Source organism: Sceloporus undulatus, chromosome 4, assembly GCF_019175285.1.
Source record: "Sceloporus undulatus isolate JIND9_A2432 ecotype Alabama chromosome 4, SceUnd_v1.1, whole genome shotgun sequence".
Classification (NCBI taxonomy): Eukaryota; Metazoa; Chordata; class Lepidosauria; order Squamata; family Phrynosomatidae; genus Sceloporus; species Sceloporus undulatus.
Genome location: NC_056525.1, coordinates 47739610 through 47883788, shown reverse-complemented (window position 1 = coordinate 47883788; position 144179 = coordinate 47739610). Strand labels below are relative to the sequence as shown.

The 144179-nt window shown below is 40.7% G+C and overlaps 3 protein-coding genes across 3 annotated transcripts in view; 1 reads left to right on the top strand and 2 right to left on the bottom strand.

Annotated features, from left to right (window-relative positions):
* TSHB (thyroid stimulating hormone subunit beta) overlaps positions 1 to 2111 on the top strand; it is a 22429-nt gene extending 20318 nt beyond the window's left edge. Inside the window, exon 3 of the mRNA XM_042465482.1 lies at positions 1887 to 2111. Coding sequence (XP_042321416.1) covers positions 1887 to 2111 — 225 coding nt within the window. The remainder of the gene's footprint in view (positions 1 to 1886) is intronic.
* Positions 2112 to 6557: 4446 nt separating this feature from the next.
* Positions 6558 to 19281, bottom strand: LOC121928809 (mitochondrial glutamate carrier 1-like). Its single transcript, XM_042464029.1, has 11 exons — positions 19204 to 19281; positions 17714 to 17800; positions 15725 to 15856; positions 14793 to 14918; positions 14164 to 14219; positions 11960 to 12050; positions 10851 to 10969; positions 9495 to 9696; positions 9252 to 9406; positions 8937 to 9006; positions 6558 to 7832 (listed from the first exon to the last, which is right to left on the bottom strand). Exons 3-11 carry the CDS (start codon positions 15742 to 15744, stop codon positions 7673 to 7675), a joined length of 999 nt encoding a protein of 332 aa, XP_042319963.1. The 5' UTR covers positions 15745 to 15856; positions 17714 to 17800; positions 19204 to 19281; the 3' UTR covers positions 6558 to 7672.
* A 6206-nt stretch (positions 19282 to 25487) lies between these two features.
* Positions 25488 to 113063, bottom strand: TSPAN2 (tetraspanin 2). Its single transcript, XM_042463512.1, has 8 exons — positions 112824 to 113063; positions 78047 to 78149; positions 41967 to 42064; positions 39763 to 39837; positions 37691 to 37786; positions 35072 to 35143; positions 32634 to 32717; positions 25488 to 30151 (listed from the first exon to the last, which is right to left on the bottom strand). The coding sequence occupies exons 1-8, from the start codon at positions 112890 to 112892 to the stop codon at positions 30086 to 30088; spliced, it is 663 nt and encodes a 220-aa protein (XP_042319446.1). The 5' UTR covers positions 112893 to 113063; the 3' UTR covers positions 25488 to 30085.
* Between the last annotated feature and the right edge of the window lie 31116 nt (positions 113064 to 144179).

The following is a 144179-nucleotide window of genomic DNA, read 5'->3' as shown; positions in this document are numbered from 1 at the left end:
ATTAACAGAGGCCCCACATGAGAGATTATACTTTTTTTTTAAAAAAAAATTGTTTGTCATGAAGTACAGTGAAACTTTGGGAATAAGTGATACAGTATATATCTTGTATGCAAACAGGGCCCAAATGGCATGAATGCGGAGCATCCTTCTGAAATCCTAGAGAGGCACTGCCACTCAATGCAGACAGTTGTGATCTAAATGGATCAATGGTCTGACTCAGAATAAAGTGGCTTCTTCTGCTAATTCTTGGAAGCTGAATACTTCCATTTTGCTTTGGTATGCAACTTAAACAGGAGTTGGAAATATATTCAGAAATCTAGGCTACAGCTCTCATAGTCCTTGACCGCTGATCATGCTAAATACAGGTGATAGAAGTTCCCCATTTCAAATAAGACCCAGGCACATAGCTAGGCTGGGGCAACTGGGGTACTGCCCCAGGGCCCCCAGCCAAAGGAGGCCCCAAATGGTGGTGCGCCAAAATGGCACCTGCGGTGCATGGTAGGACTTGGGAGCATGCAAACGCTCCACCCTACCGAACCCTACTTTCTGTCCCAGGGTCCCTAAAGGCCTAGCTATGGGCCTGATAAGACCCCATTCATACAGGCCTTTCTAGATCATTTAAGATCCAAAGATCCCCTGACAAAGTCACAGCTATCTTGGAATTTTGTTTTGCTCACTGCCTCTTCCACTATTAATCACTCCAAGTAACTAAGCTGGGAGCTGAACTGAAGGCCATAAATTCATTATAGCATGGATGTGAATGCGCTCAGTCTTGACTCAGGGTGCTTCCAAAGAGATGGTGCTGAGTAGTGTTGCCAATCACCCTCGAAGGAAATTCCCTGATTGGCTTCCCAGATTGCCCCCCAAATTTCCCAGAATGGGGACGGGACTTCAGGTATGTCTGGCGGTTTTTTTTTTTTTGGCTGGAAGGTATTTTTGGCCAGGTTTTTTGGGTGGGAAGCTTGAATTTCCCTGAAGGCTGAATTTCCCAGAATTTTCCCGGAAATTTGGCAATCCCGGAAATGACATGGGAAAACTTTAAAATTTCTGGATAAAATCTTGGAAATTGGCAACACTGGTCCTGAGCATTACTAGTCAAAAGACATTGTGCAGCTACTGCATCTTTTCCTCCTTAAAAGGGCAGGGAGAAGAAGGACTAGTGGGAAAACATGGGAGAGTTACAAGTGGAAGACAAATATATCTACTCCTGCCACTACTGCCACGATGGAGCCAGTGATAAAATTCATCTTGGGTCAAAAATTATCCCAGGAATAAAGGGCCTTTCTTTTTTCAGCTGTACAATAACTAGCCAGATAAAACTGAGAGATTGCTTTCTGTGCACTGGAGAAATAACTTAGATTTAAACGGGTTTAGGTTTAAACAGAGAGCCAGCATGGTCTAGTGGTTTCAAGTCTGGACTAGAACTCTGGGAGAACATGGTTCAAATCCCCTCTCAGTCACTGAAACCCACTGAAACATTCTCTCAGCTTCAGAGATCAGTGACAAACCCCCTCTCAATAGATTTATGTGGAAGTGAGCCTGGCTGAAAGATGAAATATGTATGAAGGAAAAATAAGAACATTAGTGTATCAAAGTACAAGTTTTGAAAAAGTGAGTAGATGACTGGGAAGGAATGGAAAGTCTCTTGATCAGTTCAGATAATGAAGTATGCAGTACAGCTACAGACTAACTATAAAAATGATAAATCTATAGATGTCTGAGCATTTTGAAGACAAAGGGGGAATGGGCAGGTTGAATGATCTTTTGAGAACACCAATTTACCAGCCTGTCATAGGATTATTTTAAGGTGAGAAAAGTCTCCAAGGAACATAGCAGCAAAAGCTAGTAGAGACCTGGAATAACAGTTACTGTGCATTCTTTTACAGGACAGTAATGGTAAGAAGCTGCTGCCCCGAAGTGCCCTGTCCCAGGAAGTGTGTACCTACAAGGATATGGTGTACAGGACCGTGATGATCCCTGGCTGTCAGTACCATGCTGTCTCCTATTACACCTATCCTGTGGCAATGAGCTGCAAGTGTGGGAAATGCAATACCGACTATAGTGATTGCATCCAAGAGGCAAGCCACACTGGTTATTGCACTGTCTCCTAGAAGCTACATAAGCCACAAAATCCTAGAAAGTCCTTTGCCTCTCCCCACTCCCCATTTTTCTCACACAGCTCATGACACATAGCAAATTATTGGCAGCCAAGAATAAAATAGGCAGCACATCGAATATTGTTCTGTCAAGTTATTTTCCAAAATGAAACAAAATTGGCTCCTTTTTTCCTTTTTGAGGATTCACAGACAGAAAAATAAGTTGTAATAGCAAATGCATGCAGCAGTTTTGTAATTTTGCATGTATGCCTATGTATTTTCAAAGGAGAACATAGCTGCAAAATCATGCAATTTGCATTTTCTTAGGGAAAGATACTCAACCCTGTGGATTTGTTCCAGTGGATTAACTCTTCCTTTCCACAGAGAAAGAGAAAAGAGTAAGGAGATAGTTCTGTCCCTTCTTTTCTTCCCTTAATTGGAGAGCCCCAAAGTCATAATGATACATCTGCAAAAATAAAAAGGCCATATCAGTGTGCTTTATGCCATTGCTTGGTTGTAAACATCACCAGCACATCAAAGAGTAATAATGATGGCAACCAAGACTGTTGTGATATTAAGATGGCATCATGAGCACTTGTAGCCAAGTCAATATTTCCACTAATGCAACTTGCTAGTGAGAGCTCATGCAATATACAGTAATAAATTAGTTCATCTCAAGATGTCTCTGTGCACTTAGTTTTCTTTGGTACAAGGAGAAATATGACTATCTAATAAAGAGCTAGCATTTGCTTAAAGAATGCCACTTGTGTTCATTTGGGAGAGATCCTCAGCTTTCTGGGAAAGCTGGTGAAGAATTGTATGATATTGCAGATGTCTTGGCACAAGAAAGCCTTCCTAACACAGTGGCAGGAATGTGTGGCCAATTTATCCAAGGTGTTCTGTGGATGATAGACAAGTTGGATAATCATGTATCTGCAGAGCCTTAGACTTCTATCTTCCCAAAATATGTTTCATTACTATGCTTGAGGTGAAGCATATGCAGTAAATTCACTCCCAGTTATTTCAGTAGGATGGAATTAAAAGAAACCAGCTCAAAATCTGGCAAAAGCATAACCACCGGTCCCACACTAGACATTATGAGTTAATGGGACTTGAGCTTATTTTATGATATACACTGCCCTTATTCATTGGTGAGTAGGATTACTTTGCACAATCATCAAAATCCAGCCATTACTGCTGGCATAACTTCTGAACACAGTAGTAAGTTCAAATGATCCTTCCTACAAAGTGAACTCAATAAAGGGCTTAGTTTATACTGTTGCTTGGGAGTGCAAGACAAAAAAATACCCGTGATACATTACTTAAGGTTCCAGTTTGTTGTTCCTGGAATAATACAGGGTCTACAGACACTGACTTGATGTGCATCTGGATGCAAAAGAGGAAGGATGTACTGTATTTATACCTACCAGAATGTTTTTCTGTTGGACACTCATAAGGATGTTCTTAAATTCAAGACCAGGAGCAAAAACTCTGTGATTTGTATTCTTGTGATTTTGCTTCTGTCGGAAAGTTTGCAGAAAAGTAATCTGAAAAGACTTCTTTGTGTATTTTAAGTCCTAGACCATTTCACTTTCTTTTAGATTGTTTGCTCTTGTCTATAGAATCTTCTTCTTTTTGTAGCCAAGGGTCTGTAGGGGAATTTTATTATTATTGTTAGCTCAAATATTGCAAGAGGGGCTGGCTACAAGAGTCCACCGAGATCGCCCTCCCGATGTGTATATGGAGTAGAACAGGGGATCCCAATAAATAGAGCTGAGACAGACTTCTAGAATTAATAACCAATTTATTTATAAGGGGAAAAACACATGCAATTCACTAGCATACACACACACATACAAGGCTCAGGAAAAGCATAGGTTAGCATGGAATAGGATTTTAGGCATCACTGGGGTGATACGTACCAGAATGTAGACTCCCTCCAGGAATCCAAATGGAATATGATGAGGATGGCATGAGGCTCAGCCATGGAATGACTGGCCAGGAATCAGGAGCCAGGAGCCAGGTCAGGGTTCAGGGGGACAGAGCTTCCCCCTGAAATCCAGACTGGCCCAGTGAACAGGCAAATCTGATGATATTTATAGGCAAAATCTTGCCTCTGGCAAAGGTGCTTGATGGTGAGAACAAAGGTGTTTAATTACTTGCTTTTCACCTGGATGTCCCTGTCTGATTGTCTTAGTGGTCTTAAGCTGCTCGGACAACAGACCTGGGGAGGGGGCAAGAGCCTCAGGGAAGGCAAATATTTGCTCTTCCTGGTCCTATGATAATCCCTTCATGCGACTTCCCAGACCTTCTAAGATGTTAATGTGGCTGTTCCCCTAGGGGAGGTGTACATGTCCTATCGCCTTGCCAGTAATGGCGGACAGGCTAGGAGTCTGGCCAGGGGTCATCCAAGGGTTATCATTTATACCAAAATTTATATATGGAGCAGCATGGGTAACATTTTGGTCTTGCTATCAGTTTTCAAAACCTTAACATGGGATAGTGAAGTATGGGGAATCTCTGCTGTAATCAGCTCATGCCATTTCACATAAGTCTTTGGAACAATATGCTTGCAGATTGGCTGGCATTCTGTTAGTGGCATACACAGGTATAAGTCCACCTTGCACATGTCTGTTTTTGGGAATTGTAAAGGTTGGTATTATTGACCAAAGCCTCTGCTGGACTGTTTAACTCAGTGGTCCCCAAAGTATTTTCAGCCACTGCTCCCTTGTCTTGGGCAACGACCCTAGTGCCCCCCCTTCTCCTGCATGCATATTTCTTGTTATTAGTGTTCTACTGCAATTTCAAAGTAACCAATCTCAGTTGCTTTCTACCTGGTCACTCAGGGAGCAATTGAACAGATAGCTGAATAGCAACCAAGGAGCCTCTCACTCATGCCATCCTTCCAGCAAAGGCCAGTGGGGGCTAAAGGCCTCTTAGCTGCTGCTCAGCTGCTGTTCCCAAGGTGACTAAGTGAAAAGAGAGAAGCTTCTCCTTGATGAGGAAAGACTCTAAAACATTTTTCATTGGGGCAGAGGGGTGCAGCTGGTGTGTGTGCTGTGCTGAGTTAAGCTTCACAGGTTTCCCAACCATCACTGCCACCACCAGTGAAAAATGTAGTTCAGTGATCTTGTGTGGGCAAAGTGTAGGAGACACTACCACATGAAAAGATCAGTGAGGCTGTCTCGTGGTTTTAAGGAACACTAAGAAGAAATTTAATGCAACCTTCATCCCTACCATGGTCCCAAAGGCTGCTGGTTCCTTCATTCCTTCACACCAATACTTTGACTGACAGATCCCTGCTGCCCTCTTTCCCCTCCCTAGGGGGAGTACCGTCCACTTTGGGAATTACTGGTTTAACCTCTACAGCACTGCCCCCCCATCCCGTTGTTCCACATTTGGTGGAGAGCAGATGGTAGTGAGGAAAGGCCTTTGTCCTCAGACATACAATGATCACATCCTCAGACCTCTGGAAGACTCTGGCAGACTTCAGCAGGTGATGTTGTGTTTGGCTAAGGGGACATGGCTGGATGCTTCTCCATTCACCCTGTTCTCCACCAGCCACAGAATGACTATGGGGAGGGTGAGCTGCAGTAGCTAAATTGTGAGTCTGAGGGGGTGCTGAGTATGATGTGGTGTAGTTCTGCATGTAATAATAATAATAATAAATTTCATTTGTATACTGCTTTTCCAAAGATCAAAGCGGTTTACAGTCGATAAAACCAAGTACAACACACCTCATAAAAATCCATATTACAAATATACAATATATAACACTAAAAACTACAACACAATCATTCAAAGGGTAAAGCAGAGAATCAATGGCAACAGAATACACAGCTTCATTCTTCAGGGGGGAAGGCTTGACAAAAGAACTATTACACCATGTGGTGCCATGAGATTTCATCCATTGAGTTTCATGGTATGACAGGAAGTAAGAAACACTTCTTCAATCTGTTGGGCTCTTGCTAAGTACAGTAACAATAAGTGCTAATGGTTGCTTAATAGACTTTCAGTGAATAAGCTGGATCTTTCAAAAGTTTGGCTCTATTTGAACTGATCAAGCAAGTTACTTATGGATTTTTTTCAGAATGTAAAGAGGATACAGATAGCCTGTATGGTGCAGTGGTCTGAAAATTGGAGTAGGATGATAGAGATTAAAATTCCAATCCTCCTTCAGATAGGGAAGCCCATTAGGTGACCTTGGGCAAGCAAACTCTCACCGTAAATAGAAGGCAAAGGCAAACCTCTGACTAAATGTTACCAAGAAAATACAAAGTGGGTAACTGTATGTTGGAGACATTTTCAAGGAACATAACAACTAAGGTTAAGAAAATAGATCCTACCTGCATCCAGCCCAAGTCCTGAATAAGAACATAAATGGCAAAGAACATTTCACACAGGCTCAGTAAAGAAAACACACACAAGTAGATTGTTGTTATACCAATCTGAGCCTTTTTATTGTGGCAGGGTAAGGACAGAAGTGTGAACAATTTAAGATGTCCTCCAAAACCAGCTTAAAATTTTTCACAAAATATCATGTCTATAGTTGAAGACAGCCTCTCAGATGAGTCCAGTAACAGAAAATTCTATAGTTCATTATGAACAGTAAAAGCTATAATAAAACTTAGGTACAATAGCCAAAAAAAGAAAAAAAAAAGAAAGAAAGAAAAGAAAAACTGCTTAGCAGTGTGGCTGAATAACACATAGTGTTAAACAGCAAGATACACCTTTCAACTCTCAGCAGAACTACTGTATAATATGTTCTGAAGAACATCTGAGAATCTTTGGACTGGTAGCTCTTTATATCTGAACTTTGCATATGCAAAACTTTTGGAGTGGCTACCTAGTTGTCTTTGCATATAATATATGTGTTGTTTTATGTTGCTCTGTGTTTAGCAGTCACCACAGGAACCAAATTCTTTACACTACATAAAGTCATAAAAATATATGTATAAAAATTACAAAGCTTGTTCCCTTGTTTACCTTTGGTAAGTAAAACAGCACAGATAATTTTATTCAATAATATTATAGTATATTATTAGCTATATAATATAGCTGAAAAGACTGCAAGCAGGATGGACTGATTGCATTTGTAGAACCCCAGTCACAACTGTCCAGTTTGTTTCTCAACGATTCCAAAAGATTTGGCCCAAAAAAACTGGTCAGCATTTTTCTTCTTGCTCCATTTATAAATAAATAAAAAATCCCCACTCACCCTCATGGCTAGGCTCAATAAGAAGCCACTGATATTTCATGCTCAGAGGCATCAGTCTTTCAGCGCCAAAGCTGGAAGACATGGTTCTACTTTACATTTACAAATATCTGCCCTTATATCACAACTTTGACTAAAATCCCAAGAAAAGAGGAACAAATGCTATTGCTAGAAAACTGTCTAGCCTAGGCATGTAGCCTGCAAAATCTGGCAACACAGGCATAGCAGTTTTAGCTTTGTGTCCAAATTTCTGAGGAAAAAAAATGCTTGTAAATCAATCTGAGCTGCCATAGTTTTCTTCTGGTTGTAACTGGTCATTCTTGTGGAGCTATTCAAGGAGATCCAATGAATGAAAATAAGTCTATGGTGAAAGTCTTCTGTATTGGCATAGATCAATAAGAAATTCTCCAACGCCAATAAAGTAAATAACCTGGGCTATACCAAAAAGAGGTGCAATGACTAGTGCTCTGCAACCAGCCCCCTTCAGAAAAGCTGAGGGACCCTCCTTTATCCATATCTTCCTGTGAGAATGAAACAGAAAGAGAAAAAATCCAATATATATAGAGTTACAAAATTGTGCAATGAAGATATTACAAATAATTTCAGCATTACTATGTCTATCTCAAATATTGTTTCAGATACAGGTTGAGTATCCCTTGTCCATATAACTTGGGTCCAGGAGTGTTTTGGAAGATGGGATTTTTTTCAGATTTTGGAATACAGCAAAGTACATAACTGTACCATATTTGTGAGGCTAGAAAGAAAAAAGGATTGGATTCCAGCCGTTTCACAGACCCTCAGTCTCTCTGCAACCTCACATCATTTTGCCACTAGCTGCGTGCCTCTGTTTCTAAGGCAGTAGGTGCTTCTGTCTGTTTGTCTTTCTCCAATCTAACATTTTGTTCATTCGCTACTTATGTTCTGAATGATACACTAGACTGGAGAGAGACTGAGGATCTAAGTGACGAACGGAGTGTCACAACTGCCATTCCAAAGGAAGAAGCAGGTGGCTGGCAGAAAAACGTTTTAGCTTTGGGACATTTTCAGATTTCCGAATTGAGGGTGCTCAACCTGTATGCCCTTGCCAAAAGACTGAACAAGCAATTCCCCTCCTGAAGCTGAAACTGATTTTATCCAATAAAAATAAAAATAAGTCTGGTGACAATTCCAGCATGTTTACAACCAATTCAGACTTTAATCACTCCATGTAAAAGCTGATGAAAATTGTTTTCATATGGCAACACTTTAGCCCACAACCATTTGACAGCTGCTTCCTATGATATTGGGCTTAACTACATGCAGGCTTTTCATGGCAATGCTGCACATTCTTCATTAAATCACATGGAAAATAATTTTCAAATGTTGCAGCTTTAGGCTCAAGGACAATGATTTTCTCTTAATTTTACCAGAGTTCATAGACATCTGTATATGACTGATAGGTGCTTGGGGCAGTTACATTAGTCTGTCTGAAGATCATGTCAAAGGGCCTAACATGAATGTGTAAAAGTACTTTAATGTCTTCCCATACAGCATACTTCTTCCACATGTAACATACTAAATCTGCTTATACAGTCATGTTGAATGGTCAAGTAATTAACAGTACAATGAGACTTTTTATCTTTTACCTTGCACAATCAATAATGCCCTTATAGCTTTCCTCATTTCTTCCCATTGACTGAAGGCGAGTCTTTATAACTACAAAACAGAAGTAGTGATAGTTTAGAAGAATAATGCAAGCAACTTTCAGAACGCATGCTTGCAACACACTGCACCTCCTTCTTACAACTAAACTGATGTGTTATACTGGAACATTATTTGCAGAAAAGCCCACAATAGGTAAAAACAAATTCCAAGAATTCATAAAGATTATTATGTCCTTTTACTACTGTATAGATGAGGACAAATTACTGAGAATGGTGTGGACATATAACATCTCTTACCATCACAAGGATTGACGGACACAGCTGCCACTGAGCCAGCCATGCAACCAGCAAGAAAAGAACGAAAGAAAGGTGATCTCTGCTCCGTAGAATCCTGTTCTGCTTTGTTCAGATGGGCAAACAGTGGGAAATAGATGACAGAGAATGGGACATCCCTAGAAAACAAACATAATTCCATTTTCAAAATGTTGTATGAAAAACTGTTCTGGGAATAAAAAGGCAAGGAAGATGCATCATCCTTACCTCAGCAAAGTGGCTCCAAGACCCTTATAGAGTCCTTTAATACCCTGGGTGTGCAGAAGTTCAGTGGCTATCTGGGTAGCTGATATCCTCCTTGGAAGCACCACAGGTCCTACATTGTAGGCTCTAGTTTGAACAGAGCTGACATATACAAGCTTGCATCCAGGTGCAGAACAAGGAACCCTGCTCACAAGCTGCTGAGATGCTAGAATGAGAATAGAAAATGCATCAAGGTCATCAAATTTCTAAAAATTCTGATTTGGCCTTCCTTCACCACAGACAAATTTCAAAAAGTATGAACTTTAGAAATCACTCCTTTTGTTATCACAAGCATAAGGATTTCACTTAAACATAAAACCTCTTTGGTCATTCTAAGGTTATAATCTCATGGACCAAGAGAGTAGGACCATACCTGTTTATTTTTGACTATTTACTAGTGTGAGGTAATGACTGAAGAGTGCAGCCTCTTTTACAAACTCAGGCTCCCCTGTGATCTGAAAACCTGGGCAATCAGTGTTTCAAAAAACAAAACAAAAACCCAGGAGAATGGAGGAGGCAATGTTTTTTCAGACCTTTTTGGATGTGGATAGCAGAGGGCAAAGTTGGCAAATATGGACTAACAGTTGTGAGTGGGCTCTGCTACTGCAATTCCTATTATGTAAATAGCTGTACAATACTCACTTTTCTATCACCACCATCCTTACCAGACTAGTTACAGATGATGGTGAGAGAATATAGTATCAATATCCAGAGTCACCATTGATACAGACAATATCAGAAACTAACTTTTCAGTGTTTAAGTTTTAAGCTGATTTTACTAATGAATCTTTTGTTTTTTTGTGTCAGCAAGTAGCTGCATATCTTTCACTAGTTTCCTGACTAACCAGTTAAAGCAAGTCATATATATTCTATGGCCTGTTACAGACTGCCAAAATAAAGCTGCTTCGGGTCTCTTTGGAGGTATGCTGTTTAAATGATGCATGGGTCCTAAGAGTCCAGAAGTCACGCCAAAGCCACACTCCATTCCTAAGCACTGGAGTGCAGCTTTGGTGCAGCTGCTGGATTCTTAGGGTGCATGTATCATTTAAACAGCATACCTCCAAAGAGACCCGAAGCAGCTTTATTTTGGCAGTCTGTAACAGGCCTATGATTTTATATACTGGGTCTAGACAAAATTAATTTATTCTCTACCCTTGGTTAGAAGCCAGCAACTTATTACTAATGTGTCCCAAACCTAAGCCAAAATTTACATTTTTCTTTAACTCACTATTATTCATGAGTCTTACAATGTACAAATACCTAAGAACCTGTTCTTAGCGAGGCGTATAAAATACAGAGAAAAGCAGGACATATTATTACCTAGCCTCCCAGCATCTTGTAACTGGATTTTCAGCATTTCCATAGGAGTGGTGATAATAACCTGGCAAATTCCAGCACCACAACCTGCCATCATCTCCTTTGATAATGACAGTGCTACACTGTAATAAAAAGTCAGAATATTTATTATTATGAATGTTACAACCATATTTTTCACAAATAAACAAGGCAAATATACATAGTTCTTAAATGGCTTCCCCTTACAAATTATTCATATGAAAGTCATATTTTTTGTAAAAAAAAAAAAGCACACCAAAACAATAATAAATAGTATATGAATTGAAAAATAAAAGTACTCCAACATGCAAAACCAGAATGAAGAATAGGTGTTTAATGAACATACAGAAGTTATCTCCAGGGAAGCAAGGGACTTAATGAATCAAACAGAACTGAATGAATTATGGCCACAGGAAGCAAAGAGCTCCTTCTCGTCCGTATATCAATTTAATCTAAGTATTATTTGTCACTCCATGTTCTGTATCTCTTCTCCCCCTTCTGTTTCCCGCTTCAATGGGTGTTTTATGACTGATGCAGATCTGCTAATGCTGAAGATTGGGGGGTGGGGAGAATGTAGGTGATTTTTGCCAATCCTTGCAGTACAAGATGATTTAAATAATATTTTACTAAGCAGTCTTAATGGAGGGGTGTCCCTGCTTATGTGTTTATAGATGTACACACCAACTTATAATATGCAATAGTAAATTTTTGCAAAATACAGTATTTGAAATGAACTTTAATGGTAGTGATGATTAAGGTAGGAGAAAATTTTGAGCTGAAGCAGAAACAGGTACTAATGAGTGTGCATAATAATAGTTTAAGAAATTAGTAACATTGTATGCCACCTTGCAACAAAATATGCTATTGCTCATATTTTTTCCAAGGCAATCATGAACATATTCAAGGAGATCTGTACTATTTGTTGCATTCATAAGGTTTTATTTTTTAATTGCATCCTTATCTAGGAATGGTATATATAAATAAATCAAATACACAAAAGATTACAAGACTTTAAACAACTGTAAAGTCTGAACACAGACTTTTAACTTACGTAAGATATAAATGAGACTGCTCTAGCATCTCAAGTAACATACCCTTCCTTGGCAAGAAGGTGCCTAAAATAGTCATTAGCAGCCAGTTTGATAGCCTTCTCTGGTGTTACAAGGGTCAGATTTACTGCTGCACCTAAAAATAAACATAGTTACATTTAACTGAAATGCAAAGAATGTTTTAAAATATTGAACATAATCGGTGGCGATCCAGGTACTGATTAGGTGAAAGAAATGACAGAAAAAGGCTATTGATGCAATCACAACGAGAGGGAAACCTCAGTGATGCATTAGAAATATGCTGATGTTCAACACACTTCAGGTCAATGACTCTTGTTAAAGGGGCACTATAAAACCTGTACATAATTCATTTAATGGGACAATTTAAAAACATTTAAAATATTGCAATTTTTAATAATTTAAATGCATCACAAAAACAAACCTCAAAATATGAAATAACACAGTTCTAAGAAATATTTTGATTATAACTTTTTTTGGTCATTTAGTTTAGCAGTAACTCACATTACAATGTTTGGCTTACTGCAAAGGGTCACATTTATTTTGTGCATGTACATGCCTTCAAGTTACCAGCTGCTTTATGGCAACCCCATACATTTCATAATGGTTTCATAGGAAAAGAATACTAGAGGTGTTTCAGTTCCTTCCTCTGAAATATAATTTAACATATTTGTTGGCTGTCTCCCATCCAAGTACTAACCAGCGGTGATCCTATTTAGCTTAAAAGATCAGATGGGATCAGATTGGGAACTGCTGCCTTTAGGGCAGAGGTTCCCAAACTTTGGTCTTCCAGGTGTTTTGGACTTCAGTTCCCAGAAGGCCCAGCCAGTTTGTCCCACAGTCAAGAATTCTGGAAGCTGAGGTCCAAAACATCCAGTTTTGGGAACCAGTGCCTTAAGGCATTTATATAACACATCTATTACTTCACATCAACTACTACGAAGAAAGTGACTGCAGAATTGTAACCTTAGAAACAAAAGTAAAAGTTCATTACACACTTGCACAGGTATATGCTACTGAGTTCAATATGAATTTTTCCATCATTAGGATGTGTTGCAGGCTAGTGTTGTTGCTGTGTCTCTTCCAGTCATTTTTTACTTAGGGTGAACATAAGATGAACCTATCATAAGGCTTTCTTGGCAAGTTTCTTCAAAGGGGGCCTGCCATTGCCATCCTCTGAGGCTAAGAGTGTGACTTGTCCAAGGTCACCCATACTACCCTCCAAAAAAAAAATAATTCCTCCAAAGTTTACCAATAGGTAAAGGACATCCCTTTGGTGTGATTGTCTAGTCGTATCCGACTGTAGGGGACAGTGCTCATCTCTGTTGGTAAGCTGAGGGAGCCAGCATTGTCAAAGATGACTTCGGGGTCATGTGGCCAGCATGACTGAATGCCGAGGCGCATGGAGCACTGTAACCTTACCACCAAAGTAGTACCTATTTATCTACTTGCAGTGTTACATGCTTTTAAACAGCTAGGTTGGCAGAAACTGGGATTAGTGACAGGAACTCACTCCATTGCATGGCAATTGAGTCTCAACATGCTGATCTTGTGACCATCAGAGTCAGCGTCTTAACCGCTAAGCCACTGTATCTCACAAAGTTTACATCCATTTCTGCAAACCGTATGGGGAGGAATAAGGTACAGAGCAAGTGAGCTATGGCTCTTTAAGATTTCTGGGAGCAATACTTCTCCTTTTGCAATCTGATTTTTTTTTTTAGGGGAAGTGGATCTGCAGCCTGCAAATCAGGCACGAGAGCATGTGGTCTATGTGCTGCTTATCCTTGCTTTAGCTACAACTTCTATCATATGGGAATTGTTCATCTGCAAGATGATCCCATGCCGTTGCTTGCTTTATCTGAATGATTCAGCCCTGCAGGTAGGGCTGATCACACATCTCTCTCACAATATCAGCAGTCCTGATTGTAAACTGGAAAGACATGGAACCTAGAGAGTGTACCAGAACATAAACTTCACAGTGAGACATTATATTCTTGTATTTCAGAGTTAAATCTCTGAGCTCTGAAGAGCACACTACTAAGCATATTTACAGTACTTAGAAATAATTTAGAGAAATGAACTGGTTTGTTAACCGGGAAGTAGATTTAAGACTACAGATAAAATCTCTGACTTTGAAAATGAAAGATGTTACAATCAAAATGAGTATCATCATGAAGTCATGTTACTGAGTTGGGCATAGCCAAGTAGGAAGCATGAAAAAAAAGACTTACCTCTATACATACCAAGACAGCCTTCTGAACGTAACGTTTTGATTAGACAGTCAAACCTGAAGATGCACAATCAACACACTATGAATTTCTGGACCAATATTACATTTACATTAATTATATATTTTTCACAAACATAAAGGGAAAATAAAACATTACCTTGTTACAGCAGATGAAACACAACACATCATCCTGAATTTTATCATTCCCAGACATCAAAAGTAAGACTCATTTTCTATCCAACCAGTTATTTATTTGACATCCCAACCATCCATACAGAATATTTCTTATCATAACAGTAATGCCACCTCATTTTATAGAAACATTCCATTATAATGGAACACTGATACTCTATTTTTCCAGCTTCTATATGTATCTACATCTATAGGTATTTACAAAAGGTGAAAGATTCAAACATAATAGACAAGTAACAGAGACCCCCAAGAGCCACACAACCATAAACAATTTGAACTAAATTCTAAATTACTGAGTGAACCAGGTGTGGAAAAAAGAAAAGAAAATAATAACATCCTTGAGAATACATATATTCTATAAAGGGGGTTTCTTATTAGAAAATAATCTCTGACACAATCGTTATCAGTTTGGATTTTTCATTTCTAAAAACCACTTACATGTTTTTGTAAACTTGGTGTCTACCTCTTTGATTCTGTAACCTGGTTTTAACCAGATCAATTGGAAATATACAAGTAACTCCAACAATCCCTGCAACTCCTCCATTGATGAGTTTAGCAGGCAAACTGAAAAAAAGAAAAAAATACAATTAAATCATATGGAAATAAGGCAAAAAAAATCAGAATTATTCTGAGTCGTGCAGAAATTCAACTTTGTCGTGTGACAAACCCCCTTTCCCTTGAGAACTGTCACTGCCTCCTTGCTCATTTAGCATCCCTGTAATTCAGCTGTTAAAATTGCTTCTAAGTAGTATTCATTTTATTTTGAAAGACATTTCTAAATCATCCTTCACTCTGGTGAATACCAGGACATGTTACAACTATAATTAGATATGGGAAATGATACATTGTTTAATATTTGTATATCCTGTAAACCCACTGTATACCTCATTGAGAGACATCTTTGGGTTCATCATATGAACAACAATTACCTAACATTTATAGCTCACTGTCTCAATGGACCCCCACCTTCATAAAAACACAGTTCTGAACCATCAGAGATTCACATGTTAAAATGTTGTTAGCTTCTAGTTAATTTTTTTAAGCCTCCAATCCTGTAATTACTTTAATTACTTCAAAACACCCCTTCACATTTTACTGTTCTGTTTCATCAGGATTTAACACACCCTTTAATGTGTTTAATTTATAACATTTCTTGTCTACTTTGATCTCCAAATCTACAGTATGATTTCCACTATCTGAACTGAGGCTCGCTATAGGTTAAATCCCATGTTATTAACTAGAAGAGACTCACTGAAATCAATGACACTTACATAAGTGAAGTTTATCAAAATCCATTCATTGGATCTAATTTTTTGGGATTTGGATTACATTTAACCCTATACTTTTAAAATCTTGCTCCAGGCACATACCTAATTTGTTTCTCAGCCATCTTCTTTAGGCTCACAAAGGGAGAAGTGTTCCAAGTTCTTTTTGGTCAGAAAATATAACAAGCTGCCAGTGGTGAGAAGTTGGTTCTTTGAAGAGACAATTCTGTCTAATCTCTGTGGAGTGAAATGAAGCTTTAAAACCCATCTGCTGTTCTATATATAACCCACAACTGTCTCATTGGCTGTTTGAATATACAAGAATTTAAAAAAGTTGACAGCTTCTCAAATTCAGTATGACAAGTCAGAATACCCTTAGCACTACTATTACACTAAGTGTCATCATCTGTTAATAATATCTAGATGATTAATTTATGCCATAAGAAAAAAGGCAACTGAGAACTACTACAGTGGTAACAGTAATCTCCAGGATTTGGTTCCAGCTCCCCCCCTCCCATACCAAAATTCATGGATGCTCAAGTCCCATGATATACAATGGTGTAGTAAAATGGTATGCCTCAAATAAAATGGTAAAATCAAGGTTTGCTTTTGGGATTTTTAAAAATATATATTTTCAAGGCTGTGAGTGTTGAATCAGTGGATGCAGCATCTATGGATACAGAGGGCCAACTGTAATTTTGATGTGGAACTATAATTTGCTTTGTGGCTCATGGAAGATGGTTATGGGATACTGTCTGCCTTCACTATATTAGTTGGGATCCCTCAGTTTTAGGGAGCTGGAGGTAGTGCTTTGAAGTATGGGGCAGGAAATTCTGCTTCTGCTACCAGTCCTGTTACAAATTGTTAATTAGACATTTCTAAATTATATCCAACTCTACATTTTTAAACTATATTTTTCCATGAGCACACACGAACCCCACAGAGGTTGCAATCCAATGCACAGTTATTAGGGTCATTTACTAAACCCCACACAACTGCAGCACAAGACATTTTGAATAAACATGCTTAGGATTGCATTTGGTGGCTTCAATATGTTTCCCCCCTTCCTTTGCAACAAATGGAGAATTGCTGGCAACACCAACTGGTCAGATCAGTTGTCAGTGAAGAGGAAAACAATGCCTGTAGACTTTTCACAGGTCTATTAATAGTAGATGCCATCCCAGAGTTTATTTTCTTCTAGTTACATTTTATGTACTCTCAATAGTGGAAAATCACTGAAAATGCAGACTATGGACTCGAAATGATGCAATATGTTAGAGTAATGACAAGATCACTGGACTGCCAGGTTAGTCACGGGGAATTTCCTGTGCCCACGATGAGGCACACGCTCATGCTGCTGCGTTAAAGGAGCAAGCCATCAAGAAATGAAGACCAATCCTGGGATAGAGTTTCCACTGCTGGGTGTATTGCACAAAAGATGACATATTATTAGCTTAAAATTTGATGAGGCATGTAGATAGCTGTCTACAGAAAAATGTTAGTGGCAATATTTTCAAAAAGTCCCCTTAAATCTACAGAGTGGCAATGAAATTAGAAAGAAAGCTAGGCTTTCATTCACCCTTATGTTTGCACAAGGCTGGTATAGTTGTCATAAGTGCTCTTGCCTAAGGACAATAATGATAAATGTGGTTTTGTGTGTGTGTGTGTGTGTATATGTGTGTGTGTATGTTGACTTATGGCTAACCCATGAATTTCATATTGTTTTCGTAGGAAGGAATACTCAGAGGTGGTTTTACCAGTTCCTTCTTCTGAAATATAACCTACAGCACCTGATATTTATTGACGGTCTGCCATGCAAGTACTAGCCAGGGCTGACCCTGGTTAGCTTCCAAGATCAGATAAGATCTGGTGCTTTTAGGGCAGTTCTACCTTTTTGATCAATTAATCCAGAAGCTGGAAACAATTTGAAGGCACACGACAACAACCAATTTCCAAATTATTCAAAGACTTAATTGAGATTTACAGTTCAGAATTTGTTAGTCTCAAATTTATTTCAGTTTTCCTGATATCACACCTGCAAAATAATTAAAAAACTTAACAGCATGGCTAAAATAAATAAAATGAAATCCAAACCTGTATCTGTGAAATCCTGAAACTGAGCTACTGAGGATGTTCTGTACTGGTTCTAAGATTTAGTCCTGAGTTGCCAGTTGCTTCACTCTACAGAAACAAGGAATAAAACCACTAATCATATCAAATATACATGGAATCTTATTCCTTGCATTCAAGCATGATGAAAGGAAGAATAATAGCACCAAGGATTAAGGTTGGTAACTTGTTGCTGCAGATCCTTTCTCTGCAGCATTTTATCAGCTGGCTTCCTGCTGGGGCTGCAACTGAGAAGGCTGTGGGTAGGATTGCAGGCAGTAGGTTGGTGTCACTAGACAACACACAATAATGACAACTTGTTCCAGTGCCCCCTGCTGCTGTCTTCAGTATTTCCTAGCACTGGACTGCAGCTGGTGACTCCTGCAACAAACTGCCTGGCAACTCAAAGCCACATACACCCTGAATACCACTCTATAGCTGCCACATTTTCTTGGCAAGTCTCCTGATCTGCATGCCTGGCGATAGTGATACACATAAAAATCCCCACTCCCTATTCTAGCATTTATAGGGCAGGCAAGGCTGCTCAAATTACATTTCTCATGCCATTAGTGTGTCAGAATGTCAATTCAAGTTCAAAATCCTCCCACACCAATGGCACATACTGTATATATAGGTCTGTCCCTGGCTTTCTACTCCAACAAATGCAGCTGACTCAAGTCTACAAAAGCTCATGCTAGTAGCAACTTCTCTCTTTTGGTCAGTCTCCAAAGCTGCTCTAAGATCCCTCTGCAGACTGTTAATAGCACAGCGGTGCAAGTGGTCTGAGTGTTGGACTCTGGAGACCAGGGTTCAAATCCCCACTTGGCCACAAAAACCCTGGGACATGCAAGCACAAATAATAATAATACTAATAATAATAATAAAAAATAATATGTAGAGAGATCTTGTAGCACCATTGATACTGACTGAAAAGACGTTGGCAGCAAGAGCTTTCATAGAATTAAGTCCAAATGCATCTGAGGAAGTAGACTCTTGCTGCCAACTCCTTTCCTTCACAGTGAGTCTCTAAGATGCTTCAAGATCCCTCTACAATCTACATACTGATTCTACAGACTCACCCGGCTATCTCTTTGAATTCTACCAGTTGGCAAAGGATGCATACTGCCCGCTTTTTAAAAACCTTGCAGCGCCCTTTGAGACCAACTGAAAGAAAGAAACTGGCAGCATGAGCTTTTGTAGCCTAAAGTCTACTTCCTCAGCCCCAAATGCATCTGAGGAAGTAGACTCAAAGCCTAGGAAAGCTCCTGCTGCCAATGTCTTTCTTTCAGTGAGTCCCAAAGGTGCTACAAGATCTCTCCACATTCCATATTACTCTGAATAGTAGTAGTAATAATAGTAATAATAACACTAATATGCCTTGGCATAAAAGCAAGAGACACAAAACGGCCCCTCCCTTCGGGGCCACTGCGGAGGATCAACGGTCTTAGGCTTCAAATCCCCTGCTCCCTCCTCACCTCCTGCTTCCCAACGAGGCTCCAGCTCCAAGAAGAACCCTTTCCCTCTGATGATGAGTGATGGATGATAACCTGTCCTCGCTCTCTCTCTCTTTCCCGCCTCCGCCAAAGGCGCCTTCCGATTGGTCAAGACTGCTCCGGCTCGTCCAATGGCGGGCCGGCGCTGGCTCTCCCTCATGGCAGCAGTAGTGAGGAAGGGGCGGTCGGTGCAGCTCTTACTGTGTTTTGACTTCAGCTCCCAGAAGCCTCAGCCATGTTGGCCGATCGTCTGGGATTCTGGGAGCTGAAGTCCAAACCCTCCCTTAAAGTAAAGAGCACAGTTTGAGTTTGGGATGGGAAATCTCGTTTCCTGGAGCTTGCATCCATTGCTCCATGGCCTATTCTCTGGAGCAGCAGAAAACAAGCTTGTTCCCTCCTCAATATGACATCCCTTCAAATACTTAAACAGGGCTATCATATCACCTCTTAACCTTCTTTTCTCCAGGCTGAACGTCCCCAGCTCCCTAAGTCGTTCCTCATAGGGCTTCATGGTTTCCAGACCCTTCACCATTTTAGTCGCCCTCCTTTGGACATGTTCCACTTTCTCCACATCCTTTTTGAATTGTGTTGCCCAGAACTGGACACTATATTCCAGGTGGGTCCTGACCTGAGCAGAATACAGTGGCACTATTACTTCCCTTGATCTAGACGCTATACATCTTTGGATGTAGCCTAAAATCGCATTGGCCTTTTTAGCTGCTGCATCACACTGTTGACTCATGTTCAACTTGTGGTCTACTTGGACTTTAGATCCCTTTCACATGTTGTCTCATTCAGCCAGGTGTCCCCCATCCTACATCTCTGCATTTCATTTTTTTTGCCCTACCCTCCAGGCGTTCATTTAGCCCGAAACTGATGACATGTGGTTCTCCAGATATTCTTGCTCTGCAACTTTCAATCTTTATTTATTTAGACCAGCGCTTCCCAAACTTTATTCCTTCATGTATTTTTGGACATTGACTCCCAGTAGCACAATTAGCTAACAGTTGTAAACCACTTAGAGACTGCATAGGTGGCATGAAGCGGTATATAAATGAAGCTGCTATTGCTATACGAAGCTGCTGTATTCAGGAATCCTGGGAGCTGAAGTCCAAAACATTTGGAGGGCCAAAGTTTGGGAACTACTGATTTAGACTATGTACAAAACACACTGCAGAAAAAATCCAGTTTGAGACTTCTTTAACTGTCCTGGTTCAATGCTAGGGGATTCTGGGAACTGTAGTTGTGTGAGACATTTGGCCTTCTCTGTCAGAGAGCTTTGGTGCTACAATAAACTACAATTCCCAGGATTCCTTAGCACTGAGCCAGAGCAGTTAAAGCAGTCTCAAACTGGATTATTTCTGCAGTGTTTTTTTGGATCAATGTCATCATAAAAGCATCGTCTGAGTTGCTCACTCCCTGAATATTTTGGTCCAGGCTGTAGCTTTTTAAAATGCCCAGCACTGTGTATTTAATAGTGTACAAAAAGCCTAGTCCTGCAGGGTAGATGGCAGTGAAATGTAGGTATCCAGTTGTCCTTGGCTCAGAACCAGTACAAACCCACTAGACATTGACTTCATACTCATTTGCCCATTTTACAATGTCATCCGTTTCTGAACATTTTGTCTATTCGTTTTTCGCCCAAATCTTTATATTTTGACAACATTTGACTTGTTTGTTAATGTTCAGTTCAAATGAAATAAATGCCCATGAAAAATCCTTTTATGGTATTGGAAAGGATGCTAATCTGAATTACGAATATCTCTTTTTAAGCTTTCAGGATGTCACTATCCAAAAATAATCACAAAGGAAACTAACAGATCAAGCAAACGTAGACCCAATCTTGTAATTCTGCTGAATCTGTGATATTAAAAGAGAATGCCTTTGTGTCTGTGGTAAATATAACCCATCAGGATGTTGTTATAGGAGGAAGAGAACTGGAGAGGGGTCTTTTAGCTATTGCTGGTACGTTTCCTGTTGTAAACCGCTTAGAGCCTGTTTAGGTGGTATGAAGCGGTATATAAATGAAGCTGCTATATCAGGTACAGATCTGGGCAGCATCAGGTGCATTTCAGCTAGTGAAGAATACATGGTCGACTAGCAGTTATGTTTGCTTTAATTACTGCTGAAAGCTTTGCTCTCCATCACAAAGCCAGCCATGGACTGTGTAGACTAAGGAGATTACCAGATGAAGGAAAATTGGGGAAGAAAAAGGTATACTCCCGGTAAAGTTGCGTGATCACGCTGAAGATTTTTGGATGACATCACATTTATTCAGGATTTAACCCGTGAAGATCCAGATATGCTCCAGTAACAAACTGTTCCCGGGACTTTTCCATTAGTGGTTTGTTGTTGGGGCATTCCTGGATCTTCGTGGGTTATGGTAAGTCCTGGATCAGCATGATCTGTCTGAAAATCTTCAGCATGATTGCGTAACTTTGCCTGGAATATGGACTATCACACAGGAAAAATCGGAGACTTAAATAGTGATTATCCCAGGCAAAACTCAAATTTGCAATTAAGGTTTTCACAGACATTTAAACAGGCAATAAAGAGGCCATAAAGAGGCAATAAACAGCAACAAATCATTTTTGGGATTTCCCTGTGAATGATTTGTTGCTGTTTATTGCATCTTTTTGGCATCTTTATTGCCTGTTTAATAGTGACGTCATGTGAAAATCTTAATTGTGAATTCACATTTTGCCTGGGATAATCACTGTTTAAACCCCCAATTTTGCCCAATTTCCCCTGTGTGATAAAGTCCTATGTCTTTTATTCCTGGCTTTTCTCCCCCGTTTGATTATCTCCTAACTTGGGTCACAAGTGTTTTCCTGCTACATAGATTTAGACTGAAATGTCCTGCTTAGCTATATCTCCTATCAGTCCTTTTATACGATGATGGGAACTGTAATTCAACATCTAGAAGAACAAGATTCCCCACCCCTGTTATAAGATTAAAAGAGTTGGTATTCCTAAGCAAAACTAAGCAATATTGCTTCTTAGGTTAAGGATGGCGGGTTACAGACCGCCATTTAGTACGTAATGAATACGTACTAGGGTTAGGAAGGGGCGGTGCTTCCGCACCCCCTAACCCTAGTATGTATTCTGTACGTACAATATGGCGGCGGCCGTTCCACACGGCCGCCGCCATATTTACGTATCGGACGCTGTGTGTCCGCATGTGTCACGGCGTCTATGATGTCGCAAGTCCGCCCCTGGTGCCTCGCGACGTCATAGAGGCGCCGCTTAAAGAAGCTCCATTTTGGAGCTTCTTTTTTGCTCCATAACGGAGCCGCGTGGTTTGGCTGCAGCGGCTCCCTTACGGAGCAAACAGTGGTGGTGGCAGATTGCCGCAAAGCGGCGGTTTATAACCCGCCGATGTCTACTATAATGTAGCAAAATATGATGTCATGGGGCTCCTGAAGAGAAGTAACTTTGAAATTTTGCAGTGACCTGGTTTGTAGTGAAGGCAGTTATACTCTGGTACTTTGTAGTACTGCTTGTCCCAGTGCAACTGCAGATCCCTGTGAACAGCCCAGCCTCAGTTCAACATTATTGGATATTTTAGTTTGACCAGGAGAGAATGAGAACAAGACAGGGGTGCTGTTTTCTCTCTCTTTTTCTAGTTTCTGATCTTTTAAAAGCTGTGCAAAAGGTAGATATTCAACAGGCAAAGTTTTAAGACACTACAACTCTATATGCCTTAAAAAGCTACAGGGAGCATGAGGTGGAACTGCTTCTTTGTTGCTGGGTGCCTTCAAGTTGTTTCCGACTAATGTTCATCCTAGGGTCAACCTATCATGGGTTTTCTTGGCAAGATTTTTTTTAGAGCAGGTTTGCGTTTTGGGGCTGAAAAAGTGTGACTGACTCTCCAAGATCACCCAGTGGGTTTTCATGGCCAAGCAGGGAATTGAACCCTAGTCTCCAGAGTCATAGTCCAACACTGAAGAAGATTGCAAGCAGAGGCTAGATGGCCAGTTGCGAGTGATTGAACTGTGTATTCCTGCATGGCGTTGGACTCTTCCAACTCTATGATTCTATTATTCAAACCACTACACCACGCTTGCTCTCCTAACCGCTTCAGTACTGGGATATTTTAATCCTAAAACAGATTTTTTTGGATCTACTTCTTTATTGCTGTCATTCCTGTCTTTTTTTTTTTTTTTAAATTGCCGTCAGGTTGAGCACAAGTCAGATGGATGTGTAAATAAAATGGCAAAAAGTGGGCTTTTTTTACTGCTTGAAAATTTGAGAAGTGATTGCAAGCAGGTTTATTCCCACTTTTGAAGTTACTCTTATGGCTGCAATTCTCCATAGGTCTGTCTTATTGATTCCTTTGAATTCCAATGAGCAAAGTCTGCATATTCATACCCTTACTTCATGTGAGCCAGCATAGTGTAGTGGTTTGAGCGTTGGACTATGGCTCTGGAAACCAGGGTTTGATTCCGTGCTCAGCCATAGAAACCCACTGGTGATATCAAAGTGATGGTCTTGTTTCATTTGATGTCAGCTAATGCTGTGAAATAGAGAAAATGCGAACTAAGAGTTTGTTGTTGTTGTGTGCCTTCAAGTAATTTCTGACCTATTGTGACCGTTTTCTTGGCAATTTTCTTCAGAGAGGGTTTGCCATTGCCATCCTATTGTTTATATGTGATGTATTTTGGATTTTATTGTATGTATTGTTGTTTTAAATTTTATACTGTAAGGGGCCCTGATCGAAGGAAGGTGCGGGATATAAATAAAAACTTTATTATTATTTATTATTTATTTATCCTCTGAGGCTGAGAGTATGTGACTCTAATTGCAGTCATATTTATCCTGATAATGCAAAACCAAAACCCCTTGCAAACAAATTTTGAGGATGGTGAGGACACCCGGTGGATATCCCTGCCTCTTTCAATACATAATGCACAGTCTCATGTTGTACAAACGTAAGCTTTGTATAAATCCTGTACTTCTTACATTTTAAAACTTTTGGATTCTACTGTTTAGGATCCCTGTGGTTCAGGATGCTTGGGGTTAGTTTCAGCTTGTGTGCCAGGTACAACCTTCCCTGAATAGGAATAACCTGGCAATAGGAATAACCTGGCCATAGTACTTGCTTCACTGCTAACTTCCTGGCTTGACTACTGCAGTGAACTGTACATAGGGCTGCCTTTGAAGATGATATGGCAGCTGCAGGTACAGTACTGCTATATTCAGTAGTGATAGGAACCATATAGCAGTTCTAAAGGGCTTGAACTGGTTGTCAGTATGCTTGTGTTCAGAATTCAAGGTGCTGTTAGTGACATTCAAACTGCTAAATGGTTTGGGACTTCAGCACTTGAAGTATTAAAGCAGTATATTATGTGGGAAAGGACTTTCCCCATGGTTGCATTCTAGTTATGGAATACATTCTCTCTTGACTGATGCTGGCATTGCCTTAATTTCAGCACTTTGGAACTTATCACATAGATGAATCCTGGTCAGAAACGGGATTTAAAAGGAGAAAAAACCCGCTAATGCAGGATGTTTTTCATACAATGTTTCTTCCAAAGAACAATAACGCAAAAGTAAAGCAAACGGAAAGTTGTCAAAAATTACACCTTTGTTTTTGTTGACTTTTTGTTTGCTTTATTTTCACATTATTGCTTTTTGGTGCAAATGCGTCTGAAAAACATCCTGCGTTTGTAGGTTTTTTCTACTTTTAAAATCCTGTTTCTGCCTGGGATTCATCAATTCTGATAAGGTCCTAAGTATAGGAATAGGAATAACCTGGCAATAGGAATAACCTAGCCATAGTACAGTGCGCCCTTGCTTTACGCGGGGATACGTTCCAGACCCACCCCTGTAAAGCAAATAGTGCATATGCTTGAGCCCCATTGACAATAATGGGGCTTGTGCATGTGGTGCGGTGCACGCACCATAGGCACTTACACCATTTTGTCTTTGTAGCATGGCTTTCAGCATGAGCTGAAAGCCACGTATGACACAGGTGCACTGTACTCTCTCCACACCTTTTCCATATCCCTGCATTTGCAAAACAAACAATAACAACCCCCCTCTTTATTGAATACTTTTGAACTCCAGCGATAATGGGTTTAATGTTTTTAACATTGTTTAAAAAACAAGAAAAAACCATTTAAAATTGTTTTTAGTTATGTTGTTTTACATTACTTATATTTTTGATTATCTGTGCCTCACACTGAGATCTTTTGATATAGGATGGAATATGAACAAATAAAGTGCAACATAATGTTAGATAACAAAAAGAAACAACCCCTTGCTTTTATATCAGATTATGTTTATTAGATTTTTGCGTCAACTTCAATAAACAAAGGCTGATAAAAAATGCATTCAGAAAGCAGGCCACACTAGAACATGTTTCAGTAATGGACCAACTACTAACAACATTTACAGCCAGGGAAAATGCCTAGAATGGTAGTGAACATACTTGATTTTCCATAATAAAAATGTGATGCTGTCAGGTGTCAGACACATTGGGAAGGACTATCTTTATTTACACTTCTAGGAACATGTGAGGAGGTAATGAGATCTTTCCCCACAAACTCTAACATGTAAGTTTTATGGGTTGGAAATAAGAGTTTAGCACATTTTTAAAACAGAAAGCAACATATTTTCATTTTAAAAAATCATTTCCACTGGTGATGGGGAAAGGGACTGCAAAGAGGCATTGTGATTTTGTGCTGCTCTTTCTGTCAGCCTTAGCCTGATTCCCGTATGTTTGTCACCCACTGGAAGAAAGTGAAAGATCCAGAACTATGTATGGTCATTCTTCTGGTTAGTGAAAATATCCATATTTACATTAAGCAGGACAAAGCATCTCTTAGCTACATAAAGTATTCATGGCTTTACAAGGGACAAAAAAGAAGCTTGCCCTCCCAATAAGACCATATTACATATATTTAAAAGGGTCCTCAAGTTGTGTACAACTACACAAAGGTGGCATTATACTCCTTGGCAGGGTCATAGTGTGGAAGCAGACTACATATTCTCCATTTGGTAGTCTGAGGGAGCACTGCCCTACTAACAGTGATGTGAATATGTGTGGAAGGACTCTGTCCACTGCCTCCACATCTTCTTCAAACTGCTGTTAATTGATATGAGTAGATCTTTATGGCGTCCATTTTTAAAATCAATCCCTGTTACAAAATATTTCCCTAGACTTGGGGAACCAACTGAAGATCTCAGGCTTCAGCCAAAGAAGCAGCAGCAAAAGGAAGGGGGCTTATATCCCACAGGAAACTAATATAGTAGTTTTTCAGTAGGCACAATGCTTCCTATCACCATCATGACTAATCTAATAAACTTGAAGGTGAACTGTTATAATTATTTGGACGTGTAGTGCATTGCTTTTAGCAAAGCCTGGCATGATTTTCTTGAGTATGCTAAATCTAAAGGTTAGAAGAATGTTTGGAAATTTTATATTTTTTTAAAAAAAGAAATAAAATAAGATCAATAGCATGCTCACTGAGTTCACACAGTTAGTCAAACCCTGTAGAAAAATGCAAAATTTAAGAAAAGACAGACAGTACTAAATACCTTCCCAGCAAATCCTGCTATTCCAGGTACAGTACAATGTGCTTCAAATGTAATTCAGAGTCGAGGGACTCTTCACTAATATGGTATTACTGGAAACTATTTCTGATGTGGTGGAAAGGCTACGACTGTGTAATTTTTAAGGCACTATCAGACAGTATATAATGATTTATCAGACACACAAACAGTGTAGAGATATAATCACATCGTGCCATTCTGACTTGTAATTCCAAACAAATCCTTTTTCTATTTCTGGAAAGCAGATTATTCCAGGACAGGTAAAACAAATTATATGCATAGAAATAAACAGAACAGACTTGAGGAAAGTTTGGATTCACTAGAAAATAATGCAGTTCAAGTTTGAATTTAATAAAAAGTCTATTTATAGAACTGGTTCTCAGCCCTGTTTCCAAAAAAAGGCACTTAAAGTTAAAGACGAAACTAAGCAACAACTGAAGACATTTGGGAAAGCACATGTGATTACTCCAAGCTTAGCAACTCTGATGGAATCAATGATGAAAGCGGCAAAGGCCAATATGTTGTCATTACTCGACTTCTGAATAAATAAAACAATGGTATATGTGCATATGTGTGTGTCTCTGGTGCTCCAACTCCACTAGCAGTGGGTGTGCGCATTGCCCCATCTGTCAATGTGGATACCACATCCCCACCCTTGGAATGCAACCCACAGCTTAGTTATCAGCTTAGTTCAGCAGGCAGGGGTGAGGTCTGCAAAGGACACAGTCATTTCATAGAAATGTCAAAAGCTAATCAGAGTCCGCCCTGCAGCCATTTCTATCCTGGTATTGTCCATGTCTTTGCTATGGCATTAACTTTTTCTAGTGTGTGTGTGTGTATGTATGAGTGGGAATGTATTTCCTCCTTTCATGGTGAAATGTAACGGCCAGAACAGAGCAGATTAGAGCTTTCCTTTAAATCTGTATTTAGGTCAGCATCTCACCTGTCTCATGTACTAAATCAGGTAAGGAACATCACAGAATAGAAAGGCAATGGAGATGTACATAAAAATAGGAATTGTTTGAAATGAAATCCAACTAGATGGGCCCTGTGCCTATTTGGTGGGGTTGGATGGCAAAAGAAAGATTAGATCTGGATAATGGAGGAAGCAGGGATGGTAGGAATGGATACTTTGTAGGAAGGCTCAGAAGTGGCTGATTTTGACAGTATCTGTTCTGAATCTTAATTATATAAGAGCTTAGTTTCATTTGAGAATTACTGGAGGAGATAATTTAGATCTTATATGAAATGCTAGACACTAGAATAGAAAAGCATGCTAGATACTTTTGGAACTTAACAACCTAACATATATCCCACTCTTAATTTTGTTCCCCTGATTTTCTTCCAAAATGAAAATTTCAAGATGATGTACTTTTCAAGTGGAAAACCAACAGAAATTCCAGTAGAAACCAAAGCCTTTGTTTTAAAATACAGTTATGCTGCTGCTGACTTTTGAACGATGGTGACCCTCTTAACACACATTTTGCCCAGCTGTTTCTGAGCCCTCTTCACTATCAAATCTCAACTAAGACCTATTTATGTGATGTGAAAAGTCCAGTTCCTGAATAAACTAAGGGCATGGCTCAATCATTCAGGCTCACAGTAATATCTTGGACACACACACCACACCTCATCTGGATCTTCAGAAGCTGTCAGTATGAAACATCCCTCTTGTGGAAGAAGGGTGAATTGAGCACAAGATGCATCTCTTTGTAAAGCTGTGCTCAGCCACTGTTCTATAAAATATATTATTGGGAGTTCAGATATCTGATGGAGGTCAAACTACAGAAACAAATAAGGTGTACAACAAAGGTCTTTTGGGGAGATAAGATGTGTGTGCCTTTATGTTTGGGAGGAGGGAAGGATTGGGCTGGATACAGTTGGGAGCTTCTGCATCTCTGAAACATATACACACATACTTGGGTGCCCACTGAACTTCAAATGAAGGCCTTGCTATAGCAGGCTTTCCCTGAGGTCTCATATGTTTATGTTTTGATGGAACATGTACAAGGACTACAATATTTCTTGAGGAAAACTAGTGCGCTTTTGACAAAACATTCTTTTAGATGGCCTGTTCCCATTTGAAACAAAACATAATTGGGGGGGGGGGGGGGGGAAACTGGACCGGAACAAGGCGGGTTGTTAGCTAAATTCCTATTCTGAAAAAGATAGATTATCAGAAAAATTAACAGGTTTTTAAAAGTTCCAAGGGTGTACATCCCACTGAAGTAAATGGAAAGATCCTCTTGATTGTAACGTATTAGGACTGCACCATAAATGACTTTATTCTGGCTAGCTGGATTAATTCTGTCAGATTATTTTTCTCCCCAAGGATCATTTCAATATAAATAAATAAAAACAATATGAAGCATAGATGCAAACTGTAAACTCACTCCTGAGGTATTTCAAGCATACAGTGTAATTTCTACAGTTTTACCCACAATGCAGCTGGGGCAGTAATAACATGAGTTGGTGTGACTATGATTTAGTTGAAATGCCCTGCAGTAGCCCTAGCATCAATTATTTGTGCTAGCCAGCAGGTCGACCTGGGGCCTCCAGTGATCCCTATAGGATCCCTTTTCTTAAAACAATACAACATGGCAAATAAATTAACACAATCTTCCAAGGGGAGAGTTGTTTAGGAATAGAGGCTAGTGTTGTGCCAATTTACCCTCAACACAATTAATTACATCAAATTCCCTTTGGACATTGCTGAGTCTGAATAGAGGCCAGATAGGCCTTTTTGTTTGTTGAAATGTATTTGCTTCTCCATAGATTATTGGCCAAGAGGAGTCCACTTGGAGATGGCTTTAGTTTGGGTATACTGCATCCCAGTGTATATATACTGCAGGAATATGCATGCAAAATTGTTCACCCACAAAACATACCTACAGTCATACAGAGTACTGTATATACAGATATCTGTGCAGCTGCACCATATGCATTTGTGTGCCAAAACAAACACACATGCACTTGAATGTGGAGATACAGGCACGGTTCACTCACACACATGTGCAAAGTCGTATTTCCAAATAAATTTTAGTTTCAGATGCTGCCACTGCCTTCAGCAATGCCTTGTTAAGCTTGTCTACTTGCTCACTTCAGATTTCCCAGTCTTAATTTTATAAAATGCAAATGATGCAATTTCTCAGGCTAACTAAACATCCCTTTTTCTCTGTCAGTTGGTTAACACCGCTAATTAAAATGGATTACAGTTGTTAAGCTGAGCAAGCAAGCACTTCTTGCAGGGTTCTGTCCAGAGGCCTTCCAGTCCCTGGGGTAAAAATAACGTTATGCAGTGACAGTTTTAGAGCATGTCTCTTGTGTTACGGATTGCACAGCAGAGAACCATACTGAAGACCATGCCAAAGATCTGAAAGATAAGCAACAAAAAGTTAAAACAGATACTTTAAAAATGCTTGCAATTTTTTGTCAGTACGCCTGCCCTCTCTGAGATCTTCCTGAAATTGAAACTAAATCCAATGCTCTGCTTATATACCATCTTGATAACCACACTGGTACAATAAAAATTAAAGTTACAGTTCCTAGTCCAAGCAGTAAAGGACTGGGAATTATGTAGGCTGCAGGATGTAGGCCACTTTTGGGGCCCTGAGCCCCCTCACCATTTTTGGGAGAATTGTACCTTCAAGATATAATAATAATATCTAATAATACTAAGATATGCTTTATTTTATCAGAAATCTCTAGGTTTGTTTTTCAAAACCAGGTTTCCCTTCCCCAACCAATTTCACATGGAGGGACTGAAAATTCCTGCATCTGTTCCCAATCCCCTAAAGCTTGTCCATCCCTGCAATACTGGTGACATTCAGGTCTCTGCTGAATTATTTTGGCTCATGTACAAAATTTCACTTGGATTCTACTCCTCTCAGTTACAAGCCTGGCCCATATCCTCTGTCCTGAGTCCTGAGTCCTCAGGAGATTGCATAATCCATAACGTGAAACAGGATGCGAGGGATATGATTTGAGGTGAAATCCTTGCCTGTCCAAGCATCTGACATTGGGATCTGTTCAGTCCAAACTGAATGTGACAATACATATATGAAATCAATAAACACACATGTGTTACTAATGCAAATGGCTTCTGGAAAGGTGAAGTAGGACTGGGACCATGGTAGGACAGGAGACAAAGGATCTTAACCATTTCTGCTGTCCACAGTCTTGATGAAAATAACTCCCATTCCCACCACCTTAGAGTTATTGTTAGTCCTTGGAGGGAAACCTCTCTTAACACCAACAATGGCTTCTCTCCCAAGGCATACTGCAGTTCCTGCTGGAAGGAGCAAGCAGAGGGATATATTTATCACAATCAAGGCCTGGGCAGGCCCTCTCCCTGGTGACTAATAATCCCTTGTGACTACGTAAGAAAACCTGCACATACTAATTTGTTTTTGTTATATACATTCAAGCTGACTCTGACTTATGATATGACATATATCTTACATATATGACATGACTCTGACCATGGTAAAATCTTATTGGCAAGATTTATCCAGAGGAGGTTTGCCATTGTTTTCCTCTGAGGCTGAGAGAGTGTGACTTGCTCAAAGCCACCCAGTGGGTTTCCATGGCTGAGTGGGGAGTTGAACCCTGGTCTCCTAGTCCAAAACTCAAACCACTATACCATACTGGCTCTTTAAAAATTGAGCAAGGATTCAAAGTTATAACTGCCACTTGATGTTGAGGCTATGTAAGCCACTGCACCACCTGGGCTACATGATTCATGTGGAGTTAAAGATTCTAGTCTCCTTAAGGTCTCCTGTCAGCAATATCAAAGCAGAAAAACAATTTCTGAGCCAGCAGTGATGTATTTATTTTATTTGTTAATAGATTTGTATGCTACCCTTTGTCAAAGATTCTAAAATGATGTCAATAAATACTAGTGCTGAAAAGGGCACCTGTCTTGTCTCATTTAGCTTAGCTGAAAGAGACTCACACTATTAAAAAAGGACCAGGCTGCGCTGAAGTTGGAAGGATGGCTTAAGGATGAGCACAAATTAAAAAAACACGTTAAGCCAAATTGTTGCTTTACAGAGCTTGGCAAAGCTACTACTTTGGCTTAAAACTCCCTAAATCAGCAGGGGCTAGTAACTTTGAGAAAAGTAATATTTCCAAATTCTGTACTACTAAGTTTGTAGCATCCTTGCCCAGCAGCTAGAAGGTGGCAGGCTACATGGAATACATTCCTCACCATTCCATAAGTGTTGGCTGGGCCTCACAACCTCCTTCCCCAGCCAGAAGAAAGTGGTATCTTTTACAACAGGCATGGATTACTGGGTGAATATGCACCTTTTTCACCATCTTGGGAAACATTTTGCTAATTTTTAAAATGTATTCCATTGGATAGTTTTAAATTATTTGATATTTAATCTTTTTATGAGTCGATCACTGTTTTTATGATTGGGGGGAGGGTTGGGATCTTGGAGTTTTTGAATTGTAATTTTTCATTGTTTGATGTTTTATTTATACTGTTGGAATCCACTTTGATTCCTTTGGGAAAAAGAGAAATACAAATAAATATTACACTACAAAAATCAGTTTCTTTAATTGCAAACATGTGAGCTGAAATCTGATTTCCCATAGTTCTTCATTGGAAAAGAGATGGAGATTTTTGCAAACACACGTTCAAGATATAACAGGATTTTTGCTGAACTGAGATGGACAGAGCCATCTGAGTTTTAACTTAGAGGCAGCTACAGTCATCCTCCAAGTTTTTCAGTAATCTATCATGTGCCTGTCTTCGAAAGATGTGGGGTTTCTTGATAAAGGAAAAACAACACTGACATGAATCACACTGTTGTCATCAATACTATCACTATCATCAGGCAATGACTCACTGTGATTCCAGCAATTCCAATCCCAACAATGCCAAGCAAATGAAGCTTTGAATCAATGAGAGCTTCAATTTGAACCAGACAGTTCTGTTAAAGAGAGAAATACATTATAGTAAGTCTTGAACAGTCATTCATATTTCCCCTAAACATCAGTGTTCACAACCACCTCAGCCTGTTATGCTCATGGGAAAAGTCCAGTCTGTGTCTGGCCTTTCTGCATTTTCTGCCTTGGGCTCTGTCACTTAAAAAGCTAAAAGGTATCTGGCAGTAATGCTTACCATGACAGATCAGGGTTGGCTCTGTGTCAATTCTTATCACCACTGCTGTTGCTACAGTCAAGATGCAGTCCTTGAATATGCTAAAATTGTGAGATGGGATCCAGCTGAAAGATGTGAGGCCCAGCTGGTGCACTCTCAGATACATTGCCTTGAACTTCTGTAGTATCTTACATTGGTAGTATTCATCCAAATTATATGAAATCTATGCCCAAACAAACCTCTACCCCAGCAAATTCAAGCAGTCAGGTACAGTGGGCCCATTATCCGCTGGGGTTTGATTCCAGGATCCTCCATGGGTACCAAAATTCATGGTTGTTCATCCCATTAAATATAATGCCATATAAAATGGCAAAATCAAGATTTGGTTTTTGGAATTCATTTATGTTTTAAATATTTTCAAATCATGGATGCTTAAATCTGTGGATAAAAAAGGTCCACGGATCTAGAGGGCTGACTGTACACTATTCCTTATCATTAGCTAGTGTTGCTGGGAGCTGCCATTCAAAAACATCTGTAAGGCTATGTGATTCCTAATATTGATTTAAAACAATACAATGTTTAAATATGTTTTCAGTGCTGGCTTTTCATCATTTGTTCTGTGAAAACCATAAAGACCTCTTTGTTGTTATTGTTGTTGCACCAAACAACCTTGCATCATCCAGGTAATTCTGCTCTATTTATAATGACTGTTGCAATTGCCTAGAAGAAGGGTTACAATTGTGAAAGGCCAGGGATACACATGGCTGCCCCCAGGAGATCCTGGAGGGCTGCAGTGCACGGCATCCTCTCTAGAGGACATAGGGGCAGTTTTGGCATGTTTTAGCCTCCTCCCCTTATTGCCTTTATTAAACAACAAGAGAATCAAAGGCACCTCCTGTTTCAAAAGGGGACCTCTCCTAGGCCTAAATTTGGGCCTTTTGAAGCAAAAATAACAAAATATTTATTTATTTATGTATTTTGCAAAACCACTCTTAATCACAAAAACAGGGAGCCATGGCAGGATGCATTTAGCCTATAGGTCGTACTTTGCCTGCCCTTGATATAAATGAAAAGTACAGTGGTACCCCGGGTTACGAAAGTAATCCGTTCCGCGGAGCCCTTCGTAACCCGAAATCTTTCGCAAGCCGAAATTGCCATAGGCGCTAGCGCTGAAAGCCGCGATTCCGTGTGAAAAAGCGCCGAAAAGCACCAAAATTTTTTTTCGTAAGCCGAAAAAAAAAACATAACCTGAAACAGGTTTTTCTAATGAATTTTTTTCGTAACCCGGAAATTTCGTAAGGCGGTGATTTCGTATCCCGGGGTACCACTGTACACTATAACTATAAGCCCATTGGACATAATAAAGACTCAAATAAAGGACTGCAGAACCTCTAAACAATTCAGTTTGTGCATGTGTCACAGAAGAAGAGAGAACTGAAGTACTTGAATTCAAGTTTTTCTTTCTATGGGTGCATCTACACTGCAGAAATAATGCTGTTTGACTAAGCACTGTAGCTCCATCTTATGGAATCCTGGGGTTTGTCATTTTACAAGATCTTCAGCCTTCTCTATTAAAGAGTGCTGGTGGTGCTTCACAAAACTACAAATTCCAGGATTCTGTAGGATAGAGCCATAGCAGTCAGTGTGGTGCCAAACTGCATTATTTCTACAATATAGATGCACCCTATGTTGCAATCTTCGTGAAACTCATAAACCTTCCAAAAGCGAGGAAAAAAGTTTCCATTGGGGTGACATGTAGATAAAAACCAGATATATGAAATGCATGACCCTTTTTTCCCCCCAGTGATGCAGGGAGAAGGAATCTACATTAAATAGTTCAGGCATGCTGGCAAATTGCAAGCAAATGTGGAGCATAAGTCAAGCAACAAGATTGAATGTTGGTTGTAAATTGTAGAGGGATTATTCAGATCTACAGGGCAGCCATTTCTGGTTGGCAGAAAAGAATAATGCTTAAACGTTAGTTCTCTTGGCAACTTATCAATGGCATCTCAAATAACTAATGGTAAGAAGAGAAACTAGTGCCAAGTGGCCCCTTTTCAGAACATATTATCTGGCTTCATACCCCATACTCCTGCCAGTCTCTCTAACTTACATGACATATCCCATTCCAAGGCTATTTTCTGCTACAGTGTTAGACTTACATGTCTGTTGAGTGGTACTTACTTTGGGCAGCTCAATATCTTTTGGACAAGTGGCTTTCACTGGCACTTCACTGACTTTCCCACAGCACTGAAGCTGCAAAGACAGAAAAAAAATGTTGTTAAAATCCCCTAAAAGTTACTACTTTTAAATCCATGTTAAAATATTGCCCAGGAAAATAATACCCACCTTCACAAGATTACAAAATATAAATGTAAAAGCTAAAGGCACCTGTCTGCAATCAAAGATCAGAGGTGCTAGACTCCAGATCTGCTTGAACTCACCACAGGCAAGTTTCAGGAAACAGAAGATAAGAGACTGTGTGGTTGTAAAAGCCAACTAGATTGCTGTCTGGAGCCAGGATGATTACATTTGGGAAGTTATGCACCTGAGGAAGACCCTGAATGAAATGTGCTATTACCCTCGAGTGTGGTGCATTCCTCTCACTGATAGCAATGCTATAATTCACATACCTTGTATGTTTTTAAGCTTTGTGTTTTTAGACATATTGGTCAATTTATCTTGCTATAAAGCACAAGCTGGACACAGTGTTAAAGAGGGTGCGGTGCAGTGGTCAGAGTGTGGGACAAGGACCCCAAAAGACGAGGGTTCAAACACCCACTCAGCCATGGAAACCCACTTGGTAACCTTAGGCAAGCCAATTCTTTCAGTCTGACAGGAAGGGAACAGCAACCCTGCATTTCATTTTAAAAAACTTGCCAAGAAAACCTTGGCAGGAGCACTACAAACACAAATGCAGGAACTGGCAAAATCACCTCTGGGTATTCCTTGTCTAAAAAAACCCTTTTGAATTTCATGGGGTCACCAAAAGTCAACAAGTGACTTGAAGACATGTACACACACACACACACACACAGAGATAATTTTCTTTCCTCCCATAACTTTTAGTTGCCATTAACAGAGAGATTATACTGAAAGGCAGTAATCCTGGTTTCTTAACCTGGAATCTAATTCCACTGAAATAAATGGGATTTAGGGAGCCTGATTACATATCAATTGGAAGTGGTAACTTGAAGTGGTTGTCAAGATTTATAAATAAAACTGAGCTGGATGCATGTGTGGCACCATTTTTTCCTTTTACTATTTGCCACACTAGGGTTTCTTTTCAGATTTGGGGGGAGGGAGAGAAGAAGGGATTAACCTTCCTTCTCCCACGCTGTGGCCCCCAAACTGGATGGGAAGGGGCATGGTGGGGTTTTTAAACACACACACACACATGCACCAAGTTGTTTCAGTTGATGCATTTAAGACAATGTACAGTTAAACCCCTTACTTCTAAGCAAATGTGTTGAGGATTAGGATGTTAAGTGTAATTCAAATCTGGAAACACTTTTTAAAATTGTACAGTATCAAAAGAACAGTGGTTAGCTTTATGTCCAGCAAAAATCCTAAATCTGGCAGTCTAATGATACTGGGTAGCATTTCATTAAGTTCACTTTCCAGCTAAGTCAGTTAAAGAAAATGAACTCCAACTCAACTGAGTGAACTAAAGGAATGGTCGAAGTAACAAATGCATGTGTTATTCTAGTCTGCCTGTAAACAGAACACCAGCTTTATGGAGTCTTTTTATTCAAATTTCACAATTTAAATATAGTAAATCCTTGCTTACCAATACAAACCTAAGAAGTGTGGATTAACTGGCACATGCATGGTGAGCATTTATTACAGGCTCAGCATCCCTCTGTTTAATAAGACTGATATGAGACTAAGGGCCTGATAGAGCAGTGAGATGATATCAACTTTGTGTATCTGGCCTCCTACTATAGTCCAATAGGCAAAGTGAATCAGATCTGGTACTATCACATCAAAGGAAACATGGCATGCCATATTTAAGATTTAATGCTCGTGGAAGTAGACTTCTATTCATGCCAGCCCTAGCATGGCTTAGAGCTGGGCTGAGCAACATGTGGTCCTACAAATGTTGTTGAAATGCAATTCTTATGATTCCTAGCTAGCATATACAGGCATGAGGAATCACAACAGCTGTAGTCCAGCAACATGTGAAAGACCATACATTCCCTATCCCTGGATACAGGTTAGATTGTTGGATCAAGTTTCAGATATTTTCTCACCTATGAAGATCACTTGGGCCAGTCCCATGATCTAACACAAAGTCTTGTAAAAATGAATTTAAAAGAAAAATAAGAGAGGAAAAGAATTCTCTGTGCTATTTTGAAATCCTTGGAAGACAGGGAATAACTAATGAAAAACAAACAAACAAATCAACAGATATGAATAGTTAAAAGTTTAAAGCAAATACTATATAGAATGTTGCTCACTTCTAGTGAACATCAAGTATTGTCAGACAAACTTTTCCAATCTGATTCCATCCAGGTGTATTGGACTTCAACTTCCTTCACTCTCAGCATGTCATTGAGAGTGATAGGAACTGTAGTCCTGCACAACTGGAGGGAACCAAGTTGGATTGGTCTAAGGAGTACCACCAGGCCAAAGCACTAACAAATATGAAGAATGCTTTAAACAACACCAAACTATAGCATTTGCTGTCTCTTCTAGATTATCTGCATTTAAATTTGAGTCATCGTGTTAGCTCAGAGATTATAGAGGTTTGAAACTTAAGGCTTCTAAGTAAAGAGTCTGCATTTGCAAAATGTTACTCACTGCTTCGTGGAACTGGATAAGTGTTTTGTTCTTCCCCGTATCACTGATATAGTCTTCATAAGCTTTCTCATAGATAGCCTGGACCTCTTCGATAGCCTTCAGGAAATAAAACAGACAAGCTTAATACAAGTAGGTCAGGGAATCAGTGGAGGTTCTGGAACAAACAGCTTTTTGGCTTTCAGTATACCAGTTTCTCTATCACAGGAGTGGGAATCACCTAGCTCCCCAGATGTTGTTGGATTGCAATTTGCTGTGGTGGCTTGGAACACTTGGACTTGTAGTCCAACAATATTGGAGGGGTATGCTCTACCACTTCAGAATACAGTGGGCTCACTGGGGTTTGGTTCCAGGATCCCCTGTTGATACCAAACATTGTGGTTGCTCAAGTCCCATTATATACAGTGACAAAGTGAAATTGTGTCCCTTATATAAAATGGGGAAAAACCCCAAGATTTGCTTGGGGAATTTATATTATTTTTGAATATTTCCAAGCCATGGTTGGTTTAACCTGTGGATAAAAATATCTGTGGATACAGAGGGCTGACTGTACATGGAATTCTAACAGAAAAGAGGCCAAACAAGCAGACGAGGCTGCAGTCCCAATACTGCAACTGTAGAACGATAGGTTTAAAAATTTGAAAGCCTAATAATACTTCATGGGCACAAGTGAGCAGAGCAGATACCAACTGCCTTGCCTGGCTTTTTGGGCCAAAAGGATTTTGAGACATGGTTTGAAACATTGTGCAGATGAAGGAAGAGTAGACAGGTTATTGCTCAAACATGGGAGTTGTCTCAATAGGCTAATACCAAGCTCACCATTAACCATGTGGAGCAGGCATGAGGACTTTCCATCTCATGACAGATTCTCATCCATCCCACAAACTTCTTCATCAAGCCCTGTCCCATCTCCCAGCAGGGAGAAGCTCTTATCTTCATCCAATAGATTTTGTAAGTGTCTTCCCTCATGGAATACTAAAAAAAGCTTAATTTGTCAGCAGTCCCCTTGAATAAACATGCAGAGCCTTGGTCTCTAGGATGTATTTGAAAATGGTGCTGAATGCTTCAGTCTTCTGAGCAGATATGAAGAAGCTTTCTCAACTAATTCTGAGCAAACTTAAAATCTGCAGGAACCACATTTTTGTCCCATCCACTCTTGTCTTTGACTCTGGAATGTTTCCCATGAGATCTTTGCCATCTTGAAATCCAGCCCTTGGGCTGAAGAAGGTTTCCTACCCCTGATGTAGAGGGATGTTAAATGGTGAAATGTAAGCACAATCTGGCAAACTGCTGCAATTTTAGACTTGGGAGAATGAGGTACTTAGTGCACTTTACTGGAAGGGCATCTATATAGAAAAAAAAAAAAAAACAGATCTCTTTCCACCTCTGCTAAATTTTTGCTACCAAACAGCAGAGATGGACAAAAATGGTTGAATTCACACTTTTAGCTAGAATCTTCCTGTGAAATGCACAATGCACAAACAGTTGCAATTTCTCAGAGATTGTGTACACTTCTTCATGCCTCTCATCACTTGGTTACTTGGTAAGCTGGGAGCTTTGTACATCGGATTACCTCAAGGCCTTAGTGCCCATTGAATAACTGTGTCAGTCAGAGTAATTATGTTGGCATCTATTTACTCTCTCTCTCTCTCTCTCTCTCAGTCTCAGGTATCACCTCTCAGACCACCAGGGTCCCCAAGGTGATGTAAAACAGATAAAACATTTTAAAAAAATTAATATGTACATAAAAACATTTGAAACAAGTAATTTAAAGCCACACAATTAAAACAGTCTGAGAAATTTCAAGCACCACTGGCCATGATGAGCAGCACTGGCTTAGCTGCCTGCCAGAAGAGATAGGGCCAGTCTAACTTCCTTTGCCAAGTTAGCTCCACAGTTCCACTGTGCTAAAAACATAATGATCTTGGATAACATTTTATCAGTAGACCTGATAGTACCCTGCTGTGAGTTTACTGAGAAAGGTAAATAAATATATATCTAAAGCATATTTGTTTGCATATTTAATACATGTATAAACCATCCTCCAGTGCAAGTCCAATAAACATTTCACTTACTGTTTTCTTGCCAAGAAAAGCGAAAACTCCTGCAGTGACTTCAGCAGCAAAAATCACCAGTAGACATGTGAAAAACTGTTTAAAAACAGTAAAAGGATGGAAAAAGGATTAAAGATTTAATTTGTCATGGGCACCTAATCTTCCCTCCTTAATAAAACTATATTAACGAGTTCAAAGGAAAGGAGGCAAAAGAAGGTTCTGACTTAAAGTTAAGGGCAATACAAAGACTACTGGAATCTAGGACAACCCTCTAGTCTGAGGCTTCACAGTTCCTAACAATCCTACAGGGACGTAGCCAAGGGGGGGGGGGGTTCTTGGGGTCTGGACCCCCCCTTCCATTAGGAAAATGAATGGTGTGTGCTGCTGCACCGCCGCGCCCAAGCCCCATTATAATGGCAGCACTTAGTCTGGACCCCCCCACCTTCCTAAAATCCTGGCTACGTCCCTGAATCCTATATATCCCAGGTGGGCAGTTTGTGGTCCTCTAGATGTTTTTGGGCTATAGATTGGAAAGAGAAACAAGAGAATTGGAATTCATCCATAAACTACAGTCCCTCAGCAATGGACTGAACAGGGATAATGGCTTCCTGGCTCACTACATATGTTTCTTTCCCTCTTGTTCAAAATGTAGACAGATTTGGATGCAGTATCATTTATTCAGCTTGGAGGTGAGCACCTGAGTGACATACCTCTCTCCCCTCGCCTCCCCTTGCTTGCTAGATTTAGTGCTTAATTTTTTATTTGGGATGTACAGAGCATTTTCGATATATTGAGATGTCTTGACTTGTTATGATGATTTTTGCTTTTTTGGTGCATTTTGGGCCTTCCTTCCAGTTTAATTTATTGTAAATCTTGCAAATATGTCATTGAATTAACATTGGTCAAATATTTTACAACCAGATAAGCTGGAAATGCAGAATCAATCAAAAGAAGCAGTAAAAGATGCTTTCTCTGTCTGTAATACTCAAGAGAAAAAGGATTTAGTCAGAAATATTATGCTTCCACAAACTGAGTCATACCCTGGGGGTATGCATAGAATCGATGTTGTGATTGGTGTAATCAATAAATGGGAACCAAACTTCATAAAAGTCTGAGTCTTTCTGAATATTGTTGTCCATTAATCTTGTAAAATAATTCTCTCAAGTCTGAAGATCGTTTTTGTTGTCATGTGCCTTCAAGTAAGGGCTGTTCGACAGTGGAACACACTCCCTCGGAGTGTAGTGGAGTCTCCTTCCTTGGAGGTCTTTAAGCAGAGGCTGGATGGTCATCTGTTGGGGATGCTTTGATTGAGAGTTCCTGCATGGCAGGGGGTTGGCCCTTGCAGTCTCTTCCAACTCCAAAAATCATTTCCGATTTACGGCAACCCTGCAGGGAATCTATCATGGGGTTTTCTTGACAAGTTTCTTCAGAGGGGGTTTGCCATTGCCATTCTCTGAGGCTCAGAGAGTGTGACTTGCCCAAGGTCACCCAGTGGGTTTACATGGCTGAGCCAGAATTCAAACTCTGGTCTTCAGAGTCATTGTCCAACACTCAAACCACTACACTATGCTGGCTCTAAATTTATTCCAATAAGCGTATTATTTCATTAGGCATATTCTTCCAGTTGCTTGCAATCTTGAGTCTAGTTGTTTTTTGTAAAAATTTTGTTTTTGCTATACGTTGTACAAAATAATTTGATTTTTGCAAACTACAGTGGGGGGAGGTTTGATACATAAATGTTGTATTTTGCTTTAGTGCAAACAAACAAGTCCAGAATGAAAAATAATCACCAAAAATTTGCAAAACCTCTCATAATCTTGCTCAACAGAGAGAAAACCTTTGAAATTTCTCCTCCTTATCAAAGAGAACAAAGTAAAGTTTTTCAACATTACTTTTGAACTATTTAAATTTGAATATTATATTATGTCCAAAATGGAGAACTCTCATTTCAAGTTGGTTGACTAACCAGGATATTAAATCATGGCTGGCAAGCCTGATCAGTAAAATGACTCTAAAAGAAAACTTCTTGGTTTGGAAATAAGTGCAGCTCTTTTAAAAAGACCAGAACTGAAGTGCCAAAATTCAAGTGTGAAGAGAGGAGGAAAGGGGAGATGTAAGCACCTAACACTCATTGGTGGCATTAGAAATTATGACTTATTAAACAGAAAACATTATATCTGAAAATAATTTATATCCCACTAGCTGTATGGAAGTCCACTACTCACAGCTCCTAGTAGACACTGAGATTCCCGTGCAGCTCCACAGCACCCAAAAAATCCCACTACCATCATCAGGGCACCGGCTCCCACCAGCACATAGAGTCCTACAGAAAAGTACCAGGTTATTAAGAGATAAAATGCAGTTCTTTTCCTATCTCTTTGGTAGGATAGTTCTCAGCTGCTTCCCACTGCTCAGACTAGTCCATATGGTTTTCTTTTGTCACTATTTAGACCAGAACTGAATTTCATTTGAAAGCCAAGTTCTTACAAGGGAACCTGTATCAGGAAAAGTTTGTTGTTAATTGCCTTTCAGTTAACACAGACCCATGGACACCGTAGTGAGGAGAGACCTCCAAGTCAATCTATCCTCAGCTGCTCTGCTCAACTCTTGCGGACTCATGGCCATTGCTTCTCTGATTGTGTCTACCCATCTGGAATGTGGTCTGCCTCTTTTCCTATTTCCCCCCACTTTACCAAGCACTATAGACTTTTCTAGTGAACCTTTTCTTCCCATGTTATGGCCAAAATACAACAACCTCAGTTCAGTCATCTTTGCTTCCAGGGGGAGTTTGGGCCTGGTCTGCTCTAGACCCATCCAATAATCTTGTTAGTGATCCATGGTATTCTCAGAACTCTTCTTCAGTACTGTACTCTTGTAAATATAATGTATTTTTGTAAATATAATACAGGCCTTTAAAAATATTCATAGGATTTATTTGCAGGCTTCCCAGCAGCTCAAGGGAGTTATCCATAAAACGAGCAGATAATATAGTATTGTTGTTAGCTTCTTGGTGTTACACTAGTTACTTGCGACAACTTTCCTCTTCTAAAATATCCAAAGAAAGGATAGGAGAGGATGTAGCAGTACTTCAAACACAGCAGCAATATTGGAGGAAGATCATCTTTTTAACAGATTCCTATTACAGTGATTAGAAATTTATGGAATTTAGAATAAAGGTTGATGGTGTGGATTGTTCCTAATTAGTGTTGCAGCAGTCTGCATATCTTTTGTCAGGCTACCCCATTCCATCCACACATCCTGGCACACTGTTCCTTGTGGATTTAGACAGACGATCTGTTTTAAGCAAATCTGGCTTTGCTAAGGCTTAAGGTATTAGTGAAGATACTCCATGTCATAACTGCACAGCAGGCAAAGCTCTGATATACTCTTTTACTTTTTTCTGGACTACAATTCCCAGAATCTCCCAATCATCATGGCCAGTGATCATACTGGCTTGGAAAATCTGGGTGTTGGAGCTCTTCCCAAAAGTAATATTTAGAATAACTAAGCCTAGAGCACTTGCTACGAATAATTTAGAAAAATTCCTGTATTGGAAATGTAATATCCAGACAGACTTTCAAAGAGAAAAGAAAAATCAGAGACAGTAAGCTCCATTATGCTGAGGTGTGCATCGCCTTGTTATTCTCCTTTTGCATCAAGTGCTGAATGACAGCAATGGGCAACTGTTGCAGAGCCCATCCTGTTCTCTCTATGGATTGCTCAGGGAGGGGTGCATTAAGTCAAGCCTTTTGAAAGTAGGCTGAGAACTTCATGTAATTCTGCGGCATCAGGCTACCACTGCCTCTTTACAGAGCTGACCTGAGGAGTGTGTCTGGATATGAAAAAATCTGGGCCACAGTGAGATTTCCTTTCATACCATGAACACTTGAAATATGCCGCTATTTGGAGGAGGACTGTGATACTATGGATTAAACAGCAAGGACGCTGCAGCTTCATGAGAGAGAAGCTTCAGCTCTAAATACCAAGAATGGGACAGGGAGAACCTTGGAAGAAGATCCTGTACCCTGTCATATACTACTATGGATCCAAATTAAGGTATTCTGAAAGCAGGCATTACCAGAATGTTGGCCCTAATCCCAGGAAATCACTATGAGAGAGGCAGGCAGTTCTGGAGTCTGGCTACTGTTCCTACTTGGCTCTAGCCCATCCAAAATATAGCTCCTAATCAGCTTATGGGTTGCATGTAGTCCACCATGGCCTCATTGTATCCCCGCCCCTGACATTCCTCACATTGAAAAAAAGTCAAAATATTCAGTAGTAGTAGTATTTGTTGTTGTTGTTGCAAAAACAAGCATACTTTCTGTGAGTATGATTGGCCATTAAAAGACTAGTTTCTTGTTGGACATTTTTAGGGTCCAAATAACCCTTTAAAAGTTTCATGTCCTGTAAAAATGGCCCTCAGTCCCTTCGAAGTTGCCACTCTGCTGTGCTGAATGAAGCCATAAAATGGATTGCTTTACATCAGACCAAACACAGGTTGTTAATTCCGCCCGAAAGTAGGGCTCAGGAGAGCAGAGCGTCCACACACTACCAAGCTTAACCATGCGCCATGGGTGCCACCTTGGCATGCCGCCATTTACATGGTGCGCACAACGATGATGTGGCTCATACGCTTTTGCAGCTCCTTTTTCCCAGTGCATCGTTGCTGCGCAGTTTGGTTGACGTGGCCATGATCCAGGGGAGAAAGGGGTGGCCTCTGTCCGCCCCTTTCTCTCAATCTGTATAAGCCCAATCTTTGCTATTCTTCTCCTAAGTATGGTAGTACACAGCTACTTATAACTTCTTCCTTGTTCAATAACAAAGATATGACATTACACAAATAACTTGACAAGGGATATTATCATACCTTTTGCTGTGCAACTAATTGTAAAGTTAGTTTAGAAGCAACGATGGCCATGCTGAATGGTGAAGGAGAAAACTCACATGTCTAAATGCTGGTCTGAGTTTCACCTTATGCACTACAGAATTTTAAAGTAGGACTTTATCACACCAGCCTGCTGCCTTGCACAACTGCACCAGTTTAAAAATGGAAGCATACCAGTTTGGCATAATTTCTTATTATATTTTCCCCCATGATAGAGTTTTGGCCATCCATGTTTGCATTATCTGTTTTCCAGACTGCCAAATGTTGCCTTCCAGGAGGAAGGATGGGAATGAACAATTGTAGCTGTCAGCCCCTCCCCCATTCATTTATTTGCATGAATGTACACACAGCAGCCAGGTTTGGGAGGCAGTTGGCAACTGCAACCACTTCCCTCCCCCACAGCAGTTCCATGCAAGTAGTCATGGCTTCCAACTGCCTCTCAAAGCTGTCTGAATATGCATAAAGCAGCTGGCTTTGAGAAGGTGTTGGCAGTCATGAGAGAAGGTGAGAGGAGGAGAGGAACAGCATGATACCCACTCAAACCACATGATCACCTGGGAAATGGAACTGCATTGGGAAGGACCTATCACACAAAGGCAGTAATGGAACAGCAGAGAGTTTGAGAGCCTATTGACAGGTTTTGCTTGTCAATGAAAAAGTGCACTGCAGTAATGACTAGAATGCAAGGCAGCAGGACAGACATGATGTCATGTGATATCTGCCAAAGACATTTTTATCTTCTTAAAAGTCCACTTTTTATCCTCATGTGATAAAATGCATAATGACAATGGCCCAGGAAATACAGTTTGCCCTTTCTTTATGCGGGGGATCCATTCCAGACTCCCCTGTGTAAAGCAAATACCGCCTATGCTTGAGCCCCCTTTAAATGGATGGGGCTCGTGCATGCGGCGGCACCCCATTCATCGCAATGGGATGCACTGCCCCTTTCCCCCCGTGCAGCTTTCAGCATATGCTGAAAGCCATGCAGAGCGCACTCACATATGACACAGGCACACTGTGTACTGGAATATTCTCATAAATATTGCGATGCACATTGGAAACAAAAATACATTAAATTTAGTAACGGTATAGCTACAAACAAAACAAAACTCACCAAAACTTTAGGTAGACAGACAGACAGATAGACAATATTTATTTATATACTGCCTTTCTCCCCAAATGCTGGAAGATATGTTGTCACACTTGCCAGAATGTATTCAAGGAAAACAGATAACTCCCCAAAAGAAGGCAAAAAACAAATAGCTCCAGGATCAATGAAATAAAAAAGATTAAAATATTTATTTTGGCAGAATCATAATGATTATTTCAAAAGCTGACATTCACACAAAGGTTCAAATTTGGAAGATGTACTGAAGTACAGAATTGAAAGAAAGCAACAGAGTCCAAAATTGTTCAGTAAGTGGCCTTTGAGAAATATAGTGGGCTAATAATCAGCTCATCTGAAAAGACTGTCATCATAAAAAACTTTAGCATCGACCTGATGACACTTCAGGTACTATTAAATGCTCTTCAGCAAGAACAATGCTTAGCCTGCTGCCTTCCAGAGTAACATAGCTGAGCCAAGGAATAAATAATGGACAGCTAAGTGGCAAATAATGTGTGCCTAAAAATCTTGTGAAGGGCTCAGTAACAGTAAACTTTGATACATGATTTGATCAAGAAGTTCCTATTACCTTGTTGTTAATCATGCGGGAAGAAAATATGAAAGCACATAGCAGCAAGGTGGAGCCAACTAGTGGGAAAGTTTACAGATGTCCGGACATGAACTTTGGAGTGCTGAGATGCAAAGCCAAAGTTGTTCCACAAGAGGGCAGAAGAAACCTATCAGACTCCACTGTGTGAAGGCTTCATGAAGAGGTTACTTTTAAGCATTTTTATATCTAACTGTTTTTCATTTCTGTGGTGTTGAAAACTAGAAAACGAAAGAAAGAAAGAAAGAAAGAAAGGAAAAAAGAATGGGGAAAAAAGGTATAAAGAGGCTGCCATAATTCATACAATTTTCTGCTCCTTCAAAATCTAGACAGGAAAGCCTTGGTAGAGATGTATCTGTCTGAACCAGAATGTGTTCCATTGATCCACATATTCTGATTGACAGCTGCTTTTTAAATTTTCAGGCAGCAGTAATATCTTTGCTAACCATATTCCACCTCCCTGCAGAGCTTTGGACTGAAGTTTCCAAAGCTTTGGCTTTTCTACTGAGCTAGAAACCTCTTAAAATACAAACTTTGTAGTTTCCAAACCTTTCCACTTTTATGTCACTGCCTTTACATATGTTTGTCTAGTAATTCATTCCCTTTCCCTAGCTATGAACATACTATGAAGAAGAAGAAGCGAGACCTTAGAGGCATATTTTTCTCCCAGTACCTAACTACCTTAAAGGCACTAGATCATGTCTGATCTCGGAAGCTAAGCAAAGTCAGTCCTGGTTAGTACTTGGCTGAAAAACCGTCAGTGAATACTAGGTGCTGTAGGCTCTATTTCAGAGGAGAGCACTGGCAAAACCACCTCTGAGTATACATTTCCTAACTATGAAATTCAAGTGGGTGCCACAAGTAGACACAAGACTTGAAGGTGCAAACACACAGTCTCTGTTAACAGTACAACCCTGTACATAATGGTATCCCCAAAATGCAAGATACATCTTATTTCAACAATTATTTTAAAAAAATAGTAATAAAAGATGTACATGTTCTCTCCCATCTTTCTGCAGACTATCTAAAAAGACGTGCCTGCATTCAGTGATTATGGCAGGGTACAGACCGCCGCTTTGCAGTGGTCTGCCGCCGCCGCCAGTAGGTCCACGGGGGAGCTGGAGCCTTCAGACGGCCCGACTCCCGCGCGGACCGAAAAAAGAAGCTCCAAAATGGAGCTTCTTTTACCGTTGCGTTTGCGACGTAGCGAGGCGCCAGGGGCGCGCTCGCTACGTCACAAGCGGCGCGACACGTCTGGACTCTGTGCGTCCAGTACGTAAAGATGGCGGCGCCCGTATGAACAGGCCGCCGCCATCTTGTACGTATTCAATACGTACTAGGGTTAGGGAGGTGCGGAAGCACCGCCCCTTCCTAACCCTAGTACGTATTGTATACGTACTATTTGGCGGTCTGTAAACCGCCTTTGAGAATGAACAGGCACAAACTTCACATGGGCCTTCCCCTTTCCTGCAACCGTTAATAACCCCTGACCTTGATTTATATAAAATCAAATGCACAGTTTTACATTTTGTCCAAATAGCCCAATTATGGTCTGTACTTGCCAGCAAACCAGGATTACAAATGAGGACCAATTCTTATTTTTGTGAGCATGATTTATCTGCAGAAATTTAAAAAAAAAATAGCAGAAAGCAGGCAACAAAACACAGTTTGCCTTTTTGGACAACATGGCAAAATATGGTTTGCTGCAAACAAAGATTGGAAGTTATTCAAGGACAAAATGGAGTGTGTGAAATTATTTGGGGTACAAAACATGTAGTCAGATTACTGTTTAGCTTCCCAGAAGGGTCTAAATCAGTGCTTCTTAAGGCATCTTAAGGTACAGCAATTTCCTCCTAATGTGCCAGAGTCCAGTACCATATTTGTGTCCAATGACTACAGTTTTTTCCCCATTTACTCTTCAAGAACAGGGAGCTTCAGTAACTGGGAGCCTTGTGGATCACTTCTTCATGGATCACCATTTGAACTCCACTGATCTAGGAAGCTTTGGGTCTTCTACTACTATTAATGCTGTAGCATTTCAGAAAGTAAGTACAGTTGGCCGTCCTTATCCACAGATTTTTTAATCCACGGATTCAAGCATCCACAGCTTGAAAATATTCAAAAAAAGTATACATTCCAAGTAGCAAACTTTGATTTTTTCATTTTATATAAGGGGCACCATTTTACTGTGCTATTGTATTTAATGGGACTTGAGCATCCACAGATTTTGTTATCCACGAGGGTTCCTGGAACCAAACCTCAGCAGATAACAAGGACCCACTGTAGTTGTAGATCTGATTAGTGTTGGAATGAGGCCCTTTGCAAGCCTCATATGACATGTTTTGAGATTTGTAAAAGAAGCAGAGGTTGAAAAAGGTAACTTGATGTATAGTCTCAGAACTTTTTTTCCTGGAATGGGAGGTCCTTAAAAGTCACTCACAAGAGCTACATTCTGTGTCCTCTCACCGAAAACCTGAGGATAAAAAGATTGGTAGAACATACTTTTTAAAAAAAAAAACCCAAGCCTTTTTTTATCTTTCAGTTGACTACTAAGCCATTAAGGCCACTTATTATATTTCTTAGCCCATCTGATATGCTATGTTGGAAGAAAGGCTCATTTTGTCTAGCTTTCCTCTCAGCTTGCTGTCTAAAGGATAACACAAGTCTCCAAGAATGGAGCATTTGGTCACCCCTGGTTTAAACAAACTAGAAGTTATAAAAACAGTTCTGAACCAAAATGACCTTATCTTGTTTAAGTAATATTGGGTGTATATGTGTGTGAATGAGTGCTTTTAAATCTCTCTCATTCATACTTTCCAGTTGAAGTCAGCACTAAGGGGAGGGGGAGAGGTTGTACCAGGCTCTGCTAGATCTTTGCAAGGCAGGGTAATGCTTTTTTAAAGAGGAATTTCACCCTCCACAGGGTACATAGCACTCACTCTTCCACAAGAGAATGTGTTCAGTGAGGAGCTGAGAGGAGCTTCCTCCTAGCATGCCTTAAAAGGGAGGCTTTGCTTAAAGATGACAGTTTAGCTAAGTAAATCATACAAGTTAAATGCTAAAAGCCAACTGCCTGGCAATTAGGGCCTCTTGGAGTGGCCAAAACCTGGCACCATGCCTCAAGACATCATGGCTTATTGAGATAAAGAAAGCAGATGGCAGTGTAAGGAAAATGAAGGCAGTGGCTCAACAGTGGTGAAGAAAGACAGAAGGGATACAGCTTTACGAGCCAAGCGATAGGCTCTGCGGCAAGCAACAATTCTGCATGCTAATCTCACAGTGCAGTTGTTCTTATTTTAGGGATAACTATTTCCAAGGAAGCTCCACCCTGGCTATGAATCAGATTCAGTCAAGGCATTGCCTCCTCCTCTCACCATTCTACCTCTACTGGTGTGTTGAGAGAAGTCATCCATGAATCACACCAGCACCAATGACAGCTAACTCTGTGTGGATGTTAGGAATGTCTCAGACGGTGCTCCTATCTCCCCTTCCTGGATCTGGAATGGCTGCAGGATCTGCCACTGTGGGAGCAGCATATCCAAACTGAACTAGAGCTCTATCAGTGCTGAACCTCTCAAGGGATATGGTCCAGCACTGGATGAGTTCCCACTTGATTTGGAGTAGTAGTAGGGGGAAACAGAGGTAAAACTAAGAGTGGATTTGCCATCCCTGCATTACAGAATGGGTGAAAGAGCCATAATTCACCCTAAATCGGATGCCACTAGTATTTTCTTCATCCACATTGCACCTGACTACTGGGCCAAAAGCTATCTATTTATAGATGCCATGTTTCTTGGCTGATCTGTACAAAATAGGTGAGATGGAGTGGAGGAGGATCCTGGCCCAAGGTTAGTGCAGGTTAGAAAGGCAAATTGTGCACTGTGCAAAGGGAGGCTGGGTAAATGCTCCTCTGCTTTCTAACTTACTGTTAGTCCATCTCTCATTAGAATGTTGCACCTGTGGCCAAGTGGCAGCTACTGGCCTTTGCTTCTTCTTCCCCAGCTTATCTCAGGATGTGCTCCCTGCATCCATCCACTACACAACACTTGGCCATAGGCAAGTCCTTGGAAGGAGTTCCAGTGTCTGTTAAAATTGTTTCAGGTCCACCAGTTCAGCATCCCTGGCCCAGTCTTGGAAAAGACATGTCTCCTTATTCTGAGGGGGTCACTCTTGTCTCCCTGTGTTGCTCTGAGCAATAAGAAAGTTCTGTTTGAGCTTGGTGGAGGTGGCAGCAACAGCCTCTCAAGATGGCTTAGCACCCGGTAACAAGAAAAAAGTAGTATTTTGTGCAATGGCCATGGATGAACAAGGTCTTTGTCTTGAGTGGTGAATGCTGGATTCCATCTCTGCTTATAGAATGGCAGGAGAGGCCTTTGCAGTTATAAAGCAGGCTGGGTGTATGTAGCTTGTTCTTGCCTGCTTCAGAGCCCCATTTCTAAGCTGATATGCAAACCTTAAGCTGGGATCCAGTTCATAATTAACCTCAAGGGAAGTTTACTTGTTTATGCAGCCAGTGTGTAACATGCTAGAAACCCCACAGCACCGATAGCACACTCGCTAATGATGTAACTCCTTTCAAGCACAACTGGTGACTGCTACTATTGTAAGAGAGCTCAAGTTGGGAAGAGACAACACTCTGCTACAGAGAGAGCTCATGGCCAGAGCCTGGCACATTCATTCCTCTTTCTCTCACATACATTCTTTTTCTCTGGCATACAGCATCATGTTTATACATACTTGGAGGGAAATACCCACAAAAACCTCTAATGGGCTTCTGAGGTTTATGTTTCCATTGACAGAAGAGAAAATGGAATATGGACCATGCCAGAAAGCATCTTTAACTTCAGTGTACTAGGCTTATTCATATACTGTTACTTTCATATGCCTCCATTTCCCCATTGAATTAAGAGACATTTTAGCTTCAGAAGTAGTCTGTGAGGAAAAGTGAACTGCCGTGCAGTGAAGGGATGACCAATGATAGCACCAATGATAACACAAAGATCTGAAAAACAATGATTAGAAAAGCATTAATTAAATAAGATTAGAAAAGAGTTTCCTCCTTGCATTATGAAGTGGGACCAAATCTCACAGAAGTGTGGGGCCTGATTCATAAAAGACATGCCCCAGCCCCAGATATGAGAAATGAAGTATCACTTATTAGCAGTAACTTATTTCCTGCAGTTCCTTCAATGAGGTCAAGGCAATATACATACATATTTTTTCTGCTCTCCATGTTATCCTCACATCAACCTCATGAAGTAGGTTACGTTGACAGCGAATGACTAGACTAAGGTCACTCAGTGAGTTTCATGACTTGAACTTGGACTTCCCAAGTCAGGATCCAACATTCTACCAACTTAGGACATTTTTTAAAACTAACAATAATAAAAAATATTATGGACAACTTTTATAAAGGCATATGGATATGCCAGTGGAGTGAACAGAGAAAGGGGTGGAAAAATAAATAAATAAGAGGGACATAATGTGATAGACCATTGCAAAATGGGACAACAAAAGAGGTAATTTGTTTAATTCAATAGGAGTAGGTTTAGTTAAAAAGCAAAGTGGTTTGGCTTCTGTTTAATGTTAGATTAGAGGAGGATTAATAATAAATAGTTGAACAGTATTACTGAAGCTAATTAGTAATCTTTAATGAATTTATAGAAATGATAGAGGGTCTTTCTGCAGGGAATACATATGTGGTTATATAAATTTGTAGTTTGTTTATTAATCATTATGTTTTAGAAAAAGGAGGTAGATAATTGATGGTATCTGAGAAGCACTGAAAGTTCCTTTTATTGATTGACATTGTAATGGTTGCTGTTGAGCAACTTGGAAGTCACTTTTACCTATCTCATCTTCGTTCCTTCTCTTCTTTTTTCTTTTTGTAGCCAATTTTTCTTTCTTCTTTCTTGTCTTTTTCTCTGTTTAGTTGTTAGCATTGTATTTTATATATTTAAAATTCAATAAAATATTTTTTTAAAAATACTAATTAATACAGCACACTGAGAATTAAAAACATAGCTCTTGTTTTATTAAAAAAAGCCAACAATGTAAAAAGGCATGGGACAATCAAGACAAACAGCACTAACAATTGAGCACAGCAGTCTTGATTGTTCAGTATCTGTTTTAATTGTCATTTTATATCTTCTGTTTTCTTATTGGCAGTGCTGTGATTTGCCCGGAGCTGGTTATGCGTGGTAAGAAGTATAATCAGTATCTAAAAAGCTGTAAAACAGCAATTTCTCCCTTCTCAGCAAATTCAAGTCTTGCAAATTGTAAGACTTAGCTGTCAAGAATACTGGACATGCTTTGAGGGGCATAAAGAGGCTCTCACTGAATGTTACATAGCCAGAAATTAAGGGAAATCAAGGTCCATCTACTTTGTGTAGCAATCCAGAGAGTAAATGACTCAAGATAATTAGAGAGACAATAATTAGACAATTTTCCTTCCTTCCTCTCTTCTCATAAAACTCTTTGGCAGTGAAACAGAATGTTTTCCACTCTCTCTCTTTTAAACTGCAAAAGCATATGAAAGCTTTAATGAGAACAGAACAAAATGGTAATACAATATTGTACACATATTCTACGGAACATGAGTACTTACTCCTTCCCTACTCCATATTTATCCTAACAAACTATTAAGGATTTAGGATGGAATGCCTCCAAAAACCAGTGCTGCAGTATTTGCAGTAGACACTATCCTTCATTATACATACTGGCAGAGGAACTCTAGAGACAATGGCAGTGGCGCCATAGCTAATGATTGCTAGTACTGCACAGAAGGAGGGACCACTTTTGAATTTTCTTTTACCATGAAAAATCTATAATGGGACAATCCAAAATGAAACAAGAGAGAGGAGCAGAAAATAATACTCCCAGATCAGAAGGTGCTCAACCAGGTACTGGGCAAGAATGGAAGACAAATTACAAGTGGTGTTGTGGCTAATGATGCAAAGAACATTCAGCTGTTAACATGCTCTTCTATTAGAAGAATAATAGACAGACTGATGAAAAGTGAATGAACATTCAGATAATAATAATATATAATAATAAATTTTTATTTATATACCGCCATGTGGCGACCAATCCGGGCGGTTTACAGCATTAAAATAACATACAGCATCAAAACAATATATTTCCCTCCCCCCTTAAAAAGTTATTAAACAACTTATCTAATTTAAAACCACAATAACTAGTTAAAATAACAGAATTTAAACAAAATAATACCAACCAATAAACCACTGCAACTTCAGTTCTAAGGAAAAAGGGGCTTTGGAGACATTACTGAGGAGGGGGAATTCCTGAGATCCTGAGGCCGGGATATTTCAGTCTGGGAAGGCCTGCCTGAAGAGATCCGTCTTGACAGCCTTTTTGAAGCTGTCCAAAGATGTTAACTGACGGATCTCATCCGGCAGGCCGTTCCAGAGCCTAGGGGCGACAACAGAGAAAGCCCTCTGGGAGGTCGCTGCAAGCCTCGATTTTTGAGGCTGCAACAAGTTCCTCCCAGAGGACCGGAGAGCGCGGGGAGGATTGTATGGGAAGAGGCGGTCTCTGAGATAGCTTGGACCCAAGCCATTTAGGGCTTTAAAGGTAATAACCAACACCTTGTACTGGGCCCGGAAACCAATAGGCAGCCAGTGGAGGGACCTCAAAACCGGAGTGATATGGTCCGAGAAACTCGGAAAGAAAAATTAATAAAAATAAAAATAAACAAACAACAAAGAAACAATAAAGGGGATTAGAACAAAGGGGAAAGTCATTTAACTAGAAAGAACAGCAAGGGAATGGGGGAAACGTTTGGAAGAACAAAATATTTCAGGGAAATACTGACAAGATTAGATTCGAACAACATTTGGAAGATGTAACATAGGGAAATGGAGGCAGGGGAGGACATATGAACCGTATTTATGGAGTTGGCTTTTTCACCCCACAATGGCACTTTGCAGTGAAGCCAAGACCTGTGGGATGGGTATGTAAGCACATAAGAGCACATAAACCCACCCACCTGAGTGCTCAGAATGGGATCGACATCACACTCGCATTTGCTGCTCCTTAAAAAAAAGGTTCTTTTAAAAAGATGAACTGGAACCCCCACGTCCAAAGGGACTGGTTTAAGTGAGCTTTGTGCCCCCCCCAAATTGCACTGGGTATAATTGGGATGAGTATGATGACCCCCTCTTTTAACCCAGTTCCACACCAGGTTAAACTGTAGTGTGAATGACCCCTTAGCAGTGTAATTGCACCAAGAACAGGTTGAATTACTGCTCAATGATCTGACTTTTGACTGGCCAGGAATGCCTGTCTCTTGTTAATTAATAGTTTGTTCACCCTCTTCCAGTTGGTCCATGCCATAAGACAAATTTAGAACTAACCAATTCCCTTAGATTTAGATGGAATGGAGAAAAAGAATTGGGTGCCATCTGCATCTTGGTCTCCCAATTGTTTCAAGCCAAAAGTAAATAGCAGAGTGAGGGTGGCAAAGATGAGGGATCCCAGAGGCCAGTCATCAGGGCTTTAAGAAGAATCCTCTGACAATCAGTCAACTAACTTATATCCCACCTTTTCCCCAAAAGTGGCAGACAAGGCAGTTTACAGAATAAAATGGGATACACATAATATATATATGTAAATCATTGTTTGAACCTAGTTTTTTGTGGATTTTTCGGGCTATGTGGCCATGTTCTACAAGAGTTTCTTTCTGATGTTTTGTCAGCATCTGTGGCTGGCATCTTCAGAGAATGCTTGCCTGGAAAAAGTGTGTGTGTGTGTGTTGCTTGGTCTACCAGTGTTTTGATTGTGCATCTTTTTTGTCCTGGGTGATGGTTGGAGTTCTTGTGCAGGTATCTGTCTGTATGTGTAGGTTTTCTGTATATTGTGTGACCCAAACTTTGGTTTGGTTTGCGGATGACAAGGACATCCAAAAATGGCAGTGTTCCTTCCTTTTCTTTTTCCATAGTGAATTGGATGTTGGGGTGGATGTTGTTCAGATGGTTCAGGAATACAGCCAGGTCTTCTTCTCCATGGCTCCAGATGGTGAAGGTGTCATCCACTTATCGGAACCAAGTAGTGGGCTTTTTCGGTGCTGTTTCCAGGGCTTGCTTTTCAAAGTGTTCCATGTAAAAGTTTGCTATCACCGGGCTTAGAGGGCTTCCCATTGCTACCCCATCTCTTAGTTCGTAGAATCCATTGTCCTGCTGGAAATAGCTTGTGGTGACGCAATGTTTGAATAGGGCTGTGATGTTTCCTCGAAAAACTTGTTGGATGAGTGTCATGGTGTCCATTATGGGGACTTTGGTGAACAGGGAGACCACATCAAAGCTGATTAAAATGTCTCCAGGCTTTAGTTCCGGGTTCTTGATTTTTCCTATGAAGTGAGCTGAGTCTTTGATGTAGTGGGGGGGGGGGGTCTGCCCTGTATGGGTTTGTAATTGTATGGCCAGAAACTTGGCCAAGTCATATGTGGGGGATCCAATGGCACTTACTATGGGTCGGAGTGGAATGGAATGCTTGTGGATCTTGTGAAGTCCATAGAGTCTTGGTGGGCGAGCCTCAGATTTGCACAAACTTTGTCTTGTGGTTGGCTGAATTGAGGAGGTTTGATCAGGATGCTGGTTTTTCTGGTGATTTTGCTGGTTGGGTCTTGTTTCAGCTTTTTGTATGTTGTAGGATCCAGGAGTTCCTTGATTTTTTATTTGTATTGTTCCATATTCATGATTACTGTGGCATTGCCTTTGTCCGCTGTCAGAATGATGATTTCTGGATCCGAATTGATGTCCTTGATGGCTTTCCTTTCCTTTTTGGTTATGTTGCTGGGAGGTGGTTTTGCCTTGCGCAGAATCCTTGCTGTTTCCCCTCTTATCTCTTCTGCTTCGTCCACTGGGAGATGGTGGAGAGCAGATTCCACCTGGGCAATGACGTCTTCAACAGGGATTCTGGTGGTGGTTACTGCAAAGTTGCCTCCTTTGGCCAGGATGGATGTTTCATCATTTGAGAGTTGCCACTGTGTAAGATTGATGATGGTCCATGATGTATCCAATGCGGGTTTCTGCTGTTTTTTATGGCATTTGTTGAATTTTTGTTTTTGTCTTTGAGTGTGATCTGCCATATCTTTTTCCATTTTCCTGTAGGTGAGGCTGTCAATTTTGTCCCTGTCTTGGGTGTTCATCTTTTGGCTGATGCTGAGGTGGAGTGGAAGCAGTTCCTTGTCTATGTTGTTCAGTTCTTTGTGGGTGATGTGTATTCTCTCCCATAACAGAGCCTGTTCCATCCTGTTGTAGATGCGGTTGGCCTGTGGTGATTTGAAGGTCCTTTTTGCTGTGAGAAATTGTGGTATGGTGTCTGTGTCTCTGCAGCGTAGCAAGAAAGTTAGTGAGCAGAGTAGATGTGCTTTCCTGGTCTGGAGTTTTTCCAGTCTCCGAGTGTCTTGGAACAATTTCTCCCCGTAGAGATTTCCAATGTAAAGTCGAAGGCTTTCATGGCCGGCATCCATAGTTTTTCGTGGGTTTTTCGGGCTACTGTATCTTTGGCTATGGAACCAACTGGCCCAGCAGAACCAACTAATTGGCCCAGGAGAACCAAGAGGGGCACATTTCTCCATCAGCTCTTGGGATAATCAGACAAGGCTGCATCTGGATTGCAGAACTTATTGTTTGACATCACTTCAACTGCCATGGATCAATGTTACGAAATTCTGGGAACTGTAGTTTTGTCAGACATTTAGCCTTTTTGTAAGAGAGCTCTCTTACAAAAAGGCTAAATGTCTGACAAAACTACAGTGCCCAACTACAGTGCCCAACAAATACAGTTCTCAGAATTCCATAGCATTGAGCCATGACAGTTAAAGTGGCGTCAAATTGGATTAAAGCTTCTGTGCGGATGACCTCCAATGTGACCAAAGCTACTTCTGTCCCATAATCACACTGGAATCCAAACTAAAATGGACTTGGATAAGCCATTTTGTCCAGGAATCCCTAGACCAGGGAAGCTGCCACACACTTGCTTAAATATGGAATACTAGAGACTAGCAAATAATTGTCTAGTACTGAAAGCTTCATGGACTTAAAAAAACAAAACAATGATATTACAATGTCTTTGTTGCAAAGCAATTAGTACTCCTTTTGCCTTTAATAACTCAGTATAACTGGCAATTCTTCCATGGCCACAAGTCAGGAAGGCAACAACCCAGCACACATATGGAGGGGATTCACTTCTTCAAAAATCCTGCCCACATCCTTGGATTATAGAAATTGAAAGGCTTGCCATTATTGTGTGTTGCAAGCTATGTCTAATGTCAAAACAAATCTGAGTAATTTTATCTACCAAATGTAGTGCAAATTTCTCCCAGAAAGTAACCGAGTACTGTATATTTTTCTCTTGGGAATCAAAATATGATAGACTTTTGACCTCTTGAAAGAATTCTGCGGGACAGCTCTGAGTAGATACAATGCTGGGAGAGAAAAATGAGAACTTACAGTTGTACTTATTTATCCTTACTTACAGTGTAAGGTTAAGGCATTCAGAACACCATGCCACCACTTTATTTATTTATCATTTCAATGTTGGGGTGGTGGTGGTTAAGGGTACTGTTGACCATTTTTATGATCCTCCTCAATATTTTTTGTAAAAGTGGCATGGGTGCAGGGGGTAGCGAGGACAAACCAGAGCCTTGGGAAATATAGCTAATCCATGGCTTGCACATCCATGCACAGCTCAGTTACTGGCAGCAACAGCTTTAATATAAAATATGCTTATATGTCTCACTCACCACTGGAATGCAGCCCCAAGAACCTCTCTGAAATTGAATTTGTCCCTCTGCGTAAATGAGGTGCCCCACATGTGGTGTAGACATTATATCAGTGGCCTGAGTTATTAAGGCAATTCCCTATGTAACCTGTGGCGGTTCTCCTTGTGCTGTCAAATCCGATGTGTCCATCAACAAATAATTAGAAGGGGGATGGATGAAGAGAGTATTTCTGGACTGTATTTTATCAATTACTTTTAAGTGACAGCTGCTACAGCACTGAACCAGGTAGAGTGGTCCAATTTGTTTAAGATTCTGGGCACTATTCCAAAAATGGGATTGAAATGATGTAAAACAGCTATGTTAGAAATAAGCTTTAAATTGACCGACGCCACAGGATTTTTTTAAAAAAAATAAAAACAAGGCAGATTTCCCCCACTGTTGCTTTCACAACTTAAAACATTAGCTACTGCTATCTGGTTGAAGCTAAGATGTAAAAATAAATACCCCTCCCCCTGCAATGCAACAATAATCAAGCAGACCGCATAGGCAGGGCGTGGTATCAGCCATTTGACAAAATTCCTTTTTAAAAAAGTCTTTCTAACTCTTCATAGTGGAAACAAGATAGTCTATATACTAATACGGTATACCTTAGTTAATTAAGTAGATGTGATCCTGTACATTACTCATTTAACAGAAAATTTGGTACCAGATGCAGATATAACATGGAAAGAATAAGAACTGGTTTGCCCATCTCACACACACACACACACACACACACAGAGAGAGAGAGAGAGAGAGAGAGAGAGAAAGAAAGAAAAAAGCATTTTGACATGTTTAGCAAACTTTCCCCCCCAATACTAATATGCATGTGTGAAGTGAAACAACTAGGTCAGGTAGGCCTTGCATAATGAAACCACAACATTTTGAATCTTCCAGCAACCACTTTAAAGGCTCTTTCAAACTGCACCCAATGATGATTTTTTTCCTTTTCACCAGCTTCCAACTGTCTTATGACTTCTATTTTGGTGAACAAATTTAAAGATCTATTTAAAAAAAAACATGCTAGGGGTAGCTGGTGAGGCTACCTGCTCTCTCAGTTTCTCTCTGTATTGCTCCTTAGGCATGCTCAGATAGGGCTTCTGGGGGCAGCTGCTGTTTACTTTTCTTATTGTAGGCAGGCAAACACAACTACAGTAGGAATGGCTGCAATAGATCCCCACTCTTTTGTAGCTCAAGCTTTATTGCATTACTGTATTTACTTCTCCACTGCCATTCTCTTCTCCTTTTGTGTCATGTCTTTTTTAGAGTGTAAGTCTGAGGGCAGGGAACTGTCTGATTAATAAATGGTAAGATTATCTGAGAGCATTTGTGGCTGAAGAGTGGGGTATAAATATGCAAAATGAAGTAAAATATTCTGCTGCAACCTAATACTGGTGGGTTACAGACCACCCGTTTGGGGCGGGCTGCACCTGCCCCTTTCCCCGGTGTATCGGGGCCTCAGCTGCCAGACCGGCAGTCTCCGAGGCCCCGATCAGCCGCTTTCCAGGCTGTGGGGAAGCGGCAAAAGGCCCCTTCCCCGCAGCCTGGAAAGGGGTGTCCTTGGGGCTTCAAGCCCCAAGGACACCCCGTGGTGGCAGGGAGGAGGAGAAAGGGGCCGCATCTGAAGCCATCTGAAGGCTGCGCCCAGCGACGGAAAGCGGCGCCGCAAACCAGGAAGGAGCTCCGAAACGGAGCTCCTTCCTGGTCCGCACAAAGGGCGCACTAAGCGCCCTGGCGCGGACCGACGGCGTCACGTCCGTGCCGCCCTGTATAGAGGCAGCGCGGTCATGACGTCATCATGGCGGCCCCCATGTGGAAGGGGAGCTGCCATTTTGTACGGACTAAGTCCGTACTAGGGTTAGGGGGTGCGGAAGCACCGCACCTTCCTAACCCTAGTACGGACTGACTCCGCACTTTCATGGCGGTTTGTAACCCGCCACTGAAAGTCTGTGTTTGTCCAGCCCTCTCTCACCATCCTCCTAATATTAGAAAATGTCCAGCTAGACAGAAAAAGAGGAGGAAAGGTGGACTGGGGCCCCCAAAAGAAGATTTTGTATAAAAGAGCTACTTTGTCAGATGATTTGTTAACTGAAGTATGCCTATATTTGAGTGCAAATATCTATTTCTCTTACCACTTTGAATTGTAAAAATGGAAGAAAGCAGACTGTTCATCAACCTTTTTTGGCATTTTCAACAGAAATCCTTGTTACCTCCCCATCGTGAACTCTACTTTCAGTTAAGAAGTTTGTGTCCTTGTGAAAAATTAATGGAGATGAAAACTGGAGCCAAGGGCCAGCTTTCAAAATTTATGATCTAATCATAAAAATATAATATCTACCATGTAATTATAAAAGCCATAGGAACAAAGCACCACGATTAGATATCTTTGAGACATGCAATATTATTATAGTACCTAGTAGCACTATGTTTAATGTTTAAAGATGGTACGGTGTAAAGTGATGTATGATAGTATCAGACTGCATCAAAACCTAAAAGGGTTTTCAGATGTTCATAACCTCTAACAGGCGTGGTTTCAAAACTTTCTTGCTATGAAACCACAAGTCATAATTATCTGCTCTGACAAATGGGGGGCGGGGGGGGGAATGAAAAGGAAGGACACAGTCCTGTCTATCTATTAAAGCAGAGATGAAATTCAGGTGGTCCTCCACTGTTAGACCCCCATGGGCCCTGAATAGTGCCTTTTCTGGTTGGGTCTGACGGGAGTCCACCAGCATCTGGAAAGCCATAGGTTCTCCACCTGTACACTAGAGAGACCACAGTTATCGCTCATCTTCATCTTGGGGCTGCTGAGAGCAAGCTTGAGCCCTGGTGAATTTTTGGGGGGATAATGGTGGAAGAAGTTTGATCATCCCCTCCTTTTTTGTGGGAGATGGGGACACATAGTGACTGACAACCAGTACCCTATCCCCTGTCCATTTGTCCAACTTCACTCTGACCCACACCCGGAGAATGCCCCCCCCCTCATGTCACATATCTCTTAGCAGCCTGGCCAGTCAGGAGATGTTTGGGAGCTGCCCTAGTTGGCCACCTATGTTAAAAGAGGGACACATTCTTGAAGATCGTGTTAGTGGAAGCTTCAAAAACATCACACTTTCTTTACCTCCTGCCACAATTCATTTTGTGGTACTTCATTGCAGTTTTTGTGGCAGTTTTTCAAACTGTATTTACCACACAGGTTTCTCTCTTCTATGCCAGCTCTTATCACAGAATTCATATTGCACATGGTGAATGGCAGATTTCTCATCCCTCCCCCAAATACATTTGCTGTTTGAAAATAACTCTGCTTAGTTGCAAGCATCTCATTTCTGACTTTCTTCCTGTTTTGGACATCAGGTTTTATTTGCCATTCATGGCTTGCTAAGACAGTAAGAAGAGCTTAATCAAGTGCCGTTTTATCCAGAGCTTAGTTTTTAAAACTTGCCAAGGAGGAAGAGTTAAAGCAAGACTGATCATACAGCAGCAAGAGGCAACTTGATTTTGTTATAGCTGGGCTGTTTGCGTGGGCACCCACCTCCACGGAGGATATTTGTTAATATACTTCTAGGGCAGACATGACTTCATAGCCTCAAAGCAGACACTGTCGCTGAAACAAACAGTGGCACTGCAACCTCTGTTAAGGAAGGATCTAGTCATTCAGGTTCCAGCCACAGCAAATTTGGCATCCACAAATGATAAGAATAAATGCTTACCATGAGAGTACTCTTGCCACATTAACGGAGCAGCTAACAAAGAGCGAGAGGCATGAAACTACCAAAACCATGAAGAATAACCATTTGCATCCCAGGCTCCTTACATTGCAGCTCTAGCATAAAGTGTTGCATTTATTAAAAGCACTCGTGGAAATGCACATAGTGTTTTCTTTCTCTTGTTCAACGCCAGGAAGTCTTCCTTCTTCCCAGCAAATCAGGTCTCTTGCAAATATTCCAGATGCCAATGAAATTGAATATTTTGGCCAATTAGAAACACTGCTGCCAAAGGTGTTGGCAAGGCACACTGGTTCTGGCCCTGCAATGACCTCTGCAAATGTCAAGATATGGAGAAGTCCACACCACCCCTTGAACTGCTGGCCAGGTCCTTCATTTGCTCTAGCCCCTTTTTCGTATGGCTTTTATGGACTGAGCTATAGCTCCCAGATGCCCTAATGACTGTGTCTCTTATTTAAAAACAAAACAAAACAATGCACACACACAGAGAGACACATTGGGAAGGGATTGTTGCCCTCTCAAAATGTTCTGAAGCAATGTGAGTCAAGGTGGTGGTCTATGAACAGTGCTGTGTGGCACAATTGCAGGAAACAGTTGTAGTCAATGTACACAAATATGGTGCTGGTCTTGGCATATTGGGGAGAAAAACCCTGCTGCTCCTCTAACATATATTAAGAACCACTGCTCTAAACTTCACTGTAGCTATCCGATAGGCACCTATTAGCTGCAGGGAGCCACTGCTGAAGCAAATGTCCCTCTGCTGTTAAGAAGCTGGTGTGTGTCTGGAGCAGTAGGGGTAGGCAACTCTACATAACAGGAAACATTACATCAGAGGTACCTTCTTCTTGTGTCAAAGAGTCTTAACCTTTCGGTTTAAAACCCAGTCAGAAAGGGCAAAGGGGAGGGAGGAGGTATGAGGAGCTGCCTGAGCTCTTACTCCATTACAAATTCTGCATTCATGTTTCAGGGTGGTATAACACTTACAATCAGAGAATCATAAAATCATAGAGTTGGAAGACATCTCAAGAGCCATCCAGTCCAACTCCCTTCTGTCACGCAGGAACTCACAATCAAAGCAGATGGCCATCCAGCCTTTGTTTAAAAACCTCCAAAGGAGGAGACTTCATGACACTCTGAGGCAGTGTATTCCATTGCCACAATTGTCCTTTTTATACAGAAATTAAAGGCACAGGAATTTTATCTTTCATATTTTAGTCAATTTCAGCAGCAGTAGCTTAGATTAGAATAATCCCCCAAGAAAAATAGACAGTATCATGTATTTTGCGGGGGAACTACTGCATTTACGTACAGTTTATGGGCTTTTGACAGGCTATGAGATACAGATGGACTTCTGGTCTGGTTCACCAGGGGTCTTCCTATTTTGAAGCTATCAACATAGTGATATTACAGAGAATGTAAGTGGACTGCTAAAATTATACAGCAGTACAGTAATACAGTATCAGTATTCTGTTTTTAGCAATGTCAGAAACTTCAAGGAGAACCTCGATAATCTGGGTAGAATTGGCAGGATAAATATAAGAGGACTGTATCAGTTAAGACAGACACAATGATCATGGTGAACAAATAGAATCATAGAATCATAGACTCATAGAGCTGGAAGAGACCGCAAGGGCCATCCAGTCCAACCCCTGCCATGCAGGAAATCCAGATCAAAGCATCCCCAATAGATGGCCATCCAGCCTCCGTTTGAAGACCTCCAAGGAGGGAGACTCCACTACACTCCGAGGGAGTTTGTTCCACTGTCGAACAGCCCTTACTGTCAGGAAGTTCCTCCTAATGTTGAGGTGGAATCTCTTTTCCTGCAGCTTGCATCCATTGCTCCGGGTCCTAGTCTCTGGAGCAGCAGAAAACAAGCTTGTTCCCTCCTCAATATGACATCCCTTAAAATATTTAAACAGGACTATCATATCCCCTCTCAACTTTCTTTTCTCCAGGCTAAACATACCCAGCTCCCTAAGGCGTTCCTCATAGGGCTTGGTTTCCAGACCCTTCACCATCTTAGTTGCCCTCCTCTGGACACGCTCCAGCTTCTCAACGTTCTTCTTGAACTGTGGCGCCCAGAACTGGACACAATATTCCAGGTGGGGCCTGATCAGAGCAGAATATAGTGGCACTATTACTTCCTTTGATCTAGACACTATACTTCTATTGATGCAGCCTAAAATCACATTGGCCTTGTTAGCTGCCGCATCACACTGTTGACTCATGTTCAGCTTGTGGTCTACTTGAACTTTAGATCCCTTTCACACATAATTTCATTCAGCCAGGTGTCCCCCATCCTATATCTGTGCATTTCATTTTTTCACCCTAAGTGCAGTACCTTACATTTCTCCATGTTCATTTTCTTAGCTTTGGCCCAGCTTTCTAGACTATTCAGGTCATCCTGAATTTTGATCCTGTCCTCTGGAGTATTAGCTATTCCTCCTAATTTGGTGTTATCTGCAAATTTGATAAGTATGCCCCCGATTCTGTCATTCAAGTCATTGATAAAGATGTTGAATAGCACTGGGCCCAGGACAGAGCCTTGTGGGACCCCACTAGTCACTTCTCTCCAGGATGAAAAAGAACCATTGTTGAGCACCCTTTGGGTTCGGCCGGTCAACCAGTTACAGATCCATTTAACAGTTTCTTTGTCTAGCCCACATTTTACAAGCTTGTTTGCAAGAATGTCATGGGAAACCTTGTCAAAGGCCTTACTGAAATCAAGATATACTATATCCACAGCATTCCCTTCATCTACCAAGCTGGTAATTTTCTCAAAGAAAGAGATAAGATTTGTCTGGCATGACTTGTTTCTCTGAAACCCATGTTGACTTTTTGTGATTATGGCATTGCCTTTTAGATGCTCGCAGACTCCATGTTTAATTGTCTGCTCTTGAATCTTTCCTAGTACTGATGTCAGACTAACTAGACGATAATTGTTTGGATCCTCTTTCTCCCCCCCCCCTTTTGAAGATGGGAACAACGTTTGCCCTCCTCCAGTCTGCTGGGACTTCTCCTGTTCTCCAGGAGTTTTCAAAGATTATTGCCAATGGCTCCAATATTACATTTGCCAGTTCTTTTAATACCCTTGGATGTAGCTCATCTGGTCCCGGAGACTTAAATTCATTTAGGTTAAACAGGTATTCCTGTACTATCTCTTTACTTATTTTGTGCTGAAATTCCCCTATTCTGCCTCTGCTCCATTATCCTCAGGTTGAGCACCCTTTGCCTTTTCTGAGAAGACTGAGGCAAAGAAAGTGTTGAGTAATTCTGCCTTTTCTCTGTCTTCTGTTAGCATTTTGCCATCTACTCCACACAGTGGCCCTCCCATTTCCTTCTCCTTCCTTTTGCTACGGACATATCCAAAAAAGCCCTTTTTGTTGTTCTTAACCTCTCTAGCAAGCCTGAGTTCATTCTGTGCTTTAGCTTTTCTGACCTTATCTCTGCACATGCTAGCTATTTGTTTGAATTCCTCTTTGGTGATTTCCCCATTTTTCCATTTCTTATACATGTTCCATTTAAAATTTAGTTCCTTTGTCATCCATCCTGGGTTCTTGCGACACCTCCCATTTTTCTTTCTCACTGGAACTGTTTTAATTTGTGCCTTCAGTATCTCCCTTTTGAGAAACTCCCATCCATCTTGAACTCCCTTCTCATTTAGTATTCCTGACCATGGGATCACCCCCAGTATTTCTCTAAGTTTACTGAAATCCGCTCCCCTGAAGTCTAGAATGCGTGTCTGACTATGCCTGGCTTCTCCTTTCCACTGTATAACAAACTCCAGGAGAACATGGTCACTTCCACCTAAGGATCCCACCACTTGCACCCCATTAACCAAGTCATCCTTGTTGGTTAGGATCAGATGTAAAATAGTTGACCCCCTTGTTGCCTCTTCCACCTTTTGGACCATGAAATAGTCTTCCAGGCAAGTGAGGAATTTGCTAGACCTTGAGGATTTGGCTGAGTTTGACTTCCAACAAATATCAGGGTAGTTGAAGTCACCCATCACTATTACATCTCTTCTTTCTGAGTGTGTGGTCATCTGTTCTAGAAAGGCATCATCCAATTCCTCCGTCTGACTTGGGGGTCTGTAGTAGACTCCCACCATAACATTCTTGTTGTTTCCCTGCCCTTTAATTTTTATTCAGATGCTCTCCACCTGGCTTCCAGGATTGATGTCCTGGATCTCTTCACTGGTGTAAATGTCCCTGACATATAGGGCTATTCCTCCTCCTTTCCTGTTTGGCCTGTTTCTCTTGAAAAGGTTATACCCCTCTATTTCCACATTCCAATCATGAGACTCATCCCACCAGGTTTCAGTGATGCCTATTATATCATATTTGCTTTGTTGTACTAGGAGTTGAAGTTCATCTTGCTTATTTCCCATGCTCTGTGCATTAGTGTAGAGGCATCTAAGACCATGTGTTCCCTTTACTTGCTGCCTGTGCAAGTTCTTTTGCCTCACACTGTTGGGTCCTTGCACTGTTTGTCTTGTTTCCTCTCTGTCAGTTTGACTTGTTCCCTCTCTGTCAGTTTGACTATCTTCTCCAGCCCTTTTGCCTTCCAGAATACTGTCTCCCTCCACCACATAACTCGGTTTAAAGCCCTCCTGATCAAATTCTTGAGGCTATTGGCAAAAATGTTTTTGCCAACTGGCGTGAAATGCAACCCATCCCTTGCCAGAAGTCCCTCCTCATGGAACCGCAGCCCATGGTCCAAGAATCCAAATCGTTCTTGGCGGCACCATCTACGGAGCCAGTTATTTACATCCGCTATTTTCTTCTCCCTTCCTGGACCATGCCCTTCGACTGGGAGAAGAGAGGAGATGACAACCTGTGCATCCACCTCTTTCAGCTTCCTACTCAAAGCCTCATAATCCCTTAAGATATTCTGAAGGCTATGCCTTGCAGTATCATTGGTTCCCCCATGAACCAAAAGAAAGGGGTAATGGTCAGTAGGCTTGACAAGTCTTGTTAGCCTCTCTGTCACATCACGGATCTTTGCCCCAGGGAGACAGCACACCTCCTGAGACATCTTGTGAGGCCCACAAACCACTGGTTCAGTGCCTCTCAGCAAAGAGTCCCCGATGACCACCACACGTCTCCTCTGAGGCTTAGCAGCGGCCGTTCCCTTTGGTGGAGCTCTGTGGGTCCCCTGCTCTGTCCCTGAGGTCTGTCCCTGCTGCTGTTCCTCATCATCCTTGATAGTAGAGAGAGATTGAAATCGATTCTGTAGCTGTAAGTTTACAGAATGTTCCCTGGTTTCCCTACTTCTGTGTGTGACCTTCCTCCAACCATCTACTTCTGTTGTGTGTGAAGTGACCTCCTCCTCTCCAGCAACTTTCTCTGTGTGTTTCCTGTCCAGGACCATCTGGTCCGTTCTGGTCAGGAAAACCTCTTCCTCCCTATGATGCTGAAGTGTAGCGACCTGGACCTCCAGCTGCTGTACTTTCTCTTCTAAGAGGGCTACCAAGTTGCACTTGGGGCAGGTAAAGTTCCTCATATCCCTAGGCAAGAAAACAAACATCCCACAGGTGTTGCAGGTGACTGCAGCAGGGCCTTCAGTGTCCATATTGAGAAGTCTTAAGGAGGCTCTGAACAAAACTGTGGGTTTCCCCTGCTAAACACAAGTGCAAAGACCCCCTGATGGCTTGGCCTTTGTCCCCAAACTCTGTCCTTGAGTTCAATTCACTGGCCTTATAGTTATGTAGACTAGCTCCTTTCAGAGCAAGTCTCTGACTCACTTCCTCTGAGCAGAAGAATGCTAATGAAATATGGATGGAAAGATTGTTTGAAAATATTTGAAAAATTGTTTAAAAAACATGCTTTTCAAGTGTTGAAAAATCTTGATGAAAAAAATCCTGGGCTGATGAGAATCTTCACAGTTCATAACCTTTTCTGCACAAAATTCACACATGGTTATTTTCTACACAGGAAAAACATTTTCTACATAGAAAATAATATTTTTATGCAAGAATATAAATTTTTGCACAGAAAGATGTTATATCTTGCTTTCCACCCTGTAACTGGGGACTTATGCCCTGGTGGTGCAGTAGTTAAATGCCTGTACTGCAGCCACTCACTCACAAACCACAAGGTTGTGAGTTCAATACCAACCAGGGACAGGGTTCAAGTGTGACTCAGGTTTACATCCTTCCGAGGTCGCAAAAATAAGTACCCAGCTTCTTGGGGGCAATTAGTTTACATATTGTAAACCATTTAGGGAGTGCTTAAGTGCACTCATAAGTAGTAATTGCTATTATTTTGTGTACAATTCACACATTGTTTTTCAGAGAAAACCTATTTTCTGCAAAGGAAACAACATTTGCTGTGCAAAAAATTGACTTTCTCTTTTTTGCATGAAACAATCATATACAATTTTTGTGCATAATACGTTCTGCATTGCAAATAGGTTTTCTCACAGCAGGAAGAAAATGTAAGAATTTACTAAAAGTACTGATTGATTTCTTCTGGAAGAAAATTAATGAAGAATTACAACCCATTACAAATGGAGTTCATGAGACACAGAATTATGCTAAATAGCTCAATTGTGATATACTGGAAAAAGATGAAAGTCAGGCCAGAAGAGGTAATAAGAAAATCAGAAGTGGATGTAAGTCTCTGAAGACAATATTCACTGCCTTGTTATAGAGGCCTGGTGTTTCCTTTGCTTGGCACTGACTATTCCTTTATATAATGTACATTCTCTTCTTTGCTGATTTCCTGCTATATAAAGATATTTCCTGTACAACTTGTCCTCAGCCTTTGGGCTCTCATTATACATCCTGTTATACAGAGTTTCTTTCAGGGTTTCTCCATTTCATGTATGGGCTTGAAACCAGAGATTTGCACCAAAGGGACAACCAGCACCAGGCACCAGAAAATATAACCAAGACTAACTATAAGCTAGGACCTCAAACCTGTTTGAAAAGAGCAGTGAAATCTACTCAATAACAGTAAAAAAGAAGGTGTGCTTTCACTTTTGTAGACAGGCATGAGAACACCAAGCCTTGGCTATAAATAGCCAACTTGGCTAGCTACTACCCTCAGCACTGCTGTTTATGTTTGTTTAAACTCTTCAACATTTTGACTCACACTCAAATGGCAGGTGGAAAGATGGTGTCGAGATCAAATCGTTTCGTTTCTATGGCACTAGAGATGTATTTCCTGCCTGGCTGGCTCCTATGTGCTATATATTTAACACAAATCCGTGAGGCATTTCAGCCCACCTGGCAGGGCCCTGCACCTTGCCCCCCTGCACACGCCTGAGCTGTTAGTACAGCTGCCTGTTGTTGCCATAGGGACAGAACCCATGAATGGAAAAGATGAGCAGAGGCCTGACTTGGAAAGAGGGCAGAGAAGGCCTACTTAGGGGAGTCTCTGCACAGCAGGCACAAACCAACTGCACGGAAAGTACAAGACTGTAATTATAAATTATTGCAAAGTCAAAAATACTACGGATCCAGGAAAAATCCCTCCATAAATAAGCAGGAGACAAAAAAGCAGCGAACAAGACCACAGTTCCAACTGACCACATGAATTCTGCCTAGAGCAACATGGACAGTAGCAGCAACTAAGAACACTTGGAATTTCTCATATCTGTTTCTCCTCTTGTCGTCCAGCACCTTCTCTGACATTCAACTTTGTCCCCTTTTGTCTCTGTTTCTCCTGGAATGTCCTGATACTCTTCAATGACTGATCAAAGAAAATAAGTAAACCTGCTCATATTAAATGAAGAAGCAGTTTGATGATACTGTAAGAGCAATCATAATTTCTCCCAAGGAATTCAGTGTTTGACAGTGGCCTGAAGCCAAATAGAGTTGACTCACTGAATCAAGTGCTGAATGGCAAGTCAGCCTGCACATAAATCCCACCTCCAACATTTCACAGACAAAAAAATGAGACATTTGTGATGAAACAACATCACAGTGTGGCCAAGATGGCAGATGTTATTAATGAGGAAGAACACACAAGCTAAGAGAAGGTACAGCATATTTTGTTTGTCTGTGCCTACAGGAAGAGCAAGATTCTGCCCTTCCTCTCCTTTCCCCCTGCTGCTTTAATTGGGTGCAACTACTTTTGCACTTTCAGCTGTTATACACTCCTGCAAACCATGCACTGTATTTTGGCATCCTCATATTTTGATATTTCATATTTGGGGATAGTATGTTTTTGAGATATCAATGACCTTTCAGGGACACTAAAGGACAGGTTCCCAAGAAAAAAGAAAATGTTTTCCCCAGGCATGTTTACATCCAAGTAAAAAAACCCCTCAAATCTAAAGTGCTTCTTCCTTCCCCCAAATAGTATGCATTTCCTCTGAAAACCTGAAGCAAAGGATCTCTTTGTACTGAAAGCAGCAAACCAATCTCTCTATGGTCCTAGCCAAGCTTCTCCACCCACTCATCTGCCTTGGTCCAGGCCTCAGAGGGAGAGAAGAATGCTGGACCTGATCCCCTCCCCCCTCACCATTCCCTTCTCCTTTTGTGTCGCGTCTTTTTAGATTGTAAGCCTGAGGGCAGGGAACTGTCTATTATCCCCTCTGTTGTAAGCAGCCTGGGATTCCCAGTGATTGGGCGGCATATAAATAAATCCTATCATCATCATCATCATCATCATCATCATCATCATCATCATCTCAGGGCTATCCCAATCCAATAAGTCTTTACACATCTGCACTCTGTGTATGTTCTGTGTCACCCTTAGACCTCCCCATCTGAGCCACTCCAGCTTTCCATGGTCTTCTCTTCGGACATGTAATTAAAATCCCTCTGCAATTCCTAACTCTTCTATTCCCTTTCCATATTTCTATTTTGGTTAGCTCTGTATGCTGTGTGTGTTTGAATTGCTATCTTGAGTGTGTGATTTCACTCTGCATATTTTTCTCAATAAAACCTTCTTAATCCACCAAGAACCTGGAGTTTTCCCAGTTAGTACTGGTACATAATGGTGCCCCCAGTTCAAAGGTCACCCAAGCCTCTTGCAAAGCTAATTTCTCCCAACATTTGACAGCCGGTGGGGTCCCCCAGTCCTCCTACCTGTTATTCGGATAACAAAGCTCACTTTGTACCAATGGAAATAAGCCAAGGGCAAAGAGAGAAGGAGAGATAAAATGGGAATTTTAAAAGCAAATGAAAAATTGCGATGACAGAGGATTAATTGGAACTTTCATTGCCAAAATGGGACAGTTGGAGGATACACAATGGCCTAGCAATTGGAGTTAACCCCCAATGCTGTGCATTTCCCTGCAAGATTTAGGCAGTGAACAGGCATATCAGGGCTCAATTAAAAATCAATAAATCACTTGGCAAAATCCATTTCCTAACTCAAATTAGGATGTATTTACTCCATGACATAGAACCTCTCAGTAAGTAAATTTTTATGATTGGTAACATATTAGGTAAAAACCAAGGTGCTGGGGGACATTTTTATTCATTTTGATGCAATGTTACATCATCTGCCCTCCCAAACCTATAATTAACTGGAACACAGTTGTGCCCTGAAATCTGCCCTTTCATGAATACTACAATCAGATTCAGCACTGAACAAAATGTATACAAAATGTGTACAGTGGGAAACTCTCCAGGTAACATGCGCATATTAGGGAAAATTGTGCCCAAACGTATTATGCACTACAGGGGAAGGTGATCTGTATGGTATGTGTATTATGAGTAATGCAAATGAAAAATTTACCCAAATTTACATTAATTTTAAAAACAAATTTATATGTGATGCATGCGATGAAACAAATTTAATTATGGATATCCAACAAACTGAGCAAAATTCACATTTACAGATTTCCCATCCCTACTTCATAGAGTGATAAAATCCATAAAGCTTGTAGACAGTGTTACCCAGACTGATAACTTTGGCTATTGTTTTACACAAAAACAATTTGCCTGTTGGGTTTTCTAGTTCTGTCCCTCTCAGTTGTCCCAAAAAGCAGGCACAGATACAAAGTGCACCACATTCTGCACTGAGTCTCATTCCTGAGGTGTATCTCAAGAAAGTCAGCATTATATCAGAGAGGATTCTGAACAAAAATCATCCTGCTGTTTCTGAAATGGATTTGGAAAGTGTTTGCACCTTGAAACCAAGTGTTTAATTAGTTGAACTGCTGTGCACCATCCACCCATAGATGATGCCCAAAGAAGGCAATGGAAGACTGCCTTTGGACTGATCTCATCGGAGGAGGCTGGCTGTGCAGAGCCAGAGAATATCTGTAAGGCTGCCAATGTAAACAGCCAGGAAGAAAGATACTTAATGTAACTGAACAGATTTACATCTCCCTGTCACATTGATTATCTGATTCCTTCTCTTTCACCAAGCTCTTGAGCAGCTGCCCCAGCAAAGAGAACAAATATAAACCACAAAAGGCTCTCAGACTGCAAAATTGCAGCTGTCAGCTATAAGGGGCCACAGAACACAATACAGAACTCCACTACACTTCTAGAGGAGTATGCTTTCTTTAAGAGTACATACTGTAAAACCTAGAGCTGGGAGAGTGGCTCTGATTGCCACTATGCAAATAGCCAGTGGATGGTAAGGTGTAACTCTGTACAGGAACGTATTATGTGCCAACATATCATTTACTCCTCTAGCAGACTCACCCATCAAACCACATTTACAGCTTTTGTCTTTCAATGTAACCTACCCTTGACTACAAGATCACCCTGTCAGAACTTGACAGTACGGTGTCTACAACTGTTTGGAGTTATATAGGGTATAATTATCAGTGCAGAAACAATTATTAGGAACTGGTAGCTTTCCAAATGTTGTTAGTCTTCTACACCCACAAACCCAACCCAGCATGCTTAATGGCAGGAATTCTGAGATGTGTAGTCCAACAACATCTTGGAAGGTCATGGGTTTACCACACTGAGCCAGGAGGACTAAAAAAATGAAGTGATGCAGTTTCAGCTATCCATGGGGTACAGCTTTTTCCTTGCTATGCTGCTTTAACATGCCAGCACTGGTAACAGTAGGCATGATCAATAACCAACATGGAAATTTTAATTCAATCTTTCCTAAGGCCCAAGCAGATTTGGACAGTACCACACCATTTAATACTCAACTTCGATCAGGCATGCAATCCAGGAACCTCAAAGTGCATAGCCATGATTATACTGCAGAAAAGCAAGGGTAAATATACGTCACTGTTTCCAAGGGAGAGAAGAGCATGAGATGGTGTCTGCCTGCAACAATACTTTCTGCCAAATGCCCTTGGGTTGACATCCTCTTTAACAGCATTCTATGAAAACATTTATTATTGTTTTCCAGTGCATAGTTAAATAGAGACCTCACCAATTGCTGACACTGAAATAAAAATGGGATGTGCAATTATTTCGCATGTAAATGCCTGGCCATAGAAATGCTTTTTTTCCAATGTAACCGTCCCCGTCTAGGACAAATATGACTGCCTGTTTACACGGTCAGGTTTTTTACAAAGGAAGTCAGACACTGTGAATCAAGATTGCACCTTTTGTTCTAAAATTTTCTGGTTTACTCACTTTCTTCTTAGTTAATGGCTTTGCTACTAAAAGGGATAGAAATGCTGCAAAGATTCTAGGCATCTCATTCCTACTGAGAAATCCTATTAGTGTTAAATTGACAGGACTTTCTTAGTTGTGGTGTTTCGTCTTGGGAGTCCCCAGCCAATGCATCAGACACCCATCCTTGCTGTCTTAAATGGAATCTAATTTTATTACTTATTTTTATTGATGCTGCTGTAATGAAAGCTGTTTTATTATTTATGAATTTGATTTGGTTTTTAATTTTTTATCATGCTATTTTGTTTATGGTTTTAATATATTCTGAGCTACCTCAAGCATCTCTGATAGACATGCTAAGCAAAAATGTTCTAATAAGTATGTAAATACTAACTACAAGCAGTGACCCAAAGGGCTCTAACCTGATTATAGCCTTAAAAAGTAATGTTGCCATTCTCCAGTCCTTGGATACTTAAGAACAAAAACATTATTCAGGAGAGATTTATTCAAGTTATCTTTAATTAACCGGAGGTATCAAGCTATGGAAATTAATTTTCTTTGTTCAGATAGCATGCTAAATTAATCTTCTCCAAATAAATACCCTCATATGTGGAACTACCTTTTATGTTATCTCCGAAAGGGATGATAGGAGTAGTCCAAAACCTCTGGAGGGCACTTGGTTGGGGAAGACTGTGCTAAACCATATACTGCCATGTGTAGCATACTTGCCCCACAGCTGACTTGGAAAGAGATTACCGTAGATACAGGTACTGTTTCACAATGTTGGCTGCAGAATAATATCCTGGCAAGGGACAATTAAGTCATTATTTATCCAGTGCTTAACTAAAACTCCAATCAGCCCAGGTCATCATGACCAAAAGAGATGGGGGGGGGGGTGTCCATCACATCAGGAGGGCCCAGGATTATGGAAGACATGAGCAATCAACACATTTGTGTAAATAAGATAAATAAACTTGTATGTTTCATGAAACATGAGTCTTTTATCCAAAATGATTTTGACATTTTCAGAAATAGATTGTTTTCTACTGTGTAGTTGCAAATAAAACAAAAACATTTATATACATTAGAACATCCCATGAGACACAGATCTATGAATGGAGGTTCTGAATGGTTTTTGTTTGTTGCTGTGTGCTTTCAAGTCATTTCTGACATGGTGAACATAAGGTAAACCTATCTTTCTTGGCAAGATTTGTTCAGAGGGAGTTTGCCATTGCCATCTTCTGAGGCTGAGAGTGTGTGACTTGCCCAAGATCACTCAGTGGGTTCCCATGGCCAAGTCAGGATTTGAATCCTGCTCTCCCAGAGTCATGGTCCAGTGCTCAAACCATTATGTCACACTGGCTTTCTTTCAGAATGGTACTCTGTATTAATAAAGCCCTTATCAAATTTGTCAGATATCTATAACTGCAGCTTCCCCCATGTTCCTTAGCCCTTTATGATCAGACACTGAATGTACTAACAGATACCTAAGAAACAGAAATAGAATATCAGCAGAAATAGACTATTAGCACAAATTTCTGTATAGCTACTGATATTAGGTCCCACTCTGTCTGTGTATGTCTTCCACCTGTATGTATATACTTATTAAAATATTTCTATCCCACTCTTTATTTCAGTGTCTCAGGGTAGCATACAATATAAACAATTTAAAGCACTTCCAGATTAAAAGCATACTTAATTTCAACAAGATAAACACATAATAAACATAGCAACAGTTAAAAATTTTAAAGCTACAATGATTTAAAACTATGCATATGTATACTTTGAAATAATTCAGTCCCTAAAGGCTTTAACAAAAAGCCATATTTTGGGTTGGTGTTGGGAAAATACCAAAGTTGAGACCTGTCGGATCTCCAAGGGGACAGCATTCCACAATTGCAGCACTAGAGCAAAGAAGGCCCTCTCCCATGTCTTACTTTGTAGTGCCCCCATTGATTATTTGTTGTTGTTACTGTGTGCCTTCAAGTTGTTTCTGACTTATGGCAACTCTATCATGGAGTTTTCTAAGGCTGAAAATGTGTGACTTGACCAAAGTCACCCAATAGATTTCCATGGTGAAACGAGGATTTGAACCCTGGTCTTCAAAGTCATAGTCCAATCCTCAAACCAGACCACCACCTTGCAAATGATGGGAATTTGCAAAGCCCTTGGTTGCATATTGCAGTGATACTCAAAATGTCACCCATGAACTGATGCTTGCCCCTGGAGTGCCTCTAGGAAAGATAGAAACAGTTGTAGCAAATGGACACAGATCTAGTACCCTTGTACACTGGAAAGACATAATTGCCAGTCCCCTGTATATGATAGCTTAAAACCCACTGACATAAAGAACACATAGTGCCTCTATGTTCTAAAGAATTCAGTTCTTATTTTATCCATTCAAAGTAAACTGGTCCTTATGATATACACTAGTATACATTTCATGTATGTACCTGTTAATATACATCCTCTGATCTTGCTGTTGTTTATATTTTAAAAAAAACCTAGGCTTTGGGCCAGCTCTTCACTTTGTAAGAGATACTTAACGCTATCTAGAGAACACCAAACCTTTGAATGGAATAACAAAGACTCTGGGATGCCATCATCCATCCTTCATTTTTGTCACAACTTCAGCTTTGTTCATATACTATTAAGCTGAAAGTCAGCCAACCTCAAGTTCACTGGTTTATCTGGGCTAGGAAGGGAAGCTGGCTTGTATTTTCTTTCCTTCACATTTAACAGGCATAAAAACAAAACATTGTTGCATGTTCCTACATCAAATGGAAAATGTTTAAAATAATTGGAACCTAATATATCTTTGGCACAGCCTGTTTTGGCACTTCCATACTTTCTGGATGCTGCTGTGTTGTCCATATACTGAGGTCCAATTCATTATGCATGGATGGCTGCACAGATCTGCCTTACATTAGCAGACCTTGGCTGATTATTAAATTCAATGCCAGCTCCCTCTCACATTCAAGCAATTGTTCATCTTTTTTTAAGATGAGGGGTAAAATTAACTTTTAAGAAAGTCAAACAAACAAAAACACAGACTTCAGTGATGGAGAATGGCGATATAACATTACAGTCAGTACTGGTCATACCAAGACTAAATTGGGGTGGATGGAAGTTTCTTCTGAGTATAATTCAAGGAGAAGGATACCCCCTCCCCATGTACACATTCTATGGTAATTACCTATATATTTTGTCTTATGGGAAAAAATTAACTTGTAACAGTGGTACAGCTTGCAATAGTAGGGCATTCTCAGTTGACAAAATGAATGTATCCATAAAAAAGTTTAAGAAAGACCTCTTTCTATGGGTAATCAACTGTGCAGGGGGCAGCATTTTTCTACCCTGCAACAGCCCGGTGGGCCACACCATTTCACTTAGGCATGCCTAATGTGACAGAGTTCCTGGCTTGATAGACCTATTGTGACAAGGTCTATCATGCATATGATGAATTGGGCTCAAGGCCATGAAGGTTCATGCTGCCAATCTCTATCTTTTAGTGGTCTCAGGGTGCTACAAGATTCCTTTCCATACTATTGGGCATGCTTTGATTGTGATTTCCTGCATGGCAAGGGGTTGGACTTAATGCCTCTTGTGGTCTCTTCCAACTCTATGATTCTATGTATTCAGAGCTATAGCTGTTAGTCTGTAAAATCTGTATGTAGTGGGATCTTGTAGCACCTTTGAGACTAACTGAAAGAAAGAAGTTGGCACCAACTTCTTTCAGTTAGTTGCTTTCTTTCAATTAGTTGGCAGGAAGGTGCTGACAACTTCTTTCTTTCAGTTAATCTCAAAGGTGCTACAAGATCTCTGTACATACTGATGTGACATCAGTCACTTCTGACTGGCATTCTGGCCGTGGAGCAGTTTTCTGGGGCTGCACTTAGGGGTTCCAAGGGACACATGTGGTCCACAGGCCTCACTTTGCCCACCCCTACACTAGTGGTTCCGCTTCAAACAAGTCTAAACTGTACTCTTGCCTTTTTTAAGAGCCCAAGGAGTGAATCATTGAACTATGTGTAACATGTAGTTGTACCATATTCCCTAACTGGGAGGGGAGAATTGAAACCTTTTAGAAACAAGATTAATAATTAAGGACCCGTACAGACAGGCCAAAATAAAGCTGCTTTGGGTCACTTTGGAGGTATGCTGTTTAAATTATGCATGTGTCCTAAGAGTCCAGAAGCTGCACCAAAGCCATGCTCTAGTTCTCTTAGGACGCATGCATCATTTAAACAGCATGTCTCCAAAGTGACCCAAAGCAGCTTTATTTTGGCCTGTCTGCATGGGCCCTAACTTCACAGAGCTTGGAACTTAAGAAGAAGAAAAATATCACCTTACAGGATTTTCAGTAAGAGGCACATTCTAGCTTCCAGTAACAACTTGTTAGCAGTGGATACTTTATTCAGTGAACACATGGTATTGTTTCTACTTCACTGTGCTTGATATTGCACAGACATGCAATTTCTTGACCCTTGGGAGCCAACTCTCTCATGCCTGGTGCTTCTGTCCTTCTGCTGTTCATTGGAAGGAGGCTGCTATCAAGCAAGCTAAGATGGGAGACTTGTCAGGAAACATCACAAGAGTGTTGAGGAATTGTACAGGACTGTGCCATCAAAGCATGCACTTTCTTAATTCGATGTGCAGGGTATGGAAGTTGACTCTTTATACAATCAGTTTTTAAACAGAACTTACCCATATAAAAGTATTCTGGGGACTTTTCATCAGTTGCTAAATCTCTTATTACATCTCCAAACCGTAGCCACAGCCCAAATGCGACGACAGCTGAACCTGCCAACTGGAAAAATAAAATGAAACCCAGAGGGTTAACAGCTAAAGGAAGGAATAGTAGTTCCCCAAAATCTGCAAACAAACAACTCCTCCTGCATCCTGGAAACTCCCAAGGTAGATGATACAGAGGTCCCACCCACGTGCTGGAATATAAAGATTGCTATTGGCATGAACACACTTTCTTTTGTACACAATTCTGTTAAAGCTGTTGTGCTAACAAGGATATGTGCAGACATTTTGACAGGTGCATTCACTCTGGAAATACTCTGTGTTTTTTAAAAATATGTATAAATTTTTCTAACAGATCAAATTGATGGAAGCCACTTCTGTGCATTACAACTATAGCTGGCTGTACAAAGTGCCGGCTGGGTGAAAATAAATGGCTTCAACAACATGCTTTTTTCCTACTCCTGAAACAATTTTTTCAGTATTTTAAAAATAGATGAATGTAGGTTCTTTATTTTTTAAGGGAGAATAAATTAACCAAATTAATGTATATGCAGTACTTTAAAAACAAAACCAGCAAACTAACAGCTCAAAGTATGATGAGAAATGGAAGACATTGTACTGAATCCATGTTTAATTTGCTGGCTTATCTGCAAAAGAAGAGTCACTGTTTTGTAGCTATAAGAGTCTTGGACTTGGACTTTGGGATACCAGGATCTGAATCTCTGCTCAGCTATGAAAACCCACTGGGTAACTATGAGAAAGTCACATTTTCTCATCCTCAAAGGAAGACAATAGAAAATCTCCTCTGAACAAATATTGCCAAGAAAACTCTCTGATACGTTTACCTTAATATTGCCATAAACTGAAAATGACTTGAAGGCAAACAACAATAACAATTACAACAACATTTGTCAAATGTATCGCAAAGACAGGAGAACTCAAGGCCTATGGTGAGAACAACATGAAAAGTACTCTTCTGCCTGTATGATTGTATGCACCCAACAGTTACATACAAAATATGCTGACAGTTATTGTAAATAAGCTCATATTTTGACATTCATTAAATGAGAGACTGCATTTTCTCTAGCACTGAACCTGACAGTGCCAAATAAAAGTGCTTTTCCTGACTGCGTCTTTGCATGGTGCTCAAAAACTCACAAATAAATAAATAAATAAATAAATCAGCTTCACTTTAACTTTTCCTGATTTGCAGTGACCCTATTAGTACTGCACCAACTCGAAATAAACTGGAATCAAAATTGTACTAACTGCCACATATTTCCCATGTCCAAATTCAAATCGGTACAAAAGGGTTGCCATTTTATTTTCTTCCCAGCATGCCAAAACCTATTCAAACAATAGCCTTATTGTTTGCCAGTCAAACTTGCCAGCATAATGCTTTCAAGTGGAAGGTCCTAAGCTCAATTCCCAGCATCTGCAGGTGAGACATGGAAAGGATCCTGCCTGAAATGCTGGGTGCCACTGCCAATAAGAATTGATAATACTGGGCTAGATGGAGCAATAATTTCACTGATTGGTCAATGATTTGATTCATGGGATTTGACTCATAGGGTTCCTGTGACAACTATGAGGAGGCCAGTCTGACCTCTTTTAGTAAAGAGACTACAAAGCAAAACAACATCAACAACAAAAGATCCACTTGTGCTCCCACCAAACACGAAGGAGGAAAGTCCTGATAATACTTTATATTTTCCTGGGCAAAAGAAGAATAATTTCTCTGCTAGGAAAGTCTAGGCACTTTAACAGTCACAAAAGGCTTGATACAGATAATGAGCCTCCTCTAATCAATTTGAAGAGAAGGGAGTGGGGGTGGGAAAGCAAACCATTTTTCTCTTCTGGCAAAGAACAGCTGAACAAGGGACAATAGCCATTGCTTGCAAGGCTATACAACACATAGCTTTGTGCTACTGCAGTTGGATTCCCAGCTGCAATTGAGTGCTACCAGCCTCCCAACTCTGTATTCATTTGCACCGTAGTAGAGTTGTACTGCATCTCTTTGATGGGTGAGAGTGTCACCCTCTAATGCAGGGATAAGCAGGCCTGTGGGATTTATTCCAAATTTTACTGGAATCCAAGGCCATCAGATTTTGTATGGTGTGAAAAGGCAACGACTTGTTATAGGGAGATGTGCTTGTGGCATTTATGCTCTTAGGTGCTTAAATAGCTTGCTTGAATTTGGGTGCTATGCACATTTACGTGGGGTAGGGGGTGAGCAGCAGTTACTGGTATACCTCAGGCAGCAAAATATTGTAGGCAAACCATGTTAGAAGCTAAAAGTTTCTCTAATACTCCCAAAGAAGTATTGGGCATACTTAAAACCGGGGCTAAGGGTGATGGAAGTTACAGTACAACATTTGGCAATCTCCATGATTCCCACTCTTGACTTAAAGGATTAAAGGCCAAAATGCCTCTGAGTAAATGTGCAGATCAGGAATATATATCAGAACTGAGTTCTCACTTCTTTCACACATGAAACTACTCCTGGTTTCCTCACCATATTTGCTTCATTTCAGTAACTCTAGTTTAAGGAAATGAAAAGTGGATATCCACCTTCCACAGTCATAGCAGATTAATCCCATTTTAGTGTCATGGTTCTATCCTGTGGCATCCTGGGACTTTTAGTTCGTGTCTGCTGCTGTTGATATTGTCTGTCCCTTTTTCCTCCAACTGTCCTGAAGTCCAAGCTGTATGACATCTTACTAGCATGATGTAAGCTTTCTTATTTAGAATATTTTTTTCATACTTCTCTGTTAAATCTCCTTGGCATTTTGATTGTTCAGGCATACAGGGTGCATTTTCCACAAAGGGTGGCGAAAGCAGGTTTGCTCCAGCTTGATCATTATTCTGTTGTCCATAATAGAAGAGAAGAGAGAGGATATGGGGTGTGTAGGGTGAGAACTAGGGCTGGCTTGACCTGCCCTCTTTTTTTAGTTGTTCCTTCATCCTGAGAAATAGAAGGGGATAGTTTCTCTTCCCTCCACAATTCCAAGTATGCTGTTGAGGGTTCCATTTACTCCACCCCTTCTGGAAAGGAGCAGTTCACTTCTCCTCTCCTTCTGGAGAGAAAAGGAAAAAATGTGCATGCACTCCCCCCCCCCCCCCAAAGTTGCTTAACGTTCCTATTCCACCCTTTATAAGCCAACCAAAGACCTGAGCCACCTCCCAAAGGAATGGTTTCCACAAAATATTTCCTTGGGGAAAAAGCGTCACCTCCCCACTAGGATTCTAAGAGAAAGGGAGGAAAAACACACAAAAGCAAAGTTGCTCTCTTCTGTGCCTCAGCAAGCAGTATCAGGGACATAGCCAGGATTTTAGGAAGGGGGAGGGTCCAGACTAAGTGCCACCATTATAATGGGGCTTGGGCGCGGTGGTGCAGCAGCACGCACCATTCATTTTTCTAATGCAAGGGGGGATCCAGACCCCCAAAACCCCCCCCCCCCCTTGGCTACGTCCTTGGCAGTATACATCTGTCAGAACTTCAAAAAGTAGAGCCCAGCCATGCCGTATTTGACACAACCTTTCCAGAACTTCAGCCCACATGTACTGGTTCACAAAAGCCTGTTCCAACTAAAATATGTCAGTTTTTGACATGTCAGAATGCACAGTTTGCTTAGAAGCAAAGAGCCACAGAGGTGTGCTATTCAGGAATCTTACTCTCTTCTTAAGTGTATCACTGACTGCCATTCATTTTTAAAATTTTTATTTTTAAAAGCTTTTAACCTCCATTAAAAGCAAATATACACATACATGCATTGCATAATTTCAAAAACATACACAATCAACACAATTAAAACTATTCATGCAACAAGCACAATAAATAAAATTACTTCATTCCCTATATCAGTAATATATTTATTTTCTTTAGTTTCTTTCCTCTCTTTTCCCGCATTCAGTATGTAAACACCTTATTACTTTTAGTATTTTCTATTCCATCATCCCCCCATTCACTATTTAATATCATTTCCCATTCATATGAGCTCTTTCTATATTATATATATATATATGTATACTATTCAAAGATATAGCCATGTTAGTCTGTAGACTCAGTATGTAGAGAGATCTTGTCTTGTACCACCTATGAGACTAACTGAAAGAAAGAAGTTGGCAGCGTGATCTTTCATAGACTCCAGTCTACTTCAGTCCAAAAGCATCTGAGGAAGTAGACTGAAGTCTATGGAAGCTCATGCTGCCAACTTCTTTCTTTCAGTTAGTCTCAAAGGTGCTACAAGATCTGTCTACATGTGTATATTATATAAGACGTATCAGTTTTTAAATCTTCTATGCCAAAAACACTTTCCTCTCACCATATTTGTTTACAATACATCTGTAGGCTTGATTAATCATGATTAGGCTGCACCAATAAAAGTATGGTATCTAGACCAAGAGAAGTAATAGTGCCACTGTATTCTGCTTTGGTCAGGCCCCACCTGCAATACTGTGTCTAGTTCTGGGCACCATAATTCAAAAAGGACATTGAAAAACTGGAGCATGTCCAAAGGAGGGTGACTAAAATGGTGAAGGGTCTGGAAACCATGTCCTATGAGGAACGACTTAGGGAGCTGGGGATGTTTAGCCTGGAGAAAAGAAGGTTGAGAGGTGATATGATAGCCCTGTTTAAGTATTTGAAGGGATGTCATACTGAGGAGGAAGTAAGCTTGTTTTCTGCTGCTCCAGAGAACAGGACCCGGAACAATGGATGCAAGCTCCAGGAAAAGAGATTCCACCTCAACATTAGGAGCAACTTCCTGACAGTAAGGGCTGATCGACAGTGGAAGAAACTCCCTCAGAGAGTGGTGGAGTCTCCTTCCTTGGAGGTCTTTAAGCAGAAGCTGGATGGCCATCTGTTGGGTATGCTATGATTTAGAGTTCCAGCAAGGCAGGGAGTTGGACTGGATGGCCCTTGTGGTCTCTTCCAACTCTATGATTCTATGATTCATTGGCTATTACTTAATGATGCCAAGCCTTTATTACCAAGCCTGCACCCAGTCTGCAAATCCCAATTCTCCAATGTGTTTATTTTATCTGAAAATCCCAGCTTTCTAATATGTTTATTTTGCTTGTAGGAGCAGAGTGCCCTGACGGCCAGATGCCCAAGTATACCCCTGGCCCTGTTTCAGAGGCAGCAAACTGGCTGCAATAAATTCCTTTAACTCACTACTTCCTCACACATTGCTATGGTTCTTTCAGGCTCTACACTGAGATGTTATTGTATGTACTGTATGAAAGACTACACCATCTCAGAGGTGCAAGGTACACCGTCTGTCTATTGGTATTTTGGTTATAAGCCATTCCTGGGGGAATCCTTCCAACAGAAAGATGCAAATGAAATGCTGTGGATATGTTGTTTACAGAATCTGGCTTTGTCAAACAACTGAAAGTGTTCTCAGACTTGACAGGGGAATGAGTGGTTTATTCAGCTTCCCTTTGCTTAACTATGCCAACCAACAAAGGCCCTCACAGGAGCCAAGCAAGGAAAAAACAAACAGTCCTTGTAAGTGGTGCTGCTGTCAAAACCCTTTGCCAAGATACAGCTCCATCAGTCACAAGTGATTCTTTCTCTCTCCTTCAGCCTGATCCTTTCCTTAAAGGAGTGCTCAGGCAGAAAGGGGACTCTCTTTGCTTGAACATTCATTTCATCCATGGAAATGGAGACCATCTTGAAATAGTTTGGAAGCAGAAAAGGGCAGCTTCATCCCACATGCATTAAGACAGTGTGATTGTCCTTGTTGCTTTGTGATATTTACTTTCAGATACCTATCAATGGGGAAGAATCATAGAATCAAAGAATCATCAAATCATGGAGTTGGAAGAGACCTCAAGGGCTATCAAGTGCAAGCCCCTGCAATGCAGGAACTCACAATCAAAGCACCCCCAACTGATGGCCATCCAGCCTCTGTTAAAAAACCTCCAAAGAAGGAGACTCCACATACTCCAAGGGAGCATATTCCATTGTTGGATAGCTCCTACTGTCAGGAGGCTGTTCCTAATGTTGAGGTGGAATCTCTTCTCCTGTTGTTTGCATCCATTGCACCATGTAGTCTGTCCATCTTCAGTATGACATCCCTTCAAATATTTAAACAGGGCTATCATATTGCCTCTTAACCTTCTCTTCTCTAGGCTACACATACCCAGCTCCGTAAGTTGCTCCCCATAGGGCATGACTTCCAGACCTTTCACCATTTTGGTTGCCCTCCTCTAGGCAACATCCTTTTTGAATTGTGGTGCCCAGAACTGCACACATTATTCCAGGTGAGACCTGATCAAAGCAGACTAAAGCTGAAACAAAACTCCAAGTACTGTGTCCATTCTCAAAGGGGTTGCCTTTTTGGTCTTTTGCAGCCAAAACAACAGAGTCTCACAGCACCTTAAATGTTGACTGTGTTAGTCTTCAAAGTGCTCAAGGCACTTTGTTGTTTTTGTCTCTATTTGACATTCTGTGGTAATATTTGGGGTGTTTTTGGTAAAACCATTTCAAATATGAACAAATGTGCATTAGAATTCTTCAGATTAGCCTTCCTTCTCTTGGATCTCTGCTACAAGACTTTAACTATCCGATGCAGGGAGATACATAATCTTGGCTGAACTGCAAATGGATGTAATCGGCCACACAGAGACACAAAATGGAAAGTAAACTTCCTTCTTTACAAAATGTTGTTGTCATTTTGTGTCTTCAAGTTATTTCCAACTTGTGGCAACTCTATCACAGGGTTTTCCAGGTAGGATTTATTCAGAGCAGGTTTTTATTGTATTGAGGTTGAGAGAATGGGACTTGTCCAATCCCACCAAGTGGGTTTCCATGGTTGAGCAGGGATTTGAATCCTGGTCTTCAGAGTTCCAGTTCAATTCAAACCACTACATCATAGTGGCTCTTTCCTTTATGCATACAAAGCAGTAACCCATTTAGTGAATATTGCTGAAGAGGTTAAGTCACATTTAAGTCAGACTAAAATGCTGTTAAACATTCTGAAGTTTAAACAAACAAGCAAACACACACACACACACAAATACACACAAAGAAACAACAGTGGCCAGTTTACTAACACATCCTGCCTCACCTGCAACTATTGTCTAGGATTTAGAAAAGATAATGTGCATGAATGTTTTTTTCAATCATTTTTTCTTGCTGTGACAATAGAGTGCTGTGCACACAGACATGTTGGTTTTTAATCATCTGTGAAATATCTCAGTGTCCTAATACCCAGATGAATTAAATACAAAACTTTCAAAGCAGTGTAGTCCATGATGTATCTGATTAAGTGGGGCATAAGCCACAAGACCTATCTGTGTTTATCAACAGGAAAAAAGCATTGTTGTCAATTCTACTTCCCCCTTTCTGTGATAATTATTTATTAAATTATGTGTTTATTTAAAATATTTGAATGACTATCTTATAAAGCAGAGGATCCACCTGGTGCTCTACAAGGTAAAATGGTAAAACACTGAAATACATTTTACTAAATCAGCAGTTGCAAATATTGAAAATAAGAGCAATAGTAAACTCCAATTTATAAACAATAAAATTAGGTAGCCATACATCTAAAAGCAGATTGTAACACTCAGATCTTCAAGGCCTGTTTAAAAACAGCTTAAGAGTTTCTGCTGTCCTCAGTGCCTTGGGTATTTATACAATATCCTATCCCACCTAACAATTATTGTGGTTGCGGGAAGCAACCTGCTCCAAGGAGACAGAAATTGCTAGTGGCAAAGAAATCCCTTTACATCATCACACATCCAACTAGAAATAAACATCCCCCCTTTGGCCGTTTCACCTAATCATGCACTCCCAGAGCGGCTGAGTAGTTGGCAGAGAGCCGAGAAAGAGAGCAGAGCTCCTTCTCATGTTGCCAAGAGCAATTTCAAGGACCCTGCTGGGCTGTTCTGCACTTCTACAAAGCACAGACCTGTGTGCACAGCAGGCAAGAGAGTGGGGGCAGATGGAAGTTGTCACATCCCAAAGAAAAAAGTCATTTAGAGGGGGAAAGTTCCCTTTCATTAAAAAAAAAACCTGCAGTGGTGAGAACTATGAGTTTTTCTTTGCATCTCCAGCTGAGCAAAAGACAGAGAGAAAACAGGAAGAGGAGGAAAGATAATCCTATATGCTGATTGTATGCCCTTCTGCTATAATGTAGGAACAAGAGGAGCTGTAGGTAATAAAGCAATTGCACCTCTGTTCTCACAGTGTCTTTCCTGTGCATTACTAACCAAACATGACCAATGACAAATTCTTAACCGTTAGACCTGTTCCATAGTAGAATACCCAAAGAGCTGGACTCTCCTTCATTGGATACTTTTAAGCATAGGTTAGTTGGCCATCTATCTGATATGTTTCAGCTATGGATTTCTTGAGGTCCTGTCTAACTCTATAATTCAGTAATATCCTGATCCCCTGAGTGTAGAACAGAATGAAAGGGATGCAAAAGGAATTGCACAACAATGGATTTATTTACAAAACCAATTGGCTGTTGATTTTTTTTTTAAATGATCAATTGATAATCTCACTTTAGATCTGTCATGGGAGAAAGGGGAAAGACATATGAGAGTAATTAACCTAATTGGAAGAACTGGTGACTTAGATCACACAGATCATCAGGATTCATCCATCTATGAACATGTGTGCATTTAGTGCTGTATTTCTAAATAAAATGAAAACCAGTAACATCTAACTTTCTTATAGATCCTAGCAGCATTCAAAGCACTTCACATGCACCAGGAATCTTTATAGAAGTGCTGTAATTCTGGCCAATGTTATTATGCCTATATTGAGGATGGGTGGCTGAATTTGAGCAAAAGCAATTTGTGTAAGACTACCTAATGGATCTTTCCACAGCCTGGCACTTTCTGCTGGGGTCAGAACACACTGTCCATAATCCTCGTCTATCTGGGATGATAGGCACCGTAGTCCAACACATCTGGGGGTATCAGATTGGGGAAAACTGATCATTCTTTCTGACAATAAAAAGAATTTTTTATTTATTTAGACAGGTCTTTCTTTGGCTGTTCACAGAAGAGTGTTTTAATGAAGGGAGTGCACCTTCATTTCTGTCATTTAACTGTTTTTTAATATACAGAGGAGCCTCATCTGTGGGCTCACCATCCGTGGATTTAAGCATCCATGGATGGCAAGCCTTGTTGTCTCCACTGGCGGCACGCACATGTCACATCGCCATTAGGGACAAGAGGACTTGAGGTCCTGTGTTTTTGGTATCCACAGGGATGTCCAGAATGCATCCCTTGCAGATACCAAGGTGCAACTGTACTGTTGTATATTCATGTTTTTAATAGGATAGCTTATTTAATGTTTTAAAACTTTGCATTATAATTTGTTTTAACTGTATTTTGTTTTAATCTGTGCTATAAACTTCCTTGGGTCCCCTTTTGGGAGAAAGGGAATGCATACACTATATAAACAAACAAAGTTTGAAGCAGGCACTTCCTCTGTGTCAGCATATCATTTCATTGAACACTGAGAACAGTTATTGCCTCAGTAAGCAAGGAAGGGAAAGCAATGATTATGCTATAAGAATTAGAGAAGATATCCAAGCTATTGTATCATTTCTATAGCTGTTTTTCCTGAGAGAACAACAGACACTAAGACAGAAGGAAACTTAATTACCCAGGCACATCCAGAGTATTTATTACAGATATAGATTTCTGACTAGTAATAAAGATGTCAGGAAACTCTTTTGTTGCTGTTGAATAGGGGCCCTGGTGGCACAAGGGTTAGATGCTGGGACTGCAGCCACAAGGTTGTGAGTTTGATCTCAGGGGCTCCAAGGTTGACTCAGCCTTACATGGGTCAGTAAAATGCGTGCCCAGCTTGTTGGGGCAATTGGCTAACTCATTGTAAACGACTTAGGGAGTGCTTAGTTCACTACAAAGCGGTGCAGAAATGTAAAGTGGTATTGCTATTGCTATTAATTGTCTTCCAGTCAACACTGACTCATGGTGACCCTGAGGATGAGACATCTCCAAGACCCCCTATCCTCCATTGCTCTGCTTAGGTCCTGTAAATATATACCCATGACCTCCCTAATAGAGTTCATCCATCTAGCCTGTGGTCTTCCTCTCTTTCTGCTTCCCTCCACCTTTCCTAGCATTATTGTCTTTTCTAGAGAGTCATGACTTCTCATGATGTGTCCAAAGTATGACAAGCTCTTTAGCTTACCTAAAGTTGTCCAGTTTGTGAGGTTCCCCATATCACAACATACTCATGTACATGAGAAGTACCCATCGTTATGATAATATACTAAGGGATTTTGCAGCCACATAGGTGTTGAAATCTGATGGCTTGGTTGAGTTGTTGAAATGTCATGGAACATTTTAACTGAAGAGTGAATTAAGGAACTGCAAAAATACGCTGAAAAAAATGACATTAATGCGCAAGAGAAAAATAATTCTTCCTTCTCAGACAACACCTTCATATACATACTGCTCAGTATTCTTTGCCTATTTTTGTCCTCATGTGCAAGAATGAAAAATTATGTAAGTTTTTTTTTTGCATTACTTATTATTTTCTGGAATTTTTGCACTTCTTACCATTTTCTGTTTGTATTTTAAGAACTTTTTCAGTAAGATGTTTGTACAACAACATTTTTGAGCCAAAGTCAGTTTTTTTTAAAATAAAAGCAAAATACAAAATTCTCAGTGAACAAATTTTTCATTGAAAAGGCCTGAAATGTCATGGCAGTTGATCATTTTTGACAAGGGTCCATGATATGTTGAGCTCAATTTTGTTATGGATTAAAAAAAATGTGTTTTTGCATCCCTGTTAGTCAAATTCAATGCACCTCAAAGAAAGCATTGTACCTCTTCCACTATACTGCAGGCAAAATGGGGAGGAGAGGAAGTTGCTACTGTGGTCCAAAATGCTTAATAACAATCTGGTTCACAGTTTCCCTTGCAGTTAAATGCCTAAGTGGTTTGCTATTCTGGCAAAAAGCAGTTCCCCTAAAACAATACTTGAAGGAAATTACAGTGGTACCCCGGGATACGAAATCACCGCGTTACGAAATTTCCGGGATACGAAAAAAATAAATAGGAAAAATTGTTTCGGGTTACGTTTTTTTTTCCGGCTTACGAAAAAATTTTTGGTCCTTTTCGGCGCTTTTTCGCACGAAATCGCGGCTTTCAGCGCTAGCGGCTATGGCTTTTTCGGCTAGCGAAATCTTTCGGGTTACGAACGGCGCCGCGGAACGAATTAAATTCATAACCCGGGGTACCACTGTAGTTTTTATTACTACATACCTTATTCATCTTTGTTTTTAAAAAAGAAAAAAGCTGATTTCAATGGCTTCCCTGTGCATCCTGACATGGTAGTGGTTGGCATGGTCCAGAATTTCAGTGTTTAAATCCATAAACATCTGGATAATTTCAAACGGAAATAAGAAACCCTTAAAGTAAACAAAATTTGGCTACCAGTCCTGAGGAATAGCAAAATAAGGATTCCGCAAATGCAAATGGGAAACCACTCAGAGTCAGGGGCTTTCCCAGCAGATAATGATCACCAATTAGCAGACATTAATCCTCTTTTACATTAGCCTCCCAGCCTAAAGCCGGCCATCAGCACAGAACAATACACATGCAAATCACTCCTGCATTCCCAGGCTCACACACACGCACACACACACACCAGCTTTTTCCAAGCAAGCATTCTCTGAAGATGTCAGCCACAGATGCTGGTGAAACGTCAGGAAGAAACTCTTCTAGAACATGGCCACATAGCCCGCAAAACCCATAAAAAACTAATTTCAGCATAATTTTCTAGTTTATCTAAATCCTTTTCAGTTCTGTTCCTATCTTCCAATGTGTTAGCCACCTCTCCCAGTTTTGTTTCATCTGCAATCCTGAAAAGGCTTCCTCCCAACTCACCATCTATGTCATTGATAAAAATGTTGAAGAGTAATGGCCCTAGGATGGAACCCTAGGCACTTGACCTGAGACCTCCTTCCAGTTTGAAACACTCTTTGAATCCAGTTTCACAACCAATTATGTATCCATCTGGCAGTATTCCCATCTATTCCACATTTAATCAGTTGGCTAATCCAAATATCATAGGAAATCTAATAAAATGCTTTGCTGAAATTCAGATAAATTCAGATAAATGACAGCACTCCCACCATCTACTAAACTAGTGACCTAATGGAAAAAAGATAACCCTGAAACCTAGGGATGACTTTCTCTGATATCATGGCAGGGCAGACCCTGGTGATGCAAGGGTGCTGCTACAAGGGACAATGACTGCTAGTGCCATTAAGCATGAACCACAGTTGCAAAGAATGCCATCCAAATAAAACACCAAGTCTTTGTTTTTGTTAACAGCCTTTGAGTCGACTCTGACTCATGATGAACCCATGAATGAGCCAGCTCCAAGAGCTTTATCATACATATTTTTTAAACCACGATTTATTTGGAAAGGAAGTGGTATCAGTGACACCGATCATACTACACCACTTCCCTCTCATAGGGAGTGCAATGGGGGCAGCAGCCCCTAGTCACACAAAAGATCAGTGCAGTGATGGTTGCAACAAAATCAGTAGGTTGCTGTTTTTACTGAACTGAGTAATGTTTATACAGTGTATATTAAAGCTATGAGCCAGCATAGTACAGTGCTTTGAGTATTGAACTATGTCTCTGGAGACCAGGGTTCAGTTCCCTGTTCAGCCATGGAAACCCACTGGGTGACCTTGAGCAAGTCACACCATGAGTTTCCATGGCTGAGTGGAAATTTGAACCTGGTCTCTAGAATCAAACCCCTTTTGAACAAACCTTGCCAAGGAAATCCTATGATAGGGTCACATTAGGGTTGCTATAAGTGAGAAAATGACTTGAAGGCACACAACAACAAATAGTAAAGCTATACAGATTTTTTGTGTTATCATGATAAATTACAAGCATTTCAATGCTAATTTAGGCATGTGAGAAAGTATATGTAACTTCTCAGACATGAAAATGCAGGATTACAACACTCAGGATATTGATACTGAGAAATATGACATGCAGATTCATTGCCAGCTTCCTGTGGCCAGCTTCTAGTAATGCCCCACAATACAGCAGTTGACTGCTGCTTACTTCAAAGTGCTGTTGTTGGAAACGGTTGCTTTGCACAGAAATGTGTAAAGCTACGCTCTTTGCCCTTGTGTGCAATTCCACAGCTAAGGTCTGCTTAACACATTCATTTCTCAGACCAAACAAGAGCATAACCAAGACCAAACTGTGATCTGGGTGACATGGCACAGTAGCATTTAGGTACTCAGTCCCTTCTTTTAAAACATCTATTTTGTTATTGTGGCTTCATTCCAGATGTCACGAAGAAATAATGAAGAGAATTTGCTTTGATGAAATACTAGAAGTATTTGAGTCCTGGTTTTACAGGAAATGCAGGGTAGTAATAGTGATAGATTTGTTGTAAATAGCAACTTCCAAAAAGGAAATAATATCCCAAAAGGGCAAAAAGTAAATGTGATCACCTGATCTGCTGAAACAGATGTGAGACAGGTTGTATTTGATTCACACATCACTAGTTACAACAACTGACAGCATTTCTTTAACATTTCTCACAGTAAAAATGAGGAGACGTGGCACCTTAAATGCTACCAAGTTTTATTTGGCATAAGCTTTTCTGGGCTTTAGGCCAGTTCATCAGATGAAGCTGTCCTTGATGAAGTTGGCTTCTTTCCCTGAACAAATTATGCCAAATAAAATGAGTTAGCCTTTAAGATACTGCAGTACTTGCCGGTTTGGCTGAATTGGACTAACATGGGAATTTCTAATAATGGTTAAAGAAAAGTCTATCCCAATGCCTTTTTAACTTCCTCCCACCTCTCTCTCACACACAAACACACACACATGCAAATGAACCCTTGTTTCTGAAGCACCTCTTATTGCTGGTGACAGTCTCCATTGCGATGGAGTCAACACTTAGATGACTTAAGTGAACTCAGTCAGTGTTCAAGGGATAAAAAGCTTTGCTTTATGTGCTGATGCAATAATGCAGCTTGTTGGCAGCAAATCAGGAAGCAGATCGATCCCAAGGCACTCTTCCTTTCCTTTCCTTTCGGCAACTCACCCATTACCAAATCTGAAAACTGATCAAGCCCCCACCTTCCTGCAGAGACAGGCTGCTGCTTCCAAATGCTCACATGAGCTGGTAATGATCTTTTCAGCACTCATTCAGCATAGGAACATAAACAGTAGAAGCTCAATGCACAGAAGTCACTTTAGAAGATGATAAACATGTGCACAATCTAGGAAAGGAGGCCCCACTGTCCTCCCACTCACCTACATTCCAATACATGACTGTTCCCTTGGACTCAAAACACTGTCACTCACCCACCCATTTTCCCAAATAGCAAAATGTCTAGGGGCAGAATAACAATGTTTGGTTACATTTGGATGAAGCAGTGCCAGGGAGAGGGGCTTATAATGTACAGTATTTGTAATTTCTGTTAATAAAAATACATTGTTGCACAGACAATCCCAATTGTTAGAGTTTGACAAATGGTCTAACTCATACTTGGCAGATCCCTGATGCACACTCTTCTTGATGTATACATCCCTTAGTTACTTCAGAGTTTGGAACCATGAATACTTTTGGACTACAACTCCCACCAGATTACTTCAGCAATCATGTCCAATGTCCATGAGATATTGTCCGAGTTGTTGTCCAAAAAAATAATGTTTCCAAACTTTGCTCTCCACTATGAACTGGAGTTTTATTCAAGAGTTCAAGCATCTCAAATGTCTAGCAAGACTTGATCCAAGTATATAGGTAGCCTGTATAACCACACAAGCTTACTGTATATGATTAACACAGGGTATTCAGAATCCCCATGAAACCCTTCCTAGAGTCTAGTGGAATTGGAGGAAATACGGGTAACAGGCAGATGTGGAGTATGCTATTAATCCTAAAGTGACTTTTCATTACTTTGCATCGCCATTAAGCTTGCAGCCAAGGATGGCCGTAACATTAGGCAAGGTGAGGCAACTATCTTAAGATACTAAATTTGAGGTATCATGAAAAGGCACTTAGTTTTTCAGTTTGTTACTAGCAACTGTTGGGTGTGCCATTATTGTTTATTGTGTTAATGATTTTAATTTTCAGAAAGGAGGAATATGTTGTGAGGTTCAAGGGCTATGGGGACATTTTAGTTTAGTTAGGATTTTAGATTAGTGTGGGGACTTGTTTTTAATGTTGTGCGTATTATTCATTTTTTCTTTTCTCTCTATGAGAAAGACAGTGCAATAGCATTTGGCAAGCAATAGCATTTACATTTCTGTACTGCTTCATAGTGAACTAAGCACTCTCTAAGTGGTTTACAATCTGTAAGCCAATTGCCCCCAACAAGCTGGGTACTCATTTTACTGCCCTACGAGTCAACCTTGGAGCCCCAAGATTGAACACACAACATTGTGGCTGCAGTACCAGTATTTAACCACTATGCCACTTTATAATGCATAAAAAAATAAGGGCAGGTCAAACTAAGGACCAAGAGAGGGTGCACAACTTTTAAGGAACTCCGAACTGCTGGTGAAGAAAACATGCCCAGGAACTCCTCTTTTCATATTAGTCTGCAACTTTTCTTTTTTTTTAAAAAAAACAGTTTCAAACACCCCACACTAGAAAAACAAAACAAAATGTGTCCACCCCGTTGCTTATAGCTTGTATCAGTGGCAAATTCAACAGTAGACTCAGTGGTTCCTACCTGCTTTACAGTGATATTTCTTTTTGAGTCAGCTTTGATTGGAAAAGATAGTTATCTGTCTATTCCTGTTTTCTCCTGTTATACCAATCTGTTCCTGTTGGTACTTCCCAAATACTGAATTTTTGCTAGGTTAGCAATAATCCTTGAATACCTTTAAAACGTTTGCAAAAAATTCTGCACACTCATTTTCCAATATCTTACATCAAATCCATAATATGTGTATATTATCCCTCCCCCCCATTTTTTACAACAATCAGCATAAGGTTGTGTTATCAGCTTTCCAAATGTCACACAATTCCCTCTCCCAACTGCTCATTTTGTATCCAATTGGGTGCTAAGAAAAATCTGGTAGATTGAAAAGTGTAGAGCATTTCTTAAAAGATGAACTGCTGGACACTATTGATTTGAACAGCTGGATTGCTCCACAGTGCAGGCCTTACATACATTTTTGTATATATAAAAAACACAAAATCTCAGAAAAGGGCAGGTGCAAAGACAGGAGTTTATGCTTTGAGTACTATTCACTGGCAAGTTGATTTCCTAGACTGCTTTGGTAGTACATTAGCGGAACATAGGTGAAAACTGGTACAAATGTAGCTGAGGTACATCATAGTGTGGTCAAAAGAGTGTGACCAGGCAATAAGAGAGCAAGCATTATTAATGAGGAAGAACATACAAAAATAACTATTTTAAGCAAGGAAACCCTGGAATGCATGTATAGAGTTTAGGTGGGGCTAGACTGTACCTTCTCTACTTCCTTCTGCTGAGTATACTGGATGCAAACTACAGTACTTTTGCATTTGACCTAGTTTGCAAAAACTGAAGCCAAGGATTAAGGGGGAAATGGAAGAATCACAGAAAAACTGGGACATTTTTAAAGCAGTTGAGAAAGTGGGACACCAGAGGATTAACAGAGCTGTCCTTGCTAACCCAGGACAAATGGATAATATGAAGTAGGAATGGGGAAAACTTGAAGCTGTATATAGTTCACACTTCACAGCCTCATTTCTCTGCCTTGCCCCTCTCACTCAGCCCCCCCCCCCCCAATCTTCTCACCACTGCACAGGACAAATGATAACACAACCTTATGCAGACAGAAAAAAGGGACTGTATTGGTTTCCTGATACAGAACATTGCTAACATGCATTAGTCTCTATAGGTGTGTAAATCTGCAGACAAAACTGGATTCCCTCTCCCTTCACTTTCCCACCTTTGTTGGGGCTCTTTCTATTCCACAGAACTACATGGCTCTTTCCTTACCCAGCCATGCACTCTTCTCTCACCATATTCTTACTCTTCCCCACTCAAGTACTATTTTCCTTCTGTCTGTTTCTTGCCACATTCACTTGTTTTCTTACTCACTGGCCTTTCCCTCCAACCCAATGAATTTTTACCTGTCTCCTTTGCTCACTCTTCTCCTTTATCAAGCAGCAGTACCTTTTCTTTTGTTTGTCTTTGAAATTCTGGGGCTCTAGAAAGTGATGCAGGACTTTTGTCTGAGAAGTTGTTTTCCCTACTGTGTCAATGGCCCATGTGGAGGTGCCTAAAGGCCTTCTGGAAAAATTAAAATGCCACACCTAACTACAGTTCTCTCTTTGCTGGTTTGGGAAGTGTGTCACATAACAACTGTAGAATGGCACTGTGGGCTATACAAGTATGTCAATAAATAAAAAAATCATTATTTTTTAAAACTAAATAAGCTTCAGGTGTCTCAGTTTCACAGACTTGGAGCTTTGGTGGATATACTTACACAAATGGACACACATACACACAGTGCATTCATTAGTATAGAAAAACCTCTAAATTATAGAACTACTGTCTGAGGGTGAACCACTCTTTGCCAGCCTTTTAAATATGTATAAAAGCCTCATAATGAGGCTACACATCCCACTATTAGTCCTAGAAAAAAATGAGAGGGAGAATTAATCCCTATTAGGCACTTCAGAATCATTAGAGAGTTAAAAATCAGAGAATGCAATTAAAGCAAGCTGTGTGCTTCTTGCCCCCAGTGACTCTTCCATAATGGAACTGCAAATTCCCACCAGATTGTAGAACATACACAGTAGACCTTGACCATAAAGTACAGAACCAATGGGAAATGCAAGAGCAAAACAGACACTCTGGCTCATAATCCTGGAATGCCTGTTGACAGCCATTACATGCAAAACATTACTTGTTACATCATCAGACCATTGGCTCAACAAAGACCATCAGAAACATAGATATTCCCTATAGCACAAAGTGGATTGAACAAAGCACATCCACAGCAATCAAGTGATATCATTCATACTTTTGTGAGTAACCATCAGCATATGCATTTAAATCAGGGAGTGGGGTGGGTCTCCAATGCCCCAGTGAACAGACAAATGGCCTATTTTGGAAACAATAAAGTATTACTTGATTAATCATATGAGGTCAATCAATATAAACAGGAGCAGCAGCAACACAACATTCAGAAATACAAATGAAATCTCTCATGGGAAAGGAATTCCAGAAGAATTCTTATAGACAACCACATGTTTCAACAGATGGATGAAGCAGAAGAGGAAGGTCATGGTTTGTATTTTTTTCTCCTGCTTTTGGTACTTACCCCTCTGTAGTGGCATTTGACCTCAGCTAGCTTCCATGTATATGTCAACTATGGGTCAAACTGGACATTAATGGGAAAGTGTCTTCCCTATGGTTAACCCATTTCCCACTCCCACAATGGGATTTCCTCAGAAGTGCATATCTCAGCAATCAGTCCCACAAATGAAATCTTTTTTATTTATAGCAAGCAAGTACATATTTATATCCTGCTACTCCCCCTGCCCAAAGTTGGAACTCAAAGTGGCTATGCTTACCTTCCACTTACTGATCACAAAACAAAGCATGCTAAATGTACATAGGTTTTTTTTTTTTTTAAAAAAAACATACTATGACAAATGGATATTGTCAGCCACTTTTGCACCACTCCACACCAAGTGTGTCCCTACCTCAGATTACTGTGCTTTTAGGTCTTATGTAAAAGCTCAATTCCCATGTTTCCTTGTCATAGAAAATATGTATATAACAATTAGAGAAAGAGCCTTTCTCTTGAATATCCTCTTGAAGGTTCACCAGAGTCTAAGTGGACTTAGAAGGATAGGCAAGCCTTCTGTCTCAGTAAGAAGAAACCAGTAAAGCTAACCATGGTAAAGAAATTAGGACGCAGCTCACCTGGTTGTGACCAGGGTACCAGCAATAGCTGATAGAGAGTGGGGCAGTAACAAGCAGTCTTGTAAAACCTAGCCAGAAGGCAGCTCAGGAAAGTCAAAAGAAGTAGACAGCTTGCCTTTACTGACCAGGTATGGTGATTCCTTACCCAGCAACTACTTGGTATAAGTGAAACCAGGAATACTCCCGGATGCTGAGCAGATGTAATGGAATAGCCCCAGGATTCCTTCTAGTACCAAACAAGTACAGTGGTAGCCAGATTTCTATCACCCCTTCCTTAAAGGCTACTTTTTCCACAGCCTGCCTGTGTAGAAGTTCCCAGCCCCTGCAAGGGGGAAGAAATTAACTGTGAGGTGGGGGTGAGCAAACGTACGAAGGAAATGTCGACCTTAAGGGAAAAGGTCTTTGCCTTGAGCTGGTGAAGGAAAGAGACTAGTCCTGTGCCTGTAATGTAATGAGGTCTCTGAAGTGTTAATACTTTCTGCAACTGTCAATCAAGCATTTCTGAACTGTATCCTACAGCTTAACTGCTTGGACTTCAAGGGGCAGGGGAGATGAAGTGTTCCTGTCCCAGAAGAGGACATCATACTTCCCCACAAAGTATGGTTAATACCCCCTTTGCCATATTTTTGATGCCAGATCAAAATGTGTTCATTTGCCCACATGCTTTAAATGGGACGATGATGATCAGAATGTTTTGCTGCTTTAGCTGCCTCTGAACTGTTTTATCCTGAGGATTTTGTTTTTATTTTATGTCTCTACAACTGCTTTGGCCAGATCTCCAAGGAAATTAAAATATATTTTAAATAAATAACAAAAAACAGTGGAGGATAGGTAAAGTAAACTTCCAAATGTATCAACCATTAACAGAACCAAGAAAGTGAGTGAGCAGCAAGAAAGAGGTTGTGAGATAATGGAAGAATCTGTGGTGGTAGAGCCTGCTGTACCAATTGTTAAAGTCTGTTTTGTGAGCTGGGACTTGCTAGACCTGGCCATTTGCCAAAGCTTTGTGCACAGTCCCATTATCAGCGGAAATAGGTGGTTCCAAAAAAAAGCCCTTTAGTCACTGAGTTCTACTGATTTTTCAGCAGCTATCATGCTCCTGTTGTGGGATTCAATGGCATTGTTAAAATGAATAGCACAAGTCTCCTTTCATCAATGGAAATATATAACAGTTCCCACCTAATGCAGCAAGGAAAGGGTATTAAATACAAAGGAAAATGTTAACTTGTTATTTTAAAATATAGGCTGAGATTGTAATAACATGAAGGATATGAAGTTGAAGGCTTTCATGGCTGGCATCCATAGTTTTTTGTGGGGCTTTTTGGCTATGTGACCATGTCTGGAAGAGTTTATTCCTGATGTTTCGCTTGCATCTGTGACATGAAAGATAGGTTGCCAGAAGGAAAAAAAACAAAAAACAAAACTAAACACACACACACACACACACACACACACACACACACACACACACAACCCCAAACAGTTCTGCTTCCATGACAGACATTTCAAACAGTGCTCTTTGCTGTAATTATTATTATAGTATAATATCTCATATCTATAGCAGCTATGTACTTTTAGAATATGATCTCTTAAATGTTCAGGCTGATGTGGATCAACAATCCCTAAGGATAAATACAGACATGACTCTCCCTCTGCTTTTTTTTTTAAAGAAACAAAGCTATTTTGAAAGCAAAATTTCCAGGAGACTGCTCTTTTGGAGAAGCCAGCTCTGCACAGTGTGGACTGGCTGGCACCATGTGATGCAACCAGGAAACAGCTACCCAAATTTCCAGAGTAGCTCTGCATTTTATTTCTTTTTTAAAGGGAAACATTTTCTTAAATTAGATGAAAAAGATAAAAAAATATTTTTTGTCACGTTCAGTCAGGGATTCTGGAAGTTTTCATTTTACAAACCGTATTCCAAGATCTGGATTTAAAAATGAAGGAATGACCTTTAAAAAAAAAAGCCAGACAGACTACTTAAAAACTAATGGTAAGACTAACGGTTGAGCTAGCATTTGATTGAGAGTATTGCATTGCCTATCTTTAATTCCTGCTGCAATGCCCAAGTGGGCACTAGACTCTCTTTTTACATTGGCTTTGTCTCCACTCCTGAAGCCTCCTCTGTAAATAAAGATGCAGTCCAAAATCCAGTTGTTATCAGCTATTGCAAAGCTACTAAATCAATAGGAAGCCAACATGTTTGTAAGTTCTTTTGACTCAGAAAATCTATTGTAGTTGGGACTAACAACAAGATTTAAGCCAGAATCTTCAAAATTTAAACAAAATTTAAATCTTCCCTCTGCAATCTGAAGTAGGGCAGTCCATTTAACCAACTTAATATTCCATAGTCTCATTCTGCTGAATATCTAGTCTGAGCCTCATTCTCTGGAATGAATGCAATGAAAAGAAAAGAAAAATATACAACTCTGGAAACAAAAATATATACACTTAGTCAACAAAAGAACTATTTAGATGAAAGGTGGCCATGTGCTGAAGGTCAGAGGGCTGCTTTTGGCACTTCCCAAACCTCAGAGTGCTGCACCAGCAAGATTTGTAGTGACCAGAGGTGATGCTTCTGGTGACCATAATTTAGTTCTGTCAGGATCAAAGGCTGCATCCTCATTGCAGAAATAATCCAGTTTGACACTGCTTTCACTGCTATGGCTCAGTGCTATGGAATTCTGCGAACTGGGGTATTTAGGTAGTTCTGGTGCCACAACAAACTACAGTTCTCAGAATTCCATAGCACTGAGCTATGGCCTGTTACAGTGGTGTTGAACCAGATTATCTCTGCAGTGTGGACACAGCCTTTGATCCTGACAGAACTAAATTCTGGTCACCAGAAACATCACTTTTGATGCAACAAGATTCCCTCTACCCCATCATCTCAGTCACTGATACAAATGTTGAAGAGTAATTGCCCTTGGACTCTCAGGCACACCACTCAAGACTGCCAAAGGGCTGGATGTAGCCCACAGATAGTACAATTCTTATTCCTTCTTATCCTAATTGTGGTAAGTGACCTCTTCTCCTTTGCAAAGTAAAAATATAAAGAGCTATAGCTATCGGGCTGGACCTGTCTTCTGGCTGCCACATATGTTAGATGGTAAGCAGTGGAGAATGGCAGCAAAGTGTAGAAGGACAGAGCTGTGGTATGTACCATGCAACCCATACTCCTAGTCAGCTTTCTCCCAAGTTCAGTGATACAAAGTGACTCACTGTCAATGTCAAAGTAAGGCTCAACATCTGTACATTTATTTATTTATTTATTAAAATACTTAATCCCATCCGGTGCCTAAAGATCTCAGGTTGGCATAAGACATGCATAGAGAGCAACAGTTCCCACTTAGGTTTTTACACTCTCTCATCAATTGAACTTTTACCCTTTATAGCCTTGCAGTTGAATGTAAGAGGTACTTCCATTTTAAAAAGTTTTGCTTTTGATGTGGGATGGATATCATTTTTGATGTTTCAGCTGCGATGTTGCAGTCATCAAGAAGTCTACTTCTGCGTGTGTAGACCTATGGGGAGGGCCAGAGTCTGACTTACAGGCATTTTAGAAACAATGATTATTAGTTAGCATGGGTGAACAAGTTCATAAGCAAATGCTCATTCCAAGCAGGGAGGCTACTTTGTTTCTTGTCTTCATTATGGTCTTGTTTGCACTATGGCACTAAGACCCTTCAATGACCTGCTTGTTAACATATTCCCCAGGTGCCCAATGTACTTTAACATTTATATGACCTCATAGAGCATCCTGCATTGCCACTGCTTTGTTGCCCATCAGCATGCACATCACATGTGTATGCAAATATCCTTAATTCAAGCATAAATCAACATTCAGTTTGAACAAGCCCTTTGACTAATAAGGCTTTTACTTCATCCTGCCAAGCAGTACTACCACAGAGTGCCAGTGAAAAAAATAAAATCTTGTTTTTATTTCACTCTGCCTGTGTTGCTGTGATGAAATAAGGTCAAGATGAGTGGTTCATTTTCTGGATATTGGTCTGATGGTGTGTGACACCACTCATTTACTGCTCATATATAGAACTTAACTGTGCCCAGCTGAGTGCTGCAAAAAGTCTGCTTATCTCTCATTTGTTCCTCTCTGCTCCCAATTTCAGCTATTTATTCCAAAGGAATTTTTTTAAAGGAGGGAGATCTCTGATGCTGTATGCAGCAGTTTCCAAATCTCTCTTGAACCACTGGATGCAAAATCCACAGCCATACTTTTGATTTTAAAAAGCAGTGATGGGTATACATAGATAACAATACTGATCACTGGCAGGAGCTGCACAATTGATTGACAGAATGATGTGAGCTTTTAAGAATGAGTTCTTTCCATTCTAATACAGTGCTCCTGCCCCGAAGAAGTGTGCTTAAAAACTGTAGTGGCTTAAAAGCATCTCAGTTTGATAATGTATTCTGATCAAGCCAAGACAGGGAGGTTATAGGTGCCTTTAGAAAGACTTTTATTGTGTCATCACCCTCCTTCATTTGTGGAAGGTAAGAGAAACCCAGACATCATCTTTCATCCAAAACAATCCAGCATTGCCCACCATTTCTTCCAACTTTTTTAATACCACCAAAAATCCGTTATGGAGAAAAAGATGAAATAGCTGCACAATATCAATTTTTATTGGTAGTGCTGGGAACGGTCTGCCTTGTACTATCCCAGAACTCAGCCACATCCTGAGTCAGCAACCACTTGATGAAGCAATTACTGAGAGAGAACCACATGCTGTCTTTCTTTACTCTCTGAAAGCGCTATAGCCAGGTCTCCATGAGGTCGAAGGACAGTGACATGGGTTGCTGTAGATAAGAGATAGAAATTGCGTGGCCCTTTAGACATTGCTGAACTGCAGGTCCCTGCAGGCCTGGTCTGCATAGCCAGTGAGAAGGAATACTAAAAGCTGTAATGCCACAACATCTGCAAGACCTCACAATTCCCAACCTCATTGCAAACTAAGCTAGAGAAACTCGTTAAGGGGAAACATAAAGCTGTATGTTGTACCCTAAAGGTACCTGATCCTGTCTGATTTTGGAAACTATAAAGTGTCATCTCTGTTTAGTACTTGGATGGGAGACTGCCAATGAATACTAGGTGCTGTAGGCTATATTTAAGAGGAAGGAACTAGCAAAACCATCTCTGAGTATTCTTTGTCCAAGAAAACCCTATGAAATTTATGGGCTCACTATATGTTGACAAATTACTTGAAGGCACACATGTTGCTGAAAACTGTACAATTTACTTAAATATCTATACAAGTTCAAAATTTGACATTTAGTACAGAAATCAGGGCAAGTAGTTCATCTTTCATTTTGTTAAAAATCCTCACCAAGTTTCTAGGCCATATATCTATTAATTCAGGCTTGGAAGTATATCAGATGACTGGTAAAAGCTGTGCAAGATTCCTGCTAGTGAGAAAGCACAGGAAGTAATCCTCTTATCCTTCTGCATGAAATCCAGAAGCAGAATCAATACTGTGAATATCCTTATTTGCATGACAAGTTGAATAAACTGAAGTCTTTGATTTAACATATACATTTGGGATTCCTTTAGCAAGTTTGGTTTGTTCTGCAGTATTGAGATAGCAGAACCAGTTTTAGTGGACTCAGGATCAGGGAAGAATTTGACACTGCAAGTTCAACTACTAGCTCAAAGCCTTTTATACACATTGCCATGTTTCCAGGACAAGAGACTACTGTTAGGACAGAATACAGAGAAACAGAATGCTTTCTGATTGGCCAGGGGGTCAGGCAAGGCTGCATTTTATCACCCTATCTGTTTAACTTGTATGCTGAACTTATACTAGACTTGGAGTAAGAAGGTGTGAAAATTGAGGTAGGAACACCAACTATTTAAGAAAGGCAGATGACACCATACTACCAGCAGGAAATAGCGAAGACTTTGAACAATTATTGAAGAATGTCAAGGAGGAAAATGCAAAGGTAGGTATACATTTGAAAACAAAAATAACAATTACAGACGATATACATAACTTTAAAGTTGAAAATGAAGACACTGAAAATGAAAAAAGTTTGTGAAGTCAAAGGCTTTCATGGCTGGCATCCATGGTTTTTTGTGGGTTTTTCGGGCTATGTGGCCATGTTCTAGAAAATTTTCTTCCTGATGTTTCACCAGCATCTGTGGCTGGCATCTTCAGAGAAAGTTCAAGATATTTTATATTTTGGCTCAGTTATTAAACAGAATGGAGACTGGACTCAAGAAACCAGAAGAGGATGAGGACTTGGAAGGGCAGTTATGAAGGAACTAGATAAGATCCTGACGTGCAAAGATATATAATTGAATACTAAAGTTAGGATTGTCCATGCCATTCTATTTTCAGTTTCTATGAATGTTTGTGAAAGCTGGACAGAGAAGAAGGCTGAGGGGAAGAAAATCAACTCATTTGAAATGTGGTGCTGGAGAGGAGTTCTACAGACACCAAGGACTACTAAAAAGACAAATAAAGCAATTGAAGCTTAAACTCTCCCTAGAATCCAGGACTGCTAAACTATGGGGCCATTCAGACTACCATTTAACCTGGTTCAGGATTTGAAATTTGCACATGAAGTTCATATTGGGCCTGATTCTGTCACAATCCATGTCGAGGCTTGCACAAGGAAATGCCCCTTACCCTGGGGTATCCAGAATTGGGCTAAAATCTGTCTTTTCCCAAAAGACCTGGGTTCCACGAAATATGAACTTGCCCTCGATCATGTTCGGGGAAAATTCAGGGAGGGATTAAGGTCAGAGGGCAGGCAGAGGTCAGAGCATTCCCTCCCCTCATCTGAGGGGAGGGGCAGGAAGAGGAGGAGGAAGAAAGAGCTGAAGGACTGGAGGCTGAGAGGAGGCAAAAGGGGAAATCAGGGTGACTTTTGGGCTGCAAAGGGCTGTAAGAGGGAGAGGGAGTGGAGAAAGTGATAATGGAGGAGGAGGAAGAGGAGGAGGGAGCCTTGGGAAGAAGGGAGCCATGGAGGGCATTCTCTAATGGAGCAGGAGGAGGAGGAGGAGGAGGAAGGAGCCAGGGCAGCTTGGGAGGGGAGGGTTGGAGGGAAAGAGGAGGAGGAGGATTGCCCAGGGAAATAGGGCTGTGGGGCTAAGCCGGGGGATGTAGGGAAATCCAGCTGCAGCAGAAGGAGCCTCTTTTATTTCTGACAATTTATGCGCATGATTTTTTGGGTGACATGTCTGTGTGCTTGCTTGTGCTTTATTTCCTCTTGCTCCTGGATTATTATTATTATTATTATTATTATTATTATTATTATTTGTGTTATATGCGGATGCTACAGTCAGAATGCCTGCGCTGCATTTCCCTTTTATTCCCAATTGATTCCATGGGTCTACTTTAGTTGGAACTAACAGGTCACTCTCTCTCAGACTCAGTGGAAGGTAATGGCAAAGCCCCTCTGAAGAGAATGTCAGCAGGAGGAAAAGGGTCAGTTCAGTTCAGGTCAAAGGCAGGGCACAAACGGAGCTCCCATCAGGCACCTTCCCCCCTTTTTTTATTTTTAAAAATTATTTTGACAAAATATGCACATGGTTTTTTTTTTTCTTGAGGCAGATATAGATAGATAGAACATGGCTAGCTGCTTGTTCACTTTCCCTTCTATTTGCTGGCTTCCAGCAAAGGGGAAATCTTGCAAAGGGCTAGACTTTTTTTCCTTTGTGAATCAATGCTATAATTCGAATGTTACATTTGTTGCTCTTGTCAATTAGGCAACTGGCAAAACGATACATGCTTTTGCTACTGTCTCTAAGCAATTCACAGGTAGCCTTTTAAAAGCAAAAAAGAATGCATGACAATCGCATCCTTTTCTGGCATTTCCGAGGTGAGGAATTTATTATTATTATTATTATTATTATTATTATTATTATTATTATTACATGTGTAAGAGACATTCTGGGGTGGCAAGGAGCTGGGGATACAAGATGCATTAGCTTGCATTTTGGGGTTGAAAATGGGGCCAAGGGCAGATCATAACCTACACTGACCCAAATGCCCCCTCCCCCACAAAAGATATTTTAAATTTTGACAAAATGTGCACACTTTGGGGCATTTTGTGCATGGCCCTTTAAAAAAGAAGGGGGGAGAACACTTCTGATGCCCCTGCAAACGTCACCTATGACGATCGCTTGGTTGACAGCAGGCGCCTTCAAGTTAAACCCGATAAGGCATTCGGGTTAAAATGCCTCTCAAATCTAGTGGGCACTTGCTGAGAGATTCGGGGGAGGGGCATCCGGATCTACCCAGTTCCACCCACATTAACTGGGCCAGTGGGAATGGGGCCTGAGACTGTCATACTTTGGCCATATCATGAGGAAAGATGACTTACTAGAAATGTGATTAATACTTGGTAAGGTAGAAGGCAGTAGGAAAAGAGGACGACCGCATTACAGATGAATTTCAAGGAAGCCATGATCCTGAGTCTGCAAGACATGAGCATGGCTGTTGATAATAGGGGGACTTGGATGTCTCTCTGTAAGTCAAAGTTGACCTGACAGCAGTTAATAAAAAATGTATCAATACACATGCAGATCTGTGAATGGCCATGTGATATATTCCCTGAAAAATGAGGCATCAGAATAAAGTTTGACTGCACATTTGGAAAACCATTCTGCATTCCAAATTTGAATCTAAACTCAATGGCTTTTAAGGGTAGGGGGAATAAGTTTTAAGGTGGAAGGAGATGCTTCCTAGCTCTCCAGATGTTGTTGGATTGTAAATCTCAGCTGCCCTAGGAGCTGGGAGTTGCAGTTCAACATGACCAGAGGAGCACAGAATTCCTCTGCCTACGCTAAGGAAAGTTAGATTTCTAAGTCTTGACAACATTACAAAAGAACCACATGGGGAAAGTATACATCTCTATGGGTCATTTTTATGCTCTGGAATATATGCCCATGTTAAAGAAGCCCATAGTGTTCCTTAAGATTTTTTTTTTTTTTGTGTGTCATGCTTTTCTCCAGATTAGAGATCAGCTGCACTGCCTAGGCACCAAGAGCCACAGAGCTCTGGGAAAGTGTGTTGATAGCAAAACAATGCCAAGGATAAACAAATGTGCCCTATTGTGGCTGTTTATTTCCTTTGCTGTTTCTATGGTTTCGCTGACAGTCTATTTTCTTTTACTGACGGGTTGATGTGGGTATTTAGATCTGAGAGATGTGTTACACAAAATATAAACTAGAATACCAGCAACTTATACTGATGTTTGTTCTTCAGGAATTCAGGGATAAAACATTTAGGGCAGTATGCAGCAAAGCAGTGGACTCTTATGAGAGAAGAATCTGAGAAGCTTAAGCCTAACTGTTAACAAGACAAAGAGCAAACCTATATTCACTACGTTGCCTAAAATGCTCTCAATCTCATGATTGTTCCTTTACCATGCAATTAAAGATGTTGAATCAAAAGCTACTTCTGAGAAAGCAGATTACAGTTCTTCAGGCAAGATATTAGCCTAAAGAATGAACAATTTTAGCTATTTTCAAAAGAATAATTTAGGCATGATTGACAAATTACCCTGATCCAGCAAACAGTGATGTTTACATTGATTGTCAATTAGAAATAAATTTCCAGCCTTCTGACTCTAACTAAATTTGCCAGATAGAGCTATCTCTCCATTTTTCCCTATGGAAAAAAGACAAATGTTTGCTAACCATAACATTCAAGTCCAGCTCCAGACATCTAACATCGCATTGTTTAGAGCTGGCAGACTTTTCTCTTGCCTGATTTCTTCTTGCCAGTTCTCGACAACCATCTTTAGGACCATGCAATGTCCTGGCCAGTTAATAATTGGAAATGAGGAGACAGATGTGCTGCTGGTGGCAGCAGTCACCGGATATACCAAAAGGAAAAAGTGTAATTACCGGTGCTTGTGGGAGTCCACTGGGTTCTGCCACCTTTAAAAGGAACTATAGTTTTTTACAAGCCACTGGTTCTCAACCTTCAGTCTTCCAGATCTTTTCAACTCACAGAATCTCTGAATATTGCCCATGCTGACTGAGTGTCCTGGGAGTTCAGGTGTCAAGGAGCCCAAGGACCAAAGATTTAATCAAACGTTGTTCCAAATTTGTCTCTTTGGAGATGCACATTTGATGCTAAGATATAGACAGTGTTATAGAACTAACATGTGAACTTCTCATCATGACCGTCCCCTATGTCCCCAATCCCAGGAAATATCCAGGTGGCTTCACAGATGCATATCAATAAACCAGGATGAGCAGTTTTTAGCTGCACCAGTAGGAACAGTCATTGCAAACGCAGTCATTCATAATAGCACATTCAAGACCAATCCATTCCAAATATCTTGTATTACACCAAGAGCAACTCAGAACAACTTATTCTTGCAGGGGAAGATCACTTTCTTACCAGCTACTATGAGGACTGCAGTTAAACTCAGGGGAAACAGGAAACAGGGATGTTGCAGATAATGTCAACTTTCCTACTCAAAAGGTCTCAGGACACTGACCCTGAAAACTTGGCTTCATTGCACCACTACCTGGTGAAAAGAGAACCCAGATGCTGGAGTGGAAGGAGTAAGGCAGGAGTGGAAATCATGCAGTTCTTCAGATATTGTTGGCCTGGCAGTCCAAACACATACAAAATAATGCTAGAGGTGAATGTAATTGCTAAATATACACAACATAAATCAATATGTATTCAAAGAGTTATGCCTTTTTCAGCATACCAAAGATATAAAGGGATTCTGTAGCATCTTTGAAACTTAGAAAAAGAAATTTCTAGCACAAGCTTTTGTGGTCTCAAGTCCACTTCATCAGGTGCCTTCATGGACTTGACTAGAAATCAATTTGGAAAGCACATTCATATGATAAATGTAACAAATCTAAAGTATGCAGAATGCATTATATTGCAAGTGAAAGAACTATTGCATAACCATAAACTAGATGCAAAATGAGCAATGAATAGAATGGTAATAAAATGTGAATGTAAATAAAAGATACTGTTGTTCAAATCTGGCAGCGATCAAGACAGTAAATGTCTGGAGGAGGCCCTCACCTGGATATGAACCAGGGATCTTCAAGATTGGTTGAAATTGAATATTTAGAAATCCTGTATGTTCAATTTAAATATTGAAGCAACATTTTAGTTTTTATTGCACATATTTCCTTCCTGCTTTGTAGTGCTAACCTTTATTTACATTCATATATTATTACAATTATGCTCATTTCTTGTTTTGCATGTGGTTTATAATTATTTGGGGGGGTGCATTGATTCTGGGTTCCTGTGTTCCTATATGGCAGCCACTTGAGGTCTCTTTCAGTCAATGATTCTATGATTTCACCCATGTTATTCATAATAACCTCATTCAATCCAGTAGTTCTTTCACTTGCAACATAATCGATGTTTGTTTTGTATACAACAGATTTTCTACACTTATCATATGGGCTTGCTTTGCATATTGAGTTATGTTGTACATTTTTCTTGCAGTTGTATGCTCCTCTAGCATTGTGTATGTGTTTGTGTGCTTGGCTTCCAACTGCTTTTTGTGTTATTTGGACTGGAAGTGGTGGAAGTTGGGAGTCGCAGTTCAACAGCATCTGGAAGGCCGCATGATTCCCACCTCCTAATCTAAAGACACTTAAAATCCTAAAGTAAAGGCATAGGTTTATAATAAATGTCTGTGGGAATTTATTATGGGTTTGCTGCTCTTGGGGGTGCAGTGGCTTAGTAAAGCTGTCAGTTCTGATAATTGGAAGATCAGAAGGTTGGCAGTTTGAGGCCCAAGTGCTGCATGATAGCGTGAGCTCCTGTCACTAGTCCCATCTTCTGCCAAACTAGCAGTTTGAAAGTATGCAAATACAAGTAGATAAAAAGGTATCACTTCAGTGGGAGGGTAGCAGAGTTCAGTGCAGTCATGCTGGCCACATGATCACCAGAGTAGTCCTCAGACAATGCTGGCTCTTCAGCTTAGTAACAGAGATGAGCACTACCCCCTACAGTCAGTTATGACTAGACATTCACGTCAAGGGACTACCTTTACCTTTTGCTGCTCTTCTACTATATGCCCTTTTGAGGCTGAATCCTCCCAGCTGCTAACACTCAAGCAAGGGACTTTGGAACAGCCATTTAAACCACAACAAAAGGAATGGGGACTAAAGGGCTACTATTCTCTTCCATCACAGCCATGACTTTCAGTTCAGTTTATTCTTTCTAAACCTCTACAATAATTCTGTCTTTGTCTCCTCTAACCCACAAGCACTTGTCTCCCATGATGTTAACCAATCCACCAAAAGATGTGAGGTGGGAGATCTTTTCACATTTATTCTCTCTCTCATGACTGAACACTGAGATTTTATTGTTGAAGACATTGTTGTTAACCACCCTTAAGTCGATCTCGGCTCATGGTGACCCTGTAGATGATGCATAGGTTCTTGCATATTCATACCTGTGACCTCCTTAATTATAATATTACGTGACAGAATTTATTACAGGTTTGTTGCTCTTCTACTATATATATATACACTTTTCATAGCTGCTTATTCTCTTCAAGAACTGGAAAGTCACTTGATTGCTTATTTTAAAATTCTGCTCTTTCAGTGTTAGGAGAGGAAAGGGGCTGGCCCAGTGCAACTGGAACAAGAGGAACATGCTGAGATTGAACAGTTAATTTTTCTTGTCTTTTTCAATATACAGGTTCAAGACACAATCACCAGCATTGGTTGGATTTTGTACAATATACCTTCACAATAAATTACACTCCTTAAGATAAGATAAATTGCATTATACTAACTAGGAGATTGCTGCACATCGCTTGAAAACACAGATAAAAACATGCTAAAATCTGGACTAATGGGGCATCCCAAAAGCATGAGTGAGACATATTATAAATGTCATTATGAAGAGGCCCAGTAATAACTACACTTGTGACACAAATAAGGGACGGCTGCACCAATCCGATTTTAAAGGAGGGGTGTGTGTGTGTTTAAATTTCCTTTTTTGTCCAAATGCATGAAGATCATGACATACATACCACTAAGGAAGTCAGCCACAAAGCTTCAAAGCTTTATAAAATGGATAGATTTTCTTATAAGTATTCTAACCAACACTTATGTATCTGTGCTATTTAAAATACATAGTGGTTTCTTGACTGATTTGCCACGAAGGAGAGAAAACAAAACACTCTTCTCTTAAAAACCACATCACGCTCATGTGCTTATCGGAGGCAATGGCACATTTGTGCCGTTATGAGTTTCATCCTTTTTTTTTTTAATTTGTTTCAGCTGGAGCAGTCCTGCTTTGCTTGTGACACTAGCATGCATGACCCAAGCCAAAGGGGAAAATGAAAGATAGGGGGCATTTTCACGAGATGAGGAGAGATATGCCTCTCCTGGGCTGACAGTCTCATCAGCTTCAAAATGAAATATGACATGCAGAAGGACACACCAATAAAAGTAATTTATCCACTTAGAGCTTAGGGAAAAAAATTTCTTTTGGACTACAGCTCTCAGAATTCCTTCAAGCAGCATTCTATGAGACGTAGTTGAAAATAAATTTTCTAAGCTTTGGATGGGATACAAATATTCCTTTTACTGCCCAGGCTTTGGAGTGTTTGGTAATTTCAAGACGATATGCCTTATTCCAGTCTCCTTGCATCCGTTGCCCTCCAGACTGCATAATAATACCCATCATTCTTGACCTTTGGGAAAGGGTGCCCTGCTCTAGTAATGACATTCAGATGTAATTCCTCTTCCCACAGGCTATGCTGGATGGGCGTGATGGGAGTTGCAGTCCAATAATACCTGGAGGAGACCACATGTTCCCAGCGCTGTCATATTCCACTGAATGACAGAAAACCTATAGCACATCACTTGTATCTGAACTGCTTCATTTGCACAGTAAATGCATTAGACTCTGTTTCACTGTCTTCCGATGAGTTCCTACATGCACATCCCTGTCCTAACAGATACATCAACCCACAAGTGTATCTGTCAGTGCAGAGAGGAGGACAACCACACACAGAGGAGTACAGTATTATCCAAAATCCACAAAACAGTGATTCCTTTATTGGGCCAACCAAAATGCACATTATACATGTTGCTTTTGAAGCTCCACTGGCTTCTTCATTCGTCAAAAGTGTTAAAAATGATACAGGAGAAAGATGGAAAAATAAAATGATGATGTTAGTCATGGGCCTGCATTTGGCCATTACAATGGCTAATGAGGATATGGGAGAGACTACATCTGCACTGCAGAAATAATCCAGTTTGATGCCACTTGAACTGCCATGGCTCAAAGCGATGTCATTCTGTGAATTGAAGTTTGCTATGGCACCAGAGCAATCTGACAGAGATGGCTAAATGTCTCACAAAATGACAAATCTCAGAATAGCACTGAGCCATGGCAGTTCAAGTGGTGTCAAAATGGATTATTTCTGCAGTGTGGCTGCAACCAGGGAGAGGCAGGCAGCCCCAAAGAGAAGGTTCAACACAAAGGAAAGCCTTGCTTTTCCTCACAGAGGCCTTGTCCATCTTCCCCAGCTGTCCAGCCACCCAGATGGGCTTTTAAGCTGCCAGTGTGCTCAAAAGGGATTGGAGGGGACAGAATTTCATGACTAGCAACCCAAAGGTTGGGATTCGTGCTACAGCTGATCTATGAGTAAGGAACACTGGGCTGCAACCAGGTTGAGCAGATGTCCTTCTTTTCCGAAAACACCCTCCATTTCAACCTTCTGTCCAGGAGGAACTCCCAAATGTCCTCCATTTTGGGCAGGACACAGAACAGGGTGACCAGTCCTGTCCTCCTTTTCCAGGACATAGCCTCCATTTCAGCCTTTTGTCCAGGAGGAATCCACAAATGTCCTGTATTTTGAGCCTTGTTAAGAAGTATGGGTATAGATTTTCTATGAGTGTCCTGAGCTTTTCTTTTGTAATGCCCTCCATTTTTAGGACATGTCCTCCATTTCAACCAGGAGGAATCCCCAAATGTCCTCCATTCTGAGCCTGTCTAAGAAGCATGTAATTAAATTGATAAGAGTGCTTGGAATTTTCCTTTGGGTTGGGGTCCTCTATTTTTTCCTGACATGTGCTCAATTTTAACACTAAGCCTTGGCATTAAGGAGGACATCTGGTCACCCTGACTCCAGCCTGAGAAGAGAAGTTCAAAAGCAGAAGTGGTGGCTGGGAAGGACCCAGAGCCTGGATGGACAGACCCCCAGAGACCCCCTGCATCCCATTGCCCCCCAAACTCAAGGTGACCAGATGTCCTCAGCCCAGAGGAGGAGGAGGCATCGCAAAATGGAGGACCTTCCAGACAAATGGGAGGACAGGACCAAAGCAAAACTCAAAACACTCACAGAAATATATAGTCTGGCTCAGAAGGGAGGATATGTTAAAATCCCTCCTGGACAGAAGCTGGAAATGAAGGACCGTGTCCGGGAAAAGGAGGACCAAGCCTAGTCACCCTGCCCAAAGTACTAAAACAAATGACAGTACTTTCCCATAGAGAAACCATACTTGCCCATAGAGAATCACTGGAGAATACATCGCCAATGTTTTTTCTCTATGGGCAAGTATTCGCCAGTGATTCTCTATGGGCAAGTATGGTTTCCCTATGGGCAAGTACTGTCATTTGTTTTAGTACGTTCCCCCCAAAAGTGATAAGGCTGCAGGAATGCCTCCCACCTTTGCCTCTTTTCTTTCTCTCTCCCTCCCTCCCTCCTTTTTCCTTCCTTCCTTCCTTCCTTCCTTCCTTCCTTCCTTCCTCCCCTCCCCTCCCCTCCCCTCCCCTCCCTTCCATCCCGGGGTCCCTTCCATCTCTGCCCTCTTCCCTCCCGGCGGGGCTACTGACCCAGAAGATGAAGTTGAAGATGAAGAGCAAGAACTTGATGCAGCGCATCCCTCCTTGGACGCGACCCATGGCGGCTCCTGGGCTTCTTCTCTCCTCCTTCTGGAGCCGGGCGAGGAAGGGACCAGAGGCGCCTTTGCCACCAACCCAGGGAAGGGGGGGCTGCTTTTGCCGGCTGTTGCTGCTGTCCTTGCTGCTGCTTTCCACCAGAAGAGAGGGAAGGAAGGAGGAGAGGAGGGAGGAGGAGGAGGAGGAGGAGGAGGAGCTGGCAGCGGGGGGGCAGGTGCTGGCTTTCCTTCCTGCCCTCTGCTCCCTCGCGGCATCTCCTGCCCCATCTGGGTTCTGCATCCGCACGGCAGAAATAACCCGGTTTGACACCACTTGGGACTGCCATGGCTCCATGCTCTGCAATATCTGGGCCTGGTGGTGGGTGGGAAAAAAGGGAGGACCTGACCCAAAGGAAAAACTCAAAACCCTCACAGCGACCTAAAATGCATGCTTCTTGGGCTCAGAATGGAGGACATTTGGGGATTCCTTCTGGACATAAAGACCCTAAATCATATAGGAGGGGGAAAATTAAGACCATGTTAGTCCCAAGTCAGCATTTTGTAAAGACGTGGCTGTTCTTGGTTCAGGTGATATTGGAGGGACATTGCTGCAGGCAGGCCTCTCTTCCTCCGGGAGGAAAAACAAAGTTCTACTAGCAAGACCAAAAGAGATGCTCCTCTTGAGATCCAAGTCGCCTCCATCCTTTGTGAAGCTACAAGCTCTTTTAAAGTGTTCTCTCTCTCTCTCTCTCTCTCTCACACACACACACACACACACACCCTGCCTCACATGGTTGTTGTAAGAATAAAGTAAGCAGGAAGGAAGCATTGCATGCTCACTGAAGAAAAAGGTTGTATATAAATGTTATTAACTGATAGTAATAAATGTTACAGCACAAATTGTGGACCTATCAGTATTTAGACCATCATTTGGTCTTTTCAACCCTAATATATAAGTCCATTAAAGTTGAGGGGTGGGTGGGTTGTATCTGATTCCATACCGCAGAAATAAAGCAGTTTGACACCACTTTAACTGCCATGACAGAATACTCGGATTTGGAATTTGGTGAGGCACCAGAGCTCTCTGACAGACCAGGCTGAATACCTCACCAAACTACAAACCCTAGGATGGAACCATAGCAGTTAAAGTAGTGTCAAATTGCTTTATTCCTGCAGTGTGGAAGACTCGTGTGGCATTGGAGTACATGTGCCTAGAACTTGGATAGAAAAACAGCCTGAAATTCATGTACTGGCTGTTTCACTGCAAGCAGGTGACTGTATTTGAATACCCTCTCCTCACATGCTCTTATATTAAACCCTCATATTATTAGCAGAAAAGTTGCATTTTAAGGATGAAACTGAACCAATTTCATTGCTTCTGTATTCTGTTTCTGCAAGGAGTTTTGAAAGGAGCAGTCAATTTGATTTTTGTGCAGCCAGAAGTGCTCCTATCCATTTCATTGTCTCAGATTCTACAATCTCAAACAACTGCATATTGAGACCCAGTTCTAGTATGACACCTCCACCCTGGAAGCTTTTTCAGTGTTGTGGTTTATGTGGACTGCATTAAAACCAATATTCTCAGCATGAAATTAAAGGTGAAACTGAATACAAGCTTATGAGAGTGTAAATTCCATTTACATCAGCCAGCAGCTGACAGCATCATGTTTCTAGTTTGCCCTGAAAACATTTTTATTTACCCAACAAAGGAAATATTTGCCTGGCTTATTAAAACAAACACCTGATCTCAGAACCAGAGGTCTTATTTGGACATTTTAGCCCTCACTTTCTGCCTCTGCTGTGTCTTCATCTCCTAGTTCTGCTGCTGCTCATTTGTCTGAAACAAAGTTTGGAGAGGTTACATTTTGGGACTACAACTCCCACTAGAACCCCCCCCAGACTAGCATAACCAGTATTTGGCCATGGAAAGCTTGGGAAGAAAAGTGTAGCAGGGAGCTTGCTTGCTCATATGGAGGTCACTGCAAGATACTTCAGATGTTTATGTCATACGGGGATCCTGAACATATAGAGTGATTCCCTCATATACCTTCCAAGGGTTCAGAGAACAGTAGGATCAGCAATGGGAAATGATGGAGAGATGGTGCCAGAAAGCATATATCTACTCTCCTGTCTTGTGATTCTGATAACATAACCCTAAAACCTTAAGGGCTCCAGGGCTTGCAGAAGGAACCACTAAATAGAGCCACCAGATTGGAAGAGATTATAGAGGAGCACAACAGCCCTTCAGATGTTGTTAGACTGCAACTCTCAGCAGCCCTAGCCAACATATTCAATAGTATGAATGTGGGAGTTGCAGTCTGACAGTATCTGGCGGGCTGCATTTTTGTCCCACTCCTCAAGTACTGTACAGCAATAAAAAGTTACTTTAGGTGCCTTACCCTGAATCATAGCATTGCTCCACCGAACTCAGTATCATTGACATTGTGTTAGCAACATTTTCCCTAAGGACTTTTTCAGTCATGGGAGGTAATTTATCCCCATACTGAATATCAATATCAGATCAGATTATTTGGTCCATCTAGCTCAGTAATGAATATGCTGACTGGCAGCAGTTTCCCAGAAATGGTCTTTTCCAGGACACCCAGAGATGCCAGAATTTGAATTTAGGACAATTTGCATTCAAAGCATGTGCTTTTTTCTGAGTGACAGTTCTTAGCATGGAGATCTTTGGAATCAGAGAAGATGTAGTGATTTGAGATCCATGAACATAAATCACAGAATGACTTTAAACACCATGTGTCAGTGAACAGTTTATGCAGCAGTGTTTTCTGTACTCCAGCCCTAATTGCTTGCTCCCAAATTCCCAGCTTTTAAGGAAGGCCTGACTAGTCTCCCAAATAAGGGAATGTGTCTAAATTAGAAAGGCATGGCTCAGTCCCAAAGTGAGAGCCAGCCTCATACCTCTCCAGTTACAAACAAAGCCTTCCCACCATCAACACATTGCTTTGCTGTGTTCCCTAAACCACACCTTCTGGGAATGCCCTGGGTATATCCTCAATGACTGTTTGTGCTTGGCTGTGGGTGGGGAACCTCTGCTGGGTTGTCAGCCTGACTTGTCCGCACCCGTGGAGGCAAGAATGTTGCCACTGGCTGTGTAGTTCTGTTGTGATTTGTTTTCCAGTGGTTGTCAGGGGAGCTGAGAAACTGGGACGGAAGCCCTTTCGGAAAACTCCTCTTTAGGTTCCCTGGCTTTGGGGGACCAAAAGGGAAAAGATATAGGCAGTTTTCTGGGCATGCTCTGGGTGATAGAATTCATCTCCCACAGCAATTTAATTCTGTTACAATCCACATCCTTTTGGCAAATGGCAGGGAAATATCACTGGCTGGAAGATGAAAGATGAAACACAGGGCAATTCTAGACAGAGGTCTTTTTTGCTATCCATTTATCAGGATGACATTTTCTAACTGAAGTGGGATTCTTATTTGATTTCTGCATGGCTGCACCTAACTTGCAACAAATCTACTTTGCAGCTTTCACACTCTTCACGGTGTTGCCTGGAATTTCCTGGTTCAGTCCTAGTCATTCCTGTTCTGTTCCCCTAACACCTTTCACCATTCAGAAGCTAAGGGCTCCTGGCACACTGGCCTCACCACCAGAGAGAGTAAAGCAGCTATTTGAGATGGTGGAGCTATAGCACTATTGCTGCACTTTAAGTGGCTGCATCCTATGGAATTTTGGGGTTTGTAGTGTGGTGGCTTAGTGCTTAAGATGCCAGTTCTGATGATCAGAATATCTGAAGGTTGGCAATTTGAGGCTCGAGTGCTGCATGATGGGATGAGCTCCTCTACTAGTCCCAGCTTCTGCCAACCTAGCAGGTCAAAAGCATGCAAATGCAAGCAGATAGATAGGTACTACTTCTCAGTGGGAAGTTTGGTGCAGTTTGGTGCAGTCATGCTGGCGCATGATCACCTAAGCAGTCCTTGGACAACACTGGCCCTTTGGCTTAGAAACACCCCCTTTTGGTTAATACCTAGATAGTAATGTTATCTAGTAATGCTATCTAGTAATGTTAATGGTTAGATAGTAATGTCAACATCTTTAGTATGTTGAGCCACTAGAGTGATTGAGAATTCTTAGTGTTTCTCCTTGAACTGCAGATCCCATGGATTGATTTAGTAAAGGAAGCCATGCCCATGGATTTGCAAGACTTGAGCAGGGCTGTTGATAACAGGGTGTCTTGGAGGTCTTTCATTTATAGGGTCATCATAAGTTGAAGCTGACTTGATAGCAACAACAATAATTAAATTAGGCAGTGGGGCATGAAACAGGGTTTCTGCACAAAACTTCCTTTGTTCACATGGTGAATTGGATTTACAGTTACTGTAAGCAGATTATCAGCATTGTGCAGTGACTTGAGTGTTAGACAACACTGCCAAGAGATCAGGTCTTGAATCCCTGCTCAGCCATGGAAATCCAATACATGATCTTAGGCAATCAAGAGGGAATAGCAAACCTCTTCTGAATAAATCTTGATAAGAAATCCTAAGCCATAAGTGACTTATGGGGGCCATAAGTCAAAGTCAACTTGAAGACATTTAACAATACCATAAGCAGAGGGTAAGGATGTTGGTGTTAGTTGGTGGTGGTTCATTTCTAAACCGATTATGCCATGCCCTTTGTTTTGGCTTTGGGTGAAGTTAAGCACAGCATTTCTCTTAGTCTGAATGCCTTTTTCAAATGCTGAGTGCATGGCTAGCAAAATAAAGCCTTTGTATGTAATGGGATGCTGAGGATAATTTCATGTTTGGAGAGGAAGATCCTGTACTATAAGCTTTATAGTGATAAGGATTTAAAGGGATCCCAAGCTTTTGGGGTGTGTCTAGGATTACATCATTGAGATGAATCTCAGGACAAGTGGCAGTAGAGAAAATTGGATTCTTGTGAGAGACAGTTAAAGGGGGAACACCCATTTCCAGCTAGCACCAGGATTCACTGGTTCAGCTTGAAGGTAAATATGGTCTTCCTGCACATCAAAAGCCATGCATGAACAGAAAGGACTGGGTAAAGAGTTGATAGATACATTCTCTTTAGGCCATTGTGACATCTGGAGCAAGGCAAGAAGTAAAATGCCAGCATTATGACTCTGGATCATACAGTATTGCCTACTTAGGTGAGTTTTATCCAGAGCAACAATCATCTGGGCCAGAAGCAACTCTGTCCTCCTTACCCCTTGCCTGCCACATCCCATGATATTGTAAGAACCTACCCCCTGGTCTCAGGCTTTGGTCCTTAAATTTCACAGAATGAGACAGTATTCACCTGGTAACTCTTTTCCCCTGTGTACTCATCAAAACACTGTTACTGCTTTGATCCTAATTCAGAACTAATCTGACACAATTTGAGATGAAAGAACCCAGCTTCGTAGATGAACGGAATGCTCTGGATATGGTATATCTTGATTTCAGTAAGCCCTTTGACAAAGTTCCTCATGACATTCTTGCAAAAAAGCTTGCAAAATATGGGCTAGAAAAGGTAACTATTACATGGATTTGTAATTGGTTAACTGGCCAAACCCAAAGGGTGCTCAACAATGGTTTCTTTTCATCCTGGAGAGAAGTGACCAGTGGGGTCCCACAGGGTTCTGTCCTGGGCCCAGTGCTATTCAACATCTTTATCAATGACTTGGATGACAGAATTGAGGATACTTATCAAATTTGCAGATGACACCAAATTAGGAGGAATAGCTAACATCCCAGAGGACAGGATCAAAATTCAAAATGACCTGAATAGACTAGAAAGCTGGACCAAAGTTAACAAAATGAAATCCAACATGGAGAAATGTAAGGTACTGCACTAAGGATGTGGACAAGCTGGAGCATGTCCAGAGGAGGGCAACTAAAATGGTGAAGGGTCTGGAAACCATGCTCTATGAGGAATGACTTAGGGAACTGGGGATGTTTAGTTTGGAGAAGAAAAAGTTAAGAGGTGATATGATAGCCCTATTTAAATATTTGAAGGGATGTCCTATTGAGGAGGGAGCTAGCTTGTTTTCTGCTGCTCCAGAGAACAGGACCTGGAACAATGGATGCAAGCTCCAGGAAAAGAGATTCAACCTCAACACTAGGAGGAACTTCCTGACAGCAAGGGCTGTTCGACAGTGGAACACACTCCCTCAGAGTGTAGTGGAGTCTCTTTCCTTGGAGGTCTTTAAGCAGAGGCTGGATGGCCATCTGTCGGGGATGCTTTGAGAGTTCCTGCATGGCAGGGGGTTGGACTGGATGGCCCTTGTAGTCTCTTCCAACTCTACGATTCTATAATTCTATGATACAGAAATAATTTGTTGAGAGAAAGGTGACAGAGGTTTATGTCAAATGTTTAGCCATGCCTTGTGGTATGAAAAGTTCAGTGCTGCTTTTAGTCAAGGAAAAGTTGCCTTGAGTTAAAATCTTAACTTGGATTACCACAACTTTTGAAAGATGTCACTGAGTGCTAAGTGATACCTAAGTAAGTACATACATTCTTATAGCTACATAATAAACCCTGCTGCCAGGTGGAGGAATTGGCCCAGTGGAGAGTTTGAGTTAGTTTCTCTAAAAGAATATATAGTGGAACAAAGTTGCACTGAAAACCTTCCATGAAGAAATTTCCTTCATTTGACCTCAATAAGCATTGAGCTTGAAGGTGACAGAGCAGCAGCCAGGTAATAAACAGAACACTTGGTGTATTTGTGAGACTTCAGGACTTGAGAAGCTATAAAACTGGTGTCCGGAGCTGAGGGGCCACATTAGTTGCCAGTACTTTTACACAGGAATGGGAGGAAGAGGAAGTCTCCATCACTACTTCGTAAGGCAAGCCAGTTCTTAGAAATACTGTTTTTTTTGATCTACAAGTTTCAGAATCCTTTGAATTAACTTTTCCAATCTCTGGGCCAACTAACGAAACAGTAAATAGAATTCCTTTGCAATAATAATTATAATAATAACAAACAATCATATCTAATTTTTATATAGCATAGTTCACAAGTTTCATTTCTGTAACGTATACCTTGCCTTTTCATCCAGGAAGGCTGACAACTAAAAAAAAAAAAGTATATTGCAAACAAAATAATAATTAAGTACATAATATATATTTTTTAAAAACAACAATTCAACAATAAAAGAAATTGTTGTGACACAACAGGTTAGACCCTGGTTTCTATATCACCTGCCCAAAAAGCTATTTCCATGATAGTGGAAAAGTGAACCTAGGCCTACTTGTCAGTGAGTTCCAGAATTTGTGAGCAGCCACCAAGTGCTTCCCATAAATTCTAGGAATTATTACAGTGGTCCACTAGGATATATCACTATTACATTATACCAGTTACCTGAGGCTAAGACAATAGAAGACTGCACAGTTGCTAAAGTCTTTTCCATCCTACATAATTATAGCACTAAGTGCCATGGCTCAACCCTGGGAATTTATGTTTTATGAAGTACAGTATTTGGAATTCTCAGTCTGATTGCTGGAGTGGCTTGTTATTGTGTTGGTGGTGGTGATGGTGTGCCTTCAAGTGGCCTTCAGGCAAACCTATATTTTTCTTGGCAAGAATTGTTCAAAGGAGGTTTCCCATTGCCTTCCTCTTAGGCTAAGAGGTTTTGACTTGTCCAAGTTCACCCAGTGGGCTGAGCCATAAATATTGAGTCTTTCCCCAACAGCCAGGGTACTACACTAAGTTAACAACAAAAACTTCCCCCCCTTTATACACTAGTCTTTTATATTAGGGCTGGTGAACCCAGAATCATAGAGTTGGAGCCATCTAGCCCAACCCCATTTTGCCACGCAGGAACTCTCAATTAAAGTATACCCAACAGATGGCCATCCAGCCTCTGCTTAAAGACCTCCAAGGAAGGAGACTCCACTACACTCTGAGGGAGTGTGTTCCACTGTCGAACAGCCCTTACTGTCAGGAAGTTCCTCCAAGTGTTGAGGTTGAATCTCTGGGACCCTCCAGCAATTTTTGAACTGCAGCTCCCAGCATTTCCAGCCATCCTCGCCAAAAGTGACAGTAAAAGTATGAATGGAAAGAATATTAAAAAAAAAAATTGATCAAGGACTGAACACAAAAGGAAGAAATGGAGACCATGAGTTAACTTCATACCCTTCCAATGATCTTGATGCAGCTCCGTCTGGTTAACAACAACACAGGAAGAGCAGTTTGGATGATATTCATGTTAACCTCATCTGCACCTTACTGCATCATCCTCCCTTGATCATAATGAGTAGGGAATGGGGATTTAGACCTCCCCATCCCTGTGCACTGAAAGGGTAAGGGAAGAGTTGGTATGCAGGGACACACTGCTTTGCATTATCATGAGAATGTGCAGCTCTTCACCTGGTACCACATGCAGCACTCAGCATCAGAAAGATTGCTGATCCCAATCTTAAGAGAGCCAGCATCAGTGCTCCAGAACCAGGAGACACTCACCTTCAAATGCCCACTTAACCATGAAGCTTATTTGGTGACCTTCTACCAGTGAGTCTTATTTGATATAACCTCACAGGGCATGTTCTGGGCATAAAAGGAATAAGTGGCCGAACTATGTACCTTGAGGAACATTTAACCTTAAAATAAAGACTTTGCCTTTGGTTTTTTCCTATTAACAAAACAAGCATTTGTGTTTACAGACTTTTACTTTGTGGTGGTACAGAAAACTAACTGAAATGGACTGATGGATCCACATATATTTAATTATTTCAGTGCCAAAGAGCACAACTGTGTGCTGTGGAAGATGGAGGAATTGAGCTATATTCATTATTGGACAGACAGCTATTTTTCCACTGGCTTTTAGTTTACGCTTTTTCTTTTGGGCTACCAGTGCTGCCATGAACAATCTGTATCTGATGAAGGCTGCATTGCTCCTTTTCTCCAGCACCAGGAGAAACTGCCTTTAAATGAAGAACTGTGGCAACAACCAATTCAGTGTTTATTTCCCCAGTGTTGTGTTTTGCCAAATTTTTTTGGGGCCTGGGCTGTTTTCCCATATTCCAAGGAGAGATTGTCAGGCCAATCCAACTCAAACACTGGATGCAGAAAAGCTGAAAACTCTCCAAATAGCACAATATTGTGGAATGGGAAAGTCAAGCTGGAAAAAAGATCCCCCTCTTATTCTGAGCTATGTACTGTTAGCAAGTTCCTTTGATAAGCCCCTCAATTTGATATTTATAGACTGAGGTTTGACCTCCTGATCTAATTTTAAACATTGCCAGCCAACCATCCTGGTGTAGTATTCTTTGTTACAGAGAACTTTAAACTGCAGTTATGAACTGTTGTAGTTAAACAGTCTCTTTTCAGTGCTTGCAATTTAGGTGTCAGTTTTTAATAGCTACTGTACTTGAAACTCTTATCAGTGGTACATGGATATGGCTTTGTGCTAAGAGTTGTCCATAAGAAATCAATCATTTCTCTATTGTGTTTTATTTTATTGCACCAGCATAGACCTGTTTAGTGAAGACCTGGGAGTGAGCAGTCTTGGTGGCTGGTTTCAGGCTTCTCTGCTCTGTTTCTCTTGGTTAGCAAAGGCTTTTTTTATTTAGCAGACTTTCAGCTATTAAGTGGTTGTGACAGAAGGGTCTTTTAATGAGGTGTGCTGTACTTTTATCTTTTAGTATGTTTTAAATGTATATTCAAATGTTCTAAATTAGTATTTTAATAGAATTGTTTATTTAATGGCTTTAAATCATTTTTTTTGTAAATTAATCAGTATTGTACTTTGTTTTAATTTAAGTTATAAAACACCTTGGATCCTGTGCTGGAATAAAGGTGGGATACAAAACAAATAAATAAAATTTTATACCACACTTATATTTTCTACCAAACTTGTATTTTATAATATATTTTTTAAAAATTCATAATTTATATTTGCACTGGTAAAAACTAAAATGTATCTTATACCATTTTAAAATTATATATCTTTTTTTTAAAAAAGTATTTTACAATTTATATTTGCAATTGTGAAAAGCCAGACTGGTCCAATTTTGGAGAGGAAAGTATGGTATAAAGAAAGTGATGGAAGGGTGCTGGAAACAAAATTGATTGATTAGTTGATTGTCTACAAGAAAAGAGTTTGTAGAGGAATGGGTTGGAACTAATGGTAAATGCTCCTAGCAACAGGCTTGCCAGAGTAGGAGTAGCACCTTGAGTGGTAACATAGGCCTGTTACAGACAGCCAAAATAAAGCTGCTTCAAGTCACAGTGGAGGTATTCTGTTTCAATGATGCATGCGTCCTAAGAGTCCAGAAGTCGCACCAAAGCCATGCTCCAGCCCTAAGGACTAGAGCGTGGTTTTGGTGTGGCTTCTGGACTCTTAGGATGCATGCATCATTGAAACACCATACCTCCACTGTGACTCGAAGCAGCTTTATTTTGGCTGTCTGTAACAGGCCATACTGAGTAGTAATATATGATTGGCTCTTTATTGCTGTTGTTTCTCTGAATGCCCTCCCCCAAGCGGTACACCTGGTGCCAACATGACTGTTGCTTTGATGCCAGGTTAAGAGCAGTTTATTTATGTGGGTATTCATACAACTGGATAGTTCTACTTCAAATTGATTAACTGATCCATTTATCAAAGTTTTACATTTATGTATAACATTTCCTACCCCCATACAGTCACACAGATGTACACACACACATTTATTGTTGGACATTGTAATGCTGTTGTTACATTGCCTGGGTAATTTTTGTGGGTGGGAAAATAATAAATGAATAAACAACTTCCTTTTCTATACTATAGTAAAAATAAAAAATAAAACAGCATATTTCTGTAAAGGACTTCTAGATTTTTAAAAACATGCTGGTGGTATTTGCTAAGGGAGAACCACACAGGGGGAAATCCCATGCAAAAATGGGATTTAAAAGGTAGAAAAAACTGACAAAAGTGGGTTGATTTTCACACATGTCATTGTTAAACTTGTGTTAACCTGAATGGAAAGTAAACAAAAGCCGCTCCTTTTTACTTTTGGGATTTTACTTTTTACTTTTGGGATTTTCTGAAAGTAAAAAGGAGTGCTTATGACTACTTTCCCTCCACTTTCTGTTCAGGTTTACATTCGTTTAACAATAACGTGTGAAAATCAACCCACTCTTGTGTTTTTCCCCCCCAATTTAAACCCCTGTTTTTGCACAGGATTTCCCCCGTGTCATAAACTCCTCAGTTTATTAATACTGTATGCTACTGTTGTTGTTGTCGTGTACTTTCAAGTCTTTTCTGACTTATGGCAACCCTATCATAGAGTTTTCTTAGCAAGATTTGTTCAGAAGAGGTTTGCCATTGCCTTCCCCTGAGGCTGAGAGCATGTAACTTGCCCAAAGTCACCTAGTGGGTTCCATAATGAGCAGGGAATTAAATCTTGGTCTCCAGAGTTATAGTCTAAAACTCAAACCACTATGCCATGCTCGCTCACTACGCTGCCATTAGGAAATTGCAACTTCGTCTCTCTTGCCTTTGACTACACAATTGGCTTAAGGAAAGTAATTGCTTATATATCACAGCCATCACTTAGCTACTGACATCTCAAGAGTATGTGTGTATTATCTTTTGTTAGAGTTGTTCTTTAAAAACTTGAATGATATGCTCTGAGCAGCTGTGCTTTATGCTTAGCCTATCCTAACGAATTCCTGCCTGTTGTCAACATAAGGGACCATCCCCAAATCTCAGGACCTGGAATGGTACTAACCTGGAAACCCTAAGCTGTGGCATTAGTTGTGATCAATGACTCCTCCCATAGGCAATATCTGTCATGCCCAGCTTGGAGGATGACTCAAAGGATGAGCTAGAGCCTCTGGGACTTGAGCCTGCAATTGGGGAGGCTGAGGCCAGCCCTAGCAGAGTATGTGGCCTCTCTAGAGGTTCAGCAGCCAAGTCTGCCTGGGGCTGAGGCTGTAGACATAGAGGAGGATCAAGGGACTGTGCCTATTTTCAGGGAGCTTCTAGCCAAAAGAGAGGGCCTTCAAAGGTCACAGAGGCTTTATCAGAAATGAGTTGGCAATCACACACACCTGAATGTCTGCTGTCTGCCTATTTAGGCAGATGGAGCATGTGTGTGTGGTTGTCAGTGATTATCTGACCTTCTTGGAGGAAAGACTGTGTCTCTAGCTCCCGCTGCTTTTTGGATCAAACCCTTGCTTCTTAGACTGCTGACCTATCTTGATTATCTGGAACCCTTGATCTTGAACTGCTTTATCAACCTGCCTATCTGATACCTTGAATCTTGGACTGTTTGACAACACTTTTGGTAATCCCTCTTCTAATACTGCGTTTAAACTCAAAGACTGTATTGCTTGAATTGATTCTGCTAGCTGAGAGTTTGTTTGGGAACTAGGCTGGCCATATCAGCCATTTGGCTGCTTTCCTAGACAATATCATGCAATAATTACGATCATGTCTTTCAGGCTCAAGAACTCCTTACTGCCCTATTAAAGCATGAGTGGATTTTAGGGGAATCTGTGGGACTGGAATCCAAAGAGCCTATCACTCTGCAAGATTGCAATCCTACATGTGTCATTTTGTCTGTGATTGCAGGAAAAGTGTGAGGAAGAATATCCTTTCTGTGGCTGCAGTAAATGTTGAAATGGAGCCTGCAAACATTTGTGCCTCCTTGTTGGAGTGATCAGATAAATGTATTGCTGAATGCCACACAGAATCACAGAAACATAGAATTGGAAGAGACTACAAGGCTCTATCCAGTCCATCTTCTTGCCATACAGGAATGCACAATCAGAACACATGACAGACCACATCACTCATCAACACAAGTGTCATTCTCTGCATTCTTTTCTTCAGTTTGCAAAACACTTAATATTCTGTTTGCCTTTTTCAAAACAGAACTGCCTTGCATGGAATGTTTGGAAAGCACTGTCATATATACCAATATGTAACAAGGAACTGATGATAAGAGAAAGGCCTGTCAGAGAAGTATTTTGAAGGGCAGGCCTCAGCTTATTTGTTTATTGACTAAATTTATATGCCACCTTCAAACTGCATTATATCTACAGTGCAGATGCAGCCTAGAACTTAGGTCTTCCTGATCCTGAGTCTAGTGCAACCATTGTGCCATCCTATAAATTAGGGATGTGCAGGAATTCTAATTTTCAGAAGCCTTAAAGTTTTGAATGGTGGGAAAGTGCTATGCAAGATATGTGTAGATGTCCTTGCAATATATTTCTATTAATCATAAACAAAAATGTTATTTTTGTTGGATGCATTTATCACAGGAGAATCTGAGTAGCTCCCTTGCAAGGTCCCAAACTATAAAACTCTAAAATTATGAATTATTTGATTCCAGTTCAGATTGTTACTCAACATTTAGAAAGAGTGACAATAATTGGAGCATTTAGTTTTTCAAGTGACTGTGGCTTCAATACACTTGAATATGAGTTCCGGTGGGGCTTTCTCCAAGCAAATATTCATATGATTGTAGACTTCATTTTGCAGCCTTAGGGCCTGTACAGACAGGCCAAAATAAAGCTGCTTCAAGTCCCCTTGGAGGTATGCTGTTTAAATAACACACGTATCTTAAGAGGCCAGAAGCTGTGCCAAAGCTGTGCTGCAGTCCTTAGGGCTGGAATGTAGCTTTGGCACAGCTTCTGGCCTCTTAGGACGCATGCCTCATTTAAACAGCATACGTCCAAAGTGGCCCGAAGCAGCTTTATTTTGGCCTGTCTGTATGGGCTCTTAGTTTGACAGAAAAGTGGATGAAAGAAAGATTCCAGGCTGATAAGAGACATGTGGATTTAAAGCATCATAAGACCAATACTCTTTCACATCAGCTTCATTAAACCTTAAATGTTTTGAGTTCCTACTGCCTAGTTAGGCTAGCTGGCAATGGTTGCACTAATATATAGTACAGTATCTCCTTTGCAACTTCTGCTTTGGGCCACGTACATGAAGAAAGTGTAAGATTATATTAATATTCCTATCACTTCCAGAAGTATGTATTAACAGCTTTGGCCGAAAGCGGCATTCTGTTATCTTTGATGTTTGGCTCTTTACACAGTATTAGTGAAGATAATCTGATGTGGATTTACATAATCCCTTAACAATCATATCTTTTCAGAAGCATTTCATGAGGGGTAGTGTTTTGGCCATTTCTGCAAAATTCTCTGTCTTAAAGCATATTTACAGTAACACAGCAGGAAGTCACTAGAGCCCAAGATTAACCCAGAAACTTCAACATCAGAAAGGCACTTTTGCAATATCATATGCCTAAACCCTTTCTAGCTCTAGAGCCCAGCTCAATCAAACTCTGGATTTCTCTGTGACAAATCCAAGCTCGCTCCTTAAATGTTGTGTTAGGGAAATGTGAATATATAAAGTAAGATGAATTAATTTGCATTACCTTCCTGCTGCTTTCTTTCTCCTCTTTGCTATAAATACAGTATTTGCATTTGCCAAAATTAAGATGAAAATGCAACTATATTTTTTCCCTAGCTCTCAAGTCTCTATGAGATGCAAAAAAAGTGCATTTTTTAAAGTAAATCCCACTGAATTTATACTCCCTAATTATTCCTAAAATCAAGCCTCACCCTGTAATCTCATGCTTGCTAATTTAAAAAATCATCCCAATTTTGTCCACTGAGTTTATTCCCTAGTAGTAAATGGGTTCATGATTGTGTAACTTGTAAATACTCCACTGTTTGTCATGGATTCACACAAATGAGAGGCAGGACTATTGACCTGTACAAACTGTGCAAGCACAAAATAAAAAACTAATGGGTTTTGTGAGAGCTGAGGTGACTAAGAAAATAAATTCTAGCAATCACTGATGTAGTATTTTTGTTTTAAATGACTGATTCAGTATGTGGTAAGGAAAACCTACTCTGTCCTGCTTCCCTGTGTCATGGGCTGAATTCAGCTGTCACTGCACCACTTACATCCATCCTGAATGTAAGATACATGTCAGTGTGCCAAAAATTTAATCCATCATGTAGTGGCATAGATATAATATTGGTTTGAAATGTGTGGTGAGCAGCTGGAAGTCAGCAGGGGCTGAGCTTCCCCAGCAGCTGCCATATGCCAGACTGGTTGTTGTGAACACAGGCCTATAATCCAATATTCCCCTCCTTACTCCAAGCCAAAAGAAGTACATGCTTTTATCTAAAAATTCATCCCTTGTGTGAAAAAAGCAGAAACTTCAAGAAGTGCCTATAATCAGCCCATCTGTAAATTTTTGATAATATCATTTATGAGCAGAGCTGAAAACTAGTTTAATATCTATATGGCAGGCACAAAATAATGCTTTGTAGTTCAAGAATAAAGGCCCAAGAAACAAGAATACACAAACACATGCACACCATTTCCTGTAAGACAAGGGAGTTACCTGTAGCAGATACAAATTTGGTTCTATGTTTGACTTTTCACTGGAATATCTACCCATTGTCCACCCCCCTTAAAAACAACAACAAGAAGAGAACCTAGGTGATAGTTTTATCAAAAGAATGAACAGAGGAATGACAGCCTGCAAAAGTCTTTCATAAAATGGTGGATGAAGTTAGGGGTGAGAGACATTCAGGGAGAATAAACCAAGAATACCAGAGGGGCTCAGCACAGATGAGTGTTAGGAGGGAGAGAGGAAGGATGAGGCAAAAGCCTGCTGGTTAGGCTAACCGTCAAAAAGGGGAGCCAGAGGCTGTCTGCATGGGCCACAAAGTCAGCCTCACACTGTCCCATTTGGATAATACAGGCCAAAAGCCCGGAGCAAGGATCGTGTCACATCCTGGCAGATTGGATATGGATCCAGTGGATCTGGCCCAATCTTAGGGTACACAACTCTCAATATGGGTCAAACTGACCCTGATTTGCTGCAGAGTTTCCTAGGGGTTGTCTTCACTGGCAAAATAAAGTGGCTTCAAACTGATTTGAAGCCTACCTTTTCAGATGACATAGGGTGCCAAACCAGGTAGAAACCAAGACAAAGCTGTGCTCCAGGGCTAAAAACTGGAGCCAAAAGAAGTGCTGAGGCTCTGCTTTAATGCAAAAAACATGCATCATCGTATCAGCATATAAGCAGCACAGTGTGAGTGTGGGAATGCGGGAAAGCCTAGGCAGCATATGGAAGTAGTCCGGAGCATGTTTCCTGGGACCAATGAGATGATAATGATAATAATATGTTACGGCGCATTACAGACCGCTGAGAAGCAGCGGTCTGGCTCCGCCTCCACTTGCAGCGTCCGGGAACCGCAGCCTTTCAACAGCACGGCTCCCGGACGCTGCAGAGAAGGAGCGTGGAAATCGCGCTCCTTCTCAGGCCCCAGAAGAAGCGCCATGAGTGCCAAAGGGCGCACTCGTGGCGTCACTTCCAGTGCGCCACGTGCAGATGCAGAGCGTATTAAGATGGATTAAGATGGATCTCTTCCGGTAGGCTGTTCCAAAATTTGGGAGCAGTGGCGGTGATGCAGCTACCAGAACATTTTTTGCCATACATTTTTTTATTTGAGCATACAGGCACATGAATGGCCAGCTTCACCATCAATCTATAGCATCACTGAACTGTCACACCTCCCATGATGTGAAAGTACAACAAACCTAGCAGGTTGCGAATAATACAATGGACGGAATTAAAACATACACAAACCAGACAGTTCCTGTGCCTTTAATTAAAAGTTTGTTCTTGCATGCTCTTCTCATTTTATTACTTCCATTTGAACATAGTTTAGGATTAGAAATATATGAGAGATCATATCTCCCCATATGAACTTTCTAGAGCCCTAAAATCCTCAGGAGCAGGCTTTCTCTCAATCCCCCACCATCACAGGCTCACCTGGTAAGGACACAAGAAAGATCCTTCTCAGTGGATGCTCCTGCCTTCTGGAATGCCCTTCCATGAGAAGCAAGTTGGCCCCTCCCTGCTTGCCTTTTGTGGGCAACCAAAAGCGGTTTTGCTCAGGCAGGCTTTTAATGTGCAATCATGGGATGGTTTTTATACGGGGTGTTTGTTATATGGTGTGGGTATTGTGGTTTTAGTGTGATTTTAATGTTTGTAATTTTATATTGTTTTTAGATGATTTTTAAATTCCGAACCACCCGCATAAAAGTAAAAACATGTAAGCTTGAACCCCATTGGAAGTAATCAGGCTCAGGCTTGTCGCGTGCCACATTACTTCTTCTGGGGCGTACGAGCCTTATTTCCAGCGCATGCTGGAAGTCACGTATGATGCACCTGCATGTGACGTAGACACACTGTATTTATTTGTGAGCTACCTTGGGTCCCTTTCTGGGAGAAAGATGGCATAGAAATCAAATGAATAAATAAATAGAAATAACCTATTCATTAATCTAATAGTATTTAACTGTACCGGTAAAAGTATCAGATATCTCTTCCTGTTGAGTGGTGGCAGTGGTTTTAGTTACTGATTATATTCCCCATTCCAATTTTTATAACAGCATACTACTATTTCAGTAAAGGAAAAAACAATTATATAAGGAAATTAGAAATTAAAGCCTCATTCCCTGATCATCGAATGGAGTCTTGTTCATCACTGAATACTCAGCATTGATCAACAAGAAGCAATACAGTGAATGGCAAGAGCATTTAAAAAACATATTGGAAAAAATTTCTGCTGAATGCTACTTACTTGTGAGCAAACATTATGGAAGGATCTTGACAGGAGGCCAGGTTGTTGTAGGATAATATTATGTATTAAGTACTGTATTAAGTGCTGTTTGGAATCTTTGCTTTAATTTTGCTTCCATCTGATTTTGGAAAAACAATGTTTCATGAGAAGTGCTCAAGTGTGAAAGCAATCCTTGAGATCTTTAAAAAGATTTAAAAATTGTTCAGTGTGTGTGTTTCATAATTGTGATGTTACATACCTTCAATATTTCACGGGTTGAAAACCAGGACATGTATGGCCAAGCAACACAGTGTGGTCAAGAGGGCAAAAGTATTAATGGGGAAAAACACATAAACTAGGAGAGGTTTCAGTAGTTTGATTTTGCCTGGTCTGAGTCTACTGTTTTGTTTGGGAAAAAAATGGCATACCCTCCAATTTGTCAAAGAAGGAGGGAAACAAGGGTAGATAATGAAAATAATTAGAATAACTGAAACAGAGACGTATCTAATTTACAAAATATATGCTACCATACTGCAAGTACCATCAATGATTTTCCCCAGATTTTGGATTGGATATGTTCGGTGAGACAGCAGGATAATTTTACTGCCAACACTTTGGACGTTTATCTTATTGGTTTGGATTATCTATGATATTTATAAGGATACAGCATAGTTTTTTCCTATTTGTACACTGTTGTTCGACTTCTTAATACTGAGATTCAATATTGTTAATATATATGCATATATTTTGTAAATTAGATACGTCTCTGTTTCAGTTATTCTAAATATTTTCATTATCTACCCTTGTTTCCCTCTTTCTTTGACAATTATAGTGTAAGCTTGCTGCTCGTTGGTTTGTTTATACCCTCCAATTTCACAAATGAAAACTGGGACATGTCTGGCCAAGCATTGTGAGTGGGCAAGTTAGCAAAAGTTATTTATGAGGAAGAACACACAAGCTAGGAGAGAGGGCAGCAGTTTCCATATGCTTGACCCTACAGAGAATGGCAAGACTCTGCCTTTTCCTCTCCTCTTCTGCTGGGTTGAGAGCAAACTATTTTTGGACATTCAGTTCATTTTGCAGCAATTGAAGTATGCTGAGGACAGAGGGGAGAAGTAGGAAGAGAAGAGGGAAACTGGAACATTTTGAAAGGCACTTAAAAATGGAATGACAGAAGATTAAGTGGGGCTGTCCCTGCCAGATCAGGATAGTTGGAGGTTATGATGTCATGGGCTAGCTTTTTTTTTTTATTATAACCAAAATAAGAAAACAAAACAAGCCATAATAACTGAATAATAAATTAATATATTTGCTTATACTTTAGGGACATTTGAATATAAGACAAAGCTAGATGTACTATAATTTTCCAGAGTTGTGAAAGTGAGTTGTGAAGTAGCCTGAAGCAAGAAGGCTGAATGTCTTTCCAAAACATTGCTTCCAATTCTCCATTGTTTATGTGAGATCATGTGGTCTCAATGTCACAGCATCTGACTTGCAAATATAATATAATCCCATTATCTAAGGAAGTTCCACATGCAAATTAGGAACATCCAAATTTCCTTGTTGCCAATTCTTCTTCCACACAGAGTTCTAGGAACCAGCCCTTTCCTGGGGCACAGAATGGAATGTCCTGCCAATGGACATGTTGAGGGCATTCTAGATGTTATAAATATTTATCTTCCACTCTGCTATAATGGAAAGTAGTATGGAAACAGGAAAGGAAATAAATCTAGAGAGATGAAACACTTTCCATTTGATGCATAGTTGTCACCTCTCTCCATTGGTGTCAGGTGGGGAGGAAGTAAGATGTAGTGACTAGAAATATATTGTTCCCAGAAAAGCCTCTGCCCTTTCCCCCTAACTGATGTACATGAGCTGTGCTATTACCCCCCCCCATTGCCAATGTTTGATTTGCAAATGAATTTAAAAATAAGAAATCTTTCCATAAAGCCAGCCTTTGTATCTTATTTTATGTGTTGGTGGTGCCACCTGGTGTTTGAATGTATCAATAGTAGAGGCTCATATAATTTTAATATTAAGGTCCTTTACACTTTGGCAGAATACTATTCCAAATATGTTGTAAAACAAGTTTCAAAAGAGAGGGGGGAGGAGAGAAAATGAGAGAGGCAAGGAAGGAAACATTGCTACATAAACCCAACAAGCAAAGATAGTCTCTGGTGTGAACAAAAAATGGTCTATGCTGTTTTCCCTTCCAGAACTACAGACAGGGGAGATATTTGCAACTTGTTTGCATTTACAAATGCAAATGCATTGCATTTCAGTACAGACTTAACACATTCATACTTCCCAACCTAAACTGAAATACACTTTAAACCTTCCCATGTCCGAGATGCAGTTTGCAAATTATTTTTAAAAATGCATTAGTGGATGGGAAATGTAAAAAATGTGTACATTTGAAACAGTGCCTATAACAATTAGTGTATTTGAAAGTGCACACAAAACGCTTAACTCATTAGGTGGGTAATCATTTGTTAATATATGTGCACCTGAAAAAAATGCCCCCCAAATGCATACCTTTAAAAATGCACACAAAATGCACATAATTTGCAGAGGAATACATGGAAATAAAATTTAATATAGAGCAGATTGGGGGGTGGGAAATCACAATCTATAGCACTATATTGATTAACTGGCACGGGCCCAGTATTGTATGGCTTGAGTTATGTTATGTCGGAATGGTTAAATTCTTATTTTAGGACTTTGTGTATTCTTTTTGTATACTTGTCATTACTAACTTCTTTCACTTTGCATATCCTCTACATGTATACTTATATTTTCCATGGTGGTTGAGGCATTCCCCTCCTCCTCCTCCTCCTCTTCTTCATTTATATCTCACCTTTTACCAAATTAAAGCAAATACAACATAGGAGTTTATCACACGGGACGAATCTAGATTTAAAGTGAAACAACCCGCTTTTGCGCCGCACCACACGGGTTGCTTTCACATTACATTGGGGGTTAACCCAAACAGAAAGTAGAAAGAAACTGTGGGCTGTTTTTCAGACAACATTTGTGTAAAAGAGAAATAATATGAAAATAACCTGAATGGAAAGTTGGCAAAACCCACTCCTTTTTACTTTCAAGAAATTTTGAAAGTAGAAAGAAGTTTTTTTTTTGTTGACTTTCCATTTGGGTTATTTTCACATAATTTCTGTTTCCACCAACATGTCTGAAAAACAACCCACATTTGCTTTGTTTAGCATATTTTAATACCCTGTTTCTGCATGGAATTCGCCTCAGTGTGATAAACTCCATAGTTGAAATGCATTATAGCATTTGATTAATTCTCATACATTTTGGTTTTTCATCTGCAGAGGGAGCTATAGGGCAAGGGAAGACTATTGCCTGCATTGACAGTTTATCATTGCATTGACAGTTTATTTTTTAAGCATATGAATGTATCAATGTACTGTAGTTTCTACAAGAAAAAGAAAAGCGTACAAACAAGGGAAGGAAAGAATCCACAGTAGAAGGTCTTGCCTGAACACTGAAAGCGACATCCCATTTACCTTCCTATTAGAGGCCTTCATAGATATTTGCAGAGAATATGGAGGGTCTCTGGTTCTCATGCTAAGGATTTTTAAGGGCAGAGTATTGCTATAGCTGGGTTGCCTGGTTGGATAGCATATGGAGATCAAGCTTCTCTTGTTTCTTTTTCAAGGTATGTGAGGTGAGAGACAGCAAGCATAACACAAGAGGACACTTTCATCCTGTACTGTAATTCATTTAAAAATATATATTCAACTAAAGTTCTCAGAAACCCTTAGCCAGCATGGTGGATTCAGCAAGTATAGAGGGTTCTGGAAACTGTAATCTAGTAAACTATCATTTCCAAGCTCTGTCCAGTACCAGCTGGCTTGCTCTCTGTTGTCAGTCGTCCTAAGCACTGGGTATTCAGTGGGAAGTGTTGAATACAAATAGTCTGAAACAACTATCCAAACAAAGATACAAAGTCAGTGCCCTTATTATCATAACAAATGATTACCCCAAATAGACCTTTACCCATATTCATCGCTGTGCAAGCTCTGAGCCTCAGGAGACACATGGTTTCTTCAGTGGGTCTTGTATCCCAGACTACAGGTATTTCTGTATTTGACCTGAATCTCTACTGTTCAGCTGGTCATTTGACAGTACGCTATACTATTAAAACCTAGCAAACCTCTCTTGCAACAAATTCAGACTAGGACAACATACCTGTATTTGTCAGCATTTGAAAATATGCAAGGAAGAGATTTAAGAACTTTGCAGTTGATTACAGCAAAATGTTGGCTTTCTTACTGGTTTTTAATCATCATCACCATAATTTAAAGCACCAAATAATTTAATTATATGTTGTGGATAAATGAAAGTTAGGAATGTGCAAGCTCCCCAAAGCAATCTATTGTTTTAACTCAGAACTGATTTGACTTCAGTTGCCATAAATCAAATCTTGATCACGTTTCCAAGCCCAAATGGTGTGTGTTTTGTGTGTGTGTGAAAGAGAGTGAGACTGAGCCCATGCTCCTGCTGCCATATGTGATACTGGTGGCCACATAGGTAGTAGTATAAGGGTGAAATGATCACTAGGAATGGCATAGGAAGTCATCTGTCAATAGAGAAGGGTCTCTCCAGCAAATCTCAAAGAGGGGCAGGTTCGTAAGGGATAATATGGTCCTTCAAATAACCTGATCACATTTTCTGGCACCTGACACAGAAAATCCCATAAGTATCTCTCCCTCATGGCAATAGCAAACCCCCTCTGATGGTTTGCCTTAGCATCATCATAAGTCAAAAAGGACTTGGAGGCACACAATAACAACAATCTCTCCCTTTCCCTGGGAAAAAAAAATATAAAATAAGAAAAACATCGATGATAGAAGTAATATCCAATCATTTGCTACTCTTTTGTGTTGTTGAGTGCTGTCACGTTGTTTCTGACTTATGGCAACCCTTAGGCAAATCTTAGGGTGGGGATTCAAACTCTGGTCTTCAGAGCTTAACACTGAAACCACTACACCATGCTGGCTGTCATCAAACCTACTTTTTCAGCTGCCCAGTGCCAATGCCCCACTCTCTTCAAACATGCTAGGAAAAATTGTAGGCTCAGTCTGGCACAGGTCACCCAGGGAGAGCAGCCAGGATTTTTGCTGTGGAATCAGTTTCTCCTGGTTGTCAAATTCCATTGTCTTTCTATGAGGAAAAAACATGAAGCGAGAGACGTGGGGTATGTGATCCATTTACAAGGAAGAGTGGAAACCACAGCAGATTGTGTTGTGTGCTGCTGCCAAGCAAAAACCAGGACCATCACAGGCATTGTATAAACATTTTCCTCCTCAGAAATAAATTCACTTCCTTTACAGAAGGGAAGGAAGGAGGCCTGACCTTGAGTTTGGGTATAAAAGGTTTATTGAAATAACACAAGTGGTAATTCTATGATGATAACAGTGATCATGGCAAATACTAATCCCATTGTAACAATTACCATAAAAACATACATTATCTTTAAATTATGTAAACTGATTGTACCCTGTTTTGTTGAAAATGGTTACATTATTTAATGTGCTGTCAGTCCTATAAAATTATATTTTACTGTTTTAAATTGTTTTAATTGGCTGAATTTATTTTCTTGTGTGCCATCCTGCAATCCTGTGACATAAAATGGAATTGAATAGAAATATTTGAATAAAAATAATAAATTTAAAGCAATAACAATATAATAATATAATAATAAACAACAGATATATAATACTTAACTTATGGTGATGAATCATGGATAGCAATGTCAGAAGTGGACATGTTTGCAGAAGTTATTTATGAAGAATACACAAGTTAGGAGAGGATGCAGCAACTGGCTTTTGCCTGAGCCTACTGGGAAGGGCAAGATTCCACTTCTCTCCACTTTCCCCCTACTGAGTTAATTGTATGTAAACTTTATTTTCTTTTTGACCTCAGTTTACAGATGTTGAAATAAGCTAAGGACAAAGGGTGAAAGCGGGAGAAGAAGGCAGGCATTGGAATATTATAAAAACAGCTGAAAAAGTGGGATGGTAGAGGATTAATTGGGACTGTCCCTATCAAATTGGGACAGTTGGAGGGTGTGAAGTGGGTGTCCAGGGAAGACATCACCGAGACTTCTGAGCAAATACCATATCATGGGACAGTTAATTTTTTTGGACTACAGCATGCTATCTTGGTGAGCTGTATAAGAATAAAATCTTTATTATGGTCATAGACCAGTGCAAGGGAGTAGGGTACATTTGATTAAAAAGATAAAAATAAAATATACATCTGTTTAAAACATAAATTCCCTATTGTAAAAGATGGCCTTTCTCAGGCAGCCAACGTTTTGGGAAGCATCAGAATCACAATTTTGCATGGCAAAATATTTTGTTCCCACAAGGCCTCTCCCTTACTGTAAACAAACAAACACAATAATGAAAGTGAAAAAAAAGCAAGAAAAAGCAAGTGAAGTAGTAGATGGATCATGCCCTATTATTCCAACTAGGGGGAGTAGCTAATACCCCAGAGGACAGGATCAAAATTCAAGATGACCTGAATAGACTAGAAAGCTGGGCCAAAATTAACAAAATGAAATTCAACACAGAGAAGTGTAAGGTACGGCACATAGGGTTGAAAAATGAAATGCACAGATATAGGATGGAGGACATCTGGCTGAATGAAACTACACATGAAAGGGATCTGGGAGTCCAAGTAGACCACAAGTTGAACATGAGTCAACAATGTGACACAGCAGCTAAAGAGGCCAATGCAATTTTAGGCTGCATCAATAAAAGTATGGTGTCTAGATCAAGGGAAGTAATAGTGCCACTATATTCTGCTCTGGTCAGGCCCCACCTGGAATATTGTGCCCAGTTCTGGGCACCACAATTTAAAAAGGATGTGGAGAAACTGGAGCATGTCCAAAGGAGAGCGACTAAAATGGTGAAGGGTCTCGAAACCATGCCCTACGAAGAATGACTTAGGGAGCTGGGGATGTTTAGCCTGGAGAACAGAAGGTTAAGAGGTGATATGTTAGCCCTGTTTAAATATTTGAAGGGATGTCATATTGATGAGGGAGGAAGCTTGTTTTCTGCTGCTCCAGAGACTAGGACCCAGAGCAATGGATGCAAGCTCCAGAAAAAGAGATTCCACCTCAACATTAGGAGGAACTTCCTGACAGTAAGGGCTGTTCGACAGTGGAATAAACTCTCTCGGAGTGTAATGGAATCTCCTTCCTTGGAGATCTTTAAGCAGAGGCTGGATGGCCATCTGTCGGGGATGCTTTGATTTGGATTTCCTGCATGGCAGGGGGGCTGGACTGGATGGCCCTTATGGTCTCTTCCAACTTTATTATTCTATGATTCTACGATTCTATGCTGCTGAGAGCAATCCTGGTTACATTTCTGTTTGCCATTCACTCTGCATAGGTGCAAACAACATGGAGGGCTGTCTTATAATTTGCCTGGCAGAGGATGGGTGGGACCATCTTTGCCACTGTGTTCATTGAAGAACTACCTGCTTGTCTCTGGAGAAGTGAGAGAAACATGACAATGGTGATGAATCATGGATAGCAGTTGCAAGAAATGGGCTCAGTGCCTAGATATTCATTGAAGGCTAGAGAGTAAGTAAAAGTGAACAATGGGCTGGAACTTTGGAAAAGTAACTTTTTAGGACCTAGACCCTCTGGATTTTCCAGCTAACATTGCCTTTTCTCCATCATCAGGGCTGATGCAGCCTACAAGGTACTAGAAGTAAAAAATTGCCAGGCCCTTGTTATAAAGCTTCTGCAAAATGCCCATCACCAGACTCCTTACTTACATGCTCTTCATTCCCTAGACATATGAACTGTTATGGTTCCATGAAAACACCTTAATTCTTCTTCTTCTTCTTGGCTTTACTTCGCGAATGAAGATTCAGGAAGGACTCATCCGTGCTTTCTACAAGCATGTTGATGACGTTGGATTGGATGCATCCTTTGAGCCTGTGCAATGGATTTTTCTGGTGGAGCGCAGCATGCATAGCACTGGCCTCACCCTTTAAACCCGAGGTTCGACTGCTAAGGCCTTGACAAACATGGACGGTGGCAGCAAGGTCCTTGGGTCGTAGGTTCAATTTGAGTTTCCTTCTCTTAGATGGCTGAACTTACAGGGTTAGACGAGCACCATCTGCCTGGGTTTGGGATTAGAGTTTTCCTTCTCCTAGGATGGTTGCCATAAGGCTAGAGAGCCCATCCTGCCCTTTGGCGCTCTTGGTCAGACCCTTCGGTTGTGACCTATCTGGCATGGGAGGCCCTACCGGTGGCTATTATACCACCACCAGCATAGTTCACAACTTCATTAGGGTATGCAAGCCTTTCCCCCACACAGTCAGAGCATAGCTGGAGGGGGAATAGGAGGCTGGAATATATATTATATACTACCTTAATATATTGGATACATTTTCACTGTATATGACGCCATTTTCCTTCCACATGAGATTTTAGATTCATGGCCACATTTTTTAAAGGGTAGATTAAAAACTTATTTATGAATAGCACAACTTTGTATGCAGCTGGGTCTCAACTTTGCACAGATTTGTCCTGGTTTCCTGTTTTGTTGGTGCTGCCTCGTGTTCACTATGCTGAAACTTCTTGCCAAGTACCAAATTATTCTCTTCTGCAATGTGAAGGTTAAAGAAGAAATAGTCTTTTTTTTTTAAAGTCAGATTTCCCACTTAAGCAAGCGAGTTTCTTGGAACTGCGGAGTAATCTTAAATTCCAGGCAATCATGTAGAAGCCTTGGCCCATGCTTTGACTCTATTCTCAGATCACCTAACAGATGCTCACCCATCTGTTTTTGTTGGGTAACAAATCACTCCAGCATTGGCTGGATGTGACAGTCTGCAGCTTTGACACTGAGATCAATGTTAGGCATACAGAGAGCCTCCCACATTTCCCACATGAAAGCTGGGGCATGTGTGACCAAGTAATGTCAAAGTGCAATAAAGATGGCAGAAAACAAAACAAAACAAAAACAAAAAATAAAAAACAAAAACCACGGTACGAGAGGCTGCAGGAGTTTGCATTTGCTTGAGAGGCTGCCGCACAGGCCCCAAAGCCCAAGTTCCCTTTGACCTCGCATCATTCTGTTTGGACAACATAGGCCAAAATTCCAGGACCAGTATCAGGCTGGATCCTAGCAGATGGATGCAGATCCAGTGGATCAAACCTGATTCTGGGGTGAAAGGGCTTTAACTCACTGCTTGCCATGGAGTTACTTGGAAACTCTGTGGCAAATCCTGACTGATCAGATGGCCCAGCTCGCCCCTCACCTCTGTCTATCTTTGCGGCTAGTGCGTACCCCCCCCCCACCATGTCTGATGTGGAAACTTGGTGCCAGGCCAAGTAACAGCCAGACATCCCATTTCCTCATAAGAAGTGGTGACATGGATCTACGCACTAGCAGCAATGATGGATGGCTGGAGGTAAGGAGTGTGAGGCAATACCGGGTCCATGACATGGGGGCAGGCAGACTTGTAAACACCCACTTGTCCTCACACCAGCCTGTTGTTTAGCCCTTGAGTCTACTGGGAAGAGCAAGATTGGGATCCCTGCTAAACTGGGAAAGTTGGAGGGTAAGGCAAACCTATTGTGAGGTTTTGTTCAGAGGGATTTTTTCCTTTGCCTTCCTCTAAGACTAAGAGAACATGACATCCCTAAGGTTATCCAGTGGGTGAGCAGGAATCGAACCCAGGTCTCCCAATTCATAGTCCAATCCTCAAACCACTACACCACACTGGGTCTCAAGGTATGTACACATGGGAGATAATCAGGGACTGAATTATTTAGAGGGATTGTGGTGCCACTGCTTTCTTCCACCCTGACCCTCCATTCTGTGTTTTGTTTGCACAAATAACCTAGTGCATACTGTATTGGCATGCTCTTTTTCTATCCCCAAATTGCCCTTAGTTTAGTAACTTTGAATCCAACCTGTTCAGAAATTTAACAACAGTCACAGCTACTGTAGAGTAAGTTTACTTTTTTGTAAGAATAGACTAGACTTTGGGAATATTCCAGATTCTTTGAGTCAATTTGGTCACTGGCCATGTTGGCTAGAGTATTCCAGAAGTTGTAGGATATTATCATACAAGTGGAAACACACCAGATTAGGAGCATTCATTATCTCATGTCTCTGTAACAACACAACTGGGCTGTTTGTGTGATTGACCCCACCTTCCTGCCCTATGCCCTACCCAGCATGCTCTTTGTTTTTTAAATGTAAGTTTTTCTTTGTAACACAGTTGCAATGTTATGTTAATATGATTTAGTAAAAAAAGAAAGAAAAAAGAAATAAAAAGAAATTGAAAAAGTAAAAGAAAAACAACCTTCTTGGAAATAGTGATGGGGGACAGGAGAAGAATCATGCCCAGTGGCTTCATGTTACTGCTCAATATCAGACTTACAGTGAGAGGAATTTATTCCACCTGTGGAGCAATGGGAAAGCAGTACCAATGGGAGGTTATTGATAAGTTTTTCCATTAATGAAAAGGGATGCTCTACCAATGTGTTGAAGGCACAGCTTCTACAAGAAGGAGATGACATGTGATAAGTATGACCAAAGATGGTATTCTCTAGATTTAATTGTAGTTTAAGAGCTGTGTGTAATAATCTCCATAGTTTGAAAAGTGACATTTCTGAGATCTGTAACAAACCCAGTTTAATTTCTTTTCTTTTTTTAAATTGTATTTATATCCTGTCCTTCTCCAAAATAGGACCCAGGGTGGCTCATGGGATGGATTAAAGCAAGGTAGCTGAAGCTAGCAATAAGAATTTTAAATAATAATAATAATAATAGAGAAACTGCCATATTGAAACATAACATTTCAAAACAATATAAAATCATTTTAAACGTGTGAATAACAATAAAACTGCACAGAGCACTGCAAACATTTCTGCATAGCCATGTAATTGTCAGAATAGTCTGTTCAAATAAAAAGGTCTTTACCTGCCAGCAAAAAGAAGGAGGGGGGGTAGCCTAATTTGGCAGAGAGCTTTTGATGTGAAGACCTGTTTTGAGAGTTCTTAAAAGAGCAGGCCTGCTTCTAGATTAAGGCTGCATCTGCATTGCAGAAATAATGCAGTTTGACACCACTTTAACTGTCATGGCTCAATGCTGTTGAATTCTGTGAACTGTAGTTTTGTGAGATATTTAGCTGTTCCTGTTAAAGAGCTCTGGTACCATAATAAAATACAAAATCAAGATTCCATAGGATGCAGCCATCACAGTTAAAGTAGTGTCAAACTGCATTATTTCTGCAGCAGAGATGCAGCCTAAGAGAAGAGGACTAGGCAGATAGAAGGTCTAAAGCCCAAACAAAGATAAGTAGTATGCCTGTATGACAAAAGGTCTTTAGCAATAACAAGAGACGAAAGTGATCACTGTGTGAAATCAGATGATTATTTTTTCAGGTGATGACAGGTAGATGGGTGGATTGAGAGTACAGGATATACTAGAAGGAACAAACAAGGCAAAGTGATGCTGCAGCTTGTTAGAACAAGCTTATCCAAATTCTCCATGCAGTGGCAACTGGTAGGGTGGTAAATCCATGCTGGATTTCAGTCTGAACTTAAAAGAGTCTATTTTGGTAGAAGGATTCAGCATCTTGGATGGATTCTTTAAAATCCAGGTTAAAATCCAGAGCAGATTTGAAATCGAAGCCACCACTGCTGCATGTTAGCCTTTCAATGGAAAATTCTCATTCATACACTATAATACAATATTCCCAGAATAAGGCAGGGATGTTGCTGACAGAGTAAATATGCTTTTGGATTCAACTTTTGTCTGGTAGAATGAGTAGGCAGGAGGGACAACTGACACATTGTGTGCAGCTGCTGTTTTAAGTAGAAAAGCAACTCCAGGGAGATGGGATTTTGCTTATTTAATCCTTTGTTGGTTGGGTGTTTTTCTTGACCAAATTATCCCAGTTGCTTTCCTTTTGCATTGGATTCCAGATATCCTCCTAATATTGAAGGCATCTGAAACTTGCATAGTGGGATGTAGATAGAAAGGATGCATTTTTATATTTCAATATATAATTAAGCCTCCATACTTCTCCTTCACATTTCTCTGTCCACAATCACATCTTGTTATATGCTATTTTTAACTGAAAAACAAATCTTGGAAAATTATTATGCATATTGCCATCTTAACATATAATATTGGTGGGGTACAGACCGCCAAAAAGAGGCGCCTCCTTGGCGCCTTTCTCTGCTGTGCAGGAGCACCGCAGCATACAAATTGTGCGGCACTGCTGTAAAGCAAGGAAAGAACTCCCAAAAGCGGCTCCTGTTTGTGGCGCCACAAAGCGCCAAAGACGGCACGGTTACATTGCAGCTGCACAGCGCTGTTTAGAGGCGATGCAGCTGCGACGTAATCGTTGTGTGCGCCGTATGTATGGCGCTGCATAACTGCAGCATGTGCATGATGTGCTAGGGTTGTGGTGCTTGTGCATGCGCCGCCCTGAGGCAACCCTAGCACATCGTGGACGCGCCGCAAAGGGCCCATCTGGACAGGGCCATAGATACTTAGACAATGTACTGAGCTTTAGTTATTTGGCATATATGTTAATTCAAATCACTGGTGCTCTCTGGTGGTTTGACCTGGAACATACCAGTAAAAGGTAATGCTCTCGGCCCTTGTAACTGCTTTTATAAAGAGTTTTTAAATTCAGAGGGGGAAAGTGAGTGTGAAGTGATGGCTTAAGTGATGGGCTGCAACTCTTGAAGGCCAGGATTCGATTTCTCACTTGGCCATTGAACACACTGCTCTCAGCCTCAGGGGAAGTCAATGGCAAACCTCCTTTGAACAAATTTTACCAAGATAACCCCATGATAGGTTTGTCTTAGGGTCCTTAAGGTTGCCACAAGTTGGAAACAATTTGAAGGCACACAACACCACAACACCAAGTTCCTAGGCCCAAATACCCTGAAGTCAACAAATTACATCTGAACAGGGAAGCTATGTAGGGTCAGGCCTGATGAATACTTGGATGAGGGGCTGCCAAGGAATACCAAGTGCTCTAGGCTATATTCCATAGGAAGAGAATGGCAATTAGCTTTGAGTATCCCTTCCCCTAGATCACTCTATGAAATTCATGGGGTCACCATAAGTTAACAGGTGACTGGAAGGCATACACATGGACTCATGCACATCAAAGAACATAGGGAATTTTACATGCTATTTTGAAGAGGTACTTTTTTAATCAGGGTAGGACTTCAAAACCACCACAAAAAGTGTATTTATGCTTTCAAAGCTAGTTTACTGATTTGGGTGGGAAAACGTGTTGGCACGCTCAGTGTTATTGTAATCTGGAACCTCATTTCTCATAGAAGCAATGAAACTCTCACCTTGTAGGGCTGGAAATCCCCTGAAGGTACTTAACTAATACAAAGTTGGCTGTGTGCCAAGTAAATTCAGTTTTGGTGTTGGTAAAGAGCTTTGTTGTGTCCCAGTGAAACCCAGAGTGACAACTTTCACTCTCCAACCTTCATTCACCCTGTTTATGGGTGACCTAGTAGGCAATGAGTACACTACCCCAACATATGCTCTATGCTATGTCCATATTGGAAGAAGGCAGAACTGAGGGAAACTCCTGGAAGATGAGAAGTTCAAAGGTTGTGTTTTGCCGTACCACACTTTTAATAAAACACTAACCATCAATTACCTTGTGATTTACAGTTAGAAAAATCCCCCTTTTGTCTTTCATCTTTTATTTGAGTCGGT

Coding starts and splice junctions, on each gene's coding strand:
- TSPAN2 (XM_042463512.1), bottom strand. CDS start 112,892: ATGGGTCGCGTCCAAGGAGGGATGCGCTGCATCAAGTTCTTGCTCTTC. Junction 78,150..112,823: donor TCTTCAACTTCATCTTCTGG/GTCAGTAGCCCC, acceptor TTATTTTTCCAG/TTGGCAGGTTCAGCTGTCGT. Junction 32,718..35,071: donor AAGATATTGAGCTGCCCAAA/GTAAGTACCACT, acceptor TCTCTTTAACAG/AACTGTCTGGTTCAAATTGA.
- LOC121928809 (XM_042464029.1), bottom strand. CDS start 15,744: ATGGCTGAGAAACAAATTAG. Junction 9,007..9,251: donor GTCCGTCAATCCTTGTGATG/GTAAGAGATGTT, acceptor TCTGTTTTGTAG/TTATAAAGACTCGCCTTCAG. Junction 7,833..8,936: donor GGCATTATTGATTGTGCAAG/GTAAAAGATAAA, acceptor TCATTCTCACAG/GAAGATATGGATAAAGGAGG.